The 118,800-nt window shown below is 45.1% G+C and overlaps 2 protein-coding genes across 6 annotated transcripts; one reads left to right on the top strand and one right to left on the bottom strand.

Annotated features, from left to right (window-relative positions):
• Positions 1-16,132: 16,132 nt before the first annotated feature.
• LOC119464065 (TBC1 domain family member 15) lies at positions 16,133-92,147 on the bottom strand. Of its 4 annotated transcripts, none has more exons than XR_005194384.2 (16): positions 92,065-92,147; positions 82,225-82,314; positions 80,544-80,706; positions 79,023-79,263; positions 41,564-41,681; positions 41,146-41,349; positions 40,559-40,684; positions 37,248-37,351; positions 36,447-36,541; positions 35,636-35,752; positions 34,658-34,758; positions 33,878-33,977; positions 33,158-33,255; positions 32,635-32,751; positions 29,270-29,659; positions 16,133-21,628 (listed from the first exon to the last, which is right to left on the bottom strand). XR_005194384.2 is itself a non-coding variant. In XM_037724885.2 (16 exons), exons 1-16 carry the CDS (start codon positions 88,114-88,116, stop codon positions 21,622-21,624), a joined length of 2,094 nt encoding a protein of 697 aa, XP_037580813.1. In that variant the 5' UTR covers positions 88,117-88,148; the 3' UTR covers positions 16,133-21,621. The 4 variants fall into 4 exon arrangements, 2 of the variants coding, with proteins under 2 accessions (XP_037580813.1, XP_037580814.1); XR_005194383.2 differs by lacking the exon at positions 92,065-92,147 and adding an exon at positions 88,000-88,148; XM_037724885.2 differs by lacking the exon at positions 92,065-92,147 and adding an exon at positions 88,000-88,148 and having other exon boundaries at positions 29,364-29,659.
• Positions 92,148-92,460: 313 nt separating this feature from the next.
• Positions 92,461-116,612, top strand: LOC119464066 (ras-related protein Rab-21). 2 transcript variants are annotated; one of them, XM_049655488.1, is made up of 5 exons: positions 92,461-92,998; positions 99,114-99,173; positions 100,241-100,348; positions 100,635-100,842; positions 114,434-116,612. In XM_049655488.1, exons 1-5 carry the CDS (start codon positions 92,861-92,863, stop codon positions 114,736-114,738), a joined length of 819 nt encoding a protein of 272 aa, XP_049511445.1. In that variant the 5' UTR covers positions 92,461-92,860; the 3' UTR covers positions 114,739-116,612. The 2 variants fall into 2 exon arrangements, with proteins under 2 accessions (XP_049511445.1, XP_037580815.1); XM_037724887.2 differs by lacking the exon at positions 114,434-116,612 and adding an exon at positions 106,176-111,630 and having other exon boundaries at positions 92,468-92,998.
• Positions 116,613-118,800: the final 2,188 nt, after the last annotated feature.

Raw genomic sequence — 118,800 nt, 5'->3', positions numbered from 1 at the left:
CACTGAAAAGTTACGCCATTTATGGTTTATAATGAACCACAACTGGCAATCGACATCAATCTTGCACGCATTTCCTTTTGTTTACGTTGCGCGCCCTGTACTTTACTTTCCTATCAGGCATAAATCTTTCTACAAAAATTACTTAGAGAAAACTCTGCTGCTAGTGTGTGTGGGAGTTGCACGTATATAGCACTTCAGCCAATGGGATATGCATGACGGTTAGTGAATAGATTTGCATGAACTTCATCCTCCTGGCCGCAAGCAGCTTTGTGACCTTTTCTAATCAATCATTTTAAACAAAATTGTGTGTTCTCTAAATCAAATAATTAGCAATAATTGTGCTTTAGAAAATATACCTTCTTGTATATTCAAAAGCTAAAAGAAAAACATGGCGGCACACCTATTCTTTACAGATGATTGGCAACGTTAATGCACTGGAAGTCTATCGTTTGATTTACGTGTGTGACAGGGGTAATTGGAGATCACAGGGAGAGGCCTTCGTCCTGCAGTGGACATAAATATAGGCTGATGATGATGGTGGTGATGATGATATGTTGTACATGTTATAGCGATAAATTTTTCTAACGAGCACCACATACCCAGTGACACATACTCAGTGACCCAAGTGACCACGTTCTTGTGTGAAACTGAAAGAGACTTGGTGGAATGAAAAACGAGGTGAATTCATGCACGCGCGCACCACCAAGTCAACGAGTTCAACAGATTTTGGCAGCCGCCATTGACAGTGGACCAAAGCGAGATCAACTTTTTATTCACCCGTTGTCAGTAACATCTTGGCTTTGCACGACGCGACGGTGCCAGCAGACGGCAGACATATGCACTGGACGAAGGTGCTCTGCTCGGCAGAACATTGGAAATTCGTTAAAGGGATACGGACACAAAAGTTGGCGGGTGGTTTTTTGCGTCGGAACAAAAGTTGAACTGCTGAAATTGACGAATACAACAAGCTGCTTTGAAACAAAGAACGAGAAACATCTTTTTTTTTTTTTTTTTCAATTTTCTGTTGCACCTTGCCTCCAAGCGGCCGCCGGCAGAAGCTGAAATTTGACGTCATAACACCCACCCGCGGCCAAGGTTGGCCACAGCTGTCGCAGTGTTTCCAGGGGTGTCGGTACCTTAATTGCAGCGTTTGTTTAACCCCTTTCGGCAATCTTCGCGCGTATTCCGTCTGAAACACTATCCCCGTCGGCGCTCCACGTAGGTGGTGCGTCTTACATGAGGCTTCCCGCGGTCGGCGGCGGAAGGAAATGCCCAGACATTGCTGTTATGACAGCATCGTCGGTCGTGGCACGCCGTCGCACACGTTTCCCAGAGACGAGAAGGTGCGTAAACTTTGGATACCTGTCTATTAGAGAGCTTTAGCTTGTCCGGTAATCGGGTAAACGCGGGCGTTGGGGCGTTCGGGCAGAACCGTAAACGTGAGCGGCCTGTATGGTGCTGCCACCTGGTGGCGCATTGCTCAAACAGACCAAAAACAGCTAATATTGTAGTAACCAAGTGTATTCTACTTCGCTGCTGGTGTAAATCTTCGGCAGCAACACGATTACGCCACTGCCGAAAATTTCGCGCTACGGTTCGTGAAAACCTGACTGGCACTCCCACGGCCGCCTACTCTTCTTCGTCGCTTGACGCGGAAGGCTCGTAACCGTAAGCGGTAATATTTCTTGCCAAGTTGGAATGGTCCTCGTCTTCAGACGTGTACTCATCGCTGGTAGACGCACCGGAACTCTAATCCATGCATGCTCGCGATGGCGGCGTCGGCGCGCTTCGAATGACCGCGGCCGGCCGGCTGGCTATCCGACGAGGGTGTCGTGACGTCACGCCTTCCAACTCCCGCGGGTCGGGCGGCGAGGCGCGCGCTCACAAAAACGCCAAAAATAAAGCCATCGGCTCAAAAATGAGCTAAGTGACTACTTCTTTTCGGTGTAATCACACATTGAGGATTCATTTTCAGCATTTTCGTAAAATTTTCAGATTTTGTGTCCGTATCCCTTTGAACTGTTGCTTTCTCTCTCTCTCTCTCTCTCTCTCTCTCTCTCTCTCTCGTTGAGACGTTTCCAGTGCTTCATGGTGAATGGAAACACTGTAAATGAAGACAGAAGACGACAGGCCAGGAAGGACGCTGTTCTTAAACTAGCTTCACTGCACCGAAGCACCAACAGTTACAATGCGGTAAAACTAGTTGCAGCTGTTGTCTTCAGTGCAGTAAAACCAGTTGCAGTTGTTGCTGTCAATGCAGAAAAACTTAGTTGAGGACCAGCGTCGTTCCTGTATATATAGCGTCGCCTATTTCTCTTCTTGCGCGCAGTTTCCATTTCTCCTGAACCGCTGGAAATGTCTCAGATGTGTAAGTTACAAGCTCAGCTGGAGGAGCGGGCGGATGCCGCGGCATGCCGGGATTTGCAGTGCACGCTGAAAAACGGACGCTTGCGCGCGCTCGGTCGGTCGCTTTCCGCGCACTCGTGCATCCAAATTGATTGCTGCAGCTTCCTCCACCGCGAAGTGAACGTCGCATCCCGCGGCCAACGTCTCCCGAGGGAGGGCAATTAACGAACGCAAGTGCGCCCCCCTCCTCAACTCGTTACAACGTTGCGCGAAATAGTTTCGAACGCGTGTTCCCAATGAAGCAAGTTCGGCTCGTTCTAGAGCTGTTTGTTATCGGCAGAAAGTTTTTCAAGGACGGTTCTCTTGTTCCCGCATGCTGCCAGGCAGAATAAGCCTGTCTGGCCCATATATCTGGAAGCTTTCGTTTAAAAGGGTCACTAAAGAGGATTATTAACTGCAGAGCAAAGCTGATTAAGTTGAGTTTGATTATTAACCGGAAAGTTCAGTCTTGCACATTCTGGGCTACAGATGACAATGATAAGGACGCAAGAACACACCACGCGCGTTGACTAACCACTAATGATTTATTATGCTCTGATCGACATAAATTATGTCGATCCTGTAATCTTTTTCTGGGAGCCCCGACTCTCGAACTCGGCACTGGAGTGGCGCCGCCGTTGAGGATAACCGTGTTGATTCCAACCGATTGCCGTGTTCAATTTATCCGTCAAATTGTATTTTCTTTCATTATTTTCAGCTCATGCACTTCGGTGTGTTTCGTTGCCGTTTCTGTAACGTAGAAATTAGCCTTTTTGGCACTGTTTATTTTTCAACTAGAACATTGCAGGTGAAATTTGATTTCTATGGTCGTTCTCCTTTATCCACAGCTGAATCTTGGCCAACCCGTTATAGTGTGTATGAATGTGTAGTGTTATAGTCTGTAAGAAGGAATGATGACGATGGAATAACAACAGAAGGACCACGACGGCATTATGGCGGCGGAATGCAAACGACTGCGTGACGGTGACGGCGGCAAAATGACGACGGTAGAGTGAAGACGACGGAACGATAACGGCGGCAAACAACGATGGGACGGTTGTGTACGGTGGAATGAAGGCTGCGAAAGGACGACCGCGGCTTGTTTGCCTTGGTTCTGACGCCTTCATTCGCTTACGCACACATCACCAACCGCCCCGGGCCGCCTCGGTTTGCACTGTATATATCCGGTGCCGGTTTGCACGATGTCCGGAACAAACCCATCGTGCAAGACAGTAGCGGCCAGCACTCGCAAAGTGGAGGATGAGGCGAAGTGTAAGCTTCGCTCGAACCGGACTGGGTACGTATACCCAATTTATGAACGCATTTTGAACAAGCGATTGGGTAGTAAAAGCTTTTTGCCGTAACAAACTCGTAACAAGCGTATCGATTTATGCATGCTACAAATTTGTGTAAATGTTTGTGTGGATAGCCCTGATGCCAGCTTCGCCCACTCACCCGCGTACTTAGATTTAGGTGCACGTTAAAGAACCCCAGGTGGTCCGAATTTCCGGAGTCCCTCACTAAGGCGTGCCTCATAATCAGATCGTGGTTTTGGCACGTGGAACCTCATAATTTAATTTTTTTTAGCTTCGCCCACTGCTCAATATCCGCATACTCCACAGTTTTCTGGGGATACGCCGCAGTCATAACACACACGTACAAACAAACAAAAATAAATAAATGAATAAAGCGGCAGCTTGAGCGTGTACAATCCAGCGCACGACTTTATTCCCGAGAAGTACGCATGAGCGCGGCCACGCAAATATTCACCAGCGAAGAGGGAAAGACACGCCGACCAGAGAGCGTGCCGTACCGCGGTACTAAAAACGGCGCCGTCGCAGGCAAGCCATGCACACATTGTAGCGCAGCTCGCGATGTATGCATGCGCGCGGTCGCAGTAGAAAACACCGCGGCCGATGTTGCGCGCGCACTCGGGACAACAAGCGTGGCTCTCTTTGTTTCCACTTGGACGGCACTTTGCGATCGGCGGCGGGGAATATCACTCGGACGTGCTCGTGCCGTCTTAATGCCAGGGACGTGCCGCGCAGCCCTAAACAACGCGCCGAGCCTGTCGCTCTGCGCCGATTGCCGTATTTTCTCATTTGTAACCGCCCTCCTTGTTAGTTTCTGTTTTGCATCGAAAACACGTCGAAGGTTGTCACACTCCCTGCGTGAACACGTTCATTGTGATTGCGTCCAAAGCCGAGCTAAGGGGAAAACTAATGAGGAAAATAAAGTTGAGATATATTAGTAAGTTATATCCTTCTGAAATACAAAAAAGCCACTCTTAATTAGCCTGAGAGGAGGCTTGGCAATCCAGAAAAGACGTAAAAATTCCAGCAGGAACTCCTCTGGGAGTTGTCTAAGCATGCGCAAGCATTGTGCCACTTGCTCAACTCCACGCAGCCCGGTGTAGTTATTAATGTTATGAAACTTGGTCCGACTAGTATAAATCCTTATCGACCCTCATCAGTCGTTATCAACCTTATAGAACATGATCCGACCCTTATCAACTCTTATCGGTCCTTATCAACCTGGATGTCAGCGAAGCTGTTGCAAAGCCACAACTATACAATTGCTGAGGGTGCTATGCAACGTTTTATTGATGGTTCGGATGCTTGTCTTGAGCTTGTTCTTTATTGAAGCGTACGCTGTTCTCTGTGTTGTATGGGTGATTTCAATGAATCTATCCACTGCTCGCGTCACTTTGCTGAGCGCTTGTATCCTCTGCCTTGCGTGGGTATAAGCCATTGCATTTTATGCTTGCTTACGGGGGTATGAGCCATTTTAGGGGGGTATGAGCCATTGCATTTTATGCTTGCTTACGAGGGTATGAGCCATTTTTAGGGGGTTATTCATTCATTCACAAAAAGCCATTTTAGGGGGGTATGAGCCATTGCATTTTATGCTTGATTACGTGGGTATGAGCCATTTTTAGGGGGTATAATCCATTGCATTTTATGCTTGCTTACGGAGGTATGAGCCATCTTTAGGGGGTATAAGCCATTGCATTTTATGCTTGCTTACGGGCGTAGAGCCATTTTTAGGGGGTTATGAGCCATTGCATTCGTCTTACGTCACAGACGGACAGGTTTCCTCGTTGAGCAGACATATAAATGCTTATGCATTAAAAAAATAAAACACCGATGTCACACTGACGTAAAGGAGTTGGGCTGTGGCGCGGATTTCAAGAAGGGGAACTTAGACTTTTCATTTCGTCCAATAGTAATCAACCCTCTTGTGCCATATAACAATAAAATAGTTTCGAAAGTACTTCATCAGTATCAACTGATTTAGTGCAGTCATTATAGTTCTTGTCAATCCGCCGTGTGTTATACGTACCGTCATCCTGCCTTCTTTAAGATCACGCCAGAACTCATCTCAAGATGACGATCGACGGTAAGGCGATTAGCGTTCAAGCGACGCAGCGACACATCGTAGTTTTTGAACTCACGTTTATTTAACGTCTATAGCGGCCGTTCTGAGGCTTCCGTTGCTTCGGCTATATGGGACATACTCCGTTATCGTCCTACTTTGCTATGGCACTCGCTTGCCAAGGTCGTCCGCGAGCATGGCGGCATGATGACCACTGTATGACGCCGATAAAGTTACGACAATGTCAAGACGATAAAGGAATGACGTCGACGGAGCCGACAAAGGCGGTGTGATAACGACGACATGACAACAAGGGGATCCCAATTTTTAAATGATGACATTGGTAACGTTGGTATAACGACGACATGCAACGTGACGACGACGAGATGAGAACGATGGATGACAACGTGTGCATGTCGACGAAGTCAGTGATGACGACAATATGACGACAATCCGGATGACGTAGTTGGAATGACGACGATGCAATGACCACGATGGCATATCACGATGACGAGCGCATACCTATTGGCCCAAGCTATTATGCAACTTTGGCCACTAAGTCGGCGTAGAAGGCATGACGAGGACGACATGACGAGTTAGATCGCGAAATTGGAATGAGGACGATGGAATGATCCAGACGGCATCATGACCATGAATATCATGACCTCGCCCAAGCTGGTAGACAACTTGGCTATCCATGGGCCGGCGTAAGATAGATAGATAGATAGATAGATAGATAGATAGATAGATAGATAGATAGATAGATAGATAGATAGATAGATAGATAGATAGATAGATAGATAGATAGATAGATAGATAGGCAGGCAGGCTCTAAATGCGTAAAGTGGGACAAAGAATGCTAATCGCATTAAAACTTACGCCTATCATTTTCCGTTCCATCGCTCGTTGCGCGGCCCTTGGATACTTTTCTTTGGCATGAAATAATCGTACCCGATGGATAGCCTATGAACATTCGCTGCAAGGATACTGGTATTCTTGCGATACCTTGAATAGGCTGCTGTGCATGGGAGACCAAGGTATGACCGTCCGGCTGAACTTTCTGCATCCGACGAACGCAGCTGGCCCTGGGTACGTCTGGCATACATGCATCGAACGTATTCGAATGTATGTGTCCTCCACAGCGTTTACTGAACGCTCAGAGTGCATTAATTTTGCACTGTCACATTCAGCATTCGCTCCTAATGCGTTTATTCAAACAAAGTCATATGACGGCTGTCGCATTTGTCACGTAAAGCATGGGGATATTCCGCGCGTTACGTCACCGTCTGTGGTGACCTTACGTCACTGAAAGAAACGCTATGGAGGCGTCGAATCAATGCGGTCTCCGCAACGTCAGTCGCCGTCGAGGTGCACACCGATGACGCCACAACGCAAGGAGGTTTAAATGACGCCACAGACAATACCTGCACAAAAATTCGCTGAGCGGCCGCAAGCTCAAGGATAAAATGTAGAGTTATCTCGCTCTTTCGTGACCATGCATAGGCCAGTAACCCGTGGCGTATCCGCTAATCAGTTTTTTAATGCTTATCTCGTCGTAAATTCCCGAATGTATGACTGATGAGATGAACCGGTGAGGTGTTGCGTCTAATTATTATAAATAGTATATATATATATATATATATATATATATATATATATATACGTTTGTGTGTGTAATATTAAATGCATATTACATATATACCAAGTAATTTTTTGGAACCGGTGGTTCCCACCGCCTGAACTGGTGTTTACATGGCGGCATAGCTTGCGAACAGTGTATTGCGTAAACCTAACACTGCACGACATGAAAATTTTACCTGTGCAGTGAATAAATATTGAGCGAGATTACACGTTGCTAAAATGAAAATAAACACCGCTCGAAGCGCCACATTCAGTTTTAAGCTATTTAATTAAACGCTTCACGATAGCTTCGCTCCACATAGATTACGTAACATCCACGGTGTATCTGCGTAATCATTTCCTTAATCTCACGCATACTTCTCTCGCGTCAATGCCAAGTAGCTCTCTGAAACGATTGGCGTGCAGGTCACGTGTGAGAGCACGTGACGCGTTGCATGGGATTGTTGCTTGTATGGCTGAGGATAAAGGCATTTGTACGCGTCGCATTTACTTTTATGGCATTTAAACAATCGCTTCACGACAGGTTTGATTCACATAGATGTGGATTAGTTTTCCATTCCTTTTCTTTTTTTGTACACAGGTGCGCAGAGAGAGAGAGAGAGGTGCTTGTGCCACTCCCGCAAGTCGCTTGCTGCAAGGCCGAGCACTTCCAGACTTGCCAAAAAGCGGCCATTTGCGCATGCTCCGCGATCTCTGGTGTTTCCTTTAACAATGGAGCACACTGCACGCGAGGCATCCGTGTGACTTGCCTGCAATGCATTCGGTCAATATTGGGATGCTGAAGAAGCAGTACAGGCTTCGCACTCAAACCTTCGTGCTGTTATTGTGGCCGTCTTGACGAAATGCTTGCAAGCTTCGGCCGAAGGCATGACGCCTCTATTTTGCATGGTGGAAGTATGAATGTGGGAACAGTCCTGCTTTTTTTTTTTTTGCGGTGCATTGCAACGCCGTTCAGCCGCACTCGAATGCTCCAGACTGTTCTCGAACGAGCAGCGATATAGCGTCTATGGGTCCTTTCTGGCTCCATCTGCAAATCGCGGTTGGGGCATGGCACCTAGCTCTCGGCATACAGGGAGCATACCGGTGGTACTTTTAATCCATGCAAACACCCAACGAACCCGTGCAAAATGAACGAGGAAGACAAAAAAAACTTTTTTTTTTGCAGACGTAGGACTACCAGAGACGCCAGTGCGCTAAAATCTAAGCATAAAGGAACACCTCCAAGAGTGAACGAAAAGGGCATGGCACAGACAAAAAGAAAGCGCGGGACGGCGGGAAAGGCGCTTAAATGGACCGACGTCATACGGCCCAGACTGATGACGTCAAACGCGCGCTCGCGCGCGCGGGAAACCGAATGGGGCCGAAGGGGAGGAGACGCGGTAGGGACGAGGCGGCGTGGAGGAGAAGGCGACCCCGAGACCTCTGCCGGGAGTAGGGCGAGGGAGGGGGTAGCCGGGACGGACACGGTTCTCCCCAAAACGGGAAAGGAGAGCGTACGGAAGAGAGGGGGCGATGCAAAGCAGAGTATACCTTTCCTTCCCTAAAATTCCCTCTCTGAGTCCTCCTCGCCTCACCACCGTCCCGATTTCGAAGCGCAAGGTGGAGGACCTGCGTGCGAAGGGAGAATCGGTGGAGGCGGCGGCGGCGGCGATGCTAAAATTAGCGACGCAGGGCCTGAGACGTGCACACTGTGCTGCAGGCCAGCGAGAGCTCAATGAACTCCCCGAAAGCGTGCCAGTGACCCCGTTTCCCAAAACGTGCGGCGGGTTGGGAGAAAAGGAAACGGCGAAGAGTGTCATCCTTCTCCCAGTTTAGGGAGACGCGCGTAAAAGGGGGAGAAGCGCAGGATGCATTGAAGGAAGGGAGAGGAGGCGATCGCCTCTGACGTAAGCGACAGGCCGCCGGCTGAAGCCTGCTGGCTTGCTTGCTTGCTTTGGATACTGAGGGAAAAAGGGACAGTGGGGGAGGGTGTTTAGGGCGCCAGACGAACCAAAAGGTCAAACTTAATGCCACACCGTCTGCTGCTTTGCAGCCGCTTTCGACATCTTTGCAACGGCGATCCGGGCACAGGACGGCTTCGAACCTACGTGCGTTCCGAGCGAAAAACCTGCGCCACGTATGCGTGGTAGATCAGAAACCCCCACAAACTGAGAGAGAGAATGATCTTGGTATACCAGCAGCGCCGGAGAGCGAGCGGTTATTTTTGGAATTTGCAAGGGCGCCCTCTGCCACCCTCCAATTTGTACCCCTGCGTGCGAAAAAAAAAGGGGGGGGGCGACCCCTTCCTCTCCCTTATATTCCGGCAGAACCGAGAGATCCCCACAAAAGCGTCGATATGTGTGACGCCGGCTGAACCCTGATCCGACAAGCGTCGGCGCACTGATTGCCAATTTCGCGACCAGCTCGCGCCAAAAGGGAAAACGCGGCTTCAAGCAAGCGCCGCCCGAGAGCCGTTCGTTCTGCGCACGCTTGTAGCGGTGGCCGCGGCAGCGCACCCACTTGCGTCACTTCCCCTGGATGCCTCTTCCTCTTTCTCGCCCCCTCTTCCCTCTTTTTTTTCCGCTGCAGAGTTCTCAACGTGGCTTGCAGTACGACAAGTGTATGTACGTGACGCCACAAATAGCAAGCTCGGCTATATGCATTCGCGTTTGCAAAAAAAAAAAAATTATGAACGAAAGAAAACGAGGCGGCGTGACATGCTGACGACGGCTCGGGAAACAGTCCGCGACACGCGCTCATCCCGAAAACGGGAGAAGCTCGGCGCTACACAGCAACGCGTCGATCCCTACGCTTCCCTAAAAACGCGCTGTGCAGCAGAGCAACGCGCGACAAACCAGCAGACGCTGAGCGAAACCACGCGTGCTCGCGTTATACGGGAGTCACAGCTGAGTTGCTACTGGGTGCACCGTTGCAACGAGCACCATTCAATGGAGCACGCTTTCCCACAAAATAGCAGCTCGTCGACATCGAGGTTATGCTACGAGACACTGCCTCCTCTCGGCGATGCTGCACCAGAGGTCTCGCTTCGTAACAGCGACGCGCTGGCAAGCGCGCAACGGCGTGCACAGTTCCGAGACACGGAACTGCAGTTTTCACGTATGCACACACGAGCATGGAAAACAAAATAGCAAAATATAGGGTAACACGGTTCCGGAAAGCCAGCTCCAGAAGCGTGCGTTAAGCTGGAATATATTGCACGATCCAGTCAAGGCCGCGTTCCTTAGCCAGACACTACAGCGACAGCCGACAGGGGCAGGTGCGGTTACAGAAAACTAGCAAATGTGGATACACAATTCCATCACGAGAGCCTGCAGCGATCGAGCCCCCTTGCAAGAATCACCTGCGTTCCCGATCGCGAAACCACCTCGGACACAACGTCACAGTCACGGACTCCCTTTCCTGCTAACCCCGTTGCAGCTATCACGGAAAAGCCTGAATGGAAAACGGATGTAACGGAGAGGCAAGTTGCGTCAAAGGGCGAGCCGTGCGGTGAAGCCAAGCTTTTGTGCAAGAGCGGTGTGAGATACGTGCAGGCGCGCACACTCGCACGCGATGCAGGGCGCATGACGCCTGCAGGATCACGGAGCGCACAGTGCACTTACCTTGGGCTTTCGGCTCCCCGGACACGGTCACATCGCTGGTCGAGCAAAGTGCAACCTCCCGACGACGCCTGTTCATCACCTGTCCAGCATTTTCGCGTTTCTCGGGGCGCTCCTCCGCCACCCCCCCGATGCTCCTCCGCTCGGGCGCGCGCCTACCTTGCGTCAAGGTCTCCCAGAGACGCCATCCATAGCGCCCGCGGCGCCCCCGCACCGTGGCGCACCGCAGTGGCCTCCCTCCCCCCTCTTTTTTTACCTCCCTCGCGCCTTTTCCCGTTATCCCCAATCGCTTCCTTCTCTCCTTGGTTCCTCATTTTCTCGCAAACTGACGCTAGCTTTGGCGAGAGGTATAGATTAGGCTGGCAACTATGCCAAATGTGTGCGTCATTTCCTTTCGCAACGGTGCGCGAGCAGGTTGTCGTCTGCTCGCTGCTCGGGAGACGCCGAGTGCTCGCGCGGTAGCAGACGACGGGACTTTCCGCTACCTTGTATGATTGCGTGCTGTCTCAGCTAACCATAACTGATTGGAATAATGCCGCTTAACGCCTTCGACAGTGTTCCAGACACATTTTTATTTGAATACGCTTTGATTCAGTCATGCGAAATGTTTCAGACGAGGCCTTGCGCCCTCTACTGCTGTTGCAAACTACCCCCTTTTTGTTAATTATTGCTCTCCTCTCTTTAAGGTGGATATGTTATTGTTTTATTGTTATATCCCTCCTACTGTAATGTCTGCACATGTGATGCAGGTAAATATTTTTCACAGTTGTTTCCTCGCTTGCCCTGCCAATTCGTCAAAGCGACATTAATCACGAAACCCTGCAGAAACATTTGCCACAGAATGTGAAGCATTCCCAAATAACTGAATAAATGGGGCCCGCCAGTGAACTAACAATAACTTGCTTTCGCGACCAGCTCAGCTATAATTATTACCCATATTAAGACTTGTCTGTCTGCGTTAATGCGAGAAGAGGAATGCTGAAAAAATCCCTAAAGGAGGGATGAGGTTTTTTTTTATTAGAAAAGTATTCATTGACGATATTGATCCAAGCTGGACACCGGCCGACACGTCGACATTAACTGTTTGTCTGTTTTTGTTTTTTTACGTGCGCCTGCTCTTCTTCTAATATATATATATATATATATATATATATATATATATATATATATATAACGGGAGAAGAAGGGAAACCGAGGGAGTCGATTTTAATCATTAATTACCATATAAAGCCAAGCAACGCATCGGGGAATTAGCTGCTGGTGAATACGAAATGTAGTAAATAATAATGATTGAAAAAGATTCACAGTCACTTAAGTATCCTTACGTAATTTGAATGCAAAATCATTACGACTTGTCTACTTGGTTACGTCCATGATACATGACGTCATGCATTGTCACGTATTCTTCACAACTCTACCTTAATCCACATTGCTCTAATTTGTACCAACCTTAATCCACTTTATTTCACTTCACCTTCATTCACTTTGCTACCCCTTAAGTCACCTTAATCTAATTTCTCTAACTTTTATTCACTTTACTTCTAATTCGCCTTAATTGCATGAATTAACATAAATACACCTGAATTACCCATTGCTACTAACTAACGTTGTTATGCCATTTACTCTCTTCAGTATTACTACTGACGTCAGTACAAGACGCTGATGACGTCATATCGATTTTTGGTACCACTCGTTGCGGACAAAACTGGCTTTTCTGCTTCATGGGACATGTAATGCCATCGCATTAAAATGGAAATGAAAGTGAACGAAAAGATAACGCGCCGCCGGTAGGAGCCGATTGATATCCGTTGCCGTAGAACAATTGGTAGTGCAATGCACGCGTAATGCGGAGGCTGTACGTGGGTTCGGCTACCAGCGACGACACGTTATCTTTTCGTCCACTTTCATTTCCATCTTCTTTATTATTTTCTTCAATATGCCGTATAAAGTCCAAGACCGATAAACATGGTCGCCCCGCGCCGTATGCTGTACTGTGCGAGGGAAAGCATGTGAGGGCGAGCCAACGATGGCGGCTCACCCTCGCATGCAGGTGGCGGAGGGGGGGGGGGGGGGGGGGGGGGCGTTCTACGACGGCGGCCGCTGCGTATGGCACGGCCGCGCGGGCCCTATCTTGAAAGCCATCTGCGATGGGCACAGATAAAGTCCCTAGATTTCCTGCGCTTTTTTAAGCAGCGACATCTACTCCGTCGGCCGCCATTATCTTCCTAGATAGCATGCGACCGTCAACGGCCGTTGCGTTGCTATCTACGCTGCTAGCTGCAGCGTGCAAGTGATTGCGGGGGAACATCGTTAGGAATAATATGGCTGCCGGAATGAGCGCCGTCCAATGAGATTCGTTGGCGGTGCTTCAAAGCTTGTCGCTACTTAAAGAAAGCAAAAAAAAAAAGTATCTAGGGACTTAGGCACAGAGTGCGCTCGAGTTCTGATAGCTTAGTGTGCGCTGTGTTCTCGCCGCTTAGTTCGCGTTGAAGCGAGAGCCAGCACGAAGGTCAATTCACTCGCTGCTGCCGCCGCGCTTCCTCACTCCAGCGTTTTGACAGCGAGTGTGCGCGGTCACCGAGGGAGGTATGTGTGTTCATGTTTGCTTTTGCGAGCGTGACACCATGCTTGCTAATTTAGTAAGCGAATGTTTACTACAAGTTCATGCAGCCTATAAAACTAACATGTCCTTAATTTGTATATAGCTGTCTACTAAATTGCTATCGCAATCGATGCTTCGCCTTTCGGGCGAAACTGCATTTTTTTGAGACGCCATTGTTTGCAGGAGACACGGATTCCGCTAGCAGACAATGACCAGCAGGTAATTTTTTTTGCTGTTGACCAATGTCCGTCTCGGGTTATAACGGCAGCTATTGGAAGGCGGGCACTTTCAGCATGGTGATGATTGCGATCGTGGCTGATTGGCGACGAACGGTCTGCTGATGTTCGTGTTGTTGGTGGAGGGGCACTTCGTAGGATGTTTCGGTTTAGCGGGTCGCCGTTGGATTTCACAAGGAGTAGATGTGTCGGTTTTCGCCTGAGCCCCAACTGCAATCGCTGGCTCCTGGCCCGATTTCGGGCTCGAGCTGTTGGCCATGGGACGGCGCTCGGCCGGCGCAGGCGGGGACTCACCGGACGCGTGCTGGACAGGGGAAGCGACTCTGAAGCAAACCCGTCGATTGTGGCAGGCACCTCTTGGAGAAGGCCGGATCCCGGCCGAAACGTCTAAGTTTGTTTCTTGCTTTTTTACGTGCGCCTGCACTTCTTTTATTTTATTAAACAGCGGATCCGAAGAACTTCCTACACACATCACTCAGTTTAGCAAACAACAACTAGAAACTCGAAATTATTCAATGCGACTGTTGCACTTAAAAGTGCTCCGCGAGTGGCAACAAGCATTTAGCATTGCTATCAATATACTTACTAACATTAAAATGCCGACTAAGGTACTCTAGTATCGCCGACCAAAATGCAGCACCAAGAGGAAGCTTTTAACCTCTTAATACAAATAACCATAAAAACTGGGAATTTTATTATTAGACAAAACCTTCCAAGAAACAAGGTGAACTTAAGTCGAACCTTAAGTGGAACAGAGCCCACTCTGATGTTGCCTATTCAAATACATGTAAAACGCAAAAATGTTTTTCCCTGGACCAATTTTAATTTTGTTGCATTTGAGTGATAACTTTAGCTCTAGCTCAGGGGCTCCTATCTAAATACATCGGAGCAGGAAAATCGTTCTTCTCGGTAACAGTTGGATTGAATTTGATGATGTTCGTTACGTTTGAAAGAAATACTTAAAATCTAATAACTGTTGAAGCAGACTTTAATTTAGGTTGTCAATATTTATAAAATGATTTTTGAAAATTGCAAGATTCAGACAAACGACACTATCAAGTTTACGACTCTGTAGCTCAGCAATCAAAAACGATATCGCAATTCTGAAAACTGCATTTAATAATACATCCAAAGCGGACAAAATTGATATACACACCCGTGAAATATATTACTAACTGGTGAATAGCACTTTTGCAAAACTCTTTTAACAGATTCACGTAAGCTGTAAATTATTGCACTAAATTTGTCCGCTTTAGATAATCTATTGGATGCAGTTTGCAAAAACGGCGATATCTATGTTTGGTGCAGAGCTACAAATTTGTAAACTTCGTGCTTCTGTTTCTTTTAACTTGCCAAATTTCGGCAACTTTTATAACAAAATTCAGGCCCTAAATTAAAATTCTATTACCTAGTCACTAGAATTTAACTATTTCTCTCTCAAGTGCAACACATTTCATTTAAATCAGTCCAGGGTTTATCTCGGACAAGCCTTCTTGCATTTTATATGTATATTTGAATAGGCAGCATTGGAGTTGATCCCGAGATAAAGGTGAAATTCCAACCACTGTTGGCCGCAGAATTTTTGTTTAGGTATGGCTATTAAACAAAATGATGGAAACGAAAAAATTATTCTGGTGTCAATGGTGACAATACAACAGGGATGCGCCAGGCAGTACACTAGTAGTGACATCTTGAGGCAATAAGATGCAACGAATATTCTAACTAGGCAAATAAAAAATATAATGAAGATTGCGTTACGGCCACATTGCTCTCTAAACCTTTATACCAGCAGATAGTTGAACACAGTCGTTCATAGTTTTCAACTACGAATGACTGTGCTGAAAGAATGAATTGTAATTCATTCACTCAAGACTTTATTCACTACGGTGTCCCGCGTACGATGAGATGCAAGGCAGTTAGACGAGCGAAAGGATGACATAATAGTCTTGCGCACTTATTTGCGCATAGCTTCGCAACATGTCGACACGAGAGATCCTACCATGCTGACATCACGAGCAATGATTGCAGGGTGGTTAGCAGAAATCCACTTGAGGGCATGGATCGTACGATACCAGCATGCTCTGCCCCTCGCCACCGCAGGGGCGAGGGAAAGCACAAAGGTGTACTAATGATTCGGGAGTGCTAAATGCAATCTTCGAAATTCACTTGCGGAAAAACCGACAAAATTACCAGACGCACCGTTCAGCGCTCATGACAAAAGTGCCTGCTATTATGACGTCACAGATTCGTGACCTGTTCAAGTTACAGTATATAGGGACAAAGTGCAAAGGATGTTGAATACACATGCCATTTATTTCTGTATACACTGTAAAATACATTCTTGCATAGCTCTTTGATCTGGAGATAAAATGATGTACATTCAAAGAACGAGCAACTGTCTTTTAAAAGACCTTGTAGAATCGCATACGGTGCAAAACATGGCCCGACACATGAGCATCAGCCAGTATCATATGCGTGACGAACACCACAAACAGAAAATACAACACATTCGCAATCCACCGGTATTTAACAAGACACAAAATAAAGCGACATCAGGTTAAGAGAGAATGATTACCCCACTCAATTACTCACTCGGTCAGTCTCGTCATAACGAAAGGCTTGATAAGCCATTCTGACAAGGGATTCGAAGACCGAAAAAAAAAGGGTGGCGGCGCCTCCTGCACCAGTTCTCGTGACGTTGTAGACTTTTACACCATTTTCTCATTGCTAGTAAACTGTTTGTAAATGAAAGAGATTGCAATGAATTGAATGTAAACGTAAACACGACTTGACAACTTTAGAACATTTTCATGGCCTCCATAACTGCTGCCGGAGAAAACTTCGAGAATGTGAACTTTGTCCTCTAATTTCTCCATTATTAACCAATTTCCCGTCAAAGAATGCAAATAAAGTTTTGATGTAATGCTCTACCAGTCCAAACATTATCTTTTCTTTGGTATCCCTAATCAAGTCATGCACCAATCTGACGTATAATGAAATTACAACTTTGTGCGTCTCAATATAAATGCATTTCAACTGAGCAACAACATAGCGCCCGCTCCTACCACCCGTGTTTTACGTACAATTCCAGCACATTTCGCAGCATGTTATATGACCGACTCTGTCAGACCTTTGTCACCAACGCCATGAATCTCGTACGGAATCTAAGTTCAGGGCTTTCGAACAGTGTGGAGCTACTTTCATTTTGTAGTTGCCGATTGGCTGCTCTTGTAGGACGATCCTTTCTAGCTAGTATACATGGTAAACCTGCAATACTAGTTTACACCGGCCATACATGTTACGGCAGTTGTGGCACAGGCTTGGAATCACTGCCGCATTTACAGCCCTACAAGGTTACCATGGTACATGTGCACACTGCCGAAAGTGAAGTGTCTGACCATAGAGATTGTCCACAAAATGACAACGTTTGCTTTAGCGAAACTTAGATGCCTTGCAGCCTTCCACGTTCAAGAAACTGAATCTGCTATCTCCTTCCCACATGTGTCCAGCTCTTGTTGTTGCACATATGTACCATTCCTACTGCCTCTTTTAGCACAGGCAACAAGTAAGCCATTTGCCTAGACACATGTAGCGTCCTAGACTAACACTGAAGGCCATGCTCAGCCTAATCTAACTTAGGCCAGCCACCAAGAGATGGCGCTACTACTAACTTTACATTAAGAAGCCTACATGATCTTGTAGGCTTCTAGGGGAAATAAAAATAGTTCGCTACATCGCAAATTTCGTTAAATCGAGGTTAGTTATATCGAGTTAGACTGTTCGACATCGATTGCGACAGCAAATTAGCAGACAGCTATACGAAGTAAGGATAGTAGTTTTATCAGCCGTATAAACTTGTAAACATTCTCTGTTTAACTAAATTGGTAGACTAATGCTTAAGCACACATAGTACAGCACATGGCGTCGTTTTGCACAAGCGCGAGGCGTCGGAAACGAAGACCGAGCGACACGATGGCGTCGTATAGTGTCACCTAGTGTCAGGTTAGTGAAGTGCAGAGACTTGCGCAGTAACCAAAGAGTGGCGCTGCCAGCGCGTTGAAAAAAAAAAGTTTTTTTTCCTTCGGCAACATCAACTGGAAAAGGAGAGTGCCAGCTTGGCGGACTAGGCCAGCTGCAGAAAGTGGCGGAATCTGGTTTGAATGAAGGGAGGCGGAAAGGTCACGCCCACGGCGGCAAGATCGCTGGGTTGAGGGATGCAGGCCCGCCACGCGCATGCTCGCACATGTGCGCTCGCTCTCGCCTCGCAGTCGCCGTGCATTCGAGCGCGCCAAGCGCGCTGCCGCCGCTTCGCATTATGTCGCGGGGGAGAAGGTGGTTCCGGTTGCTGCTCGCGCAAAAATGACAAAATTTGGGGCGAAATCTCTAGGTTGTCAGCGGGGAAAATTCGTTATTTCGAGGGGCTCTCCCACAGTCACTTCCTTACGTTAGAGGTCTCGAATACATGTGCTTCTATAGAGTAACAGTGAGGAATAGAAAAACTTCGTTATATGGAAGTTCGTTATAAGCAGGTTTAACGTACTACATTGGTGCCTTATCAAAACTGATAAAGTGCTTTTGTGCACAATTATTGTACCCCTATGTCGTTACTGTTTTTGCCTACTGGCATAGCTTATTTGTAAGGTTGAAGAAGGCTATATTAATACAGTGTCCATATTTTGTTTTTATTTTTAAATTAATTTTCTTAAAAGCTGAAATAAACTCACTTATTTTGTTGTCAGTGAACATAATGCAGCATGTTTTCACAGACCAATTTTTTACTGAGTGATATCAGTGTCAGTTTCAATCACATTATAACCAACCCTACCTTACATTATGTATTCAACTACTGCTAGGTTTAATTTTTTGTCACTGTCATGGCCATATGAACTGAGCAGAGATTTCATGTGTTTGTCATTTCTGCACCAGCCCAAATAAAATCCTTTACCAATTATTAATGGCAAGATTTGTTTTGAGGAACAGGCATAATGTGTGCTGTCTTAATATTTGGCTACCCTCTATATTAACAGCAATATCTTACAAAAGAAAAATTTTTCAATTTTTACATTTGAAGCCAGTTTTGTACAAGCAGTCGTATTCTATCAATTCACATTTTGCCACCTGACACCCCTACTCAAAAATGAGAGTGTTGTCCACATGTCATCAATAGCAGTAAGGTGCAAGGTACGACGACAGCTCACTATATTCAAATTATTGAACAGTTCTGCAAACAAAATTCTAAGTGATGCCCCCCCCCAGACAGGTTGTACAGACATAACAATACTGAACGAGCAAATGGTGTACACATACTCAGCATGTACAAAGATTTTCAATTTACTGCACGATCATGCAAAAACATGGATCGGAAAGCTGTATTTCATGTGAAGATAAATCCATGTAGGCTTCCAAGAAGCACACCTTCACAGCTGACGACAAATTGGTCATCGTTCCACCACTGCTGCTCGATAGTCGCATCTTACCAATTGGGCTAGCCCAAAGGCTAGCACATGGTAGCAGGTAAGGGATGAATTAGTGGACAACTCTATGCACAGAAGCATTGATTAAACACATGTGTCTTGCATAACTCATCAAGGTGGAAGAAGATTCCTTAAGAGAGATGTTGGAACATTCATAGGACTTCATCATGAGCACAAAGCTACAGAGCATCTGCTAAACGCTTCCTGTAGCTTGCATTGATTGCACTGATATTCTCGCATGGACTGATGTTCTAGGCAAAATGGCTAAAGACCGATAGAGTTAATTTGCAAAACCTGTGTCCTGTGACTGAATAAATAGCTTTTTGAATTTTGACTTCTGGTTTCTTTTTTATGAATCTTACCCCACCTTGTGGATTAATACAGTATAGACCACTTATAACGTAACCGCTTATAGTGCAGGACCGGATATGTCGGCACGTACACGCATGTTCCGGCGCAATGTAGAATCGATGACCTTGCCATTTGACTTGAGAGGGTGAAATTTCCGCCTGCATTTTTTTTCTCTTTTTTTTTTTTGTTTTGTTCGCACGCGACATTGAGGGGTCTCTCCTAAGCTTTTACTGTATGGCGGTGCCGGAGCAATGCCAGTCGGAGGCGCCGCCGCGTGATTTGGTTCGAATTAACGAGATTCGACTGTAAATTGAATGCAAACGTTCTAGCCGCATTCCTCGACTGTTGCATACGCGTGGTGGCTCGGTGCACATGTTTTGCATATGTGCGGGCCTTGAAAATTGTTGCTTTGGTTATAGTGCGGTACCGCTTATAGTGCGGATATTCGTGACTCCGGCGGCTTAGGTTATAAGCGGTCTACACTGTACACTGATATATTCCAGAAAACAAAGAATAGATCAAAATGTTCCATGATTCTACAATAAAGAGAACTAGAAACAGACCGACAAAGTAAAGGAAATAGGTACAGTAGCATTCCCAAAAATGTGTGCCACAAACATAAACCATATTGAATGGCTATGCTAAGAGAGCAAAATATATTGGAATAATGCTGACTGAGAAGGATATGCCAGTTACTTTACTACAAAACAAAAGTTTACATGAGTGCAGAAATGCATAACATACAGTACGATGACCCTAACTGTGGAGTAATCCAACAAAGCAAGAATCTCACAATCAAGTTTACGAGTAACATCAACAGCACATGTTTGCATTCATCACTCTGACCAGGTCTCAAACTTCCAATGCTAACTGTTACTAGTACACATACTCACACAGCCACACTTAAAAACAACTGCAGCTATGCGCTGTGGCACCACTGGTCATGTAGACAGAGGCCCACAGTAGTACTCGTAAAATAGATTTTTTTCTATGAAATACCTTACAACGAACAACAACACACATAAACACACAAAAAAAGCTTCACCAATATGGAAATTACACCACTAAGAAAGGCTAGAAGAAAAATGCAGGAATGCGATACACAGATAGCAAAAAGAATCTGCTGTTTGGTTGTATAGATATAGACATATATATATGTATTTATATAGAGGCCACACTAAATTTATAATGGGCCATTCACCAATAGACAAGATATTGTACACTGTAGCATCTTTATACATCACTATTTATTAAAAACAGCGCTGCCGAAAGAGCTGCCTGCCAAAAACAGAAGCTTGTAAGCTAACACTGAGCACTTGAACATGTAAATCTCAAGCTTTAGCGGTATTGAGAACCAATGACATATCAATGCAATTTTGCCCCCCCCCCCTAAGGTTGAATCTCTTAAATACACACATCGATGAAAAAAATTAAGAAAATAATGGTACAGTGACAAACCTTACAAACTTAACCTCTAAGTGAGCACTGCTTATGCAAAGATACACGCAAAGATACACATTAACAAATTTGATTGTTTAATAGACCAACATACTATTCTCACTCCAAAAACTCAGCTAACGAATTCTTTTTCTCTTTTTTTGCATGAATGTGTAACAAAATTGCTGATTTAGAAATAACTTTGTGGCTTACTAAAAGTTCCATAAGTTGAGGTCCAAGCATAACTCTGGAGATGGCTTCATGTGAACTAAACAAACATGATTACTTGAAGCCTGCACACTAAGTACTCGCCAAAGAAGGCGAACAGTACTGATGGTTCGCACAGGCCAGAAACTACACAGTGTCCACAACGCACATCCTGGACCAAAACATATGTTTTTGAGTACAATATCACAAACTATTCCTGGCACACTCAGCGCGCTGTACAAAAACAAATACGTCGCTGTCGTACGATTGGATGCACTCCTGGCTACTGAGATGTCTTCGTGGAGAGCTCTTGGCTAGGAGCTAGAACAGAAGGACATATTGAGAGCCAAAGTTACTAAATTGCTTGGGGAGCTGTCAAACTCTGCACTCCAGAGCACGGTGTAAGAAGAAAGGTGTTCCGACGGCGCGCCCGCGCTGGGGCGAGAGAGCGGCCACTTCGTGTGACCGGAAGTGAGCACCGCCGCTAGGGGCAGCATGTATTCAGGAGGCCTTGGAGAAGCGGCACAACAGTGGATAATTTACGACCTCCGTCAGCATTTAAACACCCATACCCAAAAATATGCAATTTTTCGTTATTTAGACACCAAATCCTGAGCAGGTAGAAGGTTTCATGCCACTTACAGTCAAAATACCGTCATTTCGAACACGAGAGAGACGCGTCGTCTGCTCGAGTAGACGGCGCGCTGCGCTTACCGCTGCTCGCCGCATCGGAGTCAATCGAAATGTCGGCAGAAATATAAAAGGACGTTCCTCCAACCAAGTAGAGTCGTTTTAAGCAGGCTAACGACATATATTCATCGAAATAAAGCACATCTGCCGCGCGTGCCCATAAAAGCGCCAGCAAAGCGAGCGAAAAAGTGGCCCCCAAAATAGGTGCTGCCCCTTGCGGCAGCGGCGTGCGTAGAGTCACACTAAGTGGCCGCGCCTCACGCCGCCGTCGGATCACCTTCCTTTTTATACCGTGCTCCAGAGACATTTGAAAATGACCCTTTTTCGTCACCTCACACACGTCTGGCAGGATCTGTCACATGTGCTACGACGTGGTGTTATGAATGAAACTGCTTTGTATGAAATATTCAGGGCTACATATTTTTTTTTTTCAGGTGCACTGATGTTGAAGGACGTTCGCTTCCATTATGATATGAACAAAATGAGCAAACATAACTGTCTGTCTCGTACATACGAATTTCTAGGTTGTCAGCAACTAGAGTATCACACATTTCATTTAATTAATTACAAGAGGCCCCATTTCAGTATTACACTCTGGGATGCCTTTCTGTATATTACTGTACAATGTTGTGTAATAAATATAAAAGACTAATAAAACACTACTGCTACTGAAGACAATGGTCATGCATAAGTTGGCCTCCAAGACTGGAAGTATGCCGATAATCTTGTAGGCCATGCAGTGTGCCATTTCCTCACCGTTGTTTACTCGGTGATGGCATGCATTAAGACCACAGGCAAGGAAGGCGATAAACCGTGATTGTGTGTGGCTTAGCAGTTTGAACAATTGAGACAGTTATCTGGGAGTGCTGGTGAAAATGCATCCTGATTTCTTCATGGATTTTGATGAAAATTGGCACAAATGTTTAGATTGTCTCCCTGATACTTCCATAAAAGTTTCAGAGTGATATCTTGAGAACATTTTATTGAGCAGAATTTTTCTCTTTTAAACTTTCTGGAGGGCCTGGAGAGCTTAAAAAACATGATGGAAGGCTCGTTGAGTATTGACTGCATAGCTCAATGCGTGCTGAAGGTCGTGACAGTCTTACTTTTTTTTTTTCGCAACACAAATTTTTTAGATAGTCATTTTTCAAGTTACCTTCACACCAAGCACACTTTTGGGGTGAACGAATAGCCACACCATAAATTTATAAAATGTCAAGATAAAAATGCGAGACTGTCTCGACCTGCACTGTAGTCCAAGGAACGTGACAAAAAAAACAGAATCAAAATAGGCTAAACGGTAACGAAGAAATCAGCTCCAGAAACTGAGCAGAAAGGCGAAAAAACAGTTTTGAGAAAACGGCTCTCAAAGTTGCACCTTCTCTTCAGTTCTCTAAAACGCACCAAAGTTGTAATCTTTGATGTGTTTGTGACATGGGGCTTCTTGGACATGTGGCCTCTGGTCTGCTGAGCCTTCGTTCTGCCTTTTCATGTTTGTATGGCATTCTTACTGCTGCTCTACAAAGAGCATGGTGCCTGGGTTTCAAACCAAGTGAGGTGCAGAACTATGTGGGCATAAATATACAGTAGTTCTAGCATTGTATCTGCAGACTGCCTCATTGATAGCAGCCTATAGTGCAGTCAGTGAGGCATTGTTTTCTTTTGGTAGAATCGACCATGTTACTGAATGAAGGCTCTCAGCAGCCTTCTGAATCATCTTCCATTGACAATGGCTATGGAGGTTAGAAGAGCCACTGATAGATAGGCAGCAATGCAGCTGCTAGGTGCTTTCCAGCCTGTACTTTTTGTATCATGCCTCACTTCTACAGCCAGGTGTCTGTGCCAGCCCAAGTGGCCTAGTGAGCAGATCTCATGATGAGGTTCTCTTTATGAAGGGGTGGTATGATAGGTATTATTACTAGATATCGTGGCATTACGATAACAGAGTCGGCGCGCGATGTGCTAAGTCGCGGGTCGATCCGAGGTGCCGATGTGCGAAATGCCTGGTCGCGGGTCCTCGGAATAGACGCTCGACAAGCTTAGTCGCGCAGTCCGAGGTGCCGATGCGCGAAATGCCTGGTCGCGGGTCCAAACGCTCGGTAAGCTCAATCGCGCAGTCCGAGGTGCCGACGCACGAATGCCTAGCCGCGGGTCCGAGGAATAGACGCTCGAGGTGTCGACACTACTGAGCGATGTGCCGACACGCGAAATGCCTAGCCGCGGGCTCGAGGAGTCGACGCTCGAGGTGCCGACGCGCGAAGTGCGTGCCTAGTCGCGGGTCCGAGTCGACACTCGATGAGCGATGTGCCGACGTGCGAAATGCCTAGCCGCGGGCTCGAGGAGTCGATCCTCGATTAGCTTAGTCGCACAGTCCGAGGTGCCGACGCGCGAAATGCCTAGCCGCGGCCTCGAGGAGTCGACGCTCGCGGTGCCGACGCGCGAAGTGCGTAGCCGCGGTACGAGGAGTCGACACTTGTTGAGCGATGTGCCGACGCGCGAAATGCGTAGCCGCGGGCTCGAGAAGTCGACGCTCGATTTGCTTAGTCGCGCAGTCGGAGGCGCCAACGCACGAAATGCTTAGGCAAGGATCCGAGAAGTCCGCGCGCGATGTGCTTCATCGCCGATCGGAGACGCCTACGCGCGAGAGGCTTAGCCGCGTGTCCGAGCATTCCGTGCCCGAAGCTCGGTCGCGAAGTCCGCGTCACCGATGCTCGGAATGCTTAGCCGCGGGTCTAAGACGTCCACAAAAAGCGGGATCGGCCACACTACTGCTATGTCCACGTAGCGCCCGCTTTTACACTCGTCGAAATTACGGAAACTGTCCGGAGCTCGCGAGGACACCGCAACAAGCGGAGCAGACGACGCCATCACGGAGCGAGCACCGAACCAATGGCGAACCGCGCTGGAGTCACGTGGCGGGCGCGGCCAATCGGTGGCTCCGGCACGACCTTCAATCATTTTGCTTTTTGTGTGCTTGTTTCTGTATGGAGGAAATAGCTGTGGCCGGCAGGAATGCGCTAATGCTCTTAAGTTAAGTCTGCAGGCTGGAACCTTGATTAATTATACAACAATTTGTCTTCGAAAAATGCCTTTTATATTTTTGAAGCCCAATGTTACTGGTGCAGAGTAACATAAATATATGTAACATAAATATAATATAAATGTAACATAAATATATTTGTGATATACTTTTTGAAGACACTCACTAGCAAAAAAAAAGTACAAAGCAGGAAGGCACTATGAACATGCTTGAGTCAATACCAATGAAACTGACTACATATTGAGAGCTGCAGCATGTCACTTGAAATGCGCTTGACAATGATACAGCTATACTAATTTTTCATGCATCTTTCGTGCCCAGAAAGTTTCAATGCAGATAAGGCTTGATGAAGATCAAAAGTGCAGGTACGGCACTGGTATTAGGTATCACCAAGTTCCCAATACTCACCAGTTACCAGAGTACTTTACTGTATGCTGTCCTAAGGCAAAGAAAAATGACACATTTGTCCCTGTACAGAGCACTGCAGAGAGCTCTCAAAGTTCTTGTGCAAGCACTAACCCCGCATTCAGAAATGCACCTTTACACTTTCGTGACCGCGCCTATTCCCGTCGACAGTATGTTCTCACTGGTACAAGTTCGAATTTTAGCGCTTCGGACAGCTAGCGCCATCGAGCGGGTTAAAAAGAGACTATTTTATCAGTTTCGGATTTGTGTTTCTATTTTTCCCTGGGCGGGGATTTTTAAAGTGCCTGCGTAGTCGGGGTGATGAGCGCTCGTCGTTTGGCATCTATGTCGCGCGCGTCCGCTCCACGGAAACGGCGAGTTTCGGCGGATTCCGATGCATCTGGGCTCGAATTTGCGGATGATCATAGCAGCACAGACTTGGAAGACGACTTCGATTCGTCGGACTTCAGCACGGATGACAAAAGTGCAGCAAACTGCCCCGGAACATCGACAGGTATCGCCGGTGAGTTTTGCGTTCTTCTCGGACCGTGTTATCGCTGCCGTGCATCGACGTAAGGATTTCCGGCGTGTTCTAAATGTCACAGTTCTTATCTGCAGGGTGTCAAGGTCGTTCGGACAGGACCATTTGCCGGCGGCCATGCAGAGAGTGGAGTTTTGTCCACGCAGACGGCCGGGAGTGGACCTTGGAATCGTGCTCCGGAGTGCTGCGTGTACCTGTGTACCTGAAGAACTTTTGTAGATACAGAGCTTATATTTGCAGGCTGATTTCATATGACCCTTTGTTGAAAATGTATATTTCGATTTTTTAAATATTTTTTTAGTGCAAAGCAGCATTGATGTTTTTATCGATCTTTCTCATTCTTGTTGAGATTTTTTTGTTTTGATAATTTTTTCACACTATTTTTCATAAATATGTTGTTTGAAATTAATACCGTTGGAAAGATAATTTCTTCTTCTACAATTTCATACCACACACTACAACATGAATCATTTCCTGTAGCAGGAAAAAAAAATTATTACCGGACTACCCAAAAACTACCAATTTTCCCATGGTCACGAAAGTGTTAACTTGGAAGGTGCAACTCGACTTGGTCATGTCCAGCACACGATAACTCCTAACATGAACATGCCGAAGGAACTGCAATGAGCACCTTGGGCACGATGACATCGGGCGTTATCTCGTGCTGGACCAAGTGAAGTCATGGTTTCAAGTTAAGACGCATTTCTGAATAAGAGAGTAAGACTGCAAGCAGTTAGTCAAAGTCAAGCTGTGAATCTGCTCTGCTAGAGTTCTTCTATCACTGCCTACATGCAAGATGTGATTAGCATATTTGGCAGACTCAGTGCCACATCAAATCAGTCATTCACTTTTACACAACTCGACAGTAAATGTTAGCAGAAATCTGAAAGGCCATTTGATTCAAAGAAAAAAGAACAAACCTGCAGCTGAACGAATTGCACGGTACAACCAACAAAGTGAGCGACTTCCTTAACTATTTTCAATGCATCGACCAAATATGGAATATTAGAGCATCTATCAACTTGCTAGAAAAGTGGGTCTTTCAGCTAGATACTATGTGAGCATCTACTCTGTATTTAAACAAGACAGATGTAAGAATAAAAATAAAACAAAACAAATCAGTGCACCTAAGTTCCTGTTGCTTGGGCTTTCCTCCCCAAGAAGTACAGCGGAACCCGGCTATATCGAATGATTGTCTATATCGAACAGGTTTAACACCCCTAACACCCCCTTGGAAATTAAATGTAAAAGTATAACACAGTACTATGCGTATATTGAACTCCCTTTCACCGCTACGTTTGATATATCAAGTGCTGCCCCACGCTGTGCCCCTAGAAGTGCACTTCTCCAAATGAGACTGCGATCATTTCTCGCAACATTGAAAAAATTCATGTTGACAAAAGAGCACTATTTTGGCAGATGCTGCCAAAGCAGTAAATATCAAGGGCAGTACATGCCATGGAAGAAAAATGAGCAAGGTGCGTGTCTCAAATTAGGGAGGGGCTTGCGCAGGAAAGGTCTTATTTGCACTCCATAATACCAGATTTGCTTCAGTAAGCTTCACTGCATCACAGCTGTGATATGCGGTGAAACATACTGATGGCTGAAAGAACTGCCGTGCAGTGAAGTATACTGTTTGTGGCCGCTCGTGATCGGAAAGAGGACCGCCACGCCGCTTGAAGAATGCGGAAGTCCACCCAGTCCGATACACGCACTCCGCAAGAAATGGATGGCATTCTTATCATTTAACTGAGTGGCTCTGGGCATGGGAATGGTAAATTCCCACATTTCAGGCTCTCTGAAGACTGTCTGAAACATGATTTTTCTGATCAGCATCAGATAAGCATATTTTATATTTACAATTATCGATATATATTACACTATTTCATGCTTCCCTTCAGGTATGATATCTCTGGGTTTGACTGTATTAACACTGTACTGCACAATAATAGAAACATCCATACTGTAGTCGCAGATATATGCAAGCCACCTCAAATGAGAAAAAAAAAAAAAAAGAACAGCAGAAAATATTAGAAGAAATTAGACACAGACAGGTGCCTAGTTGCTAAAAGTATGTCCCTCCTCTCGGCAAAAAAAAAAAAAAATACAAAAAGAAACACTGAAATCACCTAAGACTGCTACAAAAGAAAATAAAAAAAAAAACTTGGGAATCAAGAATCATTAATTATGTTCTTCTTCTTTTGTGAAAACTTGCTCATGTGACCCTCTGCTTATACGCTGTTCTTTTCCATTTAGCAGAATAAGTCATCCAGTGTTCCACCATCTGCAAGTTCTTGCAATTACTACGGCTGTGTTCCAACACTTTAGCATAGACTGCTAAATAGACAGCAGCCATTAATCTTGTCCGAATTTTGACTAAGTCAGCCAAAAAAAGCTTCACTAGGACAGCGTCAAAGTAAAAAGTTATGCAGGCTGCATAATGGATGCAGTTATGCTGTCTAAATAATACGGTGGCTAAGCAGAATGCTTGGATACTCAGCAGGAAGGCGGCTGCCTGTGTGCAAGATAAGTCACATCTTCTTATACACTTAACGTCAGCTACATTGTGTTTTTCAGTTTCACACGTGCGTACCTACCAACCCATGAACCTTAAAATTTGTAAAATTTACAACCACTGGTCAGGGGGGAAGCAGGAACTTTGTCCGGGGCACACACCTTCAGTGGCACACATACAAACTTTGCTAACAATGATTTGGCTTACACGCAGCACAGAAGCAGTAGCAAACTTGGCTCAGCAGAAACTGTCGAGCAACATATTGTTTTTAATCACCCTGACTTTTTGAGCGACTACTGACGCCGATTTCGCCCGCTTTAGGAGCTATACTGAATAAACTTGCTTGAACCAAGTAGCCTTCATGTATATGTACCATTACAATTTTTCTTGCACACATTTTATGCAAACTCTCAAACTGGCCTATCTTTCAACACATTTAAAAGTTCCTCATGAATTGAATTTATTTTTCATAAGACATGACGTAACATTCGTAATGTCATAGAATGGGCCAAATTCATAAAGCTTATGAAACATTTGGGAGAGTTGGCAGGTATGCACATTGTAAAGTATTAAAATACAGAGATACATACTTAAAATTTTTCCTGATGACACGCAATGTCATTAAGACAGAGAGACGCCTTCCAAATGCATTCCGTTACTTGAGCTTGGAGCTGTCTGCTTAGCAGTCAAATTAGACTGTCTTCAATGCTGGCTGGAATTGATTGGAACACAGCCCACACGTAACTGAACCACTGCGTTCGGCACACTTACATTCGAAAGCCTCCCCCCAGCCCAGCTGGGGCGCTAGTCCCGTTACGCTCCGAAAGTGGTAGCTCAAAGGGAGAACTGCAGGTGGCGCTCGTACCTCGCCTCTACGTCGCCATCCGAGAGCACCTCCACCGAACTGGTGCTGCACGTCCGCTGCCCCCCGTGCAGGCTCGCCGGAGACGTTGGCGCATCCTTTTCGCCAGGAAGGTTGGCGTCGCCATTGGCGGCACCGCCACTAGTGTCGGTGGGCGAAGCACCATTGGCAATGTATATGCCCAGCGCCTCTTGAACCGATTCGGGAAGCTTTGTGGACCCCTTGAGCTGCTCTACAATCGCTTCAGCCGTGGAAAGGATCAGCTCCAGGTCTATCCGGTAGCACATGTCGTTGACGTGCTGAAAGTGAAAACGCAGAAAGGAATCAAATCAAGTTATGAGCTTTGAAGGGACACTAACGAGAAAAGCAATTTGATCTTTAGACTTGCCAAAGTTGGAACTTGAAAAACATTACACTGAAAGTAAAAAAATGCTCAAATTTGGTGAAAACTACTAGAAATTGTTTGATAATTTAATATGTTGACTGTCTATAAAAAGTTCGCAGTATTTGTTCTGTAGGAGTGCTGTGTACAGGCACCTTGCTCTAGATAGCTGCAACAACCATCCACACTGCAGACAAGCAAAAATGTTTATGAAGCTAATTAATTATAACTTCAATGATTCGGTTGCCATTATCAGTTAAACCTCAAAACAACGAAGTACGTAATATCAGCACTTAACTTCACTATATAGTAATTTTGTTAAGGATAAGACCTTTTATGCAGATAAGTACAGTCGCCGACAAATTTTTCTTACATGGAACACGGAAAGGGTTGTAAAAATTTCCTAATTGGGCAATCAGAAAAAACAAATTTCAATGAGAAATAAAGTTTTCATTCTGTTGAATTCGAGAATCAGCGAGCAAACATAAGAGATTCATGCCATTTCAACGATACCTTCACACCGGTAGTACAAAGGCCTGCGAAGCTGTCGCTTCCACTACACCGCTGCGGCCCATACGTATCGTCTCGCCCACAGTGGGACGACACTATCAACAAACTGCTTCCCACACAGTCCAACCAATGCAGCATCAAAATCCCTTCAAAAGCCGCAAGGAAAGCGCCACTTCAAAACGACATCAAAGTGAGGTGACGGGCGACAACCTGATATTGACAGCAGCCATGTTGTTGTAAATTTGCGGCATTGCGCACATGCGTCATGTTCGAGAAATTTAGTAAGTTCCGGTACGGCGTTCAGAGTTTCAGTAGTCGTTATGCATTGTTTCTAGAAGGGTGTAGAATTGAACCCGGACCGAAAACCATACCCGAACTCGAATTATAGCTGGAAATGAACCCGAATTGATATTCTTAAAACATACCTGAACGCAAACTTGAACCTAAAAACATATTCACAGCTACCGGTTCGGCACCAAATTGTTCAAGCATATAGGGTGCAAATGGGTGCTCATACCGAAGCAATTCCTCAAAATAATGTCAGTCAGCACACCCCACGAGAACATCATTATGAGTCACGACTTGCGTTAGATGTGACAACGGGGATAAACGGTACGTGTGTGCTGGCGACTATACAGCCACTTCGGCAGAGACGCTTGCACTTGGGAACTCAGCCGTGCCAGTTGTGTTCCACTGCTAGAACGTTTTTTTTTGGGAGCACCGCAAAATCAGCATTTCCCACCTCAGCTGTTAGGCAAGCTTGCTACTAGTATTACAAGATAAAACATAGAACACACACACCAGGACACAAAGTGCGCAAGAAAGATGGCGTCCTCGGTAAGAGAAAATGGGAAAGCCAATTAGCTCATCAGCACGGCTTCTTGAGAATAACACTGTGGTCGCTAATGAATGCTGTCACCTTCTCGGTGTGGGGTAACGGCTGTAAACGGCCTGTAAAATGTGCTTTCATTGCATGCCATTCTAGATGGCACACCGGCTTGGGTCAACGTGCCAAAACATACTGGTGGTTCCTGGCCCAATGACGACCTAATGTTTGACAGCATGCTGCCAATATGGGCAGTGCCATTTTTATTCCTGGACCAATGATGACCTAAGGTTAACAGTGGCGTGAATATTGGCTGTGCCATTCTGAGAGATCCAACGTTTGTCCGGATGCCACATGCAGTCAACAATATTTGCACTGCCGTGCAACAAGCAGGAAATATTGGGGCAACATTTCTACGACTTGCCAACATGGTTCACTCAGTTGGCTTTCTTGGGACAGCACTTGCCCGTTATAAGGAAATTTTTTTTTCATATTCAGTTTTAACGCTTTTCTGGTATGACCTTTTTAAAAAAGTTTAGAAAACCAATCACGGTGTACATGCATGAAATAATGTAAACAGACTTTTTATGCCGAACTGGTTCCGCAAAATTTGTCATTTAAATTTTTTTTAAATTGGAAACACTTGATATTCTATTCGAAATTAAACAGACGTCTGTCTCCAATATCATATTCGTGATTCTAATAGGAAATTTTGCTATTTAAACACCCTTATACATTTGATTGTTTTGCCTGTACTCACTATGGAATAAAAAGAAATGCGGGAAAGCACAGCACTGCATGCCACACTGTCTTGCGATGACACTGCCTAAGATGACATTGTTTATGTGTATGTCGGCTGTAGCTGTAAAACGTTAAACTTCAGTGATATTTATGCAAAAAAACATAGATTTCCATCTCCTATGTGCCAGAAAGCCCATTTCTTCCACCTCCTGACAAAGCCTGCATGTGTGCCATGCGGACAAGTCGATATCACTCTTCAGCATTTCGCCACAGGGCACGATAAAGTTTACTGTGCTGAACGGGCTCGCTAACTGTTTCAGTGTTGCGAATTGGTTAGCAAACCGTTATAAATTTTTATTTATCCAGACCAGAACGAAATTGGAGTGTGCCGAACCTGAACCAAACCAGTGACACCCTGGTTTCAAGTATAGGTTCTATGCGTAAAATCGCAGTTTCACCCGAAAGGCGAAGCATTTATAGCGACAGCAAACTATTACAAGAAGGCACGAAGTAAGGTTTGTAGTTTTACTGGCCACATAAATTGCAGTAAACATTCACTTACTGCATGTCCCTCACATTCACTTACACGCACGTCGGCATCTCATGCTGCAATGGTTGTCGCAATCCTTTACATTAGGTAGATGTCAACTACAATTAGGTCTGCCAACTTCTTTAGTGACTTCAGATCATATGTTTTCGTGGTTAGTGTGTTTCTTCTAGCATATTTTTCCAATATGAATGAACAAGGTTCTACTGCAGTTCATCTGTACGTTCCTATTAGCTAGTCACTAGTGAATCGAGAACCCAATACATGCCTTCAGGATCTCATTGAGCCCGTAGTTATTCTCGATGAGCAGGTCCTTCTCATGGTCCAGGATGGCCACGCAGAGAAGCAGGTGGAAGTTCTTGCAGGGCAGGTCTGTCCACAGCACCTGTATGACAACATGGAAAGATATCAGTCCAGTCATCACAAAGCTGTTCTCACACCTGGCTTCGAGCTAAGCCTAAAGTAACCATATCAACAGGCCATAGCCACGAACCATAAAAACAAGATGTAGCAGAAGCACAGAGTGGGTACAGCTACCACTGTTGGTGAACACAGAAAGTTCTACTTCAGCACTACATTTTTTCTGTATATTTGTTCTGTATATGTTTTTCTAAAACAATTCTCAAATGTGAACTGCTTTCACAGCACAAGTCTAATAAGAGTCTCGCTATGTATTCAGTGAATTTCAGACGTTACAATTTTCCCCAGAGCGTCCAACCTTGACGTGTTATCTTAATGTGTGGCATTTACAAAAATACACTTGTCCTCATGTGGAGTGTGCGTCTACTCACCTCCCACAGCCTCATGATCTCCTCACACTTGAACTCGCGCTTGAAGAGAACCAGGAGCCAGCGGAAGCAGAAGTACAGGTTGCCAGACTCGTGCTCCTCTGGAAATGAGTACCAGTGTTGCTCTCAGGAAAACACGTTGACTCAGTTCAAGTCACCTCAATTTTATTATGGTGTCACAAGCAAGAGAATACACAACAATTTTTTAGATGAAAGGGAACAACGGTCATCCAGCCCAGAGTACCACGAAGCTTTAAAGGAAACCTGTACCAGTTTGTCCGTTTTTTTGCTTCGAGTGCGAAACTATCATTCTGAGAAGCCCGGGGTGCTATTCCAGAGAATTTCAAATTCTTCCAGATCGTCGAATTCTGCCAGGTTGGCACTTTTCAGCCAATGAGAGATGGTGCAGCCAACCTGTGCACCAATTCAGAGATGACAAGATGGGAACTTTGATAATGTGGCAGAATTTGAGTGTCCGAAAATAGCACCCAGGTATAGGTTTCCTTTGTAGCTGCGTGTCACTTTTGGGCGAACGACAATTGTTCCCTTTTCTAAACTTTCCTCAAACTTGCGGGGTTCTGCAGTAACTTGCTTAATCTGTTTACACTCGGAGCCAGTGGCTATCAGAAGGTCTAAGCACAATGTGCATTCATGCAGCTAACATGAACAGGCTGATCTGAAAACGCATCAGCCAGCAGCACAAACACAACACAATATACTTACCAAGGTAAATGGCCAGCTTGGGAACAGCTACGGCAAGGATGTCATAGAGCTGCGCCAACTGCTTCTTCATGCCACTCTGGTCAATATCAAAGTTGGACATCTGCGCAAAAAAGGTACAAATTGCACTGGCATAGTAAATCGGGAAGCACTGCCCACGCTAGCGTGTTTAATTTTACATTTCACTGACTGTAACAGCGAATTATCGCGTGTTTGAATGTCAGCACTATAGCAGAACCGTTCAGCATGGCACATGCTACCTCCGGAATTTTGCATAAGGCATGGAGGTACAAATGGTTCCTCTAGCTAATTCGCCAACCCATTGAACTTATAATTTCACACACAGATGGCATTTTGAGGTGCGTTTTTCGTTTAATAACATGGTAAGTTTAAATGCAGTATAGTCAAAATCCATTAATTCGACTGCAATATAGTCAAAATCCGCTAATTCGACCCCAGCGGAACTGACGAAACTGGTTGAATTATCCAGTGGGTCGAATGAAACAAAGGAAAGAAAAAACGCCGGAACACGCCGTTGATTCACTTGGCAGTATTTGCCTTTAAAGTTAGCTTCCTCACAACACAGTTGTGGTATGCAGTGAAGCATACCAAGCGGGAAAAGGTGCCACTGTTACAGGACATAGCATTTGTCCCTTAATTTACACTAAAACTAAAATCATTCAGAACTAGGCTTTCAGAGTTCCTTTAGAGCCTGAACTTGACAGTGGGCACAGCTGGCACGAGTAAACAGGGTTGATGCGTCCTCTATTTTTCTGTACTCACCACTCGCTTGATGAAGCCCACAAAACACCAGAAGGCGTCCTCCTCATTGTCCATTACCAGCAGGATAGGTGACAGCAAATCACTCATGCCCTGGACGTAGCCTGTGCATTGAAGACATGATGCCTGATGATTGATGGTCTTGTGAAATTAACAGCGCTAGCACGAAACTAAACACAACGTACACAGTCCCTGAACCATAACTTGAAGATCTGAAGTGTAAAGTCTGACAAAATCTCATCTGGTTCCGAAAAACCGTAACGAAAAAAATTAGCACTTTAGTCGGAAGGCGAAGCATGGGAAGTGACAGCAAGGTCTAGCGTTGCGCTCGAGCTTGTGGGGAAGCTAAACTCTCTCTCACACCTCCCAAAGTTTTCCCTGCATGGCTCGTGTCTGCTGGCACCCGGCTTCCCTGCATAGCAAATGCGGCGGATGGAGTCGGTGTAGCAGTTGCGCAGTACGAGATATGACACGAGTGTTCCAACGCTAGCACCACCCAACAGCATGGATATTCGTGTGTCGAGGAACTTGCTTCCTCCTCTTCAGCTTGGGAACAGTGTCGTGCATGGGCTCACCGAGCGCTTGTCAGTGCGCTCCACACAACCGACCCGCAGACGGCTTCACGATCGCTCTGGCACGCTTCTGTTTACAGGACTGAGCGGCATGTGACGGTGCGAGCACTTGGCTTCGTTGCTTTCGCAGTCAAATAAATGCACTGTATGTCTTTGGAAGCCTTCCAACTCTCGACACATGGACTGTGCATCAGCGTTGACAAGCACAACAGTGCCAACCCCTGAAGTGTCCGTACAATTGCTATCCCAATAAGCTAAACAGACAGTGACCAAGACGAAGAAATTATTAAAAATTTTCGAGATTTATGAACAAATTACAATCCATAATAAGCCTATCCCTGGACGAAATTGCCCAACACACACCACCTACTTGACAAATGATATTGAAAAACCTCTCACAATCACTCACCCAAGTCAAAGTTGTACATGACATAGGTCATGAGGATATCGTTGAGCATCTCGATCTTGGCGTTGTTCTCACCCTGGTAGAAAACATGCGTCCGGTCAGTCCGGCTCACATCTTTCTCTGCGATTTACGAGACAAACAAAGCACAAAGGTCAGTATAGGACTCGGTGCTGAAACCCATTCTCCCAAACACCTGTTCTTTTTTCATCGACATGACTGACAGTGCCGGCTTCCAATTACCACCACGCCTGAGAATTGAACCCAATGACCTCATGTTCAGCAGTGGAATGCCGCAGCCAGTGACCTACAGAGGCTAATTCAGCATGTCCATCGAGTTGTACACCTCTAGTGTACCGGATGTGCAGGGCTTGCTTTATCAGTTACACGATGATCACAGATGGCAGCATCATATTGCGTTGGTAAAACGGCAGAAGAAAATTTTTAGAAGGAATAGTTCTAAATGGTGCAGCCATCATGAGAATATATATATATATGCATTGTGACACACAGTGCATCATTTCTGTCGACTGTGCTGCTGTGGCAACTGTGTTCTAGCACAGACGAGCAAATGCGAGACTTGACAAAACCTACTGAGTTCGGGGTACAGTGCTCAAAACAGCTGTCTGACCATTCAAGGGCACTAGTATCGCACCTTGCGGCCAACTGCTAAGCTCAAATGCACCTCAATTAGTTCCACGCCGCACTGATTGTGCGCAGCTTGTCAACAAGCTCGCACAAGTGCTACACATAAACGAAAAGACTGGGTGCTGATCATAGCCACGTAATTGCCTCAGGTAAGAATTCACACACTCACCAACGAGGTTCTTCCTTTCCCTGAAGTCGGCAAATCGCGACTCCTGGTCATCGCTGATGGACTTCCATTGAAGCTTCATTCGGTAATAGTAGTCCCTGTGAGGTAGACACACAGAAACGCCTGTTAGTTATAGAAACAAAAGAGAAGCTGCAAAGATGCCATGGCTGCTGTGCTGAGGTTAGGCCTAGCCACATCAATTGAATTGATGTACACGCTTCTTGCTGTTAACCTTTAACATATCAGCTACCTATGTTTGCTGTCTACTCTATACTGCCACTATGCTGCCTCTTAATGTTATGCCTATCATTTTCTGCTGCATCGCTTGTTGTCTGCCAACCTTTGGACCCATAGGATACTACATAATGGCGGTAAACAAAAAAAAGCAAAATGGAAGAAAAGAAGATTACAGTTAAAAATAAGTCCAGCCAAGCAAACTGACTCCAACTTCACAACATAGTTTATTCACTAAGAGCTTGAGAAAACTAAAGAAAATATGGTCCCGTGGCCCATTTAACAAAAGTTTCACATTAGCCAGTGTGGTTCTTGTCGTGATTTGATGGACTACGTGGTGTCAGGATGGATCTTCATTGTAATCAATCTGAGATCCTGGTAATCCTAAATTAGCTATAAGCTCAGCCGATTGTTCCAGAGTCTGCACGCTTGTGCCTAGCTCTCCAGTTGACGATGGTGATTGGCGTAGTGGTGGCAATAATAGTGATCCTTTACTCATACGTCCACATAAACATGACAGTTCTGACCACTGGTAAGCCTCTTTGCAAGTACTAGTCTGGTCGTGCGTACTTGAGTTTCTTCCGGAGGGCCTCTCGTTCCTTGTAGGTCGAGTCAAAGGAGTAGTATCCCAGCAGGAAGGGCCACACCTCCCTCCTCAGATCAGCAGCAATGCCCTGCAACACAAGGATGGAACAACAAAAGGATGCGGGCAACTGTGTGGTATTGAACAGCTCAACACTACCCAAGCGCTACAAGATCCAGACACCACATAGGAAGGTGCTAGATTAATTTTGACCACCTAGCGTTCTCTCAAGGGCCACTAAAGCACTTTTTGAACACTGTAACAAAAACTCTGCCAAACTTTAAACAATGCTACCATGAGCACGCGAGCCAGATGTTACTCCGCTGTAAGCAGCAAAGAACCTACAATCTTGCATAAAGATTGCTTGCTCTCTCTCTTGCAGCTTTCAATGCTTTCCACCCTATGTGACTGCCAGCAATGATGTAATAGTGGTCGTGATGGTCCGCAGACGGCAGCTGTTGGGCGATCGTTTACGTCTGCGAGCCACCAGCAAGCAAAACCTCATGCACACATGCACATTCTTCTAGATTTTCTTGTAAATGGGCAAGCGGCAGTTGATGCATCCCAACCAACCTGTCACCACTCCACTGCTTTCGGGCACCTCTGTTAACCTCTCATAGCCTGAATTTATTGGCTCAAGAAAGATATTTGAGAGACACAAGGGTAGAAGACGTAAATAAGCACTTGTCCCGTTTCATTTATGTGTTGTACACGTAAATGTTGCTGTCTTTGTTGTCACGCTTCAAGAAACTTCAACATGCTATTTGGGATATACGAGATACAAAGACTGGAACAGCTGCCTGGTAAACATGGGCGCTTGTGGTGGTGGCGCTTGCTAAAATCTGACAGCGCAGTATGTCTCCTGTTACGGAAACCTTAACAAAATTTATTTTGATTAATTGATTGATTGATTGACTGTATTTAAAGAGAGAAAATGGGATAAAAATTAAGCGAGTACAGAGAGGTTAACGAGACACTATTTGGTCATGTTCAACATCCCAAGCTGCACAGGCACTATGAGAGATGCCTTAGTGAGAGGGAGTTTCTGGATTAACTATGACTACTTGGGGTTCTTTACTGAGCCTCGAAACCTCATTACTCAAGCACTTCTGCCTTTTGCTCCCATCAAAATGTGGCTGCCGTGTCCGGGAATTGAACCCGCGACCTTGTGCTTAGCAGCAGAGCACCACAACCACCGAGGCACTGTAGCAGGTAACATTATTATCTAAATGCATTCATCTCGTTGACTGATAATGAGCACCCTCAAAAATGCACACAGAATACTGAGGGTGACCAATACCTGTGGCCCACGGGCACGAAAAAACGTTTCAATCATTAACGCCTTAAGTTCCCTAACCACACTTTCATCTCCGGAGCTGCCATATGTATAAATTTAATGACATTTGACTGAGTGGCATCAATGACAGCATCTTCCAAAGTGAGTAATTCCAGTGTGCTACTTACAAAAAAAAAATTGGCGGTGGCTAAACTCAAATATGCCTGGGTATGCGTAGCGAGAGGTACGGTTAATCTTATTGTTTAGCTTGGTTCTCTCTACGGTTACATCTTTATCATTTAGTTTCGTACGTCTGAGTGTTCAGGTTTGGTTGTTATCTCTCATTAAGTTATGGTTACATAAAAGACTAGACATTTTTAAAGTGTAACGCATTTATTTTGAAAGTCTTCATCTTGTTGTTTCTCAATTGCCACAAAGATGGTCGGTGAGGCGGGAGGATGAAGGGTTGTCGTCCAGTAACTTGAATACGTTTCGGGTGCTATCCTCTTCTAAATCCACTCGCCTGGTCGCTTAGTACTTACGACGCTTTTTGAGGTGTGCTACTCATTCTTCCTCCGTCTCCTCGGCTCGCTGCTTCCTCTTGGTTTCGTTCCGACGACGAAGCCTGGCTTCTTTCAGTCTCTCCGACTCACTTGCCATATCTGCCGACCAATCCCACCGAGCCGCCCCTTCTATATATACGATGCAACGCCGGCTCCTACTCTGTTGTTGCAACGCGGTTTCACTGGCTCCTCCTCTGACGTCATGCCAGATGGCGCGGCAAGTGGCGCTGGCAGCTGCAGTAGTTGCTAGGCAATGGCTCAGCTTGCGGTGCGGCCACGGGCCACAGCGAAACGGCGAGAATACGGCCAATGTAGCTCTCGCTACAATAAATGTGTACTTACAATTTTAGGCTGCCTTTATGAATAGTAAAATGTAAAAATAAGCATACTGTTGTGTGGTTAGCCTGAGTTTGATTGCTTCAGTTTACAATGTTGCAATCGACCGTAACGATTTCGGCCATTACATGTCAAATATGAAGCCCAGAAATGAAATGGCACCTGTTATGTCGAGGCCGTTGGAGTGCCGATTTCAGGAAGTTCACCGAGTGCAACTCCTGACACGAGCGTTGTACAGTCGAATCTCGATGATTCAAATTCGATGAGGCCCGAAAGTATGTTCGAATTAAAGGAAGCTCATTGACTGGTGGACTTAAGTGCAGCGCTGCGTGAGCAGCGCACGTGCACTGAGCTAACGCAAGGGACAAGTTACCTATGAAAGTGTGGCTTCACGGCAGCACAGCGTGTGATGCCGTGAAGCCGCACTTCTAGGCAAAATTCTTGCTGCTGTGAAGCTGCAAAGGCAAAATTCGCATATAGCCTTGACTTTACCGTTAACTACTTTTGAATATCTGGCACGGTTTATATGTGCCAAAATACACTAATTGCAAAAGGACATGGGAGCACCAGCCGGGGCATGGCCGCACACCTCGGTCGGAAGTGACGCCACATGAGTTGGCATGCTGCGGAGAACATGGCTGGCGGCATGATGTGTTCCAATTCACCATCGCCAACGCTTACGCATTCGAATTACCAGGTGTTTTCATACAATAAAACACACATAACTTCGACGGGACCACAACGTCAGTTTGAATAAACTGGGAGTTCGAATTAAGCCAGTCTGAATTAACAAGATTGTACTCTAGCTGAAAAATCTATATAAATTATTTTTTACAGCAGACGACTGTCTATCAAATACTTAAATTATACTTCAATGCACAAGCTATGGCGTTGAGAGTATGCATTTCTCGGTCGAATGAGTTCTGGCAAATGTGTTACATAAGACTGACAATAAGGCTAATGGCATCAGGTTTGTCCATGAGGCATAACGCAAATGGCATTAAAATTTAGGGCATTAGCAAGTTAATGTCATTTTCTGTGCCCATGTGGCATGGGTTTCTTCATAGTGCCCCTCAGAGGCATTTGTCCCTAAAGCCTCCAGGATACCAGTTGGGTGACTCACCCCCCGAAAGATGCGCTCCCTGAGGGTGCCCTCATTGAGGATGCGTCCATCCGGATCGTGTGCCATGGCCCACTCCTCGTGACAAAGTGGACTGCCACGCTTCACCTCGGTCCGCTTGGGCAGGGTCTGTCAATAGCATTGACCATAGGTAAAGGTCAATTAAGAGATAGCTCCGATTGCATCTAGTAAAAAAATCAAATAATTTGGTTTAGCATTCCAAGCGACACACAGAACTCACACCCATTACACATGCACAAGATACTCTAAGTTTATAACATTGTGCACTGTATGTGCTAGTTTACACAGACACACACACATGGATGTCGTAATGTTCATGTAAACCTGTGGCAAACAGTTAATGTAAAGCAGTATTACCAAAAAAAGCCATAACTAGAACTACGATGCAGTAGTCAAGAAAACGGAACCGTGAATGTATCAAAAAAATTCTATGTAGCACCCTTCCAAGCAAGATGGGTTAAAACTGAGCGTCTGTCAGCCCTGTCTAGTATGTTGTTTCTGTTTCTTTCCTGTACTTGTCTAACCTTCAAAAACTAGCAGTAAAGACGCTGTTTAAGAGTGAGACTGACCCTGATGACCACTTCAAAGCCAGGCTCCTCACTGTGGTCACTGATCTCAAGACCCGTCAGACTGTCAGGCTGCTGCTCGCCGAAGTACTCATAACCGAGTCTGTACTCCTCGCCGGGCAAACCCGCGGCAGCACCAGTGACATAGTTCGCCACCTTGGCGAAGCCGTCCCACGTTGCGTCCCAGGTTGGATTCACCAGAAACTTCTGCATGATAAAGAGTTGGAAGTAAAACTGTGAAGTTTTGCGCAATGCACACGGACCCACAAAGCAATGGTGAAGCATGCTGTAGAGGGCATGCTGCACAAAATTCTTGTAACTAACAAGTTGTTAGTAAGTGCCTAAATGATTTTCAAGTATTCTCTTTTGTCAATGTTCTTTGTGCTACCTTTACTATGCCTAACATACACAAACAACTCACCCGGATCACGTCGTACCGCGAAGACGACTCCGGATACAAGTTCAGCTGGTCAAACGACTTGTGCAGTGCCTCGACTGTTGGCATCTGGACCACATAGAGGAGTGGGTCCTTCCGCGACCTGTCGGTGAGAGCAGACGAACAGTTCCTCACTTCTACTGTCGTAGCTACGCCGACAACACGTGTCAAATGCCATGGAAAGGGTGCGGACATCAGTGTGATGTAAAGCTTTCATAAATGCAGCAGACTAGCTTTTTCATGCACGGTGATTAGCTCCAATAACCACTGTTTTGACTGTTTAGTTTCTGCTCTAGAGTTGTGTTCATTAGCTTTTTACAGTCTTTACAATTATCGAGCCTTGCTACTACCATTTCTGCACAGTGGCAACATTGTGGCCCTGCCCTGATGGCTGTGGTACGAAATTTGTTTTGCTAGCTCAACAGAAGCTACAGTATCTCTCTTGCATTTGAATGTGACAGCAGTATGGAATATGCCGAAGAATATAGTAATCAATAAAATCAGCACGCATGTGCAAAATGTACTGTTGCGTTATGTTTGAGACAACATAAATCCTGTTAAGTGGAGTTCTATTGGCAGGCTAACCTGACGCAGACAAGGTGTTTACTCAAAGCTCAGTATGCAAGCACTTCGGCATTCCATACCTATTGAAATGTAGCCATAAAATGTAGCCATGTGGCAGTTGGGCTGGTAGCGACATCTTGTGGCAAAAGTGCCACCACAATACATGAGAAACGTCTGCATTGACACTGTTCTCGTCGAAATAAAAGAACCACTACAGCAGCTGAGTAGCCAGCAACAGTTCTAAGCACTCTTGTTGAACTTAATGCTCTCTATTGCCCCACAGATTGCCCTGCGACATTTTCTGAAAATTTTCAAAACATAATTAAAATGATAGGGAGAAAAAAATCTTAATTTTACAGGAAGTGCAGCAAATTAAAAAACAAATCTTCCAATACACAAAATATGTGCCTTGCTCATTTCTAAACTCCCCTATTAAGACTGAAAAAAAATATATACATATTTCGGATTCTACCGCAATCAATTTTAGCCAAAGTGATACCCCATGTGGGAAGAAAATCGTTGCATTGTAAAGGTGAAGAACAGGCAATACATCACTTATCATGAGGGAGAGATTTGCTTTAATTTCCCAGTCCCCAGTTAAATTTACTTTTGTCTTTTCTTTTATGCAATGACTATCAGCGAGGGCAATATCCCCAACTTCCCTCATGCTGCCGTGAACATGCTCAAACATGCTCTTTAGAAAGCAAGCTAGCCGTGTTGGCAACTTTAATCTTTTAAGCTTGTGCTGGAGCTTACAGTTCCAAGCGTACAAAATAAAGAATATATCAGCATTTACAATGTCATATTAAAGGAGTAAGAAACTGAACTACTTGCCAAGCTGCTACAGAAGGTCAGGCAATCATATGCCCTAGCTCTAAGTCATAACCCCGTACAAACAAAACATTTTCACACAAGCGCACAATGTTATTGGAAAGGTAAAAATCAAAGCACAGGGACAGGGCCTGTGTTTTAAGCCTTCTATGCAATTCAAGGCTTCTATATGAGTTAGAGGCCTCTATAAAGCAACATAGCTTTTATCAAGTATTACCATGCCGCAAAGAGCTGTTTGTCGTACCTTAAAATTTTGGGCACGGTTAAAACAGCGTGGCGAAGACGAAGGCAAACGACGCAACACAAGTGATATCACCTGAAAATTTATGGTGAAAAGGGGTTTAACATACACATCTTCCTGCGCACACACCTGCTTGGCAACGAAGTGAACGTGACAACAGATCGTGATAGGAACAGCTGCAGTAGAACGAAAATAATAAAGAAACAGGAAAGGTGTTAAAAAAAAACATTGCAAAACCAGTGTGGCACCCGACTGTGACCAGTTCACATCATCCAAAAATTAAAACTAGTTTTCGTGAAGACCTATCGAGGGCCGACTTCACACGCTTGGCCTTGAATCACGGCACCAGACTGACGTCTGCAACACTCGTACTCTGCATGTGACTGTGTGATGTGTTGCAGTGTGCTTTCCTCTCCCGTTTTGCTTCTTTTCTCTCCTTCAAGTATGTTGTACGCTTCACTTACCTCGCACGTCAAGTGACAAAACAAGATGTCGGCATGGCATCAATGTGGTATTTTAAACGGGGAACAAACTGGGTGCAGTCTATGCGGCAGTCCGCAAGCGCATGGACAAGGCATGCAAGGCAAAAGTTGCCTGCTCCGTAGGGCACGCAAACACATTCATGTTGCACGCCGCTGCTGATATCTGCAACACCTCACTCACGTGCAGTCCCATGTACTAGGCTTGCAGAATTAAATGTGACAGGAAATCTAGATGGAACAGTCCACACGTGCAATTACTCAAGAGCACCCCCATGTCGTGTTGCAATAAATCCAGTCACTAAACGTGATGCAAACTGATCTAAGAGTACAACCCAAAATTACACCGATGACACGCAAACTGCAGACGGTGGGAACAAAAGTATGAACATTAGTTAGCCCCCATTTAACGCACTTCACTCCATGACCACTGTACGTGGAACAAACAGCGTGCTGCATGAATGTGCACCTCTGGGAGCACTAGAACGTGCTGAATGGCTTAGTGTGTTCTTCACATTAGGGAATGTGTTGCTACGACTGTGGGTACACTGCAGGATTTGTGCAGACAAAAGCTTTGTTTCGCCACCCAGATCAAATGATGTGCGAAATAAGTGAGGCGTAAGACACATAAAAGAGCAAGCCCGAGTTGTGCGACTCAGCCCTCAATAGCTCTCCAAGAAAAATAACTTTCATTTTGACTGCTAAACAAATCGCCGATTGTCGGATGCTACATTGGTTTCACAGTGTTTCAGCACCTTTCCTTATTATTATTTTCGTTCTGCTGTAACTGATCTCATAACAATCTGTTGTGGTTACTTCATTGCCATGAAAGTGCATGCACAGTAACGTGTACAGTGGAATCTCGATGATACGAATCTCAAGGGGTCACGAAAATATTCGTATTAGCCGAAATTCGTATCATCGAAACACAATTAAAACTAGCTAAATTAAAGAGTCAGAGGTGAACTCACTCAGGCACACGCACGTAATGAGCATTTACAGTATAGACCACTTATAACGTAACCGTTTATAGTGCAGAACTGGCTTACCCTCCCATAGAACTCCATGTATACGCATACCGCTTACAGTGCAGCCGCGTGAGACGAAATACCGGTTATAATGCGGCTTCCGCGGGAAAATCTCGCCGACAAGGGCGGTAGTGAGCATGCTTCTCAACCATGCGCGCCCAACGATGGGAGAGGAGATCAACGAGGGCGATGCGGAGGAGGAGCATGAGACGTGGAGCATGAGTCCAAGGGCGATAAAATCGTTGCCGCGCACCATATGTGCGAGTGAAAGCGCGCGGGGGACGCGTGCCTTCACGGAAAGCGAATGCACAGCCGAGAGCAAATGTGACTTCCGTCGCGCGAAAGGCCGTCGGGGTATGGGAGGGAAGGGAGGGAGGGCGACGCTGTGCTGCGGCACCAAATGCTTATCTTGCACGGTGTAAGTGGTATCTTGCAAACGGGCGCAAGGGTAACTGGCGACACAATCCCCCTCGCGAAAGGAGCGAAGCGGGAAGGCAGCGCGGGAGGGAGAGAGGGGGGGGGGGGGCGGCTCCTACTCTGCCAACAAATGCATTCTTATACTTTGCGCCTGTGCCGGCTGTCGGTGTTATCGCGCGCACCGTATCTTGAAAGCGATCTCCACACGGCTCTGACCTTTGTATGCGCTGTGCTTACGCCGCTCAGTTTCCGTTGAAGCGATAGACCACACGAACCTTCGCTCGCTGCGGCGGCCGCGCTTCCCCACGCCTGCGTGGGGAAAAGCACAAAAGGAAAAGCAACAAAAGCGCCACCGCTTCAAACTCTTCGTGCCCAGTCGCGGGCTCCGTGCTGTCCGGCACCGCGTCCGTGCCTCCGTACTAAAAGAGAAAAAGAGAAAGCACGTGACTGCACGCTGTTCTCTTTCGCGGCCGTCGGTGGGGCGGCGTTTGTTCGTATCAACCGACACGGGTCGAAAATAGATTCGTAACAACCGTTCTCTAGCACGTTGCAAAGTAATGGAGCTCGGCCGGGACCACAGGAAAATTCGTATTATCCGGAAATTCGTATTAGCCGTGATCGTATCATCGAGATTCCACTGTATGTATTAAACCCTTTTCCACAATAATTAGCAGTTGATACCTAAAACAAAATCTTTCTGCAAAGAATTTTCAGTTGATAGTCAGCCCTCCTGTTGCATCGCTTACCTTTGTCTTCATCTTAGCCACACTTAGTTTTAACCTTGAACCAGCACCAACTTGACCGGTTTCCTTCCCCTTACAGTGTAAAATAAGGCAGACCGAGATAACCTGCCTAGTCGTCACTGCTGCTGTAATTTAAAAATCTTCCATCTAAGTCAGCTGAAACAAAAAACATAATTTGCATTCAGTTTGGGAAATGCGAAACATACTGAAGGCCAATTCTTCCAACACCTATCAAAACTTCGTTTAGTCAGGACTACCAAGAGCGCCATAAATTCGTAAAACCTGACCAAATCATGCAAGGCTAATCTGTCCTGTGAGTGACATTCCTCAGAGAATGATGCCAAGGTTAATAATTGGTAGTTTCAACTGCACCATGTGTCAACGATTGTTCGAACAATCTGGTGCGGCATGGGACCAAAAAAAAAAAGGAAAAAAGGCTGCACTATGGAATTGAGGACAAAAGTAGTGTGGGTTCTGGATACCGTGTATTACTGCGGAAAATAATTCTTGGAGACCTTCAAAGCACGGCCGTCGCTTGCCTTCCTACAAAGACGCACTCACTTCTTCACACAAGAAAAAGAACACACACAAAAGAAAACGCATCACACAGGACTTGAGTGATAATGACATGTTTTTTAATGTGTATATATAAACAAGAAGACAATGCCCAAGTCATGGCAGAAATGTTCGAAGGCACCATAAAAACAAACAAAAAGGAAAGGGATGACGCATTCTGAAACACTAATACACAAACAGAAAACAGGTGAGATAAAAGGTGGGTAAAGAATAAAAAGTATGTAAGTGGTGGTTCGGAATCTGTCCATTTTTTACAAGTGCAATGTGTAATATGGGCACGGTATGTGTTCAAATTTTTTTGGTTCACAGCCATAAAAAATAAGCAGACATAGCAAACCTGACAGCAGCTCCCAACGTTAAAAAAGATAACACATTTTTTTTTCATTCTTTTAATAGCATAGCAAGCAGCTGCACTTCAGCTTTAAGTAAAAGCAGTAATGAGGTAGGTGGTTACCTTACGATAAAGTGCTTTTAAGGCATTAAAGAAAACTAAATTTGCCCACAAGGTCATGCGGCAGGCTATCGGACATGATAAGCGACCACACACAGCCACACGTTGCAATAGACCCCCCCACAAAAAGATTGCTAGGAAAAGTTTGCTGAAAAGACTTAAAGGCAGGTGTTCTTCACAACCAGCTGTGATGAAAATTTTATACTAGAACCCTATTTCTGAAACGTTGATGCAGAAAATGTGAAATTAGGTGAAGTTCATAAAACGGGCCACTTAAATAAGATATCAACATCACAATCAGACAAGAAAGCTTGCAAGTTGATCACCTTCCCCAAGTACCGAAATAGGAGCATCAAAAATTTTCGTCTTCTAGTTAGTCCACAGACAATAAACAAATAACTTCAGTTGCTGGATGAATCACTGGCACTGCACTTCCCATCTTCCTTCAAGGATACAGTTAGCATGAAAAGTTTACGAACAACCGGATCCGAGAATATGAATTTTCAAACACTCGGTGAACAACGTCTAGTAAAACCGCACAACACTAATGTCATATGCAATCTAAACATAAAATTGCGCGTACAGGCGGTGGAAAAATTCAGCTTACTTTTACATTTCGTAATCCGTAGACTTTTGACACCAACCATACATACGGAGATGGTCACATCAGCACCACCTAGATTCAATACAGTTATGTCACCCATTGTTAACCAAAAAACCTTGCCAATATTCAATGCCACTGCATCTAAGTTGTTCACTAATAAAATAAGCATACCCTAACAAACAGTTCTTTCAAGCACTTGAGCATGGAGAACTGAAGTACTGCAAAATGTTAAAATATTCAAAGTATTCAGGAAGCTGACAGACAAAAAATGATGGTGCCCAGAAACTAACGTACAAACTTAATGTGTAAAATCAAGAAAGAAACAGGTATGGGCAGTAAACATTACATAAACTTTGCATAGTGTTTTGGCCAAAAAGCCTCTAAGACGGCTGCACATCTACGGTAACCTCTTCAAACAACTCTTGCAGACTTGTAGTCTCACTTTTCAACGATAGCTTTGATCCTCAATACGAGAGCTTGGAAACAAGACCTCAAAGTGGAGGCCAGAGCTCGTAATGTCCACATAGGCCTCAACTCGTAGGCCAGTGCTCGTACCCACAGCCTCAACTATTATATAGTGCAAATGTAGAATAGGAACACTTTCCTCAATTTCAACACGTAAAAAAAGAAAGGGCTCACATAGCCGGCTACACTAAAACAGACATAAACAATAACGATCATGGTAAGCTCAAAGTTATGATCGCTAGACACAGTGGACAAAGGCAGCACGTGGAATACAAAAAAAAAAAGTAATAATTGGTAAAAAAGAGCTAGAAGTATAAAACTCAGTATGTACAGTTTCAAAAGGCCTAAGGAGACAGTTTTAACTCAATGCACCGTGTATAAAATTTCATTAGTTATTGCCTGCCTTCGACATTAGAGGCTTAGGAGCATGAAAGCCTAGCCTGACATACATAAATTGTCACCTCCGCACTACAGAGCAAATAGGAGGCCGTGTTCTAAAAACAATATGTTCTAAACACAATGCATGCTCCTTAACAGGGGACAAAGTTACCAACATTGCGAAACACTGGGAAACAAACACGTCCAGCTTTTAGGGCCGGCTAATGAAAGATACACGGCAGCAAACTAGAACAATCAAGGAGCAGCAATTCGACGGGAACGAAAGCAGTACTAAAAGCAGGTGTGTAAACAGCCACTGAGTGCAGTAGTAAACAAAAAACATTGATTCAATGGGCGAGCACTTCGCTGTGTAATACTCATCCACATTTCAACGCACTAGAAAAACATAGCAAAGCTCCCTCGTGGACAGTGCCTCGTAATTAGTGCTGCAGCGAAAAGTCAGCTGACGAGCCCCAAACAGTGTTGCACTGCCATTATGAAACTGGGTGCATCTTTAGCTTCCACTAGAAAATTACTAACTCTTCTGAACTAGTGAACGTTTTTAAGGGCTAAAATACATAGTACAACCCCTTTAACCATCTTTGCACCCGAAAAGAAAGGAGAAATAGTGGAGCAATAATACACTCGTGACATTTATTCACTGTGGAGCATGTGACTCGGAAAGATGTGTGACCAACCATTCGAAATGACGACTCCAGCATCTGTGCGATCATTAAGTGCAAAGAAATGGTAATCTGTCCTTCATGAAGTAGTTGCCACGAGGTGCCTCTATGATGATTGACTATGACAAACAATGATCCTGTGACAAACAATGATAAGTTCAAGAAAAAATTGCCACAAGCTAAGAGAAATGACTGCAAGTTTACAATATTGGCACTGTTTGCACTCGTCCGTGCCACACACGCAAAATTCCGCACTGCGCACTATACAGCAATCAGAAAGGCTTACTCACACCAGCAAATGAGAGGAGGTCATGCAACCGAATGCGACTAGCGACTGTCAGTGCTCACGTCGACCCTGCACCAGCAACTCCCACCTGCACGTCACTGTCCTGAAGAGTCTTCTTCTCAACTAAAGTTCGCGAAATTAGTGTAATTACCACATTTACACTTGGGACTGTACCCCGATTCCTGTCCCTGCAATGCCTACAGAACGTAACCTGGTTGACTGATATGGCAAACATGGCAGCTTTAGTAAATCACATATGAATGAATCCATTTCATTTGTATTTTCGCGCAAGGAATGTGGTGGCCAACAGCAAAAGAGCAGCAAATAATTTAGCTTGACATACTACAAAAAGTGCAAGCAGACCAACAGCACATTATCTTAACATGCTTACCACTGTAGAAATGTATCACTTGCAGTAATGCCTTTGCAATCTTTTATACCCAGAAGGCCTGCGCATTAACACGTTTCATCATGATTGAACTGACTCACACACTTCTGCTTCTTGAGCCAATCAGAGGGTGCAGCCTCCACAAAGATGACAACCACAATACGGTGCACGATTTCACCCAAATTGAGTTTTGTATTCCCATGGTGCAATGGAAACACAAAAGGCCCTATAAAATGTCTTCACATGCGTCTTATCTCGCGTAAGCAAAAGATAATGCTCGCTAGTTACCCTAGCAAATTTGCATCTGCCTTCTGCAGCACACTGCTTATCTTTCACTTCACTTTCGTTATCGTCTGATTGCTCCAGAGTTTTGATGATGGAATTAGATGCCTGTCCTGGTGTGTGCTATGGAGACGTCAGTTCTATAATAAACTCTAACAAACTATGGCTTTGTAGAAAAGAAATAAAAAAAAAACATTCTGAAGATTTATAGGATAAAGAGTGGGGCAGAAAAAGATGACAAAACAACAAGCTGACAGGAGATATGCAAACTATACTAATTACGTTTCTGGCAATATCACTGCTAGGCTCAATGTAAGATATCCAATTATAAAATAAATTATCAGCGATCTTAAAAGTAAGTCCTTCTTCGCATAAAAGTACAACTTCCATAAAATAAAACACAGTACGATCGATCTTGAAAGCAAACGCTCTTTCGCAAGTAAACTCCACATAACAGCTGGCGCATGTTCTGTCAGCTTGTGCATTTGTCCACGCAGTCCTGCATCACTGTGTTTTCCCTTCGATGTGAATGACCAACTAACTTGAACTAAGACACTACTTCAGATTCTACTGCAGAAAAATTGGCTGCATTCATAATACGAGACATAAGATAAGCAGCCGCATCAAAGAGCATATTATTCTAAGGCACCGTCTCAATGCACTGCTGCATGGGTAACCAACTACACAATTTGAAAGTTAAGGTGCTGAAAAATCAAGAAGTGACCCGAAACAAGTCACTTTTCCAATTGAAGAAACCAGTCGATACGGTCGCACGATCTCTTGCACTCGCCAATGTGAATGTGCCACAACACGTAACACACCTACACAAATAGATCGAGATTGGAGGCACATACTTTGGTGAACGAACACTAGCAATGCCATTGTAAATAAAAAAATATAAACAAGTTGTCATTGGGAGAGAGAAGTGTACACAGCCTACACTCAAAGGAATTAAGGAAAGTGCGAAACATGGGTATGATTCTACTACGCCAGCAATGAGGAGAAGGCTGTGGTGCCACTGCACGCAACATGTTTGCACAATGAAGGGCTGCAAGACCCAACAAAGTCGCTTTTCAAGAAAAATTAAGTCTCAAGTTGTCCTAGCAATTTACTTATCCACATTTGAAAGAAACAATAAAATAGAACCTTTAGCGCTGATTCAAGTTTCTTCTTTGATTCAAGTTTCTTTCTTTCTCACTAAAAATCAACAGCATAACAATTAAAAATTCATTATTTCTCTTACTCATTGGTAAATCCATTAGTAATGGGAAGTAAACTGGCAGAAAAACACTAGCTGAAACTCTTGCAAGTAGTTCTCTTTTGATAAATTTAACAGAAATCAATGGTATTAACAAACACTATATGTAGGTTGTGGTGACACCTAGGACGTTGTCATTATAGCTACGCAGGTCCAGCACCTCGCCTGGCCCCCTATAAATGCACACTTCGTTAAACATGTAAAATAAAATGGCACCACAACGACTTTCGTTCAAATATCGGCCAATAGCTTAGCCATCGTCACCTAGTAGATGTAAATTGTGCAGAGTAAAAAAAGCAATTCATTTAATATTAGTCACTGGCTGTTGACCATAATTACTTCAGCTTAGCACCTACAATAGCAATGATGCCAGTTGACAAAGGTATCTGCCAAATGCCATTCCCGCCCTGCTGCTTTGCGTAGGAGACCCCCCTGAAATAGCCGTTTCAAATTTGAAACTGAAGCAAATTTGGCACCAAACAATATGCTGCATAAATTAGACAGTCCATTATAAGTGACTCCGATAAACCACTAGCTCATTTGGGACAATATTTTGCACAGATATGGAATTTCACAGTGCACTTCGTCTGCCAACATTGCATGGATGCAGCACTTCCCTGCTTCATGCAGAATATATCCAAAGTCTTTGCCCGTGACGGTGCTGGATGCAAAATGTTCGGTTTTCTCTGCTGCGGAACAGGGCTGCCATCTGTGAGTGTCGCAGCAACACGCTGTGCCTTATGTTTCGCCTGAGCAGTCAGACAGTGCCGCTGTTCATATCACTGCGGCTATTACTTTGTTTTTCGGTTCCGTATCGCTGCAGATATGCAGTCGTGGCTTGTTCTAAATGAGACAGCAAAAGTGCTGTATCCAAACACGGTTTTCGGTAAAGTGTGCTACAAAATTACATGTCTGCGTGAAATTCGAGTGCAAACAAGTCAGCAGTTTCATCAGAACAGCCCCATTTGCACCCGTTCCCCCCCTTACGCAACATTCCATACTTTGCCGCAAATTATCCAGGACATTTTTCCAAGGTTGTATTTCTATGAAGCAATTCATTTACAGGCTCAGTTACTAGGAGAAGTCGAAGCGAAACACAGTTTCCACAGCCTTCCCTTCCCTGCAAAACTCCAGTCACGCTACTACCTCACGCATACCAACTCTTCTATGCAGTAAAACCTAGTCATGCTGCACCACCACCTCCCTCAGACTGCTGCAGCTTCCTCCTCTTCGTCTCGTAATACTCCATCTTTGCCCTCAGCACCGACATCTTCATCTTGTGCTCTCGCCGCTTCAAGGTCACAACCTCGCTCGCCGCCTTCTGACGGCGTCGCACATCTTTGCAATCGAGCCCAAGAAGGTGGTCCCATTGTTCGACTGGCCGCCCACGTAGTCCGTCCGCACGTGGCGGGCGTCCCACATGGTCGAGCGGTCATCCTCGCTACCGCTGGCGGCGTTTTCCGGCCAGCACTCTCGCTTCGGTTCCGGCGGGTCTTCGGGTTCCCTCTTGAATTGCATCGGCGCCCGATTCATGCCCGTCGAGCACTCCGAAGCCATGTGATGTTCGCCGCTTAGGCTTTGGTCGCACAGTTGGCTGCTGTCTCCATTGCTCATTGTGGCACCAAACTTGTGGTCGGAGTCGTCAGTGAGTTGGCCAGCCAGCTCCGAAGGGTCTGGAGACCTTGAGAGCAATATGACTTCAGGGTGGTGCGACTCGGACAGATATGGAGCGTCTTGCTCGAGGCAGGATGAAGGGCCCAAGATGGAGTCACTCCTGATTTTCCAAGAGTCAGAGGGAGAGACAAGAGCAGAAGTGCAACGTGAATAAGCAAACTGCTCAAGGTGGGAACAAAGCAAGAATACGGCAAAACACTGCAAAGCTTCAAACATCACAGAGCACCGAGTCCCAAAGCAGCTGAGTCAAGGCAAACCACGGTGACATGATTGAGGCTATGTTCCAATTCATTACAGCAAGCAATTGCATATTGAACACGAACATGCCCAGACAATGCCTGGCCCTTGGCGTCCAATTTTTAATGCCAAGGTAAAAAACAAATGTTACAGCAAGTTTCTTCAAAAAGCCACGGAAATGGAAAGTCACTTATCTAACTCAGATATTATTTTAGGCTACAGTGCATCTTAGTTTGTCGTAAAAGATGACTAGTTACAGACTTGCGCAGTTTGACAAACTTGTGCACGTCACTTTCCAAATCATGCATTTTCCGAGACTTGCCACCTCTAGCTTGAACATTACTACAGCCACATCAATAGGCTTTCAACGTGATTTTAAGTATGTTAACGAGAGCTCACCGGACTCCATTCAATTTCACAGCTCCCATTCGTCATTTGTTTACTAGGTAGCAAAGTAGCCTGCTTAGTTGCAGACTTCAATCCTGTCTCCCAGAAGCAGTTTTCACTGCTGTTGACATTAGGAGACTGAAAAGTACTTGTCTATGCCAAGATTTGGAATAAACATTGAGAAGTGTTTAACAATGTTGCTTGGAAAGCAGCTGGCAATACACCAGCAGATGTCTGCATTGTCTACTGTGCTAGCCACTAAACAAAGTTTTCAGAAAAAAAAAGGGAAAAAAAGAAAGACTGAGTGCCAACATTAAAATTTGCAGCCTGCATTGAGACACTACATTAAAACTAAATGAGAGCTTGTTTACTGATAGCTAATTCCTATTTCTAAGGCACTGGCTTTTAACTTGAGAAAATTTACATGAAGGCAAATTTCTTTATGAACACATAAAAAGGGATTCACTACTATTATTGAGATCAATATGCTATAAGTCAGCTATAGAACTATAGGTTCGTTATCGCTCGCAAACATTCTAAACTCCAAGATAACGTTTAAGCCCTAAACAGTAATTCAAGGGGCACTTACTTATCCTTACATGGATTAATGCGAAAGCACTCGGACCACGGCGCGATGCTTAGACACTATGCCACAATGCAAGGTCGTGGTTTCGACTCCCACCGAAGGTACAGGGTTTGACTCCCAACAAAGGTCGTGGGTTCGAGTGCTTTAATTAACTTTATCTTAATTCATTGTGCCTTAATTAACTTCACCTTAATTAACACCAAATGTCATGGGTTCGACTCCCACCAAAGGTCGTGGGTTCGACTGCCACCAATGGTCGTGGGTTTGAGTGCCTTAATTAACACCAAAGGTTGTGGGTTCGACTGGCACCAATAGTCATGGGTTCAAGTGCTTTAGTTGACTCTATTTTAATTAGCTACACCTTAATTAACTTCACCTTAGTTAACACCAAAGGTTTTGGGTTTGACTCCCCCCAAAGGTCGAGGGTTCGATGACTTTTTGGACCATCAGTGGTCCCACCAACGCTGACAACTACGCCGGATTTTCCACCTCACGAGCCACATGCTTTCGCATTAATACTGCACTGACTCCTCCATAAAAGATGTTCCCAGTGGAATGGCCGCGTAGTATAAACAAAATGAAAAATAGGATTTATGAACTAAGAATTGTAAAAAACAGATCTGATAACAGTCTCTTAGATAATGTTGCACCCGACACAACTGAGATACCACGAGCATCTATCGGTGAACGTAGTGCCAAAAAGCAAGATCAGGCAGCCAAGTGAGATATTGTTGCCATCTTGTTTGCGGAGCTCCCCGGCCTCTGCATTTTCAACTTCCCACTATTTTCCTTTCCATCAGAACTTAAGAGTTTCCTAATAAAATTTCTAGAGCAAAATCAGGCACTTAAGTTATTTACCCCTGACGGAATGATGGACCGCGCATGGATCTTTCTACGATCTGGCATGGCTTCTTTGAAGAAAAAAAAAAAACAGTGGCTTCTTTTATTTGTTTTTGTGGTTTGCTGCAGTGCGTGTTAGCCACGCATTTCTCTAGAGCAGTGGAGTGTTTTGCTTTACATCCTTCTCTTATGTAACTTTGAGTGCGTAAAGAAGCTTTGACACTTCTAATTCTAATAATCATGTTTTTATTGTGAACGACTTTTGGGCAGTGACGTTGACAAAGAATGACCTCAATTCTGATTTTTTAAAGAGTTCTTTTTAAATGTGGTGCTTTTAAAACACTACGAGGGGATAAAATGAGACCATACAGCAAACTCGAGACGACAATCTTAGGTTAAGAGGAAGCTTTAGCTCGGCCAAACTCTGACGCCGCCTATTCAAATACATGTAAAACACAGAAATGCTTTTCCAAGATAACCACTGGGCTGATTCAAATAAATTTGGTGCATTTGAGAAAGTGATATTCTAGTGACTGTTCAAAGCAAAATTTCGGTTAAGGGCCTGAATTTTTTAACAGTAATTTTAATAAATCGGTTAGCTTCAGAAAAATATCAGCACGAAATTTACAAACTTGTAGCTCTACACCATAAACAGATATCACAGAACTGCATTCGTTAGAGCATTCAAAGCAGACAAATTCGATATCTTAGGTGAATGTGTTACATTGTTTACATATTTTATGTGAATTTGTTACATTTTTTACAAGGATTCTTTTTTACAAGTCTTACTCACATATTAGTGGCATATATAGGAGCCATATATATCATATTTCTCCGCTTTAAATGTACTATTATATGCAGTTTACAAATTTGTCATATTTTTTTTTATGCTCAGTTAGAGAGCTGTAAACTTGATCGTTTTTTCTGACAACTTGTGATTTTCAGCAATTTCTGTTAAAAAATACGGCCTAAATCGAAGATTATGTTTCCAACAGTCACTGGAAGGAAATGCTTAGGTTACACTGATTTGAATATTAATGAGATGTTCCTGCTAGAAGCAGATGACCCTGTAAACTGTACGAGACACCACGAAACTACCTGTTCGAAGAGATGGGGACAGAGCGATGGACACAAAAGAAATTCCGGCAGAAGCCATCGAAGACGATCATCCAAATCCCAACAGCTAGAAAGCTGTTAGGACTGGCCGCATATCTCAAGTGGAAAAATATGTGGCCTAGCGGTTCCTCTCCTCACTTCTCTTATGTGCGTGACATCATTGCCTGTGCCAACCAATCAAGTGCTTCCCTCTTTTCTCTTCCTCTATGCATGCACTTCCTTCACCCACTCTCTACTGGCTCCTGCATTTTCCTCTCCACTCTTGTCACCCTCTACCATGTTAAATCCCTATCTGTCAATCACAAAACCGCGGGGAAGTAGCTAAAGTTAAATAGAAAAACATACACAGCCCAGACTGAAGTTATTTGTTTCACTTTATCTTTATCCCGCCATAGTGTTTTCAAGGCATCTACACACTGTACATATGTTATCTGTGTCACTCACTCTGTTCTGGCACCTTCATGCAGTTACCTCCTGGTGTCTGCTTGCTTGCTGGGTCATTCCTGCCCCTGTGTTTTCTTGCTACCACTCATGTCATTTGTTTCACAGCAGGTGGCAATACTAGCTCACCCTACTGGCTAAGGTTGATTAATAAGTCAAGCAAATGTTAAACTTCTGGCTTTAAAATTGCTGAAATTTCCTAAACTGCGAACTTGATTTCCAAGGTGGAAAGTAGCATAAAAAAGTAAAAAAAAGAAGGGCGAAAGAACAGAGCGCTACTTTCCATCATGGAAAGACATGAATTAGCCCAGCAAAGCATCTTTCACGATTTCAATATTCACCAAACATAAAAAATCGAGAAATTTCCCTGTGGCTTCCAGCACCGACGGGCACTACTACGAGATGGCACAAGAAAGCAGGTCACTGCAAGTGCGACTGCAGAGTAAGTACGCACATACAGTGCTCAGTGATTGAAGCCCGATACTCGAGACCGCACGACGGCCGGTGTTTTTTGTGCCACCGAAGGGAGAGCGGTGGGTGATCGACGGGGGACAAAATGCAGTCACAATTCGTCACAAAGGCTCTCAGTTTCATCGTGACCACAACCCATCAGCTCGGTGTCAGCACCCTTCGGCGGTGGGAAAACCGCCAGCAGCCGCATCATCGCGAGTATCGCATTTCAGTCACTGAGCACTGTACGCTCAAGACAGGACCATAGTCGAGACGGGACCACTTACGCATCGACATCCATCTGTGTGTCATCATCCCGCCAGTGGTATTTCTCCCCGAAGGTCTCGAATACCTTCAGGGACAGTCCGGTGAACTGTGCCGACGTCAACTCTGCATCTACAGCCCAAATGCAAACAGGTGGGCCAAGGGGAGAAAACGAGCCATTGTTCAACTGTGCCAAGACGTCATGCGAGCTTTCTGCAGTGCTCTCACAGTATCACAACAATCGCAGAGTGCAAAGCATTTAAATGAAGGTCCTAGACCGCTAAACACTAAAGAAAATACCAGCAAGCCTCAGAGCGCCCCAAATAATTTGTTATAATAGCTTTTCTACGGCCAGTTTGGCTTATGTTTCTACTGGGTCGTGACGTCACGATGCAAAAAGCGGCCACATGGAAGCAGTACATTTCAACGTTTTGACACTTGCTCCTGCTTGCTCGGCCATCTCCTATGCTGCTACCGATTGTAAAGGCCAATGCAGCAGCATAGCAGACGACCAAGCGAGTTGGAGGGACTGTCAAACCATCGCAGTGTCCTGCTCTTGCATGACCACATTGTGCATCATGACATCACAGCCCAGTCAGCTTCTGGGAAACAAAACAGAAACTGGCTGCGGAAAAACTATTATACGTTAAATAACTAAAGCCGCTGTGAGGCTTGCAAGTATATTTTATAAGATTTAGAGGTCCCGGGCCACCAGTTAACACAAAAAATGAAGTGTCGGAAATATCGCGTCAGTACACGTTTGAAAAGGGTACGAGGGGGCAAAAACTACATTGCTCTTGTTTCGTCCTGTTTTCTCGCAATCAGTGCAAGCACGACCTTCACGCGGACATAGGCCTACTAGCTCCTCTACAAGCCTTACTTCCTCGAAGGGCAGCCATTACTTTGTACACGAGTGTTATTGCATTCCGCTAAGTGCTGCTCTTACGTTCAGGATCCTGACCTACGGCCTTGTGCAGCAAAACGCCACAAACACTAAGCCACTGCAGCAGTTGGCTCACGCTCTGACCAAAGAATTCAATTTGAGGACCAAAAATGGAAACTACATGCACAATATATGATTTCAACTTGCTACACATGGCATGGTCTTCTTTCGAATAAAAGCCACTGCTTTCCACGCAACATGTACCGTCAAGCTCAAACGTTTACGGGACGCAGGATCTGCCATGAAGCTGAATTCTCGCGAAGCGTGGTCGCACAGCCTCAAATTAAATGTTCCAGCATGTAAGTAGCCTTCGCCACCTACAGAGTGATTCATTAAATTAGAAGTGTGATGCCTTAACAGTGCAGTAATTGACATTTACAGGGGAAACCGCATCCCTTAAACTTTTGTGGTTGACTGTACATGACAGGAAAGAAATGAAAACATCACAAAAGAAAGGCACAGCCAGGACAGGAAACAGCACAAGCACTCGCTAACAACCGATGTATTTTGGGAAGAAGTAAAAGGCGAGTTTGTGGCTTGCACATGTGCGGAAAACAAACACCACCAGGGATTAAAAAAAGAACTCGGCCCATTCCTTATCCTAACTAAGGACCTGGTCAATTATGCCTTTCCAGCAACCTATTCTCGACCTTCCTTACGTTATAAGATGTGTCACTAATGCAACTGCCGCCCCTTGGCTTGATGAAAAAAAAAGCCTCCAAAAGCTCCTGCTGGATAGTGCGCCTGCTTTCAATATCTTTATTTTATCACACAATCGTATACACTTCCAGCTTTCGAAGTGCAGAGCAGAATGTGCATATCCCTTCTTTTTCAGGGATGCCGCATGTTCTCCGGCCTAGTAATTGATGCACCTACAGGACTGACCTGGCACGAGACATGATATTTCGTAAACCATCACCTGTACGCACTCCACAAACAGCTCTACATGCTTTTTTCCACAGCCTCGCAATTTTTTCTTTCCTGGAATGCATGCACAGAGTTGTGCAAGTTTACACGGCGCAGTGAACACGACTGGCACATTGTGCCTGTTTGCAACTTTCTTAACATTACCCGACACATTATGCATGCGAGTTACTCCCTTTCTGGTCTGTTTCTGCGTTCTGTATTTTGCTTTAGTTTGCCATGTCGCCTTCCTTTTCAGTTTCTGAATTAGCGTTGCTTGTCTTGCCCCATATCCTTTTTTGAGCTTATTTTAATTTATTACGTAGCATGAACCAACCCACCAAACAAAACACATCTATACCTGACATATTGCATTTTCCAAGATTACTTAGGCATGGACGGTTCATGAATGAATTACATCAATTGAAGTAAACATTTAATGTTTGAGTTACATAGAATAGTAAGATTGCCTGTTTCAAGAAGTCAAAATGAATTTTATTGTGATAGCTGTTATATGGACACTCCAGGCGCATTTTTGCTGTCAGCGTGGCAGTGATGTTCCGAATAAAATCCAAGAGTGATGACACTGTTGCCGCGCACCATATGCTGTATGTGCGAGTGACAGCTTGCGAGGGCGAGCCGGCGATCGCAGCTGAATCTTGCGCATGCAAGGGAGGAAAGTGGGAAGGAAGCTCGCCATCTTCTGTCACGTGAAAGGCCGTGGGGGGATGGGAGGGAGGGAGGGGAGGCGGCGCTGTGCTCCCGCAGCAACTGCATATTTCGCGACCGGGCACAAGAGGAACTGATGACCGGGGCTCAATCTCGTGTGTGAAAGGTAGGAAAAGGGGGCAGCTTCTACTCCGCAAGCTACTACGTACTTTGCGGGCACACGCGCTGTATCTTGAAAGTGATCTGCAGACGGCTTATACCTTTGTGCGTGCTGTGAACTCGCCACTCAGTTGGCGTTGAAGCGATACACAGCACGAAGGTCGCTTCGCTCGCTGCTGCTGCCCCGCTTTTTCACTCCAGCGTTTTGACAGCAAGTGTCCGCGGTCATCGAGTGTGGTGTGTTCATGTTTGCTTGTGCGCGCTGCCACCATGTTTGTTAATTCAGTTAACAAGAAAATGCTTTCAAGTTTATAAGACTGATAACACTACTAGCCTTACTTCGTATAGCTGTCTACTAATTTGCTATCGCAATTGATGCTTCGCCCGAACTGCGACTTTTTGTTTTCATTTGTGAAACATGAGCCAAATTCTTCATTAACATCAGAATATTCACAAAGAAAATGGTCCTTAAGTTTTCATTAGAAATCCCACATTCAAAAGGTACAATAAATTACTTTTTCAACCTTACTACACTTGTCCTTTCCAGCTTAAAATATAAATATTTTAAACCAATTCTTTATTTTTGATAAAAGTTTTTTTTTTTTAATTGGCTGATTGGCTACAGATTATTATGCATGCTGCGCGCAACCCTTCACTCGAATCATTATTGGCCTGTACACGTGCTGCACTAACTTCAGCTGTCGCGTCTTTTACATAATGCTCTATCTATGGTAACAAAAGCTGAAACATGCCAAGTTTTATTTACAATATGAAGCAACACTCTTCAGTTCAGAAGCGTAACTGCCAGTAACATATTTAATTCCAAAAGCGTGTCAAGAGCCATATTTCACTTTTCCCACTCCCACAAGGTCCCACTTTTTTGCTCCTTTTTTTCTTGCACAGCACATTTTGCATTGCCGTGATGAATGTTCTTTGCCGAAGCTTGGCAGAATATAACATGGAAGACGAGCCTACGCGATTGCTTAAAGGCAAGTAAGTGTCGAAACATCTGGGCATGAAGAATGTGTGCGCAAACATTCTACAAATATCCACTAAATGGTTTTTTTTTTAATGAGACCACCGTTGATGATGATGACGATTTATTCACATCCCCTCTGAAACAGGGCGGTGACAAATAGTCACCTGGCCTGCTTGAGTTACTCAGGCATGCTATACATGATTTTCATTCTAGCATTCTTGTATACGTCTTTTTTTTTTTTTTCCACAAACCTTCTCTACCTTGTACTGCTACCTATGCCTGTAACGGATATGGTAGTATTCTGTGTCCCTGCTCTTGTTCCACCCTTGAGTGGACACCCCTAATGCCACCTATTGACATTTCAAAACTTGTCTAGTATAAATTTGTTGCAGCGCCACCTACAAATAGCTTCTTAGATTAACAATACCTCCACACCAATATGGTCCCCTTTCTTGAGCCTGGAGGTTTCCCGGCTTTGGCAGCCAACAGGTTAATGGAAACGCTTACTGACTTTAGGTTACCAAAATATATCAGTCCTCAAAGAATTTTACTAACACCATTCAAGTATCTTTTTTTTTTTATATTTCACCCATTCCATTTAGTTGAAAGAAGGCCTTGACTTTTAACTAGATCTATTTCAGCATTTTCTTTAGCTGTAGGATTTGGTAGTTATTTCTGCAGTTTAGATTGCTTCTTGATTTTATTAATAGGCATTCATCATAACATTCCTTTCATCTTATCAGTGGTGGCAAGATACTTTTACTTTGGTTTTATAAGTACAACAATCACAATCACTCCTAATAAGTGGCACCTCAAAACATGACGTCTATGATGGGTTTCCGGCTCCCGAATCCCTTTCGGCAGATACAGCCAGCAAAAGCATAGCCTTCGAGATCTGTTTCTTCTGTACAGAGAGAGCCATCACTGGGGGCGTGGATTTGGACAGCACCTACACAGCTAACGTGCTTATACACGTTAAATTATGGGGTTTATGTGCCAAAACCATGATCTGATTATGAGGCATGCCGTAGTGGGGGACTCCGGAAATTTGGACCACCTGGGGTTCTTTAACGTGCACCTAAATCTAAGTACACGGGTGTGCTTATACACGTATTCTCGTTCAATGATTGCAGTTTTCTCTCTCCTGTTATCATAATTCCAGTAATATCACCCACTGATGATGATGATGATGCCAAAATTTCTAGTTTTCCAAATGCACTAATGCATCGTTGAACTGAAGCCTTACACAAGGTATTTCTTCTCATCAAATGTGCCTACATTCTTCTATACTCCACAAGAGCTATACATTTTTTTTTTTTGGCCTCTCAGTTGCACAATTGTTTCTGAAACAAGAGGTCCTGCCACATAAATTTATTTAAACTTATTTGACGCATGCTATTTTCCTTGAGAGTCATTTGAGCTATGCATTGAAATGGCATACCTTGAACAAAGAACAATTTCAGGTACTCCATGAAGTGAGCCTTCGGAACTAAACTTTCGCAAGTGTTATTTAAAATGCTGTGCTAGCTATGCAAATGCTGTTTGCACAGAAGCTTTATGCTTTTTGGCAGATACTACTGTGCAGGAAAAATTATGGTGAGGCAGAATACGGTTTACTAAAGCTCATTTAACGATGCTAAGATTTTTTTCACAGTGCACACTTTGAAAACACGGAAGACAGAAACATCTTAATGCAAGTTCATGTTCTGAGAGAGTCATTCTTAAACTGGTGACACAGTGTGGCTAGTTGTATTCTGGAGCAAGAATGGTGGTGCCAACATGGGTAGACAAAGTTCATTGCATAGTCATCTCTGCTTTTCACCAGAAAACAATGTATACCTGCCAACCTGTGAATACCAAAATTTGTCAAAAAATTCTGTGCACATGACAAGGTAGAAGGAGGAAAAAGGTGACCACATACATTTTGTGAAAGTTAGCCCTGTGCACACACATTTTATGGAATACACGAGCACTTCATTATTGTTTACCTTTAGACAGCAGTGTACACGCAGCAGCGAACTTGCACAACAGCCGAGACTGGCAAATATAATACACTGTTTTTCGATCCCAGTGACAGTTGAGCAACCTTTCTGTTGTTGATTTTGCCTACTTAAGAAACTTGTCTGAATAAGTTTGCTCAAAGAAAGTACCGTTCTGTCATGTGGCATCTTGCGCTGCCACAGGAGGAAGGTACAGGTACCATGCCAATTTCTTTCTTCTAGTTTGCATTTTTTTCAATTTAGCACTGCCCCGTGCTTTGACGCCGTTAAAACTTTTTCGTGGACAGAATCTATTTTTCGTCAAACTTGATGCAACATTCCTAAGGTCGTAGAACGAATCCAAATTCATTAGCTTTATGAAATATTCGAGCGAGTCGGCAGGCACGATAACGACAACTGCTAACAGCCCTGCCTTGATTTCGAGTCTAAAATCAAGGCAATGTTGCAGCTCATGTTCATTGGTACACAGCTCTCACTGCGGAAAAATTTTTTGGGCTCAAGAGTGGTTCGGGGACCGTTGATTGTTTTTTGTTTGTCAAAAACAAGCTTAGCCTTTTAGTCAAAGAAAAGGTGTAGAAAGTGAGACAAAGTGGTGATTTGGGTGCGTGGGTTATGCATTACAAAGTGTGTTTTTTTTTTTTCATTTGGAGACGAGGACAATGTGCCTGTACCCCTTTCTCTTGTCCACGTCTTCTAACGCAAAAAAAAAAAAGAAACAATCTTGCCTGCACGTCAAGCATTCCTCTGACAATATTTTTGCCAGGCATTGTCGCTTCTAGTTTGTTGCACACTGCATGCGCATTGCAAAGGCCCAACCACATGCACATGGTTTTCGTGCAACGGCGACGAGCGACACGTTTTGCCATCACAGAGGGCAATCCGTCGCTGTCGCTTGTCCCGTCGCCAGTTTTCGGCCAGCCAGAAAATTTCGCTTGTTGCCCAGAAGTCCCTGCGGTGACTTCCACAGGGGATAGCGTGACTGCACAACAGCATGGCAGTAACCAGTAAGCCGCGAATCGCCCACTTCTATCTGAATTCGCTCTCGCAACTTGCACTCTGCCGTGACAGCAAAAAATAAATAGTAAAATCAGCCATAGTAAATCAGTCTCATCACAAGATGAGGCCAAAGTAGCGGCGTTGTCTTGTCGTTATTATTGACATGTTTGTTTCGATGCTGTTAGTCCTGAGGTGCCACCGAGAGCCGCAACAATGTTTCGCGTTTTGCTCACCAGATGACGCCCCACCATTTCGCGCATGCTATTAGAACAGAACGGATTTCCACTGGCGATGACGTGTCAAAGCTACATCTAATGCACACTTGGTCATCACGTTTGCCTCGTGGTACATTTGCGATTTCTTTACAGCCCCACGATTGTATTTATTTGGAGAGCAATGTAAATTTCTCAGTACTTTTTTTCGCAATGTTGCGTTCATGTGGTTGCTCCAGGCCGCAACGCGAGAGGCAGACCCTGTTGCATCGGTTGTCGCTGTCGCTTAAATATTGCGTGCATGTGGTTGCCGCATCAGACTTAGTGCACAGTGTTCAACAAACTGCATCACTCTGGTGTGTGCCTCTGCACCTATGTTCTGCCACATAATGCGAAAATAGCAACACAGAGTGACAAACTTTGGGTTAAGTATTTCAAAAACAAAGCCTTGTAAAAAAATCTAACGAAATAAACACATAATGATATGACTATCTTCAAGTTTCCTATGTAAACAAGCACTGTGAATGCAATATTAAACAAGTTAATAAATTTTAATTATTTACAAACTTTCCCGTGCTCATTATTCTCCATGCACAGTGTGTTAACAAGGGGACTAAGGTAGCTGTGGAAGCCATCCTTGCTTGCACAGCTGGCATAGCATTTTAAATAAAGTCAGTGGAACTTTACCTTTGAAGATCCCCATAGTGTACAAAGAATAGTCTCCTTCAAAAGAAGCCCCAGATGCATAATCATAATCACAAGTGCTAGAAGTGACATTGCCTGGCAAAATGACTGTCACAGGAATGTTTGACATACAGACAATACTTCTATCTTTCTAAACTATTTCTAACTTTATACTTTACTAAAAGGCAGAATTTGTTCCTGACAACCACAGAACTATGAAAGGTCGGCCAACCACTCTGAGCTCAAATATTTATTATACAATAGACTTCTGTTAATTTGACTCCAGTTAATTTGATTTTTTGGGTTAATCGATCGAGACCAAAGGTCCTGGCAGGTGCCCACATATTTCTATGGGCCCAACTTCAGTTACTTTGATTGCGGTATTGACCTTCTTCTTTATGGGGTTTTACGTGCCAAAACCAGTTCTCATTATGAGGCATACCGTAGTGGAGGGCTCCGGATTAATTTTGACCACACGGGGTTCTTTAACGTGCACTGCGACACAAGCACATGGCATTTTTGCATTTCCCTTCCATCGAAATGCGGCCGCCACGGCCAGGATTCGATCTCGTGATCTCGTGCTCAGCAGCGCAACGCTTTTGCTGACTGAGCCACCGAGGTGGGTAATATTGGCCTTCGGCAAATAATTCGAACTTTACTGATCAGCGTCGCCGCAACACAGCCGTGTCATGCAGTGAAGCATAACAAGAATGGAAAGGGGCCTCTGTCACGGGACATAGTACACGTTCCTTAATTATACATCACACGCATGCGCCGTCTCTGGCCACAATATGAGCACCTAAATGCTAAATAAGCATAATGGCAGCGATTCAGATCTGTTTCTGACATTTCTGTGGCAATGAGCCCTCGTTTCGCCCACTATGCGTGTCTCATGTATGAGGTCGTTTACGGGGCCTAGTATACCCCGTAAAAGTATTCCTTAATTATGCACACACGCAAGCGTCATGGACTTGAGAAGCAGAGAAAAACCATCTGTGTTTTAGGAAACCTAACGAAAGTGTTAAGATAAAAACTCCGAAAGTCAAGGGGGGGAGATTTAGGGACAACAAAATAGCAAGGGTGTACCTAAAACTATCAAGGCCTGCTAGTAAACTCATTAGGCGTCTCAGTGCTCATGTTGTGAATGGAGAATGTGCATTCGGCGCATGTGTGCGTTTAAATTAAGGAGCACGCGCTACGTCTCATAAATGTGGTACCTTCCCCCCGTATGCTTCACCACGTAATACGCTGTATCGTGGCGAAGCCAACTTCAAAGGCAAATACTGCCAAGTGAATAAATAGTCATGTTTCGGCGCTCTTTTCTGTCCTTTTGTATAATTCAACCTTCCAGATAATTCGGCCAGTTTCGTCAATCGTGTCAGGGTTGAATTAATGGAGGTCGACTGTTTAGTAACAGCTGCATATCAGTCTACAATGAACAGAAGCCACAAGAATTTCTCGAAATGATGCAACAGCAAAGTTACACGCGTTTGATGAATGACAGCGTGACTGCGGTGGTTTCTCACTCGCCTTTGCTACTCTCCCTCATGGGCATTCTTCCCTCTTCAATGGATCAGCCAGTCGTGAATGGTGGGTGCTAAGAGTGGCACAGAATCGATTGGAAGGCATCACTACGAAATTGCGGCCCAGGCTCTCATCACGTTGGCGCTCTTGTCTGTTGTCAATCGACACATTTACAGCTTTTACCATGGTGACATCACATGCACAGCGTCGCTGCCATCACAAAGTATGATAAAGGAGTGAAAAAGACCGCAGAGGAGCATGAAATTGTCTTCCAAATTTGTAACTTCCATGCTGCACGCAGCAATGCCATGTTTGGCGAAGATGACTGTCGCAGCATTCCGCAAATGCGCAATAGACGTCTTTATTTAAAATGCATAAATTTATAATCTCGAAATTAACTAAAATAGTGTTTTTGAAGCATACTTTATCAGCCTAAACTGACTCTGTATTCCTCTTTGTGTCCTTGTAACGTAACAGCAAAGAGCAACACTTAAACTCTTTAAACTGGTGAATATTCTTTTCAAATTTCATTTTCATTCATACGGATGTTAGATTCTTATTGGAGAAAGTGAAGGACAAACTTCCCTTTCACGAATTTCGCACCAAAACCTCAGCGCTGGCATGCCACTCTAACATCACGGATTTTAAAGCATTTTCTCGTATCTGGGCCAGAGCTCTCAACCCTGTCTAGGTTGAGTCTGGTTTGTTTAGAATCCAACGTAGCTATAGCTATACAGATGAGAGACCAACAAAACTGATGACATCATGGCAATCTGGTGGGGCAACTTCAGGGTGGTCCACCCTTTTTTTAGTTTTTGCATCTTTTCAGGTTTACCAAATAACATTTCGCTAATACACTGCTCAACGTGTTGCTATTGCAAAAGCATAATTTAATAATCCAGCTTAACTTAATGCTCCTATCTAGTGTCCCTTTGAATGAGCTTCCATTGCTTGCCGTGTGGTCCTTAGCTTGTTTATCGACTCTCTCACACGGCTCTGACGTCTGGCGTTCGGCTGCCCCACGTGACATGTGACGGAGGGGAGTAGGGGTTGGTAGTTTTTTACAGCTTGCGACGAAAATGGCTTGAGTGTTGCGATGCGAACGATACCGGGATAACTCAGGCGCAAGAGAGACTCGCAAGAGAGACTTGCTTCTCTCTTGCGCCTGATCTTCCTCTTTGGCTGTAGGATGTCGGCTTGCACAGATTGGAATTATCTAACGGAACTGACAGCTGCCCAGAATGTGTCACGAGTGGAAATAAATAGACCACGATTTATAGTTACACAATCAAGCATGCTCTTTGCAACTTAAGTAGGATTTGTAATTGTAAGTTGACACTAAAAGTAGTGAAAAACGGTACGTCGCGATAACTTGCGGTGATACTTTGGTACTACAGTATGGATGCGTTCACATTACTGTACACAAGTCGGTTGTTATTTAGCGCGCCATATTTAATGTTTAAAATTGCAGTCTTCATACTATATAGGATTATGTGTTTTATTCTAAGCACCATTACGAGCTAAAATAATTCCACACTAACGAGCGGCACTGCTTCCGCTGCAACGAGTAGACATGTGGCAAGCCGTGGCATCCCTCATTGCACGGCAGCCCACGACTGCATTTGTGCACCCACAAGTTTGCAAATGAGTACCCAGAGTTCTGCGGACTCCCAAGTGAGATACAAAATGACATCGACTAACTGTGCTGTAAATTGGTGCCAGCACTACATGAATAGCACAAATAGTGTAAAAACCATCACCTCAATTTCGAAATCTTAGCTTAGTTTAGCTAAAAGAAAGCCTTGATTTGTATATGACTAATGCAGTTGGGCAGGAAACCACGAAAGCCCATAGCTATTACTGTGGAAATAATTGAACACTTCAGAAAACATGAACTGTAGAGGACATCGGCTTGATAAACAATAAACAGCTAGGACTGCACTAGCCTGCTTCATGCTGGTGTACAACCGCTATCACGTTCACCAATCACTGTTTCCAGCATGTTTCCAGCGTACAACTTCATAATTACGATCGCGACAGCAGATAAAAAAAGTTTCTTTTTTCCACGGCATTTTCAGCATTACCACTTTAGTTTAGCTCACACTGACTGGTGAGTTTTTCGTTGCACTAAAAAAAATGGGTAGCATAACAATTGGCTGTCAGTCTTTTTAAATTCAAAGGCTTTATGTGCCAAAACCACGACCTGATTATGAGGCATGCCACAGTGGGGGACTCTGGATTAATTTTAAACACCAGGGTTTCCTTAATGTGCACCTAAGTCTGAAGTAGACAAACATCTTCGCTTTTTGCCATTGAAATGCGGCTGGTGCAGCTGGAATCAAACCTGCGACATCGAGTTCAGTAGCGTTATGCCACTACCACCAAGTTACCACGGTGGGTTCCGATCGCACACTTGTCAGCGCCCTTCACGACCTAACCCGTATGACTTTGGAGCGTTACACTGGCATGGGCAAATGCGATCGCTTGGCCACACTTCCATTTGCTGGACCGCACGCACAAAAAGTCAGTGTCAGACAGTTGGACAGCATTATCTGCTCAGTAACCTGCAGTGTTAAGTTGAACTTCCTTGATTTTTCAACATAGGTCAGCATGCTCACTGACAAGTACACTGACTCATACTTGTTCCACACGTATTTCACAGGAGTGAGCTTTAGTGAATGAAAAAGAGTGTGAGCGGACATGGGCATGAACGGGAGAGAGCGCCGGTGAGCATGAGTGAACGTGAGAGAGAACAAGAGTGCCGGTCAACGCGAGTACAAATGAAAGTGACGTTGACTTGGAGTGGACGTGACTGATTGTTCGTGAGCGTGAGTGGACATGTGTATGTACGCACGAGTGAGTGTCGAGTGTGAGTAGCCGTGAGTAGTAACATACACATGAATACACATTGAGCGCAAGCGAGCACGTGGACTGTGAAAATATTGATAAGTATCGGCCAATTCGGTCTACCTATGTTCTTCAGCATGTCTCAATGAAGTACCTAACTACGTATGATGTAGTGAAGAGCACCTCTCAACGGCTGGCCCACTACTTCACGTACCTACCCTCCACCCTTATGTCCAATGAGCCATCCTTAGCGAATAAAGCCTGATCCTCATCATCGCAGAGCCCCTGGTCTGTGCACGTTTGCTCAGGAGAGTAAAATAATTCATATCATAAACTGAGTATCGGAATTTCGGAACAGACGTAAAAAAGTTGCAGTTTTGCCCAAAAGACCAAGCATTGATGGCAGTAGCCATGTGTTAGACAACTACACTAAGTAAGGTTCGTAGTTTTATCAGCTGTATAAATTGCAGTAAACATTTGCTAAGTAATTAAATGAACAAACCTGGTGTCATGCACGCACAGGCAAACAAGAACAGATCTCGCTCAATGACTGCGAACACTCGCCGTCACAACACTGGCGTGGTGAAGAACGCCGGCCTCTGGAAGCAATTGCTTCAGGCTGCTTCTCCCTTCAACGTGTGCCCAACACTTGAGATTACGTAACCTCCATCACTAGGCGCGCAGGAGGACAGCACATGTGAAATGATCAGCCATCTTCCCTCACCCAACGCTTGCACCTGCCACAGATTAGCATTAATTACCAATTTGTTTCGAGATGCCTGATAATTTGGCCATCTTTGCGGCACCGCCACATACCCCACAGAGTCACTGTACAAGGACATGTGAAATTTCAGATGCTGAAATTCTTCGCCGTCCGATTTCTGGACTTCTTGCCGTGACCGCAGGGCCGAAATGACATTAAAAAAAGCCACCACTGCCACCATTTTCATTATTTCACAGCCTCAAACTAGCACTCTGGCATGCAGATCTGCTGGCAGCCATAGCCACCATGGCCACTGTAACCATTTGTGTTAGGCCAGATGGTGTTTTGTACATGGTCGTGTGATCATTTTGTGCTCACTGGCCAAAACACCATCTGGCCATTTGTGTTAGGCCAGATGGTGTTTCGTATGTGGTGGTGATCATTTTGTGCTGTCATGCACCTTGCAACACTAGGCTTAGCTGCTACGACATTCGATAGCAAGCTTCCTGCTGTTCGGTGCTGTTTTTCATTGAAAGGGTTCGCTGCATTCAGCAATGGCGCTGACCCCGCCTTCACCATCCTCATCAAAGGCTTCAAAGCGTGGAAAGCGCAGCAAGAGTCTAACAAACATGCCATAATGACAACTCTCAGAAGTCAGCTTCACCGCAATACAGTGATGCTACACGGTCAAACATATGCAATGTATTGCGGTGAAGCATACCAAGATTGAAAAGGGGCTGCTGAGTGTGTTCCTCAACTATACGGTCAAACCTCGATACACCGAACCTCAGTTTAACGAAATTCGCGATGTAACAAACTATTTTTATTTCCCGATCTTAGTTCCACTGAATTAACGAAATTCGCGATATAACAAAGTTTTTCGCTGCAAGTACAACTTCGTTATATCGAGGTTCAACTGTATACGTTGGCACCCGCCGTCTGCTGTCACACTACGAGCACCGAGATGCCTAATAAGTGTACTGGCAGGACTTCAGAGTTATTTTGTACATGGCTGTGACGATTTGAGCCCTTGAGGACTTGATTCGTTCTTTTTAGACTGCCCAATTTTTCGTACGTTTTTCGCAGTCCCTAGGGAGCCTGAAAAATTTGACATTGACTGCCCCTCCGAGATGCAGGGCACAGATGGCTATGCACAGCTACGGCCGAGGTAGAGCAGGAGACGCACGATCACCTGCCCGTGGTGTGATACATTTCGGCAGCGTTGAGCTGCCAAGATTTTGATTCAGTGGCCCCTATTAATTTCGACGAACTTATTCTTCAACCTGCACACAAAGCCCAGTGGGCAAATGCTTTTTGCGTGCCGCCCCGCCCTCAGAATGTGGCTGCCCTGGCCAAGGAATTGCACCTCCGACCTCATGCTCGGCAGCTGAACACTGAAGCCACTGAGGCTCCACAGTGGATAAGCCGTAAGGAACTGTCACTGCAAGAACTAAGTGGAGCAACAGCTACTGCTATCATGGCAGTGAGGTGGCGGCACTTATTCAAGGGAGGAAAGCAGAGAGGAAGCGCACCGTCTTAGGAGCAACACCAGCAGAGCCAAGGGACCACTTCACTTTCAGTGGTGGTCTTGCACATTCTGTAAAGGATTTACCGAAGTCACGCGCCATAATCGGTGATGTTGCAGGCAGTGCATTCTACGCAGAGGCGTTTATGCATGTGACCTTGATCGTCCGGGGAAAGCAGGGGCTCTTTCAAGAGGAATGGCACACAGGCTTTCCTTCGACATTTGACTGTTTTCGCGCCGTTGTATGCTTAGATATTTTGCAAGATCGTTTGTTAGCACGTAATCTACACACCAAGCTTGTCTGTTTGCAATGCCCAAACCTGGTGAAGGGCCCTTTAAGCTTTAGTTTAAATTTTTGTGCAACTTGCACATCTCCCATTTATCTTGACAAGACTTGACGAGACAGCTCACATCGAGCGGTAGCCGTTGGAGTCCCGAGGTGGCACGGTGTCCGTGGCACGATTTCGCCGCACGACCAGACTGGAGAGGCACGTGGACTCGTGACGACCAAGCGCCTCGAGTCCGGCCACGAGTGACGCCCGCGTACCTCTCCAGTCCGGCCGTGCTCGCCGTTGGTGCATTCCTACGCTATACGACAGATGGCAGCACAGGACATCAAAAACCGGCCGAACGCGACCCCGATAACTTTATCAGCATGGTGTCCCGTGGGCCTGGTATCGGCAGTGCTCGGTACGTTTCGCGGGCATCGCAGGTGCACGCTCCTTTTGTTTGGTGTCAGTTGTTTGACAGCCCTAACGAAGTGATGAGTTCGAAGAGGTCTGCCTACAGCTTGAAGTTCAAGCAAACTGCAATCGCGTTTGCCGAAGACAATGGCAACCACAGTGCCACCACGGAATTTGGCGTGGGCCGAGCCTGCATCATCACGTGGAGGAAGCAGTGGGGCCAGTTTATTAGGGGCACCCCAACGCGTAAGAAGTTCACGGGACCGCACAAGAGCCGACATCCGCAAACAGAAGAAGAAGTATATGAGTTCGTTCGCAGTGAACAATGCAGGGGCTTCACTGTCCCTGCCGATGCAATCCAAATGAAAGCGTTGGAGATCGCAACAAGAATGGATATTCCCCGCACGGTGTTGCGTGCCAGCCGGGGCTGGGTGGAGCGTACGATGAGAAGAAACTGATTTTCTTTGAGACGCCGGACAACAATCTGCCAGAAGCTGCCAGCCGATTTTTAAGAAAAACTTATTGCTTTTCAGCGGTATGTGATGAAGCTCCGCAGGGAACACTGCTACGAGCTCGGCCAGATCGGCAACGCCGATGAGGCGCCGGTGTATTTTGACATGCCGAGGGCATGCACAGTTAATGAAGTGGGAGCCCGAGAAGTGAAGGAGAGGACAACAGAGTACGAGAAGCAGCGTGTCACTGTGATGCTCTGGAAAACAGCTGACGGCCAAAAGCTTCCGCCATACATCATCCTCAAAAGTAAAAACATGCCAAAAAATTATTTTCCAAAGGTGTCATCGTAAGATTCCAGGAAAAAGGGTGGATGACAGCCGATCTGATGTCAGAAGGATTCGAGTCGTGTGGCAGCAGCGCCCGGGAGCATTGCTTGGCAGACCTGCAGGCACGCGGTCTATGTTTCTGTTGGACACGTTTCACGGCCATCTAACCCCGGAGGTAAAGACCAAGCTTCGAAACAGCAATTGTGACTTGGTTGTGATTCCGGGCGGCATGACACCAGTGCCACAACCCCTTGACGTTTCAGTCAACAAACCTTTCAAAGTCAATCTGCGACAGGAGTACGAAGAGTGGGTGCGGAACCCTGGCCGGAAGAAGACGCCAATGGGAAAGCTGTAGAAAGCGTCCCCGTCAACCATCACAAGGTGGATTTCGGACGAGTGGAAGCAGGTCCAAGTCGACATTGTGGTCAAATCATTTAAGAAGTGTTCTATCACAAACCACTTCGACAGAACGGAAAACAACCTGTTGTGGGATACTGAGAGCAGCAGTTCAAGCGGTGCGACGAACTCGAGTGGCAGTGAGAGTGACTGAGTATTCGACAGAAGCGGTGGCTTCATTGCCTGCACCTATTTTTCGTTTGAATGTTTGCCAAATAAAATTTTATTTCTCACGCCCATCTCGTCGTGATGTCGCAATGAAAAGAAGGGGGGGGGGGGGGTCATTTTAGATTTTTCGAATCTAAGCACACCACCCCCCCCCCTCACTTTGGGCATCGCGATCGTGAAAAAATAGGGGCTGCTTAGAATCAAGTAAATACGGTATTTATGATGACACTGTCTATACAACACTGTAATCACTTTAGCTCACAGGATGCACAGCCTGTTGTTTTGCAGCCTTGTCACCAAGGCGTAAACTTCTACATTTTGATGTAGAAGCCTGTAGAGTCTCATGATGATGTGATGATTTCTATTGGCATCCCCTTTGAAACAGAGCAGTCACAAATAGCCACCTAGCCTGCTTGAGCTAATCAGGTAATCTATACATGCTTTTCAGTCTAGTATTGTGTCTGCATCTCCTTAACCTTTTTATTGCGATATGGACACCCCAGGTGCATTTATGCCGTTGGTGTCGCCGCGGCCCGTGAGGTTCCGTATAAAGTTCAAGGTGATAAAATTGTTGCCGCGCACCGTATGCTGTATGTGAGAGTGAAAGCGTGCGAGGGTGAGCCGGATATCATGGCTCAATCTCGCACACGCAAGGGAGGAAAGTGGGAAGGAAGCGCGCCGTGTTCCAACGCACGCAACCCTCTGGGGGAAAGGGGGGGAGGAAGCGTGTTCTACTCTGGACCACTGCATCGGGGACACAGACCGCCATGCGCTGTGTTTTTGCGGCTTAGTTCACGTTGAAGCGAGATGCAGAACGAAGGTCAATCGGCTCGCTGCTGCTGTCGTGCTTACTCACTCCATCTCTGATAGCAAGTTTCCACGGTCATCGAGTGAGATGTGATCAGGTTTGCTTGTGTGCACGTAACACCATGCTTGTTCATTGAGTTAGTATGCCCATGTTTACAAGTTTATACAGCTGATAAAACTACTATCCTTACTTCGTATAGCAGTCCACTAATTTGCTATCGCAATCGATGCTTTGCCTTTCAGGCGAAACTTCATTTTTTTTTGTCTTCCTTAATTAAAGTTTATATATCTAACTTGTACCGTTGCCTATGCATGTAACACACCAGGTCCTAACGATCTCTTCCCTGATTTATTTCCACCAATACTCTAAGGGTCTCTTGCTTATCTCGACTGCTCACTGGTCAAAGTTTCCATCAGCTGTTAATTCAGCACTTCTGGAAGGCGTAGGTTATCTATAGTTCATGCTGGGTGAATGCTTTCGCATTCTATTAGGATGTACTCAGTGGTGTCCGGATTTTTTTTGCTCCAGCAGACACATGCCTCATCTTATTGTGAATATTTGCTCCGGTATGTTTTTGTCCTTAGGCAACCAGCTAGGGCCTCAAATAGCAAGACCCATCCATTTGTGTTATGCACACACAGCCATAAGAAGCCAAGAGCTCATAGCTATCCATCGCTCATACAGGTAAGATGAGTGCACTTATCCAGGCTAATTTTGATTTCAAGACTTTTAGCATTCGCCGACACTTCAGGGCACAAGTGCTTCTGGAAAGATTAATGAGTGTGAACTAAAGACAAAGACAGGGTTGGAAGCATGCAGATGGGACAAACATTCATGCGGCCTATGTGTTTCTAATCCCGTCTTCATTTCGTACTCGTTAATCTCTACAGATATGAACCAACTAGGCCTGCAAGGAGCAATCTTATGTGCTTCTGGACTCCACCACCAACACAATGCGGCCCCTAATGGATCGGAACAGAGGCCTCAAATTTCTTCAGAAAGATAAGACTTCAAAGGGAGCAAGAAAGGTTAGCCCGACCTCAAATTTGGCATGTTATTGCACTTTATCCCAGTGCAAGGTGAGAATAGAAAAAAGACGTGAATAAGAAAGTTTACCAGTAAGCTTTGGGTAGCATTTCTCACTGTTAACTAGACCTTTAATACAGAAATGTAAGAGAGGTGAATCAAATCAGCATTATACCGTTACACCAAAAGTTGTCCGAGGTATTAATGAAGAGCATCTGGAACGAACTCTTCATGCGAGTCACCTCAGCTGACTACATGCAGTCACGAGCAATACGAGAGAGAATGTATAATTTGTTCTTCAGCAACAACTACATGTGATGCGTGGATTTGAATCATATATGTTAATATGCAACATGTAGCTTTCCCACACTGGATATCCAGTCACAAGGAACACTTTTATGCGGGACATGCACATCCAGCAACTATAGCCTCTTGAAGGCAAATCAGGGCGTTTTCTTTCGTATTGCTCGAGGGGACATTTTCGCAGCCAAACAAATGCCATGTGCAGCACAAGTAAAAGCCAATTAGGAGTCGAGCAAAGCATAGTAGTAAAAAGAAGCCTACTGAGGCAGCTCACTCACCGTTCTTTGAGCCATCGCTCAAAAGCTCCCGCCGCTCCCTCTTGGCCTTGAGGAACAGGTTCTGCCACTGTTTCTTCACTTCGGCGACACAGCGGCCACCAGGATGGTGGCTGTTCAGAATGTCCGTCACCTCTTTCCACCCCTCGAGCTTGTCCTTCTTGGTGATGCCCTCTGCCAGACGAGGGTTGATCAGCATCCGGCGCTTCTTCAGCAACGCCAGCAGTTCCATCTTCTCCTCCGTAGGCCAGTGCGGACCCCTCCTGCGGACACCCTGGAGGGGCTTGGGAAGCGGGCTTCCGGACTGGCCGGGGGCTTGGCTACGCACGTCACTTATGACCAAGCCACTGGGGAACGAGGGCACCACAGACTGCGGCTGAGGGGACGGTGGAGGTGGTGGCGTCTGCTGAACCACAAGTCGTACGGGGTGCGGCGCGACTTGCGACTGCTGACCGTTGATCGGGGGATGGCTTCCCTGGCTTAGGAGAAGCCGCATGGCTTGCTGGGGCACTAGCCGTGTCTGGCCATCTGGCTGGCTTTGGACGATGACGTTCGGGGCCCGCGATACGAAAAGCTGAATGGCGTGCGGAGGGTTCGCCAGAATAGGCCTAGAGGTAGTGGTGGTGCTGTCTGCAGTGCTGCTGGAATGGCTCGCAGAATTGTTCGCAGGTTGGCTCGCAGAATGGCTTGCAGCATTTTCGGCGACTTGCTCTGTGGCTGGGCTCATGTCCTGGCGTGGAGTCGCATAGACGAGGGAGTACGGGTCCGCCGGGTCGCTCCTTGAAGGCCCGGGAAGGAAAAGGTCCGCAGCAGACGGCGAAAGCGAGGAATTACTGTCTGTCTCTCGAACTGCTAGCGGTCGAATCGCTTTGGCGGCCGCGAAAAACGGGACGGAACGGCACCAACGCAGTCAAGCAATGCTCGTCGGGAGGAAAAAAAGAAGAGTACAGCATAGAAGCAGAAGTTAGACGAAGTCGTTTAGAGACGCACCGTCACGTCAATTGTTAAAGAGAAGCAGACGACGTGCACCTTGATAAAAAAAATGTCTGCAAAATTATTTTCTTTCTCTTCGCTTCACTGGCGAGGCCAGTTGGAAGCCAATGCAACCAAGTTGGCTGTTTGTCTGATTGAAACATTCACCTGCTACGGAGCAAAGGTAACTGCACCATAAGCTGAATGGCTAGGACAACATACAATAATAATGTGCCACACTCATTTTAGGTTTCCTTGCATCCTCATTACCGTGAGGGGTTCCCGTGTGCAACAATTCGCCGAAACACATGACGAACTACTTCGGGCTGTACTTCGATGTACTTTTCATGCCTTGTTCATGCCCATGCCACATTGCAGCAACCTGGCAATGTTGACGCACTGCTCCATAACGCAGCATGCAAGACGAAATCCTACATGCCAAGTTTTCTCACAACATGCAACCTTCTGAAGAAAAATTCCAAAAGTCATTGCCAGCAAAATACGTTTGATTTTAGGAAAGGAGGAAGGTGACCAAGTTTTAGCAATGCCACTTGGTATATTTTTTGCAATTACAGTAGAGTATTTTAGCATAGTGTTACCATTCTACTGTCACCATTACCACTTCCGTCTTACTGCACATACGTGGCAAACTGTGAATGTGCAATTGGCAGCAGGTGGCATCGGTAACAGTAGAACAGTAATGTTATGCTAAAGACCCCTCGCAGTCATGAAAAAATTTAGAAGGATGAACATGTAGTAACCCTAATCCACCTCAACAGCCCTTCCCATGGCTCACCAACTTGTACGGCTGTCTCACCCACTAAACCGGTACTTACCATTCACACACATCTTTCATGTAAATCACTAGCTTCAATTTTTTTGCCAGGGCACTGTACTCTAGACAAATAGTCACACAAATACACTCAAGTAGGCCAGCGACATGCTTAAATTTTCAATAATATAACAGGTGTTTTCACAATGCAAGCAAACACACGGCTATGAGTGGCACGGTAACGAGAGTCAACAATCTTTCAGCTCCCTGGGCTCTAATTAGTTCAAACCTCAAACACAAGGGTTGTTGCACCGTTCTGCTAAGTACTGATTCCATCTAAGCAAATCAATGAGCTCAGCAGTGACTGAGACGTAGATCTCTAGACATGACTAAATGATGGGCAGGCGCGAAGAATAATTTCAGAGCACTTCAAAAATATAAACGTCAACCTTTTCTGTGACGAAGTGCAGTGAACCTCGCTTGTTCAGAAAAAAAAAAAAAGACCTGCAACAACCTCCACCACCAGGTGGTGCCCCTGCCTTATAAGTTACGAGACGTCTCCATTTTTTGTAGTGCCCTAATGATGACTACGGTCAATGCCGACCACGCTTCACGGTACACTGCAATAAGTGTAACAAGCAGTAACGTTTTAAACATTTGGAAGATAGCCCAGGCAGGCCATTGGCACACATCGGCATTTACAACTTAATGTAATTTGTGGAAGAATTGCTCTCTTCAGGCCCATTTAAATTTTCCTACCCCTTCGGAAACAAATTTCATCACTTTTTCTCCCCCTACCACCAATTAACCACCTCTAATTGGTACTGAACGGGATGTGTGAAAAGGAAAATTGTCATCGACGCAAAAGTAACACAAAGCTACAAGGAAAACCCATACAGAAATCCAAATGAGTTTCCTTTGTAGCTTCATGCCATAGCCAGGTGGGGGGACAATTTTTCCCTTTCGTGACCCTTCCTCTACATTGCCGGCTTCTGCAGAATTCTTCTGCCATATTCAGTGGCCCTGTACTTTGCGTTATCGATTAATTCGACCTCGCAGTGCAATCTGCTAGCCTTCTGGTTAGCTCAGATGACAGGCCCGAAAAGACAATGGCAATCAAACCAGGACAAATTTTTCTTCAACTGCAAAGCTATCTTTCCAAGCAGTGGGTTACTTTTCTACCTTTGCGCTATAGTCGAGTGGATGACAATTTTGCCTTTCTTAACCACCCTCCACCTAGCAGGCAGAACTGATTTCCCATGAGCGAGATGCGAGTGAAAGTGAAACCAATGCTGACTGCGGTGAACAAGTTCAACTGGCGAGCACCCCTGGTCCGCGATGGTGAACTAAAGGAACCTCGTGCCCCTTCGCTCTCACTCACACAAAGCGTGCACACAGCTAAGGAAATGCAGCCTACACAGTTTTGCGAGACGGCAATGCTTGGCTCACCTTTTGAAGGAGATGTGTTCGTGCAGGGCACGAATGAAGTGCTCGTAACGACGCTCGATGAAAATGAAGGTGGGGAGGCGCGTGCCGTCGCTCAGGTTCAGCGTGAGCTCGTGCGTGTCGGCAACCTGGCGACACCGGTACGAGGTGAGGTCGGTCACCTCAAACGATACGGTGGAGTGTGGCCCAGGCGAGGGCGAGTCACCCGCTGAGGTCCCGTTCTCCTTCTTGATCTTCACAGAGTCTGAAATGATAGGCTCGTCAATTAACCCTTTGGATGCTACCGCATCTTTCTCTCTGTTGCCTGCTAAACTTGTACTGACACAACATTTCTAGCTCGCCATTTTTTTTTTTTCACGTTAGGCGAACGTCCAAAAAAACACCAAGTCTTAAAAAATTGCGGACGTACTTTGATCCGACCAACTCATACACAAAAGACAGCGAAGCTGTACAAGAGAGTTCTCATACCCTCCGATAGTCCTAGAAGTCTGTTTTGAGTTGAATGCCTCACTATTCCGATGCCATTCCTTCACTATACCCGAGCTTTTTCAAGTGCTTCACTATATATCCGGGCTTAACTCCAGTTATATTGATTTTTCATTGGTTAATTCCATCCAGACTGAAAGTCCCGCAGGCGTTTGTGCATTTCTATGGGCCCAAACTTTTGTCATTCTGATCCTTAAATTGGCCTTTGCCAGATAACGCGAACTAATAATTCAAACTCAAAGGGGCCCGAAAGTTTGTTCGTAATAAAAGAAGGTATAATTGAATGGAGGACTTCCGTGCAGTGCTGCATTAGGCGGTACATGAGCACCGAGCTAACCCAAGTGACACGGTCTGAAAATGTGGCTTCACAGCAGCGCAGCACGTGCTGCCGTGAGAAGCCACACTTCTAGGCTATATATCCGCTGCTGTGAAGCCACACCTCAAGGAAAAGTTCGCATATAACCCGCACCCCAACTCTACTGTACATTTAAAAAAAATTTTTTTATGCCGATTATGGCCGGCAAAATATGATACTTGCAACGGGAGCTAGAAGAGCAGCCAGCGCGGCCAGACTACCGGTCCAATGCGCCACCATGCGAGTTGGCTCACTGCTGAAGGCACGGTCCACGGCACGGCATGTCCCATTAAACTGTTGTAAATGCTTACGCGTTTGGATTACCGGGTGTTCTCTCACACTGAAATACAGATAATTTTAACTGGACCACAGCAGCATCAGTTCAAATAAACCGTAAGTTTGAATTAAGCTTGCTCAAATTAACAGCCCACTGTATATATACATGTTCCTTTCCTTTTTTTTTTTCCTTTCTATTTCCGAAAGATCGAAAGTTGTTCCTCCCATTACATCCGTATTTAGGTGCTAATACAGTATGTGCAAAAAGTCTGCAGCGCAGTTTCAACAACTCAGAAAATATGTGCCAAAAGTCGTTTAGGGAAAAAACTGATGGCCACTTCACGGTTCAAAAACACAGCCCGACAGCGAGGGCAGGAAACTTAGCCCGCACAGGTTAAGAAACCTACCGGGTGATCGGCACCTGTCCTTGCCCCCCACATGGTACGAGACAGCGCTGTCGGCAGTCAGGTCCTCCCAGACACCGGCGGAGTCCTCGTCGTACCGCTGCGGTTGCTCCTTGGCCGCCGATGGCGGTGGGTATGCCAACCACGTCACGACATGTCCGTGCTTCTGAATAGCAAAGCCAAGATAAAAGAGGGCAAGGACGAGGGGTGAGGCGAGGCTAAGTGCCATTTCCTGTCTGCAATACTCCATTCCACTACTCCATGCCATGCCTTTCAATGAGCATTATCCCACAAAAATTTTTCGAAAGAGATCTAACAGTAATGGATATATGAGAGTGCAATGTTTACTTTCCACAATGCCCCTCAAGTGAACGTTTCCTGTTGGCTGGGGTGGCACCGATAGAAACGCTCTGCCTATTATGTATTCATTACTTTTTCTTCTTTTTGCATGCTCTTGTAGTAACCCTTCTAGGTTGGCATCTGACAAAAATGCCGCAGAGCGACAATGACGTGGAGAAAACAAGGCTGGCACAATCAACGCTTCCGTTTTTGTTAAAGCATTGCCATTCTAAAGGTATGCATCTATGCAAGCTTTCACATGGGAGTAATTCATAAATGCACAACCACCCAACGGCTTGCCTCTATGGGCTGTTGGTCTATGACATCACAGGCCGGGCCAAGCAGAGGGGTTCTTAAAAGCCACAGGAGAGAGCAATCATCTATGTGAGAATGTGAGTCCCTGCTGTGTGCAGTGGTGAATGGCAATGTTAGATTAAATGAAACAGGCTAGCACTAGAATTCTTTATTGTTACTGTGCTTTCTGACTGTTATGAATGTTTAACAGACGCTTAAACAACCTCAGCGCAGGTAACTGAAGCAACTACGGAAATTGCGCAACGTACTAGCTATTTTTTTGGCATGGTGTATGGATGTACATGCCAGCACACAGACAGCCAAATAGAATACTAACAGCTGCAGCTGTAAAACCAGGATGTACACCATAGGCCACTCTTAAAAGAAAACCTAATTAGTATTCTATCTTTACTGATAGCTGAAATATGAAATGAAGGTATTACATTGTTTCTTTTTTTGTGCATGCACGTTTGCCATATGAATCGTGTCTGCCACATTGCCGAAGAAATATTGCAGACATAATGCTTTAATTAACCGTTCAATGTACCTTTAATGAGTGTGCCTGTGCTGTACGATTGTGAAAAAAAAAAATGTTACGACAGCAGAACTATTTAAAGGGAACGCCTTCTTCAGATCTGTCAATGCATTGTCGGTCATGCGATTGTAAGCCCTTTTTTGAAAGGACACAACATAATCAGGCACAGAGATCAAGAGACATGTGAAATCATTGAGGCTCTCCAAATAAACACCACGAATTTAGTATTTTGGTTCCATTTATAACCCTGCTCAAATGCCAAATCAGTGTTCTCGAACGGCTTGGCCTACGCTTTTTGTATACTTATCTTTTGCAGAGTGCAATAAACTGTCAGTTGTTGGTGCAGCACTTGTGTGTCCTTATTTTGGTGTCAGCACCCCCTTTACCCTACCATTGTAATTAACCTGAACCAACTCGTTCAAGTTTACCCCTATTGAAATATACACAAGCACACTCGTGCGCAGTCTTCACTTCCGAATCACCAGAAATGCAATGCAGAGGACACCCCACACTCACCTCCTTTGTGATTTCCAGCTTCCCGGATATCGTCTCCTCGCCGCGTGAACTGAGCATGCGCACGGACACATTGTCTTGGGTGTAGGTTAACTGCATCAGAAAAGAAACAGATCAGAAAAATTAGCGGTGTTCAAATGATGAAAGTTCCTAATCGATCCGAATACAAATAATCATACCAATTCGAATATTGAATATTTTCTCATTTCTGAACAAAGCGTACTATGAAGTTTGTGCAGAGCCCATTAAGTAAAAAAAAATGAGGCTCACATAAATTATTTGACGCATCAATGTAATATCCTTCACAATTGAACCTTCACACAACTAAGATGCTTGGAAATGAGAAACAGCTGCTTTCAGCTGGGGCCCCATGACACCGGTGCCCTAACAGCACATGCAGCATGCAGCGTTGTGCTCACTGAACAAGAAAAGTATGAAACTAAAGCACCACACACTGTTTCAGAGGAATGCAAACGTGGTTAAACTGGCCGAACGACCAATTGTGACAACAAATTTTTATAGAGGCTGCCTAAATGTGAACAATTTTTATTTAATGACTGGAAATAATTGAGCAGAAGTCATACGCCTCATGCGCTCGCTCAGGAACTCGTCCCTATGCTCATCAACCATGACTTTCCTGCAGCAGAATCGTTTGAAACAGTTCTCACTTACGTTCGCTCTCCTTTCAGACTCCAGTAAGCGTTGTTATCCCTTTTATTTGAAACAAATATCTGACTATTCCAAATATTGAATTCTCAAATAGACTGAAAATTGCAGAGACTACTCCATTCGTATATTCAAACACCCCTACAAAAAATACTACTTTAACCTCCCACTGCCAGATGTTTTCTTTTTCCCAGCAGCAAGGAATGCAGACTATGCTTTTTGGTATCAATCCATGGCGAACATGAGCCCCTATAAATCAATGAGAAGTCAGTTTAAATTAAAGTTACATTTTGGGCTTTTAAGTGCAAAAACGACAATCTGATTATGAGGCATGCCGTAGTGGTAGATTCCGGATTATTTTTGACCACCTGGAAGCTCTTCAATGAATATGCACATAAATCTAAGTACACAAGCTTTTTTGCATTCTGCTCCTATAAGAGTAAGTTTTATGGCTAAAACCTGATGTAAAATATATTTGAGCAGTGTATTTTCATTCTCACTTTTTGATATTCTCCCATTTGACTTCTGAATTATACGGCTTGCAACTTGCCAAAAAGCTTACAAAGTTTAACCGATATGGTTAACGATTACATCAGCAGTTCGATTTTTTTTGTTTGGTGTCCCCTTCTATTGAACAATATACAGTTTTAGTTTAGCGTGGTTACCGGAATAGCGGGCGTACCGGAATAGCGGGATCGAAGTGCGCATGCGCAGAACGCTAACCGACCCATACCGTTTACCGTGCGCACGCTATTTCTCAGAGTTAACGTTACCGTGTTAGCGTGGTGTACGTAGTGTACGTAAAACATGGCGGCTGTCCCGGTCGCCCGCTTCGAACTGAATTTGGCGTTGTTTTTGTAGAATTCATTTCGTTCGTAGCAAATGACTGCGTAAACGGCTTTTGCTTAGTCTCATGCCGCTTCGCCGAGAGAGTGTTATGGCTAATCTTGAGGAATTTTCGAGATCGCTTCTCGTTTCGAACGCGCCTAAGCCTAACCAGAGAAATTTTTTTCTGAGATGCGAGCTCCATCTGTTGCTAAAGTCGGAAGATAGGCGCGACGACGGCATATGGTCTCTGAGACGGGAGGATTTCGGAGGCTATGGTAGACAGCTTGTACTGCTTGTCTGTTTCGTTGCAGATCGACGGACATGTGAAGTAAAAATACAACGCGCTCCTGGCTTCCATTGCGCTGCCTATTGCACTTTCCGGACGCACACACACATAGAATTAGGTGCCCTGTGTATGCGAAATTCAAAGCGTAATGGAATAGCGTCCCGCACGTAAACTACGCTATCACGCTATACTAAAACTCTCTTTCTGCAAAGTTCGTTTGCGGAACGGTAACGCTATTTCCCGTAACCCCGCTATTACGCTAACGCTAAACTAAAACTGTCTAATAGCTTAGCACACCCTGAAGGCCCCCGGAAGTGTGATAGCTACAATGGATCTGACACTTCTTTTTAACTGGAAAGATTCACAAGGTATGCTAAACAAAAAAGAAAATGTCGGGAACTGAACAAAGTGCATGCAGTCACATGTCATGCTGTCAAGAAGTATAGCATACTCTTCCTCCTCTTTAACTCTGTAACCCCACTGTTTTCGCAAACAGGACCATGGGGCAAGGCTTGTTTTGTCTAGTTTACCCCCTATTTTGTCTAGTCAACCTCTGAAACATTCCAGCTTGCCAAATGTGCCTTAGTAGTAACTTGCTCCCGTGATGACACTTCCCCTTCTATGACCTCACTGTGCGTATGCGCTTAGCTTAGTTGCTACACATTTGCCAGAGGCTCATTATCTGCTATTCATTTACAAATGTTCTTTGCTATAGTTATGAAGTATTAGCTTTTATCCCACTAGTTGGCTGCCCAGCCTCACACATACATTCACCGAAAAACTAGGTGCATGCACACATTATTAATAAATAAGCTCAAAAATTATGCGCCTTTTAGAGTGATCATTTGTTCCAACAATAACAGCCATACCCATTCAGATGTAGATGTACTTTTCATAGCATTCAACACTTATGCTTTGCTTTCGAGAGGCTCATGGTTGTCTCACTGATAGCCATTTGCTACATAATACTTTGTAGACACTAACACTTTAACAGATATGGAGCCGTATTTGTAACAACACGCTTCATTTTCCATTGTTTTTGGCCTTTGTCATTGGCTTGGATGCTGCCATGCAGTTGTTACTTGCTGCGATTGGCCTTTCAGTGCAAGGCACAAGAAAGAATAGAAAATAAACTGTATCATTATAAAATACAGTTTGTTTTGTAAATCTGTTTTTAAACTATAATTCAAACAATTTGTTTTGTAAAATACAGTAAATGTTGTTTCTAGGCATATGTGAACAGTGGATTTTGAGTTCGAAGCAAATTCAAGGCGAATGGTGACAAATGTTTTCTAATCGAATATCAAATAGCTGCTGTGCAGGAAAGTGGCTGCATACACGTATACATCAGAACTGCGTGTTGGAAGTAACTACTTGTTCTGTGGAAAAATTAGGCAATAGTTTAGTGCAGTACAATACATTAACTAATGTCAAAGAAACAAAGAGGTTAATGAATAGCAAAGCATGATGCAACTGCCACTGTGCATGCAGGAAGTTAATAAAAGAACCCGTAAGTAAAACAATGCACAAATTAGAAATGTAGACTACTGCAATGACTAGAGGAAGCGTAAACAGAAGATAATGCCAAACCAATGCGTGTATTCTGATTAGACGTCTCGGTTACACTAATTAGACGTTTCGTTCATAGTGTGACCGGAGGCGGCGTGTGCACATATGCACAACGTACACTTGGCCCTGTTACGATGCCTCTGATTAGACATCTCGGTTACACTAATTAGATGTCTCGTTCATACTGTGACCGGAGGCAGCGTGTGCACACATGTACAATGCACACTTGGCCCTGTTACGGTGCCCCTTTTCCACTCTTAGTACGCTTCACTGCCCGGCAGATATGCTTCACCGCATAGTCTACTGTATTGCAGCAAAGCTGAACATAGGGAACCAATTTATTACACTTCGAAAGGTCCAGTATGAAATTCTTTTTTTTTTTTTGTGTTGATAACAGAGGTGGGCTACTGCTTGATTATGTACCAAGATAACTTAAAGGAATCAAAGTGGAGTCAAATGGTTACATTACCCCATCCTTGAGCTAAGGACATCACAGTGCAGGGCGCCAGATTAACTACAGTTCACGGAGTTCTGCAGTGTGCACTTCAATGCTGACTTCAACAGAACTTCACTTTGCCTAAATTGGTAACAAATTCATAGTCCATACTATCGACGCCATTTTGGCAAAGCTGCAGTACCGATAACGCTCCAGTTTTCTTATCACCAGCCTTTAAACAGCACCTAAGCAGACAACACATGCGCTTGGTTTTATCAGACACAACATAATTCCAAGCACATCGCCTCTGAGATTTTTCAGCCCACCACAGGCACCGCCTCATCTTGTAGGTCAGCAGAGGAGCCGCGCGTTTTCTGTCATGCGCCACTTCCGGCGAGTGGCAATGGTGGCATTTTTTTACAGTTTCGGCATCAAAATCTTCCATTTTTTGCGAGCTTTTCGTGACTCTTCCCCTAGTATTTCAAACATAAAATTGCATGCGGAGGCTGCTCCACGTCTGAACTATCTGAAACCAGAATTGGTACGTGGTCCAAAATTTCACTACAGTTAGCCTTTAAATCGAAGCACTGTGGCCCCCATTTCTGCATTCCTCTTCAATCCAAATGCAGTCGCTGCAGCCGGGTGTTGAGCCCATGACCTGAGGCTTGGCGGCCAAAGTCCACAACGACTAAGACCACTATGACAGGCATTGCTCTACGACAAATACAACATTTTGACAGGCATACAAGGCTTTAAAAGCACATGAAAGTTGTTGTGCTCGAGCATAAATTTTTGTTCCAGTGTAATGTCTTCTTTATTGCAAACATGGCCGCGAGTTTGGCATGAGCTGTTTGGTCTTTCCCAAACTACAATCCCCAGAAGCCCATGTACGTACTATACAGACTCCTTCATGGAAAAGAAGTTTCAAGTTATTGCTGCAATTGAACTAGTGGCTCTATCCCTGTGATGCAATAACCGTTTTAATAAAATGTGCCCCCCCTGCCTTGCAGCTGTGTTCTCGGGCTTGGAACTTAACATGACAGCCTTCACGTGTGACCACAACAAAAGAGCTTCCTCACGAATATCTTGGGTCTGAAGAGTGTGGAAATGCAACTCTCCTGACTGCCAGCTACTATGAAGCATTTATTTCAGAGGGGACTGCTGGCCCACATGCATCACGATGCTAAGTGCTTGCACATGTGCCAATGTCACTGGAAGCAAGCTAACTCATACTCTGCATTTGTAAATAAAGAAACGCTCATCAGCGGGTGACAATACTGCACTGGGACAATGTGGCCTTTAAAAAATCTATGCCATTCTTGAGGAGGCTTTACTTAGGAGCATGTTCTTAGGGGTGGGCGGCGCTACCCGGACGAAAGACAAAGGAAGTAGATGATACGAGCGAGTTCAGTTACCAACTCGCCCAGCTTGCTGTGTTAATTTAGTTAGGAAGTTCAACTCCTATATTTAAGTTCCAATTACACATGCAATACAGAAATGTTTTCCTTCAGAAAGAGCTGAGTCAATTAGAACGGAAACTGTTGTATTTAAGTTCTACTGAATGTTAGAGCAGTAAACTTATTTAGAGCCACAAGTTATCATATTTACTAAATAAAGGTAAATATTATGTACACATCATAACAGAAACCAATGCATTAACACACCAAGTCTTCTAATACACAATGTGTTTGCCACTTGGTTTTCTGATAATCAAAAGCAATGCAGGAAGTAAGCAATGATAATAATAAACCCCTGATGAATCTTTGTCACACATCATCTTCACTACTGATAGTGCTCTACGACTTCTGCGAGTCGTGGAGAAGCATTTTGACAACCGTTGTGCTGGTTCCGGCACAGGTACATTACATGCATAGGTTGCGTGTAATGTGCAATGTGACCACTAGACAGACCTATACAGACATCAAGAACTGAAAAGAAGCCATTAGTAGCTACCACTAGAAAACTAAGAGGAAACCAATTCTCCTCGGCGTACCGGATCAGAGTCGGGAGAGAACGATGGCAGACGCTTCAGCCTCGCCTTGGCCCCAGCACGTGTCCACATATTCCAAACCACAATGGGCAACACAGTGAGAGCCATAAACAACCACATCAAGCAAGTCTAGCACTGAAAACGTTCACCAGTGAGACCCCAGACGTCCATCCTTTTTTTTTTTTCAGGCCAGTGGCAGCATGCACGCGCACTGTCCAAAAGTGAGAACCTCTGTCACAAAGCTCAACAATCTCGTTTTACCTTATCAGCGCAAGAGCCACGACCCCCCCAGATATGTAACAAACACAGCGTTCCAGCATGCGTCAGACTCACGCTTGTATGTGTGGCCACCAAAAGTGAAAAAAAAAAGTAAGAAAAAAGAAATGAGCTGCACAAATGACGTAGACATGGTTGCAATAAAGAAAATGAGGACGTGTACAACCACCTATTTTCGCAATGCGGATAAGGTTTTCAGCGATGCCTGGCCTCAGATTGATAAGGACAAATTTGTTCTTGCATCACCACTGTTTAGAGGCCAGGTAATTTACCTACAAAGTGCTCGCCTGTTATTTTTTTTTTTCCAGTCAGGAGACAACTTTGATTCAGTAAAAAGCAAGAAACAATTCTAAAAGGAAAGCAGGAGAAGCAGACGGAACAACGCCGAATAAAGTGGAACAGTTCCCAATACAGTCAAACCTCAGTATAATGAACACGGATATAATGAAATGAATATTCGTTCCGAATTTACATTTGCAATCTTTTTCTGCACCATTATCCACGTGTATGCTTATAATGAATATTAGATATAACAAAGATATTTTCGTGTCAGGCGCGACTTCATTATAATGAGGTTCAAACGAGTGTATTAAAGACATACTAAAGAGTATACATTAGGTTAAGCCTAATTAGAAAATTGCTCTTTTGCAAAAGCAAAACGACCACCGTTACTGTCAGAGGAGGCTTGGTAGGCCAGAAGAGATGTAAAAAGGAAAGACAGGTGGTGACATCGTCCTGTCCTGTTCCAACGACAACTCGTCACGATGTCGTCGATTTTGACACCCGCTAACACTGATCTAGTTGATCGTTAAAGAGAGACTACACTGCACCCTAAATGAGCCAAATACTCAAAATGGCAAACTTATAAAGCACTTCCTCTGCAAAAGCGCCCAAAGATGAGAAAATACTTTGAAAACCATGATGACACAAAGACTAGGACCTCCCACACTTAACAGAACATCTGCTCCACAGTGCTTGCTCACAAGCAGAGTTATGTGAACAATTCACACAACAATTCATGCCTCATGTAAAACTAGAGATTCCAAGTGCAGCGACACAAAATACCATGTGGACAGAAAGAAGAGTTGGCATGAAATGTTTTGCTTTTTTGCAAAACATAGCAACGGTTTTGGCACTCGCTCTGGCTTACTCAGAAGTCTGCTACGCCACTACTCATCGCATAGCCCAAAGTAGCAGCATGGCAGACGACCAAGCGAGCGAGCGGAAGTGTCAAAACATCGCAATGTTCAGCTCCTATGTGACCAACTTCTGTGTCATGACACTAGAAGACGATACCAAAACAGCAATTAAAGTAAATTATTTAGGACACTCCGAGACTTGACAGCAATTCTTAAAGGTTTCAATGTCGAGCACTTTCTTTTACTGCAAAAATCAAAAGCCTCAAAATTTCACGTCAGATCTACTTTAAGGCAGTGTGCCAAAACGTTTGGTCATTTATCTGCCTGAGCAACAAGGGTCAAAATGAAACATCTAATCAAATTATGAGGCTTAGCATCCCAATAAACACACAGGTTATGATAAATGCAACAGCAGGGGCTCCGGATTCGTTTCAATGAGATGGGGTTCTTTATCTTTAACATGTGTCTAAACTTAAGTATGCTTACGATGTTACATTCCACTTTAACGAATGAGGCTGCAGGGGCCATGAAATGAAATTACTATCTTGCGCTCAAATCAGCAGAACACTATAGCCACTACCAACCGTGATAGATAAGCAACAAGGTCACCGAAATTCAATAAAACAACAGCTAGCAGCCTACACTGTGTCGAGTCTAGCATATTTGGCCATTTCACTCTGTAATGCAATAAGATTGCAGGTTTGTACACGCATTGCAGGTGTTACTGCTGAAACAAGGGACATTTAATTGTCTTTTATCTTTCAACTCTGTCAGAATATCAGAAACATGTGCAGGCTTAGAGTAATATGGGGCAACAGAAGACAACCTGAATCTTATCTAACAATGCCCACTAATGTGCAACAAATCCAACAACATTACAACACTGATACGAAAAAAATTAAAATGATACCACATATTGGAATGACTAAATTAGTCTGAGAAAGGACAGCAATACAAAGTTGGACCCAGGTAAAAAAGAAAAAGTAATTTCAATGAAATAAAAAGTGAAGGAAATGAGATCATTTTTCAGTTTAATAAGTGCGTTAAGAGGATGCTTCACATTCAAATACATGTGAAACACAGAAATGTGCTCAATGGACAGCTGCTGATCCGACATGAGACATTTGTTGCATTTAAGAGCCGATATTCTATCCTACAGCCTGTTGGAAGCAGAATCATAATTTAGGCACTCAAATGTTTTTAAAAATTGCTCGAAGTTGGCAAAAAACAAAAAGTTAATTACAATTACGAAAGCACAATGTTTATAGCTCTAAGCCTGCTCTAAAAACAGATATCACAATTATGTAAAGTGCACTTGTTATGTAATCTGAAGCAAACAAATGTGACATTTAACATACAACTGCAGCATGAACTCGCTACATTGTTTTACCATGTTATGCTGTTGCTGGAGCGAGTTAGACACAGGAGCAGCCGAGTCTAGAGCAGAAGTGGAACTGTGTTTAATGAAAGTTTTCAGAAGTCCCATGGGCATTCATAAGCTATTTTCAAAATCCAGAGCTGTGTGTCATCTATCAAATATGTGCGCTTTTAATGTCCAAATAGATACAACCAGACTGTTTATATTGTTTTTTTTTTATAATTATTATAATTATTACTGCGGAATTAAGTTGTAAACTTCATGCTTTATTTTTCAGATTTTCAGCCCATCTTTGTTAAAAAATTCACTGCTTACATATCTGCTCCCAAGTGTCCATACATGTTCACTTAACTTTCTTTAACGCACCAAACCTGTCATAACCGGTTTAGCAGATGCCGAACAACACGATGTCTCCACTCCTATGGTTCGGATCGGAGAGCTTCCTCTTAACTGCTCAAACGTCCAAATTATGAAACCCAAAACACATCCTGAATATTGCTGCATCGGCTGAACATCGCAACGGCGACTGCCACAGACTATAAGGCCATCGACACAACTCTCAACGCTCACGACAGCTATCCGATAGCGTTCGGAGAGCGAGCAGCATTGGGACGTTCACAAACACAACATAAACAGTCATGACACGGAGTGCCCGGCCTTGAAACGGTCGAAAGCCCAAGAATCGTGTTTGCGCCACACGGCGTCACCCGTCAGTTATATTCACTCGCCTCTACTGACCGCGTCAGTCGAGCATCGCAATAATAAGGTCGCACGAAGACGCGAGGGAGTGTCATTCAGCCAAAACAAAACAAACAAAACGACGATGCGCGCACGTTTGCATGATGTAGGCATAGGCGGGCCTCAGCAAAGGCACTTCGAGGACTCGTAAGAACACCGTAGTAAAACTCGTATCACCAAGGGGCCAAAGAATCAGCGACATAGTTTCGCGAGACTCGAAAAACAGTTTTCACACAGTGGTGACAGGCGAGGAGTCACTTCCAGTTATGCGCAAAAAAGAAGCTTCTTTTGCCAGGAGTCGTGCCGCTATTTATGAGGGCTGCGATTAGGCCGTCCAAATAAATTTAGCAACAAGCGAACTTCTCTCGCGGAGTTCTTTCGTTCCCTGTCATCAACTAGATCGAGTTAAATCAAATGCGGGTAAGCTAGCAGTTGGCATGGTTCAGACGGCATCTAGAGATCTTCTAAAAGCAAGTGTTGAAACGTTCTGTTATCGACAACCCGCAGTTAGTGTCAAAAAAAATTTAATTATCTTACTTGTTTCTCGCCCCCTCCGTCCGCCATCTTTAAAGTCCGTTGCTGCTGACGATGGCGTTAGCGAGCTTTTCGCGTGACAAGCGAGTCAACCAACTTTGCTTGAAATTTTCGTAAACGTATTACAACTAAAGCTCAAATACCTAGCATAGAAATAAAATTAATTATTAGAACAGTGTGTTGCCTTCTCACGTTGAATAGCTTTCTTTACTATTTCAAAGCTAAGTTTTCATCATAATTGTATTGCGTATAATTATCAATCTTTACGCGATATTCCTGTTGCAGTGACTGCTTCGGTTTGTTGATTATATACTAATTTTATTAACGCTTTGTTAAAGTATATTAAAACGAGAAGGTGAGATGTCTTCGAAACCGCGCCTCAGGTATGGCGTGGCCGAAACGACGTTTTCCATTGATCTTTGCGAAGTGGCAAGTGTTGAGCGTTGTCTCTCGTCGAGGGGTTGTGTCTTTTTTTTTCGTGTTCGTATCTTTCGCTCGAAGCAAAACGAGAAGACATCGGAAGTGTCTTTAAAAAGCGCGTCCCTTATCTGTCGCCGACATCTGTGCACTCGCCCTAAACCCGGACGCCTCCGAGGAGTGTTTCCTTATTTTTGTTCCCCACCACTTCGATGACGCCCGGACTCCGTTACCCGCTCCACCGAGTAGTACTTCCCGCTTGTTCGTGAGTGGTGAGCCGTGGTCAGCGACGAGTGCCCGCCGCACAAGTGCTTCCTGTGTTCCTAGTGCGAAGAGACGGATTTCGTTTGTTTCTTTTCTTTTTTTTTTTTTACCGTCACCGATGGCCCTCGCCAACGCATCGGGTCGCAGCTACGCCTTCAAAGTTGTGCTGCTGGGCGAAGGTTGTGTGGGCAAGACGTCGCTCGTGCTACGTTATGTCGAAAACAAGTTCAACGACAAACACCTCTCCACGCTACAGGTAAACAAGCGCAGCCGTAGTCCGCGCGGAGGCGCGTAGTGCCGTTGTTCCAGACTTAATAACACTGCGCTCGTGGCAGGTTGGCTGCGCGTACGGTCGTCTAGGTGCTCGCAGTTAACCCATTTTCTTTCTTGCTTACGTGCGATTTGTTTTCAAGACACTTCTTCCTTTTCCCGCCTGTTGCGTAAGGTTCCGTGTCGGCACGTATCCGAAAGACTCGGGTTTTGCGTAGTTCATAACACGGCGTGTCTCGAACAACGGTACCGGGCCACCCCCCTACGTCCGACGAAACCGTTTTCACTCCCAAGGGCAATGCAATCAGTACGAAACAGCGCGCCGCCCGGGAAATCCGCCCATTTAGCTGTCAATCACACCCCAGACAAAACATTCCGGTAGCTCCCGAGAGACTACTGCGTGTACTTTGCACGTTGAACCACAGAACGAGGTGTGGATGTTGTGCTGGCACTGTGCAAGAAAAAAAAAATGAAAAAATAAGTGCATCGTCACAGTCGTATTCCAAAGAACCACCCCGCCAATACCTGGTCACAACTTTCGTTCTTACTAGCCGTACCAGTCGATACCGAAAATATCTTTTTCACGTTTTTGAAATGCTTTGAAGACTGCATAGTTTCGGTTAGTGGGGGGTGAATGAAGACACTGATGTACAGCCGTGAGCAGTTTTAGCGGTGCCGACCTGCCGGGCGTGTAAAGTTTTCTCGGCTGGAGAGCGGCACTCCGCTTAAGTAGTACGTGTGTGTCGCTGATTGTCCCGGGATTTATCGCAGACGCTTGCGTTTTATCGATGCGCCGCAGGCCAATGATCAAACCGTTCGCCTCTTGTTTCTGCGGAGGTTTCGCGCATTGTTTCAGTAACCCTGCGAGCCGACAGCGCGGTTGTTTCACTCGATTTCGTCATCACCGACGCCGGCATTTCGCTATCGTGGCCGCTGCTCCTCCATCCGTGTGCTACACTCGTGGTTTCAGCAATCGACGTGCGTTCGCGTTCTGATTCACGGTTCGGTTCATCCGACGTAAATACTGTGCACTAGAGCGGTGCCTGCAGCGTATGTGAAGTCGATGATGAGTTTTGCTATATGGGCTTGTCTGTAAGCCGACGGGAACTTGTACTGATATATACACAGTCACGGACACAGCTCAAATGGCAGTTACAATGTAACGACATCGAATCCGCACTCAGGCTGCAGCCATTTATGCGCAACTTTACTTGTGCTTGAAGTTGTTAAAAAAATTTGAGTAACAGCGCTAGACACAGGTCATAAGAAAGCTACAGAAGAAGTGCTTCGTCTGTCTCCGTATCTCCAGTGTCTTGCGCTGTTACTCATTTTTTACTACATGTACCAACCGGCCCAAGTTCGCACTGTATTGTAATTGTCATTTTGCTTGGAAGTACTGCTGGCATGGCATTTATTTTCCTCTCCCCCTCCCACCCCCCCCCCCCTTTTTTTTTCACTTAAGATTTGAGCCCTCTAAACCATAGAAAAATTCTCACAAACATCAGAGCATCCTAAATAGTTTACTGTAATAATAATGATTTCCCTGAACAAGTTTCGGCTTCAGTAATCGGTAGGTGGACGTGTCATGATCTTACAATACACTGGCTCGTGCCATTCCTCCACCCACTGCGGCTGCCAGATGCGAGCATAGCTAGAAGAAACCTACGCAGCACTTAAGTTTTATTTTTTTTTACAAGCAACGTCATTAGACTTAGCCTTACTGCTAATGACATCAGCTAATCTTGCTCTGTGTCATGACGTCGCAAAAGTGTCGACATGTAGTTCAGGATTTCAAGACCAACTTTATTAATAAAGTGTGTCCCTCCTTCATGTTTACTGTCATCCCTTTACAAGCTAGAATCATGTGGTGAAGTTTTTAAAACTTAGAATCTGTGTGTTGGCACCCTTTTAAATGAAGAACCACTAGTAATCAGTACGGTCTCAAGTTGCCTGCTTCTTCTGATTTTTGTTGTTACTTACCACAAAGTGTACGTGTGTCCTATGACGTATTTGGTCACTGTAAATACGACTCTAAAAAATGGCGCCATGTGCTGTCCCATGTTACCTTGTGTGCCTGCGGCCTTGAGTGCCCGCTATGACAGTTCAGAGCTTATGTGAAGTTACCAGTGGCGCACCGACGGGGGGAGATTCGGGGGTTGTAACCCCCCCCCCCCCCTGAGGCCGACTTAACCCCCCCTTTTGTTTAACCCCTTTCTTTCCTTACGCATTTGAGTACTGCAACAAAGATGTAAGACGCGCAATCGTCTGCACACTCGCAAAAAGCACATTTTTTTGACAATTTCCCGTGAAGAAATCGAAATTAGTGCTGTTTAGATGGTATTGGCAAACTGTCAACCCCCCCCTGGCAGAGATCCTGGGTGCGCTACTGGAAGTTACGTATTAAGTGACTGTAGCCGAGTGAGGATTTATTCACGTGTCATTCGGACTGACAGCTTCGTAGACGCATAAATGTACGAAGCACGTGCTTGTGAAAACTGACATATAAACTGTCCGATTCGAAACAATAATGCTGCACTGATGCAGTAATATCTGCATCTTCATCACTACAATCATAGTCTTCACCATGAGCTTGACTGTCCTCTCAGAGCAGCTCACAAGGGCATCATCTGCGGTATTATTCCTGGCAGTGTGAACGCAGCAGTTAGTGACAGCTTTACTGCAACATCCTACAGATTCCCGAGTGCTCTCTTCCTTCTGAGGAATCATTACTCCCTAGTGAAGTCCTCATGATGGAAACACCATTGCAACTTCGACATCTTTTTGCATTAGTTTTCCAATGGTTGCATGATGGAATGGAAATTTCTTCATTATTTATAACATCACTATTTGACATGTTTGTTGAACATTTCCTGCCTCATAGGCCGATGAGATAGCTGGTAGTTCTGTTCCATTTACATGTTTCGCAGGCCAATTTCCTGTAGTAAAAAAAAAGTGTTTTGCTTTTTTCCATTCAGAAATGAATTGAACGACTCTCTCCTTAAAATTTGTATTTTTAGATAACATAGTACTGAGCTCAATGTATTGGTGGGAAGTATGCTTCCCACAGCCCAATTGACTCAGTTAAATAATTTTTTTTTTTTAATTTCTCTGGATATCTTCTTTTTTTCCCCCACATCAGCTTGAGTTGCAGACTTTTTTTTATTTTTGTCCACGTCTTCTAAAATCAAAAGAAGCAGTTCTCGAAAAAATACATATATTACTGAGGCATAATGGTTCGGCCCAAAAGCACCTACACTGTAACACAAAAAAAAAATTAAAAAAAAAATTTTGTCTTTTTTCCGCCAGCATGTGTAGCGCACATTTTCTTGGTGCCATATAAAAAATACCAGGAACAGTTCTTCAAAAATGCATTTCTTGAGCTACAATTTCCTCCCACAAATTTGAGACTCCGTATGAAGAACGCTTTGCAGGCACACAGGGAATTCACCCTTGTACTCACTACTCAAGTCCCGCCACAAGTCACTTTGTATACTCAAGGCTAGATTGTCTTGTTATTATCAAGAAAGCCCTTTCTGAGCAGGTACACGCCTGTTTCAAGCTGCCGAATGGAGACAACCACGCTCATGTATCTCCAGCGAGCATTGCGCAGGAAAGTTTAATATAAACAGATCTATTAATTTCTAATACGTGGCAGCTCCAGATTTTTTTTTTCCATCTTGTACCTCTGTTTTCGAACTGTCAGCACACTGTAGTAGTGGAAAATGGGCTTCCCGCAGTCTCTGTAGCGGCAAGAAGTTGGTGGGAACCATATATCTGATGGCCCTTCAAAGGGTTAACCGGAGATCACAGATAGACGGGTTCTGTTTAACCGAAGCTTGCTAGCATTGTGCCCATGAATGACCAACCAAAATTGTTACGATTTGTTCCATTTATCCAGCCTTTTCGTTTAAACGAGCTTTGTTTATCCTGAGCCCATTGTACTCCAAGGTATATATATATTTTTTTCTTTTTTTTTTCCTGTTTAGGCCGCCCTGACTTACTAAATGTTCTTGAAATTTGTAATATTTGGCTATTTTAGAATACAGTGCAGTCAATCTTTACCAATATAAAGTTGACTATGCCCTAGTAGACACTGTAAAAATCTATGACATCATGGCAAGATGATGCAGAAACCTCAAGGTGGCATCGCCACCAATCTTTTGTATATATATATCAAGGCTCCTCTCATGATAATAGTGGCCCTTTTACTGTTTTAGTTGAAGTGCAGTTCGCTCAGTGAAACTTATTTTTCCCTTTAGTGTCCCTTTAAAGAACCTGGTAAGGGGAAAGAAGTGCAGCAGCCAAACGGGATGGGTAATACTCAAAGGAAGGCTCGAACGGAGAAGTATTGGACAACAGTAATTTGAAATAACCACCGAGGAACTAATTGGGGGCGTACATTTCAGTTTGTCAACGAGCTTTAAAATTAGTTCGTGCATTCAGAGTTGCTGCCGTGATTCTGCATTTGGACAGTGCAGTGACGTTCGTCACTCTTTCAGAATGCTTGCCACGAGAGCTCGGTGGCTGTGTTGTTGCGCTGCTGGGAACAAAGTCGCAGGACCGATCCCCAGCTGGGACAGCTACTTTCCGATAGGGGTGGAATGCAAAAACGACCGTGCACCATGCGTTGGGTGCTTGTTAAGGATCCCCAGGTTGCCAAATTTAATCTTGGGCCTTCAACTATTTTCGGCTTATTGGACCCCGCAATTTTTTTCTTAGCTTGTTCAGATAGGCCGCAGTCATTAAGTTATAGATGTTGAGGTGAAATTTTATCCCGCAGTTCTTTTCTCGGGACTGCGCCTGTTGTGTTGAAGGCTGTAGAACTACGTTCAGGGCATGCTTATCTACAACCTCGAGTTACCCATCCGGGGGATCAAGTGTCAGGTTATCATCTGTGTATAACCTAAGTCCGAGCAAACGCCACACCTTTCCAGCCGCATCTTTTAGTTGTCGTTATTTTGCTAGCCACAGTCTACCTTCGCACTGGCACACTCCACGAAGTCATTTGAGCTAAAAGGCACTATTCGCACGATTATTTGATGGCAGCTGCACTGAATTTGGTCAGAAGTTGACCATTAGGAATGATCTGGATAACATATGAGGACAAGATGGAACGGTATAGCTTCTATCACACTTAGCGAACACCGTAAAAAGGCATATACAAGGAAACACGCAGCCTGCTTTCACTCTACTCTCACTGTTATTTGTTATTTCAAACGCCGGTTCATTTACCTTTCTCCTACTATTCTTAAAGCTCACAGCCTTCGACAGGGTAACTGTCTCCTTATTTACTTCTGTATGAATACTTTCACGGGATAACGAGACATGCTGAATGGTTTCTGCGCTATTTATGGATGCTACAGACATCATTGGCAGAGTTTCCCCTATAGCACCAGACTTAGTTAATCGGATACCCTTTCTTTAATTGAACCGAATTGAATTTATTGCTTCTTGCATATACGTGTTTCAACTACAAAAAGACAAGCAGGATCGTTAGCCGAAAGCTAGTTACGAATGTAGTGTAAAACATTAAATGAGAAAACAACAGTTCAAGACAATGCAGTTTGCATTATTAAAGAAAGTACAAAAAAAGATGAAGAAAATTCAGTTAATATAACATAAACATAAAACACTATACAACAATTTTTTAACAGAAGGTAACATAAAACAATTGCTATTGAGATATTTAAGCAGCACTTACAGAATTTACATGTGTTTATGACAATATATGCATATATGAAGGTGCAGGATTGCTTGTAATTAGCATGATACAGATCTAAGATGCATAGAGTACAAAACACATATCACATACCTACAAAAACTTTATTAAAGATATTTTTTAGCTACGTAGGTATTGTTCAAATTTCAGAGAATAGTTGAAGGAATGTCATTCCATACCTTGACATCAGTGTTATTTTATTCTCTGTTCTCCGTAAACTTTATTTCAAGACAATACTAAAAACAATGGCATGATCTTATCAGCGAGTTATCAATTTGCATGCATTTATTTTTACTATTATGTAGTTTTTGTTTTGAATGTGAAGTAGGTTTAAAAAAGGTGCACGTGGGTGATTCATGTTGTTTGCATTTTGTTACCACAGGCATCCTACCTTGACAAGAGGTTGAACATAGCTGGAGAGCGGGTCCAGCTGGCCATTTGGGTGAGTCCAGTGTGTTTACATTGAATGCATATCACCACCACAGACCTTCGGGGTTTACTGTCACGGGCTAACATATGCAGAAGTTGCATTCACGTAGAGTGTGTGATGCTAGCTTAATTAGTTGCGGGCATTTAGTAAGCGATCAGATGGCAAGGCAGAACACGAGAACACAAGTACGGACTACTGCTCGACCACATAGATGAGTGTATACTTGTGACTACTCGAGTGTACAACTCTGGCGAGTGTAAGTTTTTTCTGACAGTGCTTGCACCTTGCAAAGGAGATAGTTCTAGATAAGTTCAACCCAAGGGGTTGAAATTAATTTTGAATTTTCCACTATGGTTTCTCTCATAGTCTTGGTGTTGTTTCAACCCACCGTAATAGCTTAGTGGCCATGGCATTGGCACTGTTGAGGCCTAGGTCCCAACTGCGGCAGCCACGTTTCGGTGGGGGACAAAATCTTAAAAGGTTGATCAATTTCGGTATAAAAAATATCTGATCTTTATAACCTTTTCGTGATTCTTCCGCTCCTATTTCAAATGTCAAATTTTGCGTGGACGCTCTCCTATTTCTACATTATCTTAAACGGCTTTCTATGCAGGCCAATATTTCGTCGCTGTTGGCCTTTAAGCTTACCTAGTTTTATTTGCACTTTCATGCAATAACAACTTAATTTGATGTCTCGAAAACCAAGCTAAACCTGAAATTTACAGTTATTAATAACTTTTCTCACAAGTCATCTTTGTAGATCGCATAGCCATGAAATACCCATTTCAATTAGCAATGATATACTATTGGAAAGTTTTGAGAAAACTTAAAAAATATATATATATTTTTTTTCGAGTTTGAAAGAAACTTGACTCTGTAGACTGTGAGCAATGTGCACACGTTGAGGATGCATAGAGTTTCATACTTCCAAACGCTAGAGGGAAATGTGACGCTGGCGTCGACGTGATTCATTCATCACAGGAGTTCTGTGTATTGGAAACTAGTATTTTTACACGCTCGAAAATTTCGCTCCAGTCAACCTTTAACCTTCCCACTTGCTTTCTTCTTGCCTCCACCAGGACACGGCAGGCCAGGAGAAGTTCCATGCTTTGGGGCCCATCTACTACAGGGACAGCAATGGGGCAGTGCTTGTGTACGACATCACAGACGAGGGGTCATTCCTCAAGGTGAGCATTGAAAGGAAGCTCTTTGATTGCAATGCTCTTTTTGCAGCCATAACTTGTAGAAGTTCTGCTTGTACCTGGCTGCTCTCTTCTTGTAACATGGCTGCTTTCTTCTTGTAACAGTAAAAAAAAAGGCATTTGATTAATTGATTGACTTGTTAATTGATTTATTGAGCGATCAAACGATTGAAGCAAAAAAAGTAACTAGCCTAACGGCAACTTCTTTAGCTCAAGTTCTGGCAGTCGCATTGAACACGTGGGCACGCTCAGTACGTAATGCATTGCGCAGGTGAAGAACTGGGTGAAGGAGCTGCGGAAGATGCTGGGCTCGGACGTGTGCCTCACCATTGCGGGCAACAAGGTCGACTTGGACAAGCAGCGCAACGTCTCCGCAGCGGAGGCCGAGGCATACGCCGCTTCAGTCGGGGCCACCCACTTTCACACCTCGGCCAAGCTGAACCGCGGCATTGACGACCTCTTCCTCGACCTCAGCAAGCGTAAGTGGAGCACTGCGACACAATGCATCTCTCCCCGCTTCTCAACTGGTTGTGGGCTATCGTTCAAGCTACTCTTCTTTCAAACCACTTGTCTCTCAAGCAACTGATCATTCAAACAACCAACAACACTTTTAACTCTTTAAGGGTCGACTTATTGCGAAGCGCACTGGCTGCCCAGGGTTGGTATTTCTGTTGCAGAGTTAAAATCTTCAAAAGCTATCTGGTTCAAGGAGAAGCAGGTGCTATCACTTTTCAAAGGAAATAGTTCCTGTACAACGTGTCGCATGTGCCAATAGTAACAATTGGCATCAGATGAATATGTATGCATCTATAGCATAATGGGCAGAGCATTGGGCTTTTGAAATAAATATTTACTAACGTAACTATTTCTTTAGGCAACATTAAAGTGACACAAAAGCGACCCCTCAAAAAATGGATACAATGTGCATGGTTTCTTCTTCAGTACAGTAAAATAAAAACCTCGTTAATTCAGATTTCGCAGGATTGAAAAAGATGTCAGAATTAATCGAATGTCAATTTATCGAGGGTATCGAGAAAACAATAAACAAATGCTTACTACGTCAACACACTTTTATTTACTGACTCAGCCAGCAAATCCTCTTTCTATTTTGCACAAAAGCAGTGCGGAAGCTGCAATTCTCGTCATCTTGTGACTGATTAGAGCTTGCAGCAGCAAAGGCCGCAAAAGCTTTGCGACTTCCTTCGCAGTGCCGCGACAGCGCGCGTCTTCATCCGAGAGGTACCTCTGTTACCGCTCACATTTCCCAATTATTTTTTTGCCAGCGAGCTCGTCGCCAATAGATTGTCCGTCCATTGCGATGTAGCCGGTGCTCTTCATCCTCAACATCTTTGCACCGAGTCAAAACTGAACTGCTGGTTGCCACAACTGCTGCGGACAAAACCATGGCCGCTATCGACGCGATCACGAACGGCAACCTTGTGGTTCTCAAGGTATGCAGCCGACGCACGCACAGAGTCAAAACGAAACTATCGTTCGCTGCAACTGCAGACGAAACTGCGGTTGCTGTCGACTCGATCATGGACGGCGACTCTGCAGTTTTGAAGGCAACTATAGTGGCATCTGTCGGTGGCAAATGTAGCTATTTTTGCAATAAAACTTTTCGTAAAAGACAAAAAAAACATTCTCACATCTTTCTGTGCATCTCTGTGAAAAACACATTGTGCTACTGTCTGTCTATTCATTTCGAATTCTCAAATTTGTGTGTTTTGTAGCGCTTTTTGATCACACTGTACATAGCGCAAGATGTAGCACACATATTATCGTCATCATTGATGTTGTTGCCATCCCTATTTGGGCAAACCACCTCAGGGACTGTACTTGATAATCCCTTTTGGGGATATGATCACTTTTGTGAGGTTTCGTGCGACTCGCCACCGTATTTGTCAGCGTCTACGGCTGATAGTGTTCTTCGCACTGTGCCGAGCATGCGAAATCTCGCGCAAGTGATTGTATCTACGAAAGTATTCGACCGAGTATACTGCTCCAGTGCAAACTTCCTTTCGCGGACTGATATGTGTGCCAATTCAAGCACAAGGATAGCATGAAATACTAAGACATGGACGAGAAGGACAGCAGAAGTGCCAACTTCCAACTGATTTTATTGCAGCAATCTTGGAGCAAACTTTGGATGCATGCACCTGCACACGCACACAGAACAGCAACCTGTACGCATGCTCCAGTTTTCATATTGTTGTTTAGACAGCCATATTTAAAACTTTTGTGCATTGTTTCTTAACACTTTCAATGTCATATTTTTTTTTCTTGGATAGTATAAATTGTCGGGATATGGTGGGGATGCCAACGGCCCTCTGCCTCGACTCACCGAGCCCCGTGGTTGGCGCATGCCTGCGCATCAACCGCGGTACGGTACAAGCTCGAGGAAACAATAGACGACAACCACGTGTACACTCGGAAAGCATTTATTACGACTGCAACTAACACTTCGAGCAGGCCAGCTAGCTATAGTTGACATCGCTGAGGGTTCCCTCGAAGAGAATAATACACTAGGTAAAGAAGGGCTTCCGACTTACCAACTGGGGGAATACGGACGGCCGCGGCGTTTGCCGCGGCAAGAACGTGGTTGATTAACCACGTGCGGGAATCGGGAGCGGCGGCGGAGACTTCCGCCATCGCCGCTTGCCGGGGACCAAAGAGACCCGGGCGATATCAGCGGGATCTCACGTGACCCACCCGGTGGCGCTGATAGCGCTTGCGATTCCCGTGCGCCACCCGCGGAAGGAAAGTTTCCCCTCTCCCAACTCTCCCTGGCACGCATGCGCTTGACACGATGTTCACTGCCCGTGCGGCGGTTATGGGACTCGAGGATTCCCACATCCCTCCACCCTTAAATATTGCCCTACGGCGGAGAAATCGCTGAACGACGGCATTAATAAAGTATCCGGGCAGATGCGATGGTAAACTCCGGCAGGAAATGTCCGAATCCATGTTGATAGGCAGCACAGTCCTGTGTGGCGGCCGCCCACATGTGGCAGCCGTCACAGTGGTTGACGATGACGGGGGCTGAAGATGGCTTGCCCTCAAGATGTGCGCCGCAATGTCCACCCAGGAACAGCGGGTCAGGACTTTCTCGAAGCGGCGCGCGCGCCGGCTCGATGAACCTCACACCGACGCATCCTCGTGGGAGTGTATGAGGTGGGCCTCCCTCATTGTGGCTGCCATGTGCTGCTGCATCGGGCCGCAAACAGGGAGAGGCCGAGACAGCAGGCAGGGACGTGGACCATGGCAGCAATAGCAAGTCGAGGTGGCTTCACTCGTTCTGCAAAGTCGCTCAAATGCACTCCACAAACACTTAGAATTAAGGCAGTAGAGGCCGCCGCAGCGTCGGCCGTCTGACACGATGCTGAACCACCCGTCTACCGCATAGCTTTATGTGGTAACGAGAAGAAAAAAAAAAACAATCCAGTTCGTTTGAATGAAGTTATTCGCTTCGACCGAATTTTTCCGGTCCGATACAGCGCGAAAAAGGGCGATGCTCGTATGAACAAAGCGCTCTCTGGTCCCCCGAGATTTCGGTTATTCCGCCCGCAAAATATTGAGTTCATCTGAACAAAATAAGCTTTCTATTTCGAACGAGGTTTCTCCGCTCGGGCGAGTATAGTAGAACTAGCGAATCCGCTTGCACCCGCTAAATGTCACGGCATGGTCGTCTTCGAACATGCGACCGGCAGCTCCGCAGAGCCTTAGGCCTAATCGCGTCCATGACGGATACCAATGCCACAAAAAACCCATAAAGGGGTTCCAATGAGCCGCCGCGAGGAGATGCAGGCCTAGCTAAGTGGTCCCCGCTCGCTGCTCAACACGCAGCTTCCGAGCAGACTCCTGGGACTGCGCCCCGCTGACGTCCTAGCCAGCGTTTCCGGCTCCCAGAGCCAAAGATACAGAAAGGAGGCTATTTACATATGTACAGGGAAAATCGACCACCGCGTCGGCTGCTGCACTCACTCGCTTCGGGCGTACTCTTAAGAGAAAACTCGCTGCAAATCTCAGCGTCTACACGAGTTCGGTGACACTAGTGCAGCGTTAACTCGCACTCAAGAAAGCACATGCCCAATCTAGCTAGCAATCACGCCTTCGGTTGAGGCCTAACGCTGGTCCGGACAAAGCCTTCAGGCTTCCGCGCATCCGAACCGATCGTCGTCCCGTTTTCCAAGAGCTTGCCCCACGTTGGGCGCCAAAATGTCGGGATATGGTGGGGATGCCAACGGCCCTCTGCCTCGACTCACCGAGCCCCGTGGTTGGCGCATGCCTGCGCATCAACCGCGGTACGGTACAAGCTCGAGGAAACAATAGACGACAACCACGTGTACACTCAGAAAGCATTTATTACGACTGCAACTAACACTTCGAGCAGGCCAGCTAGCTATAGTTGACATCGCTGAGGGTTCCCTCGAAGAGAATAATACACTAGGTAAAGAAGGGCTTCCGACTTACCAACTGGGGGAATACGGACGGCCGCGGCGTTTGCCGCGGCAAGAACGTGGTTGATTAACCACGTGCGGGAATCGGGAGCGGCGGCGGAGACTTCCGCCATCGCCGCTTGCCGGGGACCAAAGAGACCCGGGCGATATCAGCGGGATCTCACGTGACCCACCCGGTGGCGCTGATAGCGCTTGCGATTCCCGTGCGCCACCCGCGGAAGGAAAGTTTCCCCTCTCCCAACTCTCCCTGGCACGCATGCGCTTGACGCGACGTTCACTGCCCGTGCGGCGGTTATGGGACTCGAGGATTCCCACAAAATGAACACAACGGTTTGTTTTTGGTTATGCAGGAGAGAAAAAAAATCACACGGACAATGGCATATGTACTCTTCGTATAGTCCTCACATTCCTAACTGACAAAGTGATTAAGACAGGCAGCAGACTGAAGAACACCATTGTTCTCAACACTTTTCCATGGTGTCAGGGTCACAATCTGATGCAGTCAAAGTTGCCTCTTCGAACGACAAGCTGTCATCTGCCGAGTCCAAGCTTGGCTGATATTCAGAATCGGTAGAGCCGCCGCTCCAATCAGCAGTAAAAGGTCCCGCACGAGCAGCCATATCAAATCGATCAAGGAAGGAGCGCTTTCGTTTATTCGTACTCCACCATACAAAGCAAAGAGAGCAACAGGTGAAAGAGATACGACAGAGGGCAGAGCCATCTTGGAGAAGGCACACCGACGAAAGTCCCTTGTCACTGGAAAGGAGGCGTGTTGTGTAGAAAACCGTGGGAGATGAAAAAAGAAATAAAAGCCTTCTTTAAACATATGACGGATCGCAGAAACATGCAGGGGTGGTGGCCTTGCAATAAGGCGCGAATATTTAAATGGAGAATCGCTGGCGTAGCAGTGTACCAAATCCGGTAGCCACCTCTCCCATCTGTAGATGCGCGCATTCAGTGCAGCATAAGCACGCCCACAAAGGGGCCTGTTTCACCGTCGCTGACAAAAAGCCCAGACTTAGCCAACCCAGAGAGATTATGCTTCTAGAAATGTACAACAGACGGCGGAACCACCTCGGAGCTCGCCAACTTCATGTTACTGCGCACACCCGAGAGGAGAGAGTGGAAAGCATGCAGCCACGTCAGTGACCGGGCGGGACAGAAACGTGAAAACGTATCGGTACGTCAGTGACTCTGGAAGGGTCAATGTCTCCACTAGTTTTCAGGCCACCTGGTCATGGCTCTTCCTAAATCCTTCTCGTCCATGCCATCTTGTGCTATTTCTTAAGCTTGATTCCTTTCATGGGCTTCCTATAAGTTTCTTGTACCACTGTTTCCTTCTGCGATCGCAGGCATGATGCAGGTGGCCAACACCAACGACGAACAGCATCGCAACAGCCTCGGCCGTGGAGGTAACTCGCGGCGCACGGTGGTCATCGTCGACGACAGTCCCGTGCAGAAGACTAGCTGCTGTGGAGGCTGAAAGGACTGTGCCGTCATCCTCGGCGTTGCTACGAAAGTGCTATTGTTTTTGTTTCTGTCCGGGATATTCTCGTCTGCACCGGACCGCCGCTCGGAAAGGCCACCGTGCCACCACATTCGTCAGATTTTCTTTGTTCCTTTGCACAGACTGGTTTTCAGTGTCTCTTCTTCCCTCTCTTCGAAGCATGCCATGTGCTGCTCTGCAAGCCGCTCGTGTTTCCACACATTTTTTTACCGTTAATCCTAAGAGCTTAAACCTCTCAATGTGTCTCTGTGTGTGTGCGTGTGCAAGAGCATCGAGGACTCGAAAGAAAGAAAAGCAAGTTATTTTATTATTTCCTTCTCTTTGCAGTCTCTTTGTCATGTAGATTTTGTAGCAGCAGCTGTTTCGGTGTTTAATAGAGCTTGCAATGTCACGTAGGCAACTTGTAGGTGTGTTTGGTGAGCGTGCAAAACTCGATTGTACGAGTGCGCAGGAGGAGTGTGGATGTTTGTGCCGAGTGCCGAGTGGAAACGAACAGTTGTGCACACATTACACTTGTGGCCAACGTTGTCGCAGATCTCGTACGTGTCTTCAGTGTAAGGTGATGTGGCGAGTCGGTAATGTGATGCCTCTTTGTACAGTGTAGTCTACCGTTAAAGGAAGCGCGTGAATGTACAGTGCATGCGAATGTTTCCTTCTGACAAGCGTATATTAGCCCCTTTTGCACCAGATGACTTGGAATTGGTGGTGCTGGCGCCCTTCGACATACCTGCGTAGTGCAGCTAGAAAGGCAGGAAAGTGGGAGCCACGCATTAAAGTGTTCCGTTTAACAGTGGGCTGCACTGTACACCCTGCCATACCACAGTTTTGAAAAGCACAGTTCACACAGTGGCAGCTGTCGAGCGATATTTTGTGACTTCGTAACAACCTGGCACAACAACTAAGTAGCTAATTTCTCGAAAGCCAAGCATCAGATGTCTCGGGCCCACATTTTGTGACAGTTAGTTATTTTGTACATTCATTCCTCTGTCATTCGCTTATATGCTACCATTACATGCACGATCAGCCACTCGGCACAATATATAAGGTTAGAGCCGGAGGAAGAGGATTCACCAAATATGACCATTGGAGGTGGTTCCTTATTGCGAAAGATAGCCATAACTGTGGCATCTTTACAAGTTGTTTTTTTTTTCTTTTTTGCCACATTACCCATGGCCCTCAGAAATGCAGAAGAAAGCAGGCAGATAGAATCCCACCATATTGAGTGATAACAAGGCCACTGTGCTGGAATTATCTTATGATATGGTATGTAATACTTGCAAGTTCTAGCAGACGACACTAATGCAGACTGTGTTTTTCTCATGTACCTGTGTGTTGCGTACCTTGGACAGTGACTGCGTCAGCTAGTGTACATAATAAAAACGAAACACTACTTGTTCATTTGCATTACAAAATATGCACCAACTGAGGAGGTGTTTGCACAAATTATAGCAGCAAGGGTTGTCAGGGAGGAGCATTTCTACTGAAACTGTTTCTTTAGTGGAAGGAGACTGCATATCTTTCTATTAACTTTTGTATAGAGTGTTGTGAGGATGAATTCAAAGTCTTCGGTAGTGATAGCTTCAAGTCGTCTGAGCATTCCTTTTGTAACTGATGTGAACAACTATTGACAGTAGTAGCTAAATGCAAAACAGTTGTTGCTCAAATTCAATTGCGAGTGCACTGATAAGTCAAAAAATAGACCGGCATGACCTGCGAGAAACGTGAACCTGATGTGCATACCAACAAAAGAGTGTGCATTGCTGTGCTTATGTAAATAAGTTTTGTATGTTAGTGTAGTTTTATTAAACCCCAGATCATTACAGAGTTTCCCTGATGGTCAGGAACACTGTGCTATGGTTTTCAGTGGCTAGTTTGCAGTAAAAATAAAAGGCGTAGTTAGTTTGCAAAGCGTGAGAATTATGCAGTGTACGTATTTGTATGTTAGAACGTTAGACCAAATGATATTGTCCTACATATTGTCACTTTGTGACACTATGTAGAAATTGTGACAAAGTACAGACCTTATTGATGCTCTAGTGGACATTTTATTTACAACTCCACGGGCGACACAACTTATTACTACATCGTGGGTGATAATTTTGTAACATGTTACTTTGGTGCCGAGGCACCTAGCATACTCGGAGCATTGCTGGCAGCAGGCAACGTGAAAAAAGTGATACAAGAAAATTTTGTTTACTCTGTCAAATTTTGGCACATTATCATCCTCGAGTTAAAAAAAATGTAAGCATATATATTTCGCATATGGTTCTGCATTCATCCGTAGTACTGATGAAAGCTTATCCTGGAAAAGAGGCTTTCCCTAAGCACGCATTTTAAATCTGATATGTTTCAATATAGACTGTTGAAATTTTTACATGTTACTACGCACACTTCAGCAAACGTTACGAATTCTTTTGGCAGCACATTAACATCGGCAGACATCAGAACCAAGCTGATAATCAGTGGCAAACTCATTATGTGGCATTTGCTAACTTTTTAATATTCATTAATTATAAAGGACACACTATTGCAAACGCTGCTCTAAGCATGTCAATTTTCTAGAATTCCCACTACATACACTAGTTCCAAGGCTGCCTATGAAATATGTGGCAAAGCAGGTACATTGATGTTCCAGGAAGATCTATAAAGTGGATCAATAACATAATTTCTGCACAATTAATCCCTTGATTGGCGCTTGTGTCGGCGCTCATAGTTTACGCACATGCTTTGAGCAGTGGCACTATAGTTCTAAGACATGTGCAATTGAATTTTGTGCCAAAATTTATTGGTGTTCCACTTAAAGCTTTTATGTGTAACAGTAATTGCAGCTCAATTCTGGGCAGTAATCCTTTGATCAGTGCTAGTCCGAAGATGTGTAGCAGTTGCTATCTCCCATTATGCCGTTACATGTTACAAGGCTTTGAGGAAGAGAAAAAAAAGATTGGAAATGCACACAAAAATTGCTAGAATGAAAAACATGTATAGCATACCTGATTAAATCAAGCAGGCTTGGCGACTATTTGTCACCTAGCCTAGTTTCAGAGTTGCACCTAGTTTCAAAGGGGATGCCAATAAATCATCATCATGTCCACTAAAGTTAATGACAAAATGCTATTGTACGTACATCGCATAATGAGTATGTCACTGATTAATTGTGAATTTTTCGTCCATTAGCACTAGTAACCAAGTCAGGTTCCGGCATGACATGTCGACATTGACAGTAACGAAAATTTCAACTTCTAACTTTAATGCTTTCTAGCAGTTTTTAATTGGTAAATAATTGTGCTATTCATGGTTGTCAATTGAATGCAGAGTTATTTCTAGCTATTTATTACACTCTGTGCAGGCATTATGCACAAATACCTGTACTTACTAGTCGAACATTGCTTGGATGCTTTTCCACCGCTGAAGGTAAACGCGTGTGGCACCATATTATGGCTTTGCCTGGCGAATAGCCCAATTTGACCAACTAGGTGCATGCTTCGACGAAGTGGCGAGCTATTATGACAAGGCCATGGCTTCAAAGCTGTTGAGTTGACTGGCATATTATATATTTGCGAGCCTGACAAATCCTTTGGGCCTTGCGAGACGGTGTGGCATTGATGACTCTGCCTGCTTCGTTAACTTGTGACTGAATAGAAGCGAGTGCCACCCATGTTCCAAAACTTGGCGCAGAATTGCTAGAAGCTGAGGAACAAGGTTTGCCAATTTTCTTTCTTGCAGCCGTGCCATCACTGTTAAGCTGGAATCCTGAGAGCCCTGGAAATGTCTTGGGTAGCCTTGTCCACTCTGCTTCACAGTTCAGTCACATCTATTTAGAGTCAGCTGCTGAAATTGGAATCGTGATAGACTGAATCGCTGCCTTATCAGCCTTCAGACAAGCATGATGTGGTTTAGTGGCACCAGATGCAGGCAGATGCAGGTGGTGTAGCAAGTTCTTCCTCGGAGTACTGAATCAGCTGTTCAGTACACCGTGTGAATCCAGCCTTTTAAAAATGCTGCCAGTTTAAGCAGATGTTGGAAAGTTCACACTCAGGAACTCAAATGGACATATGACCTGCTTTTCTATGAACTTGAAGCCAAAGCTGCTTTGCTATTTTGTCCACCTTCCGAGCACTTTCAAGGAAAAAAGGCCCGTATAAAGGAGCGATTCCTCCCACGCACTTCACTTCAGAAGTGCGAAAAGGAATGGCATTGGCATCGAATTGTTACTTCATCTCGGCCAAGATCGCATTGCATTATTTTGTTGTCTTTTGTTTTAATGCACAGTTCACTTCTTCAGGTGGTGCTGGACAACCTCAAAGCCAGTGTGCACAGACAGCCTGAACTATAGTGCCATGATGGCAAGAGATTTATGAATAGAAGTGCAGCAGTTGTAGTTCTTGGGGATGACTAAAAGGTTCTCAACATTACAGAGTGACACATACATTCAAAATTGTTGAAACTGTACCGTGCAGTTCTCACACTTAAAAAGGTTAGGCTTAGCAAGGATGACAGTTGGGAAACATTGTAATTCGATACTAAAGCTGGTTTCAAAAGGCTGAGCCTGGCGTCATTGACATTATCTCGATGTCATGACGGAGAGCAAAATATGCTGATGTCATCCAGCATTAGGTATGGTGTCACTTGTAAAAAAAAAGTAACGAGGAGAGCTGCGCGGCATTTGTTGTGGCTGTGCTCGTGTGGCAGCCACAGCAATTGCAGGAATGGAGCAATGCAGTGTATTGCGACGTCGTAATGCACTCAAAACTGGTTACCAAAACTGGTTTTATAATTGAGTGTGACAGTAAAACGTTCAGGGCACTCCAACGCTTATCACCATTTTTCCCCGAGTTTAGAGTGATTGGACCGTTAGCACATAAAAAATAATGACAGGTCGGAAACATCACATTGGTGCTCCTTTAAGAATGCATAAATGCCATTGGCTAAGGAGAATATAACACGCTGAAACTTTCGCACAAGGCTTTTGAATACTAGGTATACCGTGCCAATGTTAAACAGAGGCAACAGCTCTAGCAGTGCGCAAGGTTTTTCATCTTGCAACCCTGAACAGAGCAGTTCACGAAGAACTGTGGCAAGAAACTAGTAATGCCATCAACACGGTGTGTCGATACACAGAGCGCTCTATCTGCAACATTCGTGTGTGTGTGTAATGACGGGATGCCTGCGAGCTTAGGTGAGCTGCTCGATGAGGTTGAACAAGTGTTCCAAAGCGTGTATGCGGCAGGAGCTCATGTGCTGTTCAAAGCGCTTTTCGTAAAACCGTATAAATGAGATATAATAAAGTTATATATGCAGAATCTCTGACTCGTTGCACTTACAGCCCAGTGCTCGGCACTAGAGCATAATGGCCGTCCAGCCACTGCGGCAAATGACGCTGAAATGTATATAACTGCAAGCCGGGGTGCAGATGGCACAGGGATGCACACACAAATGGAATAAAAGCTCTGTTTATTTGTAAAAAGTGTGTCCATCACGCAAACAAAAGAATCGCAAGCCATCTAGATGAATTTCCCATCTGCTTTTAACCTTGTCAAGAGCAACATGTTCATGCAGACGAGAAGCTGCTCTCAAGCAGCATTTCTATTTTTGGGGTGCAAGAATAGCAAGTACAAAAAAATGCAACCAGCCGTGAAACACATTTCCCGAACAGTCATGCGGATTGCTTGGTTACAACCATGGAGAAAGAATAATTCAGGAGGCGCAACTTGGCTCCTTCCCGCGTCATCATAATGTCACACGGGAGCACGGCGGCGGACGTCGTGACAGCGCCCCCTACAGAACACCGGACACCTGACGTATGCTCATGTGACGGTTTGTCGAAGCGATGCAGCGTATCCGTGACGCAGCGAGCGCGATCTTGCCTGCTCGCGCGCAGCTGCTTGATGCCAGTGCGCCGCCCTGGCTACTATCGCAGATCGTCTGATCTTTCAAGTGCGCCAGTTCCTTGGTCTTATTGCCACATAAAAAGCATGTGATCCTAAATAATAATCTGAAATAAATATGTATACTAAAACGGTCTACAGGTCTTTTATCCCTGGGGTGCAAACCGTGCTGGCGCAAAGCTTTTTGGGAGGTATCCGACAACCAAGCGCAAGCAGTCAGTAGCAGACGACGCTGTCGGAGACCCACGGCCATCATGGCGCCCATGTAGGAAAGAACTTTTGTTTTTTTCCTCCGTCACCGCGGTCGCGTGCGTGCCACTCCGACCGCGGGGGAAGTAGTTCCTTGGTGCTGCGCCAACGTTCGCCACCTGCGGTAGCATGTCTGAAGCTGTGTGTTTCCTCCTCACCCAACGTGACATCACGACCAGTGCTCGCGCTGGCGCCGACCCAGAGTTTCGCCTCCTGTTATTCTTTCTCCGTGATTACAACTAAACTGCGCTGTGAGCATTGGTAAACACGGCTCAGTTCTACGCAGACCTTTATACAGAGACATTCATGCACACTTGCATCAGTGCAAACTAAGCAAACTTGACAAACAGTGCAAACTTAGTTGCATCAGTGCAAACTAAGCCGCAGTAACAGGTGGCCACTGTCCCCAATGACCTGTGGTCTAAAACGACATGCTCAGTGGACCGATCATGGAGCCCTACTCGTAGAACTCCCTCTGTGAACAGTCGAGCGTGAAATCATGGTACAGTCGACTTTCGTTAATTCAACCCTGACGGAACCTATGGAAGTGTTCAAATTATCCGTTGGGTCAAATTAAACAAGATGCAGAAAAAACTAAAAAAAACACCGCTCATTCATTTGCCAGAATTTGGCTGATACTAACAAGCCCCCGAATCAAGCGCGTGGTCACTTTTTATGTCTCTGAAGTATAAAACCATGGACAAAGAAAAACTAATGTCCAAATGACAGTAAAGCTTCCAATGCGCACCTGATGCAGAAAAATGGGTAAGGGGCTAATGTGCTTTGCACAGTGGCAGCCGGTTTCCTAAAGTCAGCTTCGCCACACATTTTCTTTTCTTTACAGCTTTGCCGCAATGCATTTCAGTTATGCAGTAAAGAAGCATACAAACGCCGCAAAGGCAGTTTTGGTTTCGAGGGCAGGCAATTTTTGACCCAAGTGAGAAAAAAAAGTGTGCGTTAAAATCGCGTAAATGCCGTAATCTGACATTGCGAGCTACGGGTATTGCTTGAAAATCTTCCTAGGGCAGGCCGAATGTAGGCGTTTTCGAAAGGAGATGACGTGTGTGCAATTCATTCTCTGGTCCTTAAGTTCCGCTGAGACAGACACTGCCACTAAAGGGGTCACTATAGGAGTCATGGTATGTGGGCTAAGTGCTCAAGTTTGAATTATCCGGTGAACACCAATTTTATGATCAAAATAACGAAAGTTTGGACCCATAGAAAGGCATGGGCGCCAGTCAGGACTTGCATTCAGGATCGGACTAACCGAAAAGTCGAATTAACAGGTCTACTGCAGCACTGTCAACAATGGCAGTGCACTTGACACTAATTCGTCAAGTTCATTGAATCACAATAACTGGCCTTTTTTTATCCTCCTAATTTCCAGCGTTTCATTGCATTGGGGTAATTACAAATAAAGGCTGTTTACATATAAAAATAATTACCTTCAGTAAGTATTAATCCCCATCATCTTGACTTAGTGACATACATAGTCGAAAGTGACAGACCTTATCTACGAACTGAAGATTGTGTGATAAAATGAATTGTTGGTGAGTGAAATCCGTTTCAATGCTTTAAATAGATGCTGCACAGCTAGCACACAACACAACTATGAAATATTGATGAACGAAGTTCCATCGTATTTTCTCAAACATGTCTAGCCAAATCACAAGATCCATGGATATAGTGCTACCCATGAATCCTGGGGCCAGGGTGATTGAATGACAGCAGCACCATACAACTCTTTAGACGTAAAACTAAATGATAAGTGGCATGGAGGAAGCAAAAACTTATCGAGAGCCCTACCCACTCCGCACGCTAGGAGAAAAGTGTGGAGGAAGTCGCGTGGTATTTCTCGCTGTAGTGGCCATGTTGTTGGGGTACAATGGCGGTTGTGTTATGATGATGTGTGCTGATGCATGTGCTGCTCCGCATTAATCTCGGTGTTTTCTTCCATTGTCTTATCTAGAGACTATGCTATCCTGGCTGTTGTTGTGGCAAGGTGGGACTGGAAGAAGTAAAAAGTGTGAAACGAGCGTGCATGAAACGCCGTACGCCACTGACGAAGGACGACCTGGGAGTATATTTACCGTCTTCGGCAGATTAATGTGTCATCACAGATTGAAACATGCTGTGCTTCAGAATATGTACCATAAACACCTTGCAGGTCAGCGACAGCTATGCAGTGTTCCTCATTTTTACAGCGTACGATGCATTTGTGGCACACAAAACAGCCATGTGGACGGATGGGAAAGAAGCTGCTGCTGTGAGTAATTAAGGGACGAACCCTCCTTAGTGCAGATATCTGTGTATGAGAGGTGTAGGGAAATGAAGGTTGGTGGATGTGGTGCACGAGTGAACAAGGTTCAACAGAACAAACGCCTGCGTGCACAACAAACGGCTGATGGTTGCATACAGGCCCGGTCAATGCGCTAGCCGCGTGCATACTTTTTGCCACCGTGTGTCTGCTACCAGAGAACTTTGTATCTGTGAAGTCTCACTTGCCGTGAGAGCAATGTACCTTAGGCCACAGTCAGTATATCTAAACCCATAACGACGTTCTCTTCTGCTAGCTTCTTCGTCGGCGCTCTGCGGATCGTCACATCTGTGCGGTGCGTAGCCGCCCGAAACTTCTTCAATAAAGCAAAACGATTCCTCAAGCCAAGACCAGCATTAGTGTTTGTTCTCATAAACTGTAGATGGGCTAGCCATAGGCCTGTGTGGTGACGTGTGTAAAGTTTGCTGCCGGTCATTGCCTGTGCATTCTTGCAATGCAGTGAGAATGCACAGATATATTTTCAAAACCCTGACAGAAGTAGCGGGGACAGGCCTCACAGTCTAATTTGCAGAGTTCACCATGAACTCCTTTCAACGCTAGAGCACAAAGTCACAGGCCTGCGCGGCACACGCAGCACAGTCTCGGTGTAAGCTGATGGAGCGGCTCGAGAGTAGCTCCAATTTGGGCACCACGCACAACAGGGTCTTTGCGGCAGTCTCTTTGCCTCGTTTTGACGAGAACGATCTCAAGTGTCTGCCCGGCGTCAACGGCGAGCTGCGGCTTGTAATGCTCTGCACAGCAGACTGCCGAGCCCGATCAAGCCTTACAACTGCAACTTATATGTCGGGCACGCTGCATTTGCAGGCACCTTAACTAGATGGTGCACCATACTGGCGGAGACTGGGGATTGCATTTTTTTTATTGCGCGTCTCGTCCGAATTGCATTTCGTCGTCTGCGTACACGTTTGCAGGTGCCTTACCTAGATGGCGCCACCATACTGGCGGAGGCTCGGGTCGTCAGCGCCTGCGCGTCTGCCTAGGGAGCGTTTAAAGGGCATTTTTCCGCTGCTCAATAGCAAGCGCTTACGTGGCTCAGTGGTAGAGTATCTGGCTCCCACGCAGCGGGCGCGGGTACGATTCTGGCAGGAAGTGGGTACTTTTTTCGCATTTCCGGCGATAGCGGTAATGGCAGCGGACGCCATCTGCGGCCGACACCATTGCGAACCAAAACGGCTATTGGAATGAGCCCATAACAGTTTACGCTGTAATAATCGGATGAAATGGCTTGGGCCATTTCATCACGATGATGCACCATGATTGGATATGTTGGTCTGATCACTACTGCGCACGCGCTTGCACAGCCCGGCGTGGTTGTGCGCTGAAGGTGATAAATTTAAACAGAGGAAAATCTGCGCCGACAAGATAGCAGAGTAACACCAACTTCTGGCATCACAAAAGCTTCACAAAGAGCGACGTCGGGGCCTCTCAGTTTTTTTCCTTCCTCCATAGTAACTGGCATGACCACAGACCCGAAATATCAGAGGACACAATCACAATCACACATCAACATAACATCATTTTGGCACAGACAATGCATTAGAAGAATAAGAGGTACTATTTTTAAAAGAGTTTATTTCTATATACCAAAAAAATATCTAAAAGAGCATAACGTCAGCAAATACTTAAATGGCTGGCCATTTCGTACTGACCAAGCGCAGTGCATACAATGTGCGCTAACGATCGTGCCTGCAAAGTATTATATCGCTACACGCCGCAAAAAGAGCTGAAATTTCAAACCAAGCGCCATGCGCCCTTCTCCTCATGGGCGCCACGCTTCCAGCCGAAGAGTCGACATCAATCGCGCAAGTGCACCTATAGTTTGCCGTACTGTGACGTCTTTCATAGTGGCATGTGACTGAGAATTATTCAAGGCAACAGCAGTTATTTGTTTCATCTGTTGCTTCAATAGACGAATTATAGTTTAGAGAAATAATAAAACGTACAAACCAAATGTCTGCGTGTCTTCTTTTTACTTCGCACCGTAGCAAGAGAGATGTACTTCCGTTTCGTCTGCTAGTTCCCATGTTGTGCAGTTGCACGCGCAGAGACTGAAACGATGTCATTTTCAACTGTGTTCCAGCGTGCGATCATGCTCTGTGATCCGCTTGCGTCTGCCTCAGTGTTCGTGTAGCACTGACTTATACTACTAGTCCCTGTTTACCCCCAATTTCCTCGACAGGGGAGGAACTACAGATTTCTTTTTCTTACTTTTTTACTGGACAGTGCACTTGCGCATGGGACCGGCAGCGGAAGTGCGCTGTGCAGTAAAAAAGTAAGAAAAAGAATCTGTAGCTCCTCCCCTGTCGAGGAAATTGGGGGTAAGCGAAGCTTGTCGTGTGTCTATTCGGTATTCCTCTGCACGAATTGCACTGACGAGTACCACGTTGTGCTCGAACCACAACCGGTCACCACACTGCATCTGGCTCCAAAGTTCCGGTTCAGAAAATCCATGTTGAAACCTGGCCGTCGCATCGGGGAAGTTGGCACTAGCATTTCCGAGGCATGCACCACCCTTGTCGGGTTCCTGGAGGGCAAGACAACACTGAAGTTTGGCCTCAACATCGCGTTCCCTCAACTAGTGGTCTGCGGCTCTTTCGCTGACGTTTCGCCTGGGCTTCGGAATCGGCACGTCGATGACGAGCCCTTTGCCGAGCGAGTTCATTCTGGAGGTATTTCCATAAAATTGCTTCAAAATTTAATCTGTCCGTCACCTAAGACAATGAATGGCTCATAACACTTTAAGCAATGCCTCATACCCCAGTAAACGCGGCCTCCCCATTCAGGAGTGAAATTCTACGCTGGAATGATTAGCGGCAACGCAGCCAGCTGTGGAAGCAGATGACGATGAATGCGGGATAAATTGCACAAGTGCATGCCGAGCACGAGCGCAAACAACCAGCTGCAGAAGAAGACGATGACGCTCTAGCCAACGCTGATGATGATAATTTTGTGCGTACATGGACGCCACTGAAATCTGCGAGTTATAGCAAGCTTCACTTGTAAAAGTAATGCATGGCCTCTAGCTCCTGTATGGGAGAACGCAGGGAAGGAGTTTCGGTTACAGAGGCTGTAGGCGGGCAAGTGGAGAGAGTGTCTATGTAGACACTCGCCTCCTGAAATGATGAGTTTGCGGCACTAAAATATTTCTATCTCGGATGTTAATGAACCAATTTGAAAAATTCTTGCAGTAGAATGCTCCCTGAAGGGCACATAACCACTTCCAGCATATGACCAAAATTTGCTACGTGGTCTGGTGAGGGGCCCTTTAAGATCACTATAAAACAGTGCAACGGAGATGGGTAATTTTTTTCAGCAACACATTATTTCCCACTTCCCACTCATGGTATGCTTCACTGCATAACACTACTGTATTGAGGCGAGGCTGACTTCCAGGAACTGGCATTATGCAATCCGCAGTGCTTTCCGAGCTTCAAAGCCACTGCCGAAGATTACAAAGGCGGAGTCGGCACCATTGCTAACTGCAGCGAATTGTTTCAATTAAAAATACGGCACCGAACAGCAAGAAGCTTGGGAGCAAACGTCGAAGCAGCTAAGCCTAGCGTTGCTGTGGTGGTGGTTACGGCTGCCAGCGGATCTGCGTTGAAAGCGCCAGTTCGACGCGGTGAGATAATCAAAATGGCGGCGGTGGGCTTCGATTAATGCCGTTCCGAACCTGCAGTCATGAAAAAAAGTCCGGAAAATCGGACGGCGAAGGTTTTCTGCGTACGAAATTTTAGACGTTCTTATACATTGACTCTTTGGAGCATGTGGCGGTGCTGCGAAGGCGTCCGAATTATCGCGCATGTCCAGAAAGGCGGTCAGCGACTGTATTTCATCATGAGTTCTAACTGCGGGTAATCTGTCATTGCTTAGAAGCTTCAACATGAAATTTGAATTTTTTGTTCAGCAATGTTCAGTAATGCTTGCGGCAATAAATACAAACAATTTAATTCACATGTGAATTGACAAGCCATTCTGGCAAATTGTCAAACCCCTTT

Source organism: Dermacentor silvarum, chromosome 9 (assembly GCF_013339745.2).
Source record: "Dermacentor silvarum isolate Dsil-2018 chromosome 9, BIME_Dsil_1.4, whole genome shotgun sequence".
Lineage (NCBI taxonomy): Eukaryota > Metazoa > Arthropoda > Arachnida > Ixodida > Ixodidae > Dermacentor > Dermacentor silvarum.
This window is presented reverse-complemented; position numbering and strand designations above follow the sequence as displayed.

Excerpts from the sequence above, each read along its gene's own strand:
- LOC119464065 (XM_037724885.2), bottom strand. The coding sequence starts at position 88,116 with ATGTGGTTGTTTATGGCTCTCACTGTGTTGCCCATTGTGGTTTGGAAT. Across the intron at positions 82,315-87,999 it reads TCTCTCCCGACTCTGATCCG|TTAACCTACACCCAAGACAA; the intron begins GTACGCCGAGGA and ends TTTCTGATGCAG. Across the intron at positions 79,264-80,543 it reads GGACAGGTGCCGATCACCCG|ACTCTGTGAAGATCAAGAAG; the intron begins GTAGGTTTCTTA and ends CTATCATTTCAG.
- LOC119464066 (XM_049655488.1), top strand. The coding sequence starts at position 92,861 with ATGGCCCTCGCCAACGCATCGGGTCGCAGCTACGCCTTCAAAGTTGTG. Across the intron at positions 99,174-100,240 it reads GGGTCCAGCTGGCCATTTGG|GACACGGCAGGCCAGGAGAA; the intron begins GTGAGTCCAGTG and ends TGCCTCCACCAG. Across the intron at positions 100,843-114,433 it reads CTTCCTCGACCTCAGCAAGC|AGACTATGCTATCCTGGCTG; the intron begins GTAAGTGGAGCA and ends TGTCTTATCTAG.